Genomic DNA, 144179 nt, shown 5'->3' with positions numbered 1-144179 from the left:
AGGACCTCAGTCTCCTCAGCAGGTGGAGTCGACTCTGGCCCTTCTTATACAGGACGTCTGTGTTTGTACTCCAGTCCAGCTTGTTATTGACATGAACACCCAGGTACTTGTAGGAGACCACTGTCTCCATGTCCTTTCCCTGGATGTTCATTTGCAGTGCGTTGTTCTCACACCAGCCGACAAAGTCACTGATGACCCCCTGTATTCCTGGTCGTTCCCATCTGATACACATCCGATGATGGCCGTATCATCTGAGAACTTCTGTAGCTGGCAGTGGTCTGAGTTGTACCTGAAGTCAGAGGTGTACAGACTGAAGAGAAAGGGTGAGAGGACCGTGCCCTCTGGCTCCCCCGTGCTGCAGACTACCACATCAGACACACAGTCATGGCACCTCACATACTGTGGTCTGTTGGTGAGGTAGTCAATGGTCCATGCCGTCAGCTGCCTGTGCACTCCAGCTCCCTCCAGCTTCCCTCTCAAGAGTGCAGGCTGGATGGTGTTGAAAGCACTGGAGAAGTCAAAGAACATGACCCTCACAGTGTTCCCCGCCTGCTCTAGGTGAGAGAGGGATCTGTGCAGCAGGTCGATGACGGTGTCGTCCACCCCGACCCAGGGTGGACGTTAACTTGTTAGCTACTTTGATTGAATGCCACTTAACATTTACATGATACACACGACAAATTTGGGGGTTGTACTATGTGACAGTTAACCTTTTATTTTATTTACCGCCACAATTATTTTATCCTAAGTGTTTTAGCCTCAGATAGATAAAAACATTAGCACCTAAGCTGCATTTACCTTTAAACTGACCTGACACCTGTAAAGCACAATTTTTTTTTAAATTATGGATGGATGGATGGATGGATGGATGGATGGATGGATGGATGGACACATATTAATAAAATGTCCTGAAAAAAATTTTTTTTCTTGCTTCCACAGAACAATCTGAAAGGTTTAGAATCGCTTTGTTTGGAAAGAAGACTGATTTAATGAACAAGATTGAAGATAGAATCCTTGAAGGAGCCAGTAAGTCAATGGAAATTTCAAACCTTAAACTGAGAGAAAACGACTCGTTCAGGATCGTCAGTGCTCAGAATTCCTTTGAATGTCAAGACCAGATGATTGACTTCATGGCACTTTTATATCCTGGGCCTCATCAGTTCATTTTGGCAATAGAGTCAGAAAACGCACAAGAAGACAACGTTGTGGAACAAAATTCTAAACTTCAAAAGCTCTTTGGAGATGATGTCACAAAAAATGTAGTTATTGTTTCAGAAAACCAAGAAAGCCACAGTTCACTCGAGCGTATGAAAGAGATACTCCATGTGCAGATGACAATAGTGGGTACCAATCTTGCCTCTGAATTGAAGCAGTGGTCCTCAGACCATCAGCCATTCCAATTCAACTATGAAAACTGCAGCAAAGACGTGACAAAAAGGAAAAAAGAGTTGGAGAGCAAAAGGTGATTGTTTCCACTATGTTCATTTCTGTATGAGGATGGCAAACTTTAGGCCCCAGTCACACCAGCCTTTTAACTGGTTCGCAACCACCTGCCACTTGGGAAAAATGAGTATTCCCAGACCAGCTACAAGTGGTTCTGGAAATTGCTGGCAGTAGTGAAATGAATTACTAAGTTTTTCATACCGACCTAAAGACTAGTGAGTGACACCATGGTAGCCACCAGTCGCTGCACCAAAAACCTCCTTGAGATTGCTTTGGTTGATAGCAGATTGCCTTGTCTTTGTAATCTCCTTTAATCAGCAAGTGTTTGCTGATTAAAGGAGATTTTTGTTGCAGCACCCTCTGTGAAGATGTCACCTACTGACCTTCAGTCACCACTCGCCAACCATTCAGGGAATATACGTTTTTTTATACGTTTTTGCTGATAGGCCTGTGTGACTGATAATAATAATAGTAATAATAACCACCAACTTATTTTACCCTTTTTTTCTGTGTTAAATTCTGTGTTAAACATATTTAGATATTATTAGTTGTGATGTCACAGCCACATTAATTACAAGTGTCATTTCAGAAATAGAGTCTTCCCTCAGAAAAACCCTCAGACTACAGGTAAGTCTCGATATGTTATCATGCTCATTTGACTGTTACTTACTAAATAGTCTAATTAACACAACACAATTATGACAAATATACAATATGAATATGCTTTTACTCATTGGTTTATTTAAATTTCTATTACTTGGTCCATTTTTTAGAATTTGTTAGCTATTAACGTGCATTTTCTCTTTATAACTGACAATGAATTAAATTAAAATATCAAAAGTATGGGCTCATTGTAAATATTAAAGGTTAATAACATCAGTCATCTTTGCTGATATCTAGCTCATCTACACCCAAAGACTGAAAGACCCTCGTACTCTTCACCATCTTTTTCATCTTTTTATGATTTATTTTTTAAATAATAATCACAGAACAAACAATCAAGAAACTGCAGTAATAAACTGAACATGTCTGCTCCTCATATTCAATGCAATCCACCATGCTTACAAGAAAAGGTCTACATATAGTCTGTATATAAATGTCATTGTTACTACACCTGCAAAAAAGACACCTGTAAAAGATATGACACAATACATACATGCATACATCCAATTTTGAAAAGATTACAAAGAGGTTAAAAAAAAAAATCTGATCTTCAAAGCATCCATAGTTCCTGATGCCAAACAGAGGAATAGTTGGAGCTCCAAATATAACAGCATATTTGTTCTAACTACATCTTCCAGGTGCTCAGAGTTCTTCAGAAACTGTGAGCTACATTGTTCTGTTGGGAAAAGCAGGGACTGGAAAGAGCGCATCTGCAAACACCATCCTGGCTGCAGGGAATTCCCACAATTCAGTCTTTCCAACCCTGGTCATTGGGAACTCACAGCAGGATTCAAACCAACCTTTTGCATCCTACCCAAGCTCCACACCAGTCACCACCAAATGTGAGGTCAAAAAGATGAAGGTGGGGGCACCATTTGTAGTTGTTGACACCCCAGACTTTTTTTACGAAGATGACCATGTGCTGGACGAGCAGCTGGAGGAGTGCAAGAAGTACTGTCAGCCAGGGCGGTGTGTGGTGTTACTTGTAGTACAGCTGGGCCGGTTCACTGAGGGTGAGAGTGAAATATTAGAGAAGCTGGAGGAACATCTCGGCTGGGAAATCAGGGGTCGCACAATTGTCTTGTTTACGCACGGAGAAGACCTGAATGTTGATGTGGATAGGTTCATAGGTGAGCGGAGTCACCTCAAGCGCATCGTGCAGGCTTGTGGCGGTCGATACCATGTATTCAAGAACACCACCAAAAATTCGAAACAGGTCATCGAACTCATCAAGAAATTTCCACACTTGTTTCCAAACATCCAAGAAAAACACCAGTCCTCCCAGTGCAGTCTGAGTTAGCTTTACACCAAAGACCCAAAGAAGTTATAGCAAATATAATCCTTTGATGCACTATGAACTTAGTGTTATTGTATGTATTTATCTTAATGTCTCTTTTGTTTTAATATTTCTAATCTTTAAGTTTCATGCATACTTATTTGTCTTATTTCCTTTGAATTATCAGAATATGTTTCACCTAACAAAACAGAGCATTTTAAGGTCTTTATTCATTGGAAAAGTCATTTTAAAGGTCTGGTGTATCAGGGGGCGCATTAAGATACAACACTGATGGGTTATGGTCATTTTTATATCTATGCAAAGCAAAATGGAATTTATCAAATAATAAATTCTACTTAATCCAGCAATCATGCTGAGACTACTTATTTAAGGTCTGTTTGGTTTTGGGTTTTGTTTTTGTGTGTGGGAGGGGGTCTGCTCTATTGTGGCAATTTTGTCTGATTTATGAATTTTTATCATTATTATTTTATCACATATCATCTACAGTGTATCACTAAAGTGAGTACACCCCTAAGTTTATCTTTTCATGGGACAACACTGACAAAATGACACTGACACAGTGAACAGTCGTCTGTGTGCAGCTTATATAACAGTCTTCATGCAGAGCAACAGTTCATCTTTAAGATCCTCACAGAGTTCTTTGCCATGTTGGAACTTTCAGTGACCAGTATGAGAGAGTGTGAGAGCTGTACTACAAAACTGAACACACCTGCTCCCTGTGCACACCTGAGACCTGGTAACACTAATGAGTCACATGACATTTTGGAGGGGAAATGACAAGCAGTGCTCAGTTTGGACATTTACAGGTGTAGTCTCTTAGGGGTGTACTCACTTTTGTTGCCGCTGGTTTAGACATTAATGGCTGTATATTGAGTTATTTTGAGGGAAGAATAAATTTACACTGTTATATAAGCTGCACACAGACTACTTTTCATTGTGTCAAAGTGTCATTTTGTCAGTGTTGTCCCATGAAAAGATATACTTAAATATCTGCAGACATGTGAGGGGTGTACTCACTTTTGTGATACACTGTACTTTCTAGTTCTCACAGAAAATGAATGCTAAAAAATTAAACTTAAGAAGGACAAAAATCACGTAAAAACTTGCAGCATTAATTTTAATTTTTGTAGATTTGTAGAAGCGTTTATTATCATTATTAGTTTTCTCTCAAAGTAAACCAATGTAAACTGTGTGCTGATATCATGTTTGTCACACAAGTGCTTGCTTGAAGATTTTAAAAAAAGAGCAAGGTGAATTAAAATTAAAATTAAAATGTCAGTGCAGTGAATAAAACTGTGCCTTTGATAAGAAGAAATTAGTAATGTTAACACATAAGCAGGTACAACATTACATAATGTGATATGAAACTAACTCATGGCTGAATAACTGACACCTGCAGTGCAGCATGAGTGGGTGACTCTTTATTCTGACATATAATGTAATAAAGATATTTAAAGTGGCATTTTGAACATGTGCTTGACACCACTGCTGATCTCTGCTAAATAACTTTCAAGACAACATAAGCAATAAAAATAATAAATGTAGACAATAAACTTCCTCTTTTGGCTGTGTATGTGTAATATCCTGCTTTATTATTAAAAGTACCATGAACCAGTCTTCATGTAGAAAATACTGAGTCCTATTCAAATGCTTTTTTTTAGTGCTTAGTAAAGATATAAAACTAAAACCTTCCTAACATCATAAAAACACCTGTTAGATGAACAGGTGAAGCCCACTGAAACATGAAGCTCCTCCTCCTGCACATCAGCACAGAAATACAATCATCACACCAGCAGCTGCAGCCGATTAATGAAACAAACTTCTCCAAACATACCAAAAGCAATTACAATCAAATAAAAGAGATACAAAACAATAATTTGCTGATACTCACAAACATCATTTCATTTCATAGTCACTTTGTTTTTGGTTAACTTCATTTCACAGGATATTATTTAAACAGTCCACAGCTGATGATTTCCACGATCTATGAATAAAACAAACTAAAGAAGCTCTGCATGGATGAAACTGGATATTAAATTAAATACCAAATAAAGACTAAAGTAAATTTGACAAACTTTAACAATCCTGTTAGAATACTCCAACAAACCGTCTGCTGAACTTCAGTGTACAACATCATTTAAACCACAACAGTATTGCTGGAAGCTATGAATCATTTTGTTGTTGTAGTGTAGCTGGTAAACTGCAGTGTGAGTGGGTGTTGGAGACATTAGTTTTGTAGACTTACCAAAATAAAAGCTGCTTTTAATTTGGGTTCAAATAAATATTTTCATATTATAAAACGAACTCTTCCAGGACGACACACCTGCTTGCAGCATGTATTTCAGACGTTGTGTTTCTGTTTCGAGTCTGTCACAGACGTGCTGACAGATTTCACTTTTTCAGTTTGTCACAGTGAAACAACAACAAGAGGCTCTGACAACTCGTCACTCATGAGTGGGAGCAGGTTTCCTCAGGCTTCATGTTCCTTCCAACAATGAATTCCTGTTTGTACTGTAAGCATCAGTCATCAATGTTAAACTGCACCAATCTGCACGACAGGTGCTTCATAAAGTCTGATTGATTGACAAGAAGCTCAGCAGGATTTGTTGCATATTTCACAGGATATTTCTGACTGGCTTTCAGCCACTCTCACAAACACATACGCACTAGTCAGCGTAACACAGTTAACCTCTGCCACGAGATCCCTCAGCAGCTGATGCTTCATACTGTACAACTCATTATTCTTATTTTACAGACAATTTATGACATTTACAGAAAGCCAAAACACATAAAACATGTAGTACAGCTGCAGTACTGCACATGTAACAGTACAATAAACTGCATTTGCTCTATTAAAGCAGCTGTTGTGGTAGAAAGAGTGAAGGAGTGTGTTTGTGTTGTAGAGTGATGGAGTCCACACTCACCACCAGTTTTTCTCCTCCATTACTATTATTTCCCAAACATCCTTAAACACACACAGCAGATGTGTAACAATGCTGATAATAATCAGTGATCATTAGCAGCATCGGTGAGAACAGCTTCTTACTTATATACATGTAAGGATATGAAGGAGAACATGAACTCATGTTAGTGCACCTGTCACAGGCTCACATGCTGTTTTTATCACTTCTTTCTGTTTATTAAAGATGAGCTTCGTTCTTTCCTTCACTTTATTAAAACTACTTTCAGTTACTTCATTTGAAATACTCAGATTAAGTTCTTGTATCCTTTATCAAAACCCTGTGTGAATAATGAAGCTTCAGCAGAAACTCTGCAGAAAGTTGGTGACCTCTGTGCACTATGACCCTCAGCATCCTCTGACCCCACTCTGTGATTTTACGCTCCTACCACTTCATGGTTGAGCTGCTGTTGTTCCCAATCGCTTCCACTTTGTCATAATCCCACTAACAGCTGACTGTGGAATATTTAGCAGTGACTGGACTTGTTGCACAGGTATCATCCTATCACGGTACCAGGCTGGGATTCACTGAGCTCCTGAGAGCGACCCATTCTTTCACTGATGTTTGTAGCAGCAGTCTGCATGAGGAGGTGTTGGTTTATACACCTGTGGAAGTGACTGGAACGCCTGAACTCAGTGATTTGGATGCTGAGAGAGTATTTTTATAGTGTACATGGTTTTATAAAATACCCCATATTACCACTAGGTGTCAAATTCCACCTTCTGAAACAGATTATTGAGAGTTTGCTGGATGGTTTCTGCCTTGTTGGATTCTAATAGGAGTGCATCATGTCTGCTTGATTTTATAAAGGCTGTTTTTGTGGATGGATGTAGAACATAGAGATGCTCAATAGAAGAACCCTGGGGGAACTCCATGTGATTTTTTGTTTGCTCTGATTCATAATTACCCTTTGACATAGATTAGTTCCTACACTGTAAATATGATTTTAACATTTTCAGCATTGTGCCATCATCGAGCTCTGTTCTAAACCTGCTCAGTCATTTGAGGCACCAAACCTGGTTCACCTGCACTCTCATGACGTCTGTTTCAGACTTGCTGAAGCACTTTTCAGTGTTTGTTCTGGTTTTGAATGTGACGCCTTTGCTCCTATCAGAGCATCTTTTTGTTGGGGAGAACTGGTTGGTCTGCATGCTTCATATATACAAACAATGAATGCTGTGTACTTGCAGGAAACCACAGGGACAGTACAGACTGTTTCACATTGAGAAATACAAAAAAATAAAAAATAGATCGCTGGGAAAAATATGGACAACAATCCACCTATAATCATATCCTCCAATGCAGCTCACTGCTCTTATAGATGTTGTGAAGTGTGCCCAGAGTTTCAATGGGTGGCAGAGCAGAAAGCCTGAAACGTTTCTGGAAGGTCACAGAGTCACGTCCCATCAGGGGGTCAGGGTGGCTCAGCCTTTCCTGTCTTTCTCCACTGTGAGCTCTCAATAAAGGCCAAAAAATAATAACCAGACCAAAAGCTGTTCCTACCAACAATAATAGCAATAAGATTTTAACACAAACTAAAATGTGAAAAAAAAAAACATACTGGTGAACCTCAGCTTTGAATATGCCAAAGAGTCACAGCACTATTTTTTTTTAAAAATGAAAACACCTGAGCTGTTTTTTTTTATCTCTACAGTCATATCAGCTCAGGTCTCTTCCAGGGTTTGCACACAGTTTTGTTCCTCTTTGCTGAACCTGCTGCTCTGAAGGAAGCAGGAAGACGTGAGGACATCTGGAGGCATTTTTCAGTCTCTTTCTTTATGGCATAAAGCAGAGACCAGAGATTTTTCTGTGACAGTCATGAATTCAAATATAATTGAATTTCTAATATAGGAATCTAATTTAAATAGCATTAACTATGGCTGTGATTGTATCTAATAAACATTCCCAGCAGTCTGAAGAGGAAGCTGAAATGATTGACTTGCATTTAGTCTGGGACTTTTTGGGTGCATTCACCTGTGTGAGTGTGAAGCTCCGCCCATCTCAGAGGTGGATCTGTTCTCTCAGTTTGAACAGCCTGAGTCTCAGAGCTGTTTCAGAGACTCTGGTCAAACCTGCACAGTTCATCACTGAACAGCAGCCAAGATGAGCTCAGCTGAGCGTTCATGTAAGTGACTCCTCTTTATCCTGTTACTTCTGCCACAATGTGTCACATTAAACTCCTTGTGTTTAATATTAAAAAAGATTATTTATTTAGAAACTGCAAAAATGCATTCAGGACTCATCAGAAATGAAGGAGAAACAAATTACAGTATAAGGATATTTGACTGTAAATAAAAGTATTCAGATCTGCCATTTCTAAACTTTATATATGTTTATCAATAATTAAACTCAATACCATTTTTATTCTTACATATCCAGGAACAGAAAACAGCTGATTAAATTATTTCACAAACTGCCTTTAACGTGCGCTGCCTTTTAGCTAAGCTGATATTTTAATTGAATCCGACCCTGAAGGCAGCGTTAGAATAACTCCAGATTAAATTTTAACTCTCAGTTATTTAGACTCATTTTACATAACAATGAAAAAGCTGTTTGTTTCTTATTAATTATTGACTATTATAATATAAGCAGTTCATATTATTTTACTGGTGTGAATATTACAGCCATCTTTGCTTCATCGTGAGAATGAAACCATTTAAATATCCAATTTATGGAAAACTTTACATTTCAGAGGTAAAAAAAAAAAAAAGCTGAACTATAATATTAATGATGTTTTAACCATTTCTTTTAAACCTGATGCCAAATAACTGATTGTTTGCTCTAACCAGATCTTCCAGGTGAGTTGAAACCTGTATTTAACATCATCCTGCTGGGAAACTCTGGGACAGGAAAGAGCGCCTCAGGAAACACCCTCCTGAAGGCTGGAAAGCACCGGCGTAATCCAGGTCAGCTTTTTGCGTCTTATCCGAGCTCCACAGCAGTGACCACCACGTGTGAGCAGATCGTGGTGAAGATGTTTGGGAGACTTGTTGGAGTGGTCGACACCCCAGACTTCTTTAATGAAGACAAACCTGCAGATGAGGCACAGATACAGGAGTGTAAGAAGTACTGCAAGCCGAGGCAGTTTGTGATCTTACTTGTGATACAGCTGGGCCGCTTCACCGATGGTGAGAGAGGAATCTTACAGAAGCTGGAGAACGAGTTTGGCAGCATCAGGGACAACACCATCATCCTGTTTACACATGGAGAAGATCTGCACTGTAACGTGGAGGAGTTTATAGGTGACCGGAGTCACCTCAGGGACATTGTGGAGGCTTGTGGTAATCGTTACCACGTGTTCAGCAACAACTCCAACGACTCCAAACAGGTCAAAGCTCTCTTCGAGAGATTTGAACCCATGTTCCCAAACTTCAGAACAAAGGAATCATTTCCTCTGTTCTGCTGCGGTTAGCTTTGATTGAGTCACACCAAACAGCCACATGTTTGATTATTTTCAATTCAATTCAATTCAATTTTATTTATATAGCGCCAAATCACAACAAACTGTCGCCTCAAGGCGCTTTGTATTGTGGGTAAAGACCCTACAATTATGAGCAACAATGTTTCCAGCTTCCACAGAATAACCATAACATGCAGTTTGTGTTCGCTTTGGCTGACTCGCCCTCAGTGTCTGAATGAAAGCATGGAAACTATCTACAAGTTTGTGCAGAGTGTCGAGTACACGTGTGATCTTTGAAGCTGTCTCAGTGTATAATAATTACTATTATTTAATAACCTTCCATTCTATACATTTGCTTTAATATGTACTCTAAACTGCTGGACAAAGTTACTGAACATTTGTAAACTGATGTCAGATGTGAAGATAACTGATGACTTGTGTTCAGTAAGTGTGTAACTTCCATTAAACAGGCTGCAGTATGATGATGTGATGATGAGGAGGTAAATGAATCGTGGCTCACAGCCACTTTTTCTGAAACTGATGTTCATGTAAAGTAAAACTGCCAATAATAAACTCTTTAATCCATCTTTCCATGTTCAGTGTTATTATTTGTCCAGATGTTGTCACCGTGGTTTTTATTATTAGTTTATATCATGAATGAAGCACTTTAAGCTACAATTTGGATTTAAACATTATCTCTAAACTAAAAATTCATTTTCTTTGTCAGTCATTGAACACAGCAGCTAATCAGCTGTCACAGCATCACAACATACAACAAAGGTTATGAACCCAGAACTGATTCATAATCTAATTCATGTTTTCAGTCATATTTTTACTATCTATACATGTGTAGACAGTTCTGTGAGATATTTTCCTTTACATGATCTCTCATCTTTTCAGTCTATATGAACACTTTTCTTTTCATCAGTTCAGTAACATAAACTGAGTCTCTGTCACTGTCAGAGTGAAATAAGGTTTGTCTGAAGTATCTGAGCAACTAAATTATTCCTTAAAAACATTTTGATCACAACTTGATTATTAAATTAATTAATGTAGAAACAGGATATTAATAAATAGGCTAAATATATATGCAGTAATTATACTTTCAGCTGTCAGCATCTGCAGGAGAATCTTTAGGTGGCACAAATCCCTGAAAGTATGAGTGCTGGCACGCATTGTTAACAGGTCTCAGTAGATATTAATGCATATGAGCCTCAGTAACTATTTATTGTGACGGCCCTCTGCAGGGCCTGCTGTTGTTTGTTTGTCTGTTTGTTTGTGTTTTGCAGGTTCCTGGTGGGCGGAGCTAATCAGTCCAACTGGAAGCACCTGGCCAGTCTCCCTGGAGCATTTAAGAGCTGGCTGTCTCAGCCCTGGGAGGTTCTTCTGTTGGTCCCCTGTCCTCACCGCTGCAGTGTTTTGTGTGCGGGGCCTCGTGGTCTTTTGTTGGTGGAGGGACTGAGTGTTTTGTTTTGCCGTGCTTCTGGGTTGTCTCGACATGGTGCCAGTAATCCTGGTGGGTGTCAGCAGGTGCTTAATTGTTTGAGTACTGGTCCCCCTGGTAGGTGTGGCGACACGGCCCCTTTGGGTTTGTCGCATTTTTCTTTTGTTTGTAGTGTTGCAGTGAGCTTGGTTGGAGCATTTCTTTGCTCGGGGGCACAGCCATGGTTGTGGAGGGGTTGCCATTAATTGGTCGCCTTTTTTTTCGCACTGGTGGTATTTGGTGCATAAGTACCCGCCATTGACGCTGCATGAAGACTAGGCTGAGTTGGTGTCAGGCTAGATTTTTTTTTAAGCAGCGGTTTAGATTAGAGGGGATTTGTACTCTGTTTTATGATAGCACTTGTTGCGCTCCTGGATTTTGTCGGGTTTGGCATGTTGTGTAGGAAGTCTTGACTTGGTCTTTTATTTGTGTATTGTCGAACATGGCTGACATTGCTGACTTTGTTGAGGCTCCAGCAGAGGAGCGGTTGGACAAGTCTACTAAGGACCAGCTGTTAAAATTGGCAGATCATTATGGCATTGAAATCTCTGACAAACGGTTGAAGGATACTGTCAAGAGTATCTTAAAAGTGAATTTGAGTGAGAAAGGTGTGTTGCCTCTTGTTCAGGAGGAGGGGCTTAGTTCCCCTATTTTTGGTGGACGTCTCTCGGGTTTGGGTACTGGATTGACATTTGAACAGCAGAAGGAACTGTTTGTGTTGCAGCTAGAGTACGATGCCAGGAGGCAGAATGCAGAGCATGAGAAGCAGTTGGCCATGGAGAGAATGCGGTTTGAGGCTGAGCAGGCCAAGCTGGCTATGGAGAAATGCAGGCTTGATTTGATCAGAAGTGGGCAGCTGTCTTCTGAGAGTTCTGCTGAGCTGCAGGCTTCCTCATTGGGCCCTGAGCCTGAGCAGCATTTTGATGTTTTGCGCAACCTGAAATTATTGCCACGATTTAATGAGAAGGATCCAGAAACCTTTTTCTTGTTGTTTGAGCGCATCGCTGACACTAGACAGTGGCCTGAGTCTGCTCGCTCAATAATGTTGCAGTGTGTGTTGACTGGTAAAGCGCAGGAGGCCTACTCCTCTTTATCTGCAGCTAGAGTACTGACAGGGACTAGAAAGAGAGAGCAGATTTCTCCCATATTGGCTTCTCTTCATTGGCTCCCTGTTAAATCTAGAATAGAATTTAAAATCCTTCTCCTCACCTACAAGGTCTTGAATAATCAGGCCCCATCTTATCTCAAAGACCTCATAGTCCCATATCACCCCAACAGAGCACTTCACTCTCAGACTGCTGGCTTACTTGTGGTTCCTCGGATACTTAAGAGTAGAATGGGAGGCAGAGCCTTCAGCTTTCAGGCCCCTCTTCTGTGGAACCAGCTTCCAGCTTGGATTCAGGAGACAGACACCCTCTCTATTTTTAAGATTAGGCTTAAAACTTTCCTTTATGATAAAGCTTATAGTTAGGGCTGGATCAGGTAACCCTGAACCCTCCCTTAGTTATGCTGCTATAGGCCTAGTCTGCTGGGGGGTTCACATAATGCACTGTTTCTTCTCATTCACCTTATTTACTTCTTTTATACTCCACTCTGCATTTAATCATTAATTGATATTAATCTCTGGCTCTCATCCACAGCATGTCTTTCTCTCCCCTCAGCCCAACCGGTCGCGGCAGATGACTGCCCCTCCCTGAGCCTGGTTCTGCTGGAGGTTTCTTCCTGTTAAAAGGGAGTTTTTCCTTTCCACTGTCGCCAAGTGCTGCTCATAGGGGGTCGTTTTGACTATTGGGTTTTCTCTGTATTATTGTAGGGTCTTTACCCACAATACAAAGCGCCTTGAGGCGACAGTTTGTTGTGATTTGGCGCTATATAAATAAAATTGAATTGAATTGAATTGAATTGAATTATCCTCTGATGATAGCCAGAGGTACTCTGTTGTGAAAGCAGCTGTTTTGAAGGCCTATGAGCTGGTTCCTAAGGCTTACAGGCAACGGTTTCGGACGTGGAGAAGGGGTGAAAAGCAAACGCATCTTGAATTTGCCCGCGATTTATCTGTACATTTTATGCGTTGGTGTTCGGCCCTGCAGGTAGACAGCTTTGAGAACCTGTGTGACCTGATCATTTTGGAGCAATTTAAGAATTGCATCCCTGAGGCTATTGTTACGCATGTCAACAATCAGAAGGTGAAGACTGCTGCTGAGGCTGCTGCTTTGGCAGATGATTATTTGCTGACGCATAAGCATGCCGCTGGGGGCTTTGGGGCCCGTGGTGGTGTGGTTGGTACAGATAATGATAGTGTTGGACCTTCTGTTCTATCAGGTCAGTCTGAGGGCAAGGTTTGCAGCAGTTCATACAACCTTGGGAAGGTTTGTCATTTTTGTCATAAGAAAGCGCATTGGAAAGTTAATTGCTATGCTCTTAAGGCTAAATCGCGGCCCGTAGGAGCACTGTCACAGGGAACAGGTGCTTGCCTAGCTGTGTCTGCGTCTAGTTTGTCCCCAACCTGCTTGGCTGGTGAGGATATAGAACAGCTGGCGTACAGCTTAGAGTCTTTTTTGCCTTTTGTCTCTGATGGTTTGGTTTCCCTTGTGGGGAGTGAGGTGGAAGTACCGGTAAGGATACTGCGTGACACGGCAGCTTTTGACTCCTTCATCCAGGTTTCAGTTTTACCATTTTCAGAAGAGAGTGACACGGGATCCTCTATTACAGTTGTGAGTATGGGAATGAATAGTTTGCATGTTCCGCTGCATAGGGTCCTGTTGCGGTCTGCCCTCTTTCATGGTGAACTAATGGTGGGGGTGCGCCCTGCTTTGCCAGTTGCAGGTGTTACGTTGATTTTGGGTAATGGTGCTGCAGGGGCGCATGTCTGGGCTGATGTGCCTCCACCTTTGGTGGTGTCCTCAGCTCCTCTGGTGAAGGAACCGCCTGGGGAGGATGGACAGAGTTTGTCCGACGTTTTTACAGCATGCACAGTGACACGTTCAATGTCTGGGGCAAATGTTGCTCCTGTGTCCGACAGGTGTGAGGCCGCAGAGCTCTGTGCATTTTCTTTGTCTGATGTACCCTTTTCAGTTCCAAAGGATGAGCTGACGGTTGAACAGCATGCTGACCCTTCTCTCAAGAGCTTGTTTGAGAAAGTGCTCCCTACATCAGAGGTGAATGATAGTGCTGGGGGTTACTTCATCCTTGATGACCTGCTGGTAAGGAAATGGGTGCCTCATGGGACAATGGGCGTCGGGGACCCCATTGTTCAGGTTGTGGTGCCGGAAAGATACCGAAGTCTTGTGTTGAGGCTGGCTCATGATGAGTGGGGGCACTGGGGTGTTAAGAAAACATACGATCAGGTGTTGCATCATTGTTTCTGGCCACGGTTGAAAAGGGACATTACTCTTTATGTTAGGACATGTCAGCTCATGAGTAAGCCTAACCAGAGCGTTAAACCTGCTCCCTTAGTTCCCATTCCTACTGTTTCACAGCCTTTTGAGCATCTAATCATTGATTGTGTAGGTCCACTGCCTCGGTCTAGGTCTGGAGACATTTATTTCCTCACAGTTATGTGTTTGAATACCCGCTGCCCAGCTGCATACCCTCTGCGTACCATAACTGCTCAAAGTGTTGTTCATGCACTCACCCAGTTTATTTCTATTTTCAGTATTCCAAGGATCATTCAAACGGACCAGGGTTCAAACTTTTCCTCTCATCTGTTTTCCCAAGTTCTTAAACAGCTTCATGTCAAGCACAACAGGGCTTCGACCTATCATGCTCAAAGTCAGGGGGCTTTGGAGCGTTTCCATCAGACACTGAAATCCCTGTTGCGGGCATATTCTACTCAGATGGGGGGAGATTGGGAAGAAGGGTTACCATGGTTGATGTTAGCAGCTAGCGAAGTCACACAGGAGAGCACTAGGATTAGTCCTAATGACCTGGTGTTTGGCCATACCATGCGTGGGCCGCTGTCTTTGTTGCATGATCAGTGGAGAGAAGGCCTTGGCTCAGAGTAAAATGAAGAAGCTATTTGATCAAGGGGCTGAGCGCTGACAATTCATGGCTGGAGACCAGGATAATACTAATAATATTTTAACATAAAATACAACTGCGAGGTGTGTGAGAACCTTTGAGCCAGCCAGACTCTGGCAGTCCTCATCAACTAAATGTTACATGAGATGGAGATTATTCATACAGTGTAGTGAAAGCAGTATGTAACAGTCAGTATACGGATGGGTTCCTAGACATGAGTAGGTATCACCTCAAGGGGGCGCCTATTCCTTTTTTTTGCATTGTACTATACTACAGAGTAAGAACTGTTTTTTTCTCTCTCTCTTCTCTACACCGTCAGTGTACCGCACATATTGTTCAGAAATAAAGGAACTTTTCTCTCTGCACCGTCACAATTGGCGCCCGAACATATTTTGGACCTTCCCTCCTGGATACCGATTCAGCTTCAGACTAGAGGTGAATGTTTACAAGCTCACGGTGGATGTGGATGTCTGTTTCACGGGGTGAGTACAGTTTCTGAGAGGAGTACGTCGTGATCAGTGTTAGCTGGAGCTAGTCATTGCCTGCATATCGCTGGACCTCGTAATGAACTGTCCCGGTCGGATTAAATTCCTGAGAGCTGTGCTAGTCTGCTGAAGAGGAGAATATATTTAAATGACAATGATACGGACAGACGGTGCTGCACAAATAACGCAGCAGTGGCGGTGGAGAGAAATACGCCTGTGAGCTCGTTTGTTTCTTTGTACAAGAAGATTTCACATTTCATATTTTTTTTGGACTCTACCATAAAGGTTGAAAGAACGAAATGGCATTTGAACCAGATTTTTCTATTTTTGACCCTGACATGGATATTAGACCTAGTCAATCTGTATCGCCACATCAGGGAGCTCCAGACCTCTGTCAGCAGGTTCTGGAATTAAAAGATGATGTCAAGCAGCTGAGGCATGTCCTTCATAACACATTGTCCCTGCAACAGAAAATGCTGAATCATCTGGACAGAGTTAGTTCCTGTGAGCCTGGGGGACCTTCTGCACAACAGTCTCCTGCAGCTCCTGTGGCCACCTCAACACCATATGTGCCTCCTGTGAATATCAGTGCGAGGCAATCCAATGACACCTTCCCTAATCCCGGAACTCAGAGGGACCTGCATAGCTCTCTACTACAGACTCCTTCAGCTGAGCTAACCAACACCACAAGAGTGATTGCTGCTGCACTACACCACGCCAAGCTGGAACCACCAGTATTCGCTGGGGATGGTGACGCGCAGGCAGAGGACTGGTTACAGGCTGTGTCAGCATACAAGTCTACTCTGAACTTAACTGACGTCCAGATTCTGAATGAGTTGCCCCATTTTCTAACAAAAGAGCCTAGAAAGTGGTTTAGAGCCCTTAGTTCACACATTAACTCATGGGCGCACTTCTGCCAACTTTTCAGAACAGTCTTTCTGCCCACTGACAACCAGGAAAGAATTCTCAGAGGCATACTTGACTGTGTCCAGTCGGTTGAGGAACCACTACCGACATTTGTGGCTCACATGTTGAGTGAGTTTAATAAACTAAGTTGCCCACCACCTGAAAAAGAGCGTATTCAACTAATATGTAAACATTCACTTGAAAAATACAGGGTGGCGCTGTATGGCTCGCCCGTGTCTTCTGTGACGGAGTTGTTGCTCAGGGCTCATGAACTGCATGCTGTACTGGGACCTGATAGCCATCAGAATCCCCAAAAAAGACAATGGCGGCAGCAGAGAGCTGAGCCATACTGTTATAAGTGCTCAAGCCCCGGATATACATCGAAAACGTGTCCTTCCTGCAATCAGGACCGTAGTCAACAACACATGTCGGCTCGGTTCCATAATGAGATCACTCCCACTACTTCCCTAGACACACCGGGAGCTGAAACGGACAATGGAAACTTCAGCCCACCTGTAGACACAGCACCCCAAAGGCAAATGGGAAACTTCAGGGGGGGGAGGATATTTCGTCGAGGCAATCCTCCCCCCAGACGTTAACCGAGCCTCACCCTCCTGCGAATGAATTCTACGTCCTTGGTCATGTGGAGGACAACGATTCTACTTCTACCTGGAACACTCCATTTGAGACTAAACTGAACTTTAATGGAACCTGCATCAAGGCGACTCTGGACACAGGCGCTTCACTTTCGGCTGTACGTGCAGATCTCATTAATGCAAATGGGGTTTGCCCACAGAAAATACATCAATGGCAGGGGCCACCAGTGAACCTAGTGGACAACGCCCCTTGCCTTCCAGATGGAGTGGTTTGGCTGAGTATCGGCTTTATGAACAAGCGTTTTTATCAACGCTTCGCCATCATCCATAACCTGTCTTCCCCTTTCATATTAGGGATGGACTTTATGATGAGAGCCTCAGTAACCATACATATACCAACAAGAACAGTTTTTATTGATGACAGTCCATGTCCTGCCGTGGATGAAAATGAGGAACACAACCTTGAAATGTTTCCTGTTAGACAGACTATTATGTCTCTAACTATTTTGTCAGACACCATAGAGTCAAAAGTGGCTGAGGCAAGCCTGGAGGAGGCACAAAAATCAGATCTGTATGATCTTCTTTCTCACCACGGCTCCACTTTTGATGGCCGCCTTGGACACACTGCAATGTCAGAACATGTGATCGATACCGGAACCGCCAAGCCCATAAATCTTCCACCCTATCGCTCATCACCAACCAAAAAGCGTTTGATAGAGGATCAAGTGCGACAAATGCTAGAGGACAACATAATCGAACCCTCCACCAGTCCATGGGCTGCTCCAGTGGTGGTTGTGAATAGACCTGGTTCTGATCCAAGATTCTGTGTGGATTATAGGGGTTTAAACCAAGTCACACAAAAGGACTCCTATCCATTACCACGTATTGACGAATCCCTCGACTTTCTGGCAAGAGGAAAGTACATCTCCACCCTGGATCTGGCTCGAGGATATTGGCAAGTTGCTGTTTCAGAGGACTCCCGACCAAAAACAGCTTTTGTGTCTCACTGTGGCCTTTACTAGTTCCGTGTGCTGCCATTCGGCTTATGCAATGCGCCAGCAACATTTCAAAGGCTCATGAATTCAGTGTTAGCGGGCCTGATCTACAAAACATGCGCGGTGTACCTTGATGACATCGTGGTGGCATCTCCCACATTCGAGCAGCACTTGAAAGATTTGGGGGAGGTCCTGAGCAGACTCGAAGCAGCTGGCCTCACTTTAAAACTGAAAAAGTGCCAGTTCTGTCTGAGTGAGTTCACATTTCTGGGTTATCGCATCACACCGGCAGGCATAAAACCTGACCATGATAAAATCAAAGCTGTCGTTGATTTTCAGTCGCCATCTACAGTGAAACAGGTCAGACAGTTCCTGGGACTCACGGGCTACTATCGGCGCTTTGTCCAGGATTATGCGCGGCATGCTGACCCACTCCATAAGCTCATACAGAAGGACACTGTTTTTCACTGGGACGACAAATGTCAGCAAGCCATGAATGTTTTGAAAGACCGAGTCACGTCAGCTCCTGTGTTAAGATTTCCAGACTTTGCCAGACCCTTCTACGTTCATGTTGATGATATCCTACTGATATCCTGCCAGAACACGCTGTTCTAGGCAGTTTGGACCTCCGTTCCCTGCCCCCAGTGTTATTGTCGGATCGTTCGCACATGAGGCAGCTACAAATGGATGACCCTGTGACCGGTCAGATCCTCAGAGACATTGAATCAGACTCATCAGCTCAAATGGACAGTACATGCCAAGAACAGTATACTGTCTACGACAGTTTGCTGTACTACAGAGACCGAAAGGCTGTGTGCAGTTTACACCCATTAAAGGAACTTAAACTTTTTGCCCCAACATCTCTTCGTGGAACCCTGCTGAGCTATTACCATGACCACCCCACTGCTGGCCATCTTGGTGTTTCCAAAACACTAATGAGACTACGACACAGGTTCTTTTGGCCTGGCATGGCAGGTGATGACAAACGTTATGTCACTTCTTGCTCAGTCTGCCAACTCACAAAACCAAGTCAACAGAAACAAGCTGGTCTCATGGTCCCTATCATGCCCCAAAAACCTTGGGAATACACAGGGGTGGACTTTGTGGGTCCCTTGCCCCGTACTCAATCGGGAAATGCTTATTTGCTAGTTTTTGTGGACTATTTTTCGAAGTGGATTGAGGTGTGTGCAGTTAGAGAAGCCACAGCTCAGGTCGCAGCTACCAAGTTCTTAAGTGAAATATTTGCTAGACATGGTAGCCCCACCTACCTCATTTCAGATAGAGGCTCTCCTTTTGTTAGTGAGCTGTTTGAACACACTGTGTCAGCTCTAGGCTCAACACACAGGCTTACTACAGCCTATCACCCACAAACAAACGCGACAGAGCGCGTGAACAGAACACTCAAAACAGCTATCCGTGCCTATGTGAGTGACAAACACACTGCTTGGGACCGGTTTCTACCACAAATCTGTTTTGCACTTCGCACAGCCCCGCATGACAGCACAGGTCTTAGCCCATCCATGATGTTGTATGGTCGTGAGCTGGACACGCCTCTCGATCTGATCACTCAGCCAAGCTGTGATGGACTGGATGACCCAGACGTGCAGTATCCGGAGACTCTGAGAGCCACCCTCAGGGATGCTCATCACCACGCCAGGGCTGCGTTGGACCTCAGCCATAGAAGACAGAAACACTACTACGACTTGAGACGCCGCCATTCTGCCTTTGGGATTGGTGATCTTGTTCGAGTGAAGTCTCACCCAAGGTCGGATGCTTTGGCCAATTTTACAGCTAAACTGGCACCGCTGTTCAAAGGCCCTTTTCGTGTCAGTCAGAAACTAAGCGACGTGAACTACAGACTGATAGATGTTGAAACTGGAGCCGATGCTGGGGTTTTCCATGTCGTGAACATGCAGCCTTTCCATACTTGGGACTCTGCCAACTGCAAGAAGACTGCCGGTGCGGCTGCACAAGTGGATCACATGGACGATGACTTTGAGGACGGTTCTCTTCAGAGTGACGCCGTCCTTGACCTCCCTCCAGGTGATGTGTTTTGTGATGTGCCATATGACATTCAACACTCACAGGTGCCTCTCAGCGCCGGTGAGACCCATGCTGATGAGACTGAGTCTGGCCAAGCTTCAGGTAGTGCTGGCCGTTACAATCTGAGAGCCCGGCGTCATCCCAGGATCACGACTGGTTGGTCAGATCATAAATGGACAAATATCTATCATACTGACAGGCTTGACAGAGTGTAAAGTTATATTTGTTCAGGTTGATATGTGCATGTAATTTTCAGTTAAATATGTTATGTTGAAAATTTTGTGGTTACTAAACAAAACAAACGTGCACACAAAAGCTTTTGATTATTTGGGATGATGGTGGTTTTGCTGTCGCCCATAGTTACATAGGAAGACTTTTGTTTATCCCTTGATTGTCTTTTGGAGGGATTGTGTTCATAAAACGAAGAAGATTTCTACACTCATTTTATGTTTGTTTTTGGAACCCAAGCTGGCTATATGGTTATCCACTGATATGTGTACAGGTGTGATTTGATACCTGCCCCATGTGTGCCTGCAGTTTTACAGCTATGTGTTGCTTTGTTAACTTCTGTACTGGTGTCTATAGTCGTGTGCGGCTGAGGACAGCCTTTATTTACCAGGGGGGCATATGTAACAGTCAGTATACGGATGGGTTCCTAGACATGAGTAGGTATCACCTCAAGGGGGCGCCTATTCCTTTTTTTTGCATTGTACTATACTACAGAGTAAGAACTGTTTTTTTCTCTCTCTCTTCTCTACACCGTCAGTGTACCGCACGTATTGTTCAGAAATAAAGGAACTTTTCTCTCTGCACCGTCACAAGTACAGCCAAATAGGGTTGCAACTATTGATTATTCCATTGATTGAGTGATCCGATTAGAAATACTTCTCTCGTATTTACAATTCATCTGCATTTTTTAAATTCCGTACTGCAGTTTTTTCCCTGTGTGAAACAAACAGGGTGGATGCAGCAGCTACAAAGTTCTCTTTTCTTCACTTACTGATCAGGTGGTTGATGAAGGACCTCCAGCTGTTTCAAAGTAAAGGTTTTAACAGTGGTTACAGGAAAAAGCGCTGCTGCTTTGGGCGCCAGAAAAGCGTTTCCTTTCCTTCCATCCGAGCTCATCGGTAACGGTTCCGCCTTTTTTGCGCTTGCTGCGTGTGCACAGACTGCAGTAAAACAGCTGCTGCTGCTGTTAATGCTTTTTATCTTGACGCTTCTGTCTTCACACCGTTTGATATATTCCGAACCAAACAAGGCACGTGTGTGATGTAATCACACAAATGCGTCCTCATGTTGGTGGAATCGTTGAGCGGAATCGTTAAGCAAGCAGACTAACGATTCCAAGGAGTTGAATTACTGGGAACCGGTTCTCGATTCCCATCACTAATTATAAATGAAATGTTTGCTTTGTGTTCTATCAATAGATTCATTCTAGGCTCAGCAACCGAGACGAGAGAATCCCCCGCCTGCTGCTTTCCTTCTGTTACAACCTGTCAGACCATGGCAGAAAGCTACATGCACCACACAGCAGGCAGAGGGCGCCCATTACCCCACAGGTGGAGTAGTGCGGTAGGCGCTGCTGCGGCAATCGCAATGTGTAGGGGGAGGGGGGCGGTCGTGCCGCCCTAGATGAGAAGCTGCCCTGGGCGGCTGCCCATGTCGCCCATATCAGGAACCCCCACTGGCTATGAAGGATCATTTGTTCTTTCAGTTCTCAACACACACAGACACAAGCTATTTTCTTGGGGGTGCTATGACTTTTCCAGGGGGGCTATAGCACCCCCTAGCACCCTCCCTGGCGCTGCCACTGCTATAATGTGATTTTGGAACCATCTAAATATACGGCAAATGGGCTCTCCCGTTGTATTGTCATGTAGTCAATTATCAATTCAATTCAATTTTTCAATTCAATTTTATTTATATAGCGCCAAATCACAACAAACTGTTGCCTCAAGGCGCTTTGTATTGTGGGTAAAGACCCTACAATAATACAGAGAAAACCCAACAGTCAAAACGACCCCCTATGAGCAGCACTTGGTGACAGTGGGAAGGAAAAACTCCCTTTAACAGGAAGAAACCTCCATCAGAACCAGGCTCAGGGAGGGGGGGTCATCTGCCGCGACCGGTTGGGCTGAGGGGAGAGAAAGACATGCTGTGGAAGAGAGCCAGAGATTAATATCAATTAATGATTAAATGCAGAGTGGAGTATAAACAAAGTAAATAAGGTGAATGAGAAACAGTGCATTATGTGAACCCCCCAGCAGACTAGGCCTATAGCAGCATAAATAAGGGAGGGTTCAGGGTCACCTGATCCAGCCCTAACTATAAGCTTTATCATAAAGGAAAGTTTTAAGCCTAATCTTAAAAATAGAGAGGGTGTCTGTCTCCCGAATCCAAGCTGGGAGCTGGTTCCACAGAAGAGGCGCCTGAAAGCTGAAGGCTCTGCCTCCCATTCTACTCTTAAGTATCCTAGCTCTCAGACTAGCTCTCAGACTGCTGGCTTACTTGTGACAAGTAAGCCAGCAGTCTGAGAGCGAAGTGCTCTATTGGGGTGATATGGTACTATGAGGTCTTTGAGATAAGATGGGGCCTGATTATTCAAGACCTTGTATGTGAGGAGAAGAATTTTAAATTCTATTCTAGATTTAACAGGGAGCCAATGAAGAGAAGCCAATATGGGAGAAATATGCTCTCTCTTTCTAGTCCCTGTCAGTACTCTAGCTGCAGCATTTTGGATCAGCTGAAGGCTTTTCAGGGAGCTTTTAGGACAGCCTGATAATAATGAATTACAATAGTCCAGCCTAGAAGTAATAAATGCATGAATTAGCTTTTCAGCATCACTCTGAGAAAGGATGTTTCTAATTTTAGAAATATTGCGCAAATGCAAAAAAGCGGTCCTGCATATTTGTTTAATATGTGCATATCAACGCAGAGGGAGCTCTATAACACTCAATGAGGGCACCCTGAACGTTGATTAACGTTACAATTCATCTGTATTTTTTAAATTCCGTACTGCAGTTTTTTCCCTGTGTGAAACAAGCAGGGTGGATGCAGCAGCTACAAAGTTCTCTTTTCTTCACTTACTGATCAGGTGGTTGATGAAGGACCTCCAGGGGGGGTACCCAGCACGTTTAGGAGTGACGCAGAGGGACCCCGCCCAAGCGTCCATATGTGAAGAGTAAGGAGGGAGAACGAGTTGCTCTGGCTGCGGTCTCCCAAAACAGGGGGAACAGATTTTCGAACAACACTCGTCCTATCTGCACAAGTTTCTAATATAATTGGAAAGAAATGATTATAAAATAAAAAAAAAATAAAAAATTGTGAAATGAAAATTAAAAAATGTTTTTAAAAAATGACCTATTTTTCGTTTTTCAATATTGGTATCAAAACGTAAAAACGAATGACCAAAAAGTACACAGACCCATGAACATCAGTAATATTTAATTTGGGGACCGTTGGCAATTTAAGCGGTCGAGTCATTATTCAGACTTCATGCAGAGAAATCTGTTGGCTCTTCTGTAGCGGGTCTCTCATTATTTACACAGAAAAGTCTTGACTCTCCCTCAGCATCTGTAGCTTGTGTAGAGATCTTCACAGAAGTACTAACTCACTAATCAAGTATACACAAAGTGGGAAACATCATTCTTTGTTTTACTGGTAGCCACACTGCAGCGCACGGAGACAAGAAGGCTCCACCTTTATTACCATATAACATAGTGTAATAGCACTACTTTGTGGTGCGAACGGTTACACTCTACTATAAGGTGTGCGCGTGAGTTTAAAGTTTTGGCGAGTCAACATCTAAGTAGTACACAGCAAAATCAGAAGTGTTAGATTTCAAGTGTTGTCTGTTAAAAATACAGTGTTAATTCAACACTTGTTTAGTCTAGATCAACGATATAAGTGTTAGTTTCCCAAAAGAGTTGGTGTCATTCCAGGGAGTTAAATTTAAGTAACTCTATCTGGTGTTAAGTTTAAAATCAACACCTGACAGAGTTGCTCCCAGAATTTCAACGTATCTGTGACGTGTTTGTTCAAGAGCGGGACAGCAGCAGTCTCATGCAGTCTGGAGCTTACATCGTGACAAGGTAAGTTTTTGCATGATATTTTTTATGGCTGCATTCATTTTCCCTTTGCGCAAGTTTATTGATTAATACATAGTTTGCTTAACGTAAGTATATGCGTTTGGATATCACGGTATATATGTACAACTGCAATTTTTTGTGAGAGGTTAAAGCTAGCCAAACTGGTGTAGCATGAGGTGTCAGGTTAGCTGAACATTAAAACTTATAAAATCTGAAGGCCATCTGAGTTAACATATTTAGCTGTGGTGTCGTTTTCTTGACATTCTTGGCTTTAATATGGCATAATGTATCGAGGGGGTAGAGTGCCTGTGCTGGACCCGGGGCTTGAGCTCCTGCTTGTCGATGGACAGGTGCTAAAATCAGAAAAGCTATGAGAGGCCGGTGGTATGTTTCTGCTGGAAGAATAGCTGGAGAGAGAAAAAACACACCGGGCCGCCACACCAAGTCCTGCACTAAACCCGGAGCTTTTAATCGGCAGGAGTAGTTTATTTATTTATCATTTTCTAAGTTTTGGGCTAAATTAAAAAAAAGTTTTAACTTTAGCTTGTTAGCGGAGCTGGCAACAGGGTCGCATACCCTCCCGCCATCACCTGCTGCCATGGGTAATAAAGGTCTGAAATGCTGCTGAGTTTTTATAACTTTACTCAATGCTGCAGCTCTCCATGCATATAAAAAATAACGTCACTGTCATGTTTATACCTTCAAGTGATGTTATATTGTCAAACTCTTTATTTATGGGTGTTGGTGCTGTTAGTCGTCATGACGGCATACAGGCTGAGCGATCCACAGTATTCCTGACCTTGCGCCATTACCCATAATTCGAAGCGGAATCCCGTAGTTTACTTTGTAAATTCAAGTGGCATCTTTTGTTTTTGGAAGTGAATTTGGGATTATTAATGGGATTATTAATTGACTACCAGTAGTATTTTGAAAATCCAGATTTTGATTTAACACTTTCCATTGAGTTAATATATTTTAAACCTTATTCAGTGTTAAATTAACAGATATATGGTATTAACTACACACTGGTGTTAGGTAAATTCAACACTGATGTGTGTTAGATTTCAACTATTGAGAGTGTTGTTTTAACTGTATCATGGTGTTAACTGTTTAACACTTTCAAAAGTGTTATTTTACCCTATCTAGAGTGGACCAATATAGACACTTTGAAAGTGTTGAATTCAACTCTTCCAAATTTGCTGTGTAAGTAATGAATGTTTTTCTGCTTTTTTTTTTTTTTTAGGAATAATTATTATTCAGGGTTCTAGCCAGAAAAAAAAATCGTTGTACTATGCAGTGATAACAAAGATATCTTATCTTGTATTTAAAACTTCACAGATCAAGCTGGGCAACATACCGATGCTAATGCAAATGACAGTTGCTAACTAACCGTTATAACTGCTGAAATTCTCAGCAAGACCTAGCACCCCGTTACTATGCTGCAGTTGGATGGTATTGAAATAAAACTGTTTTTGTGACACAAAATAAACTTTTATGATGCTTTATGATAAAGTAGGTACTTGGATAAACCCACTCGCACATGCCAACAGTGTGTTACGACACCGGAGCAAGAATTAGCGATTCGTGTTGATTCGCTCTGCGCTAAATGGGACACCGCAGCTCCCGGTGTCCGCATATGACATCATTTTAACTGTCCGCAGTCGGGGGTCTCCCCCAAAGTTTGTCCGGCTCAGATCGATCCAGCCATTCGCTTCCGCTCATCCTGTTCAGGGTCACGGGGGGGCTGGAGCCTATCCCAGCTGTCATAGGGCGAGAGGCAGGGTACACCCTGAACAGGTCGCCAGCCTGTTGCCGGCTCAGATCCAGTTTCTCTAAAAGAAGTTATAGTTTTACAAAGAGAGGTGAATTTTGACCCAATATTTTGTGCCCTCACACCCCTCATACCACCAAGAAAACCCTCTATATCGATTATTTGGTCCCTTAATCACAAAACTATGAAGTTTGAAACGATAATTCGACCGCGCCGGCACTTTACTAGGCACTGCCTTTGCCACGTGACATTTGCGAGGTACCAGGAATCGCCGAAAAAACAAGTTTTATTATTTTTGATCAATGCATGAACTTATTTTTTTCCCCCAGATATACAAGTTGCAATGGATCAGATTAATAAAAAAAAATCTAAATACAATTTCTAATAAATATATTAAAGATATATTAAATATAAATAATTTAATCCAAATATGATAAATATTATACAAATAGGATAAATAATTCAATTTTCATTTTCTTTTCAGGAACATGATGAATACAAGGCGGATTTTCATGTTCTTGATAATTATGGGAATCAAGTTTTGACTTGTATTAGGAGGAGGTTTTACAAGTAATTGCTTGCTAATATGAGTCCATCAGCCTTTTTCATTTGCAGATTTAAAATCATTGTCAAATTCCCTTCATGTTGATATACTACTTGCTATATTTTGGATAGGATCAAAATTTCACAGTGATGACCGCGTCACCTTGAAGGTTTAAGGTCCATTTAAATGCTAATGCCAGGATCATAATGTAAATGCAATCCTAAATGTGATAGGTACCTGTGCAATTGCTAAGAAAGTGATTGAAAGTCTGTTTGAAGATGTACTACATTTTATTTCAAAATCATATAATAAAATCACAGTTTTTTCATTGTTTTACCATTAAAATGTATTAATGACTTGGCCCCAAATTTGCTGGATTAAAATTCCACTAGAATGTGAACCCCTGGTCTGATTTCCAAAAACTAAAGTGTTCTGTAATCTGTGGGAAGACTTCTAATAATTTAGCTTAGAACTGAAATCAAACTGACAACTTTAAAAATTTATCCAAGTACCTACTTTATGGAAGGATGTATGAGAAAATAAGGCTGTTTTTCCGCTTCAAATTCCTATTCCAATAACTCAGAGTCCAGTATATTTTGAAAGCAAAACTGTGTGTTTTCATTCACAGAATGGACAGAATGGACACCTACATGGACAAACTCAGGGACATGGGAAAAGAGCTAGCAGTGAGTGAAATTGCACCTATACACCTGTGTATAATACACAGTCATCACCTCTGCTGCCAAGTCATACAATGAATAAAAATGACTATACTTATGTTTTAATTTTATGATCGCTTTAAAGAGGAACAATTACCACCTTATGTCAAAAAAGTGATTTATGAGGGGCAATAAAACGTGATTTATGACATGTCATATATCCTATTTCATATGTATGTATATATGATAAACGGTCCGTGGAATGTTTGTCAGGAATGCTTTTGTAAACACATTTTTATTGCGGTTACTTGTAATTTTTATATAAATAAATGAAATAATACAAGAGGCGGGGAGTCTAAAGGCCGTTACACACGTAAAAACTGTGTTGCGTAAAAACAACACAAAATTAAGATTCCTTCGGATGCAAACTTGTGTGTAACCCATAGACGGACATGTTGCGTTTTTAAATCTTCCTCATAAAACGCACTGTGAAAAAAATGCAGTCGACATCACACGATGATGGAAAGAGGTCCTGATTTTTGTTTTTTTGAAATTCTTCATTTTTATTTTGAGACAGCAAAAAATAAATAAATAAAAAATGTCCATTTGCTGTCCTTTCATTTTTACAGAAATAAAAACAGAGCAAACAAAAGAAAAAGAAGAGAAAAAGAAGGACCCACAGAATCATTAATTCAGTACCTCTGCAAAATCTGACTTTAAGGGCTTCATGTATCTGACACATAAAACCCACACACTGATAAATTTTAGGGGTGGGACTCGATTAAAAAAATTTATCTCATTAACACTGCATGAAAAGTGGGTTTTCAACAGTTTCTTGTATGTAATATTGCCGTGCGCCTTGAGCTTTAGGGCTCTCAGCAGGAGGCTTTGGCCAGAACAATAAACTGTAGGGAAACTGCCGTGGACTCTCTGTGTCAGTGCCCCCTCAGCCCCCCCCCTCTCCTCAGGTCTAGGGCAGGCTCTCATATGTAAAGGAGGTTTCTGTGAGTCATACAAATGCAAATCAAGTACTCACCAGTGGTCTACCCCTCCCAACAGTTGTAAGCAGCATATTTTTATTTTGAGATATTTGTAATCAAATTTACATTATCATCTTTTAAGCCTTCTTCCATTTCAATGTGACTACACATAAATTATACAGCGAAACATTCAAACAAGACTAAACTCAGAAGAAATCATTCATTGTTGCGCGCCATGTGGCTTTAATTCTTATGATGATGATGTTTGGCTCCACTTTGGCTTTAAAGTTGTGTTCTTTCTTCTATGTGTGTGTTCTGGTGGAATTTCAGGAAGAGCAGAAGAATGAAAGATTGTGTTTCTACAGGGCAACCTGTAGAGAAACTCTGAAATACACTGGGGCCATGGTCGGCATTTCAGCCGTAGGGCTGACAGCTCTGTGAGTGTGTATACACACACACACACACACACAAATAAGTTTCCTGTTTTTTTTTCTTGTGCTTATATCGATCTTTTATTTCTGATTTTTTTCAGTGCCATCAAAAAAAAAAAATTTTTTTTTTGTTGGCGCCTGTAATTCCACCCCTTGTTGGCATTGCCGCACAAATTGATTGTGGGTATGGTACCATGCTTGAGAGAATAAACAGTAAGGCTACACACCCATGATATCATAATTTTAATCACAAATATTTAAAATGTAAAAATAGTGTGCACATGATAAATCCTTATCAAACATTCATTATCAATTGCTTCATTGTTTTGGTTTTAGATGATTTTACTTGGCAAAAATTGAAAACTCAACAGAACCTGGTCTCACTGTTAAGTTCACAGAAAACTCCCATTATTTCAAGGCTTTAGTAACATTCAGATCTCTGTGTTGTTGCAGTTATTGGCACTGCAGTAGGGCTTGTTGGACCGTTGATCTTGGCTAACTCATTGTAACCCATTACATTTTTCATTTTGTCTTCAGAGCAGGTAAAAAATATGCAAGAAGACGCGAAAGCATCACACAAATAAGGTACAGGACTCTAAAGGTTTGTTTTCTTTTGTTGTGTTTTGGTTAGCTCGTAACTGCCAGATTGACAAAGCATGTGAATGCTGCACAAAGCTTTATATTGTGCTTCACATCCAAAATAGGGCTTATTGCAGTAGTAGTAATAAGGAGGTGGCCCTGCGCGTGCACGTGAGGTGCGTGTGCATGAGAGGTGCTTGTGCGCATGCGTGTGTGTCTGTGCGTGATCGCGCTGATTTATGATAATGACGTACAAGGTGTCCGATCAAAACAATGGAGCTCACCGCCTCTTCCTCCTGCCTCTCCTTACAAGGTTTTCCCAGATGATCATCAAAGAGGTTCAATCTCGCATCATAGTGGTTAATTAAAATACTATGGTAAAATAAAAGCCCTATATACGAGCTCACCTGTAGTTCAGCAGTGGAGTGTTACGCTACATCATTTACATACAGAAAGCCGGAGGGCCCAGGGCGCACATCAAAGGTTAAAAATATCTGTTAGCAGATTCAGCCTGAAACCCATGCTTTTATTTACAACACCACAATCCGGTGACAACAGATGGATGTTTAGTGTTTAGGGTTTTCACATTTCAGCACTAGTTTCTTAAAAAAAAAAAGCTACGTGGTTATTTTTTAATTTGATTTTCCCTTTGGCCACTTCTCAGGAAATAACAACTCACACATGTCGGAGTGTCCATTCTTCCATGGTAAACAATGGGATCGTGAAAAAAGAACTGGGACGGTTTAAAAACAATGGATCGTTCACTCATACAAAAGGGTGGAGCCTTATAAAACAGGGGTAGTGGGAAGGCCGTCTCAAACGCTTGTGAAAAGGATCACGTGGTTTCTTTTATCCCCAAGTTATTTTTTTTTTAACTGACTCTGGTGCAACGCTACACTCTGTCTTTTAAAATGGATTCAGATAAGTATATTCTTTTACACAAAATTATGTGATCCAAACTGTATTCTGTATAGTATCTCATTTCTTTTTTAAAAATACACAGTTCGATTTTAGACAACAGTGGACAGAATCGGGGCATCAGGAGAAGTGTGCGTGATGAAAGAGGTGAGTGCTTTCATCGCTATATATATATATATATATATATATTTTTTTTTTTTTTTTTTTTTCTCTTAAAAAAAAAAACATCTTTCTCATCATCATAATCATAATAATGTGTTTTTCAGTAATGATATAAAATTTGGAGCTTCAATTCCAAGGAGTTCTAGGTTCCATTTATTTGTTTTTATTATTGTGCTTCAGAAGACCCCTATGTCTATAAAAGCAAGGGAACAGTTTACCCTGCCCGGGATAGGGTTACCGGGGGCCCCACCCTGGAGCCAGGTCTGGGGAGGGAGCTTGAGGACCATAGTATTTTAATTAAGCACTGTGTTGTCCTCCGTGTATCGCCACCTTATCGTGGTGGAGGGGTTTGTGTGTCCCAGTGATCCCAGGAGCTATGTTGTCTGGGGGCTTGTCCCCCTGGTAGGGTCTCCCATGGCAAACTGGTCCTGGGTGAGGGTCCAGACAAAGAGCGGTTCAGAAGACCCTTATGAGTGAAAAAACAAGGGAACAGTTTACCCTGCCCGGGATAGGGTTACCGGGGCCCCACCCTGGAGCCAGGCCTGGGGAGGGAGCTCGAGGGAGAGCGTCTGGTGGCCAGGCATTAGCCCGTGGTGCTTGGCCGGGCACAGCCCGAAGAGGTTACATGGGCCCGCCCTCCTGCAGGCCCACCACCCGCAGGAGGTGTCGTAGGGGTCGGGTGCAGTGTGTGTCGGGCGGTGGCCGAGGGCGGAGGCCCTGGCGGACTGATCCCCGGCTATCGAAACTGGCTATTGGGACATGGAATGTCACCTCTCTGGTGGGGAAGGAGCCTGAGCTAGTGCGTGAGGTTGAGAGATACCAGCTAGCTATAGTTGGGCTCACCTCAACGCATGGCCTGGGCTCTGGAACCAGTCTCCTGGAGAAGGGCTGGACTCTGTTCCAGTCTGGAGTTGCCCTCGGTGAGAGGCGGCGAGCTGGGGTGGGTATTCTTGTATCCCCCGGCTTGCTGCCTGTACGTCGGAGTTTTCACCGGTGGACGAGAGGGTAGTTTCCCTGCGCCTTCGGGCTGGGGAACGGGTCCTGACTGTTGTTTGCTCTTATGCGCCGAATGACAGTTCAGGGTACCCACCCTTTTTGGAGTTGCTGGGCGGGGTGCTGGAGAGTGCTCCATCTGGTGACTCCATAGTCTTGCTGGGAGACTTCAACGCTCACGTGGGCAATGACAGTGAGACCTGGAGGGGCGTGATTGGGAGGAACGGCCTGCCCGATCTGAACCCGAATGGTGTTTTGTTATTGGACTTCTGTGCAAACCACAGTTTGTCCATAACAAACACCGTGTTCCAACACAAGGATGTCCATAAGTGCACATGGCACCAGGAAACCCTAGGTTGCAGGTCGATGATCGATTTTGTAATCGTATCATCAGATCTGCGGCCGTATGTTTTGGACACTCGGGTGAAGAGAGGAACTGAGCTGTCAACTGATCACCACCTGGTGGTGAGTTGGATCAGGTGGCGGGGGAAGATGCTGGACAGACCTGGCACACCTAAACGTATTGTGAGGGTGCGCTGGGAACGCCTGGCAGAAGCCCCAGTCCGGGAGATCTTCAACTCCCACCTCCGGCAGAACTTCGACAGCATTCCGAGGGAGGCTGAGGACATTGAGTCCGAATGGACCATGTTCCGCACCTCCATTGTTGAGGCTGCTGCTCAGAGCTGTGGCTGCAAGGTGGTTGGTGCCTGTCGTGGTGGTAACCCCCGAACCAGATGGTGGTCACCGGAGGTGAAGGGAGCCATCAAGCTAAAGAAAGAGTCCTATCGGGCTTGGTTAGCCTGTGGGAGTCCGGAGGCAGCTGACAGGTATCGACAGGCCAAGCGGAATGCAGCTCGGGTAGTGGCCAAAGCAAAAACTCGGGTGTGGGAGGAGTTCAGTGAGGCTATGGAAAAAGACTTTCGGACGGCATCGAAGCGATTCTGGCAAACCGTCAGGCGACTCAGGAGGGGAAAGCACTGCTTCACTCACACTGTTTATAGTGCGGGGGGGGGGGGGGGGGGTGCTGCTGACTTCAACTGAGGCTATAGTCGGACGGTGGAAGGAATACTTCGAGGACCTTCTGAATCCCACTGACACGCCTTCTGTAGTGGAAGCAGAGTCTGGGGATGAGGGGGATGACTTGACCATCACTGGGGGTGAGGTCACTGAGGTAGTTAAACAACTCCTTGGTGGCAGAGCCCCTGGGGTGGATGAGATTCGCCCTGAGTTCCTGAAGGCTCTGGATGTTGTAGGGCTATCTTGGTTGACACGACTCTGCAACATCGCGTGGAGATCTGGGGCAGTGCCATTGGATTGGCAGACCGGGGTGGTGGTCCCCATCTTTAAGAAGGGAGACCGGAGGGTGTGCTCCAACTTTCGGGGGATCACACTCCTCAGCCTCCCCGGTAAGGTCTATGCCAGGGTGCTGGAAAGGAGGGTGCGTCCGTTAGTCGAACCTCGGATTCAAGAGGAACAATGCGGTTTTCGTCCTGGTCGTGGAACGCTGGACCAGCTCTTTATCCTCTCAAGGATATTCGAGTGTGTGTGGGAGTTTGCCCAACCAGTCTACATGTGCTTTGTGGACTTGGAGAAGGCATTCGACCGTGTCCCTCGGGGTGTCCTTTGGGAGGTTCTGCGGGAGTATGGGGTGTCTGGCCCATTGTTGCGGGCCATTCAGTCCTTGTACAACCACAGTGAGAGCTTGGTCCGTATAGCCGGTAATAAGTCGGATTTGTTTCCTGTGGGTGTTGGACTCCGTCAGGGCTGCCCTTTGTCACCGATTCTGTTCATAATTTTTATGGACAGAATTTCTAGGCGTAGCCAGGTGGCGGAAGGCTTCTTCCTTGGTGGCCTCAGAGTCTCATCTCTGCTTTTTGCAGATGATGCGGTTCTGTTGGCTTCATCAGGGGGGGGCCTCCAGCTCGCAGTGGAACGGTTCGCAGCCGAGTGTGAAGCGGCTGGCATGAGAATCAGCACCTCTAAGTCTGAGGCCATGGTCCTCAGCCGGAAAAGGGTGGAGTGCCATCTCCGGCTCAGGAACGAGTTCTTGCCTCAAGTGGAGGAGTTCAAGTATCTCGGGGTCTTGTTCACGAGTGATGGGAGAAGGGAACGGGAGATCGACAGGCGGATCGGGGCTGCTTCTGCAGTGATGCGGACGCTGCACCGGTCCGTCGTGGTGAAGAGGGAGCTTAGCGTAAAAGCAAAGCTCTCGATTTACCGGTCGATCTACGTTCCTACCCTCACCTATGGTCACGAGCTTTGGGTAGTGACCGAAAGAATAAGATCGCGAATACAAGCGGCAGAAATGAGTTTCCTTCGAAGGGTGGCTGGCCTCTCCCTTAGAGATAGGGTGAGGAGTGCAGCCATCCGGGAGGGGCTCAAGAGTAGAGCCGCTGCTCCTCCACATCGAAAGGAGCCAGTTGAGGTGGCTCGGGCATCTGATTAGGATGCCTCCTGGCCGCCTCCTGGGTGAGGTGTTCCGGGCATGTCCCACCGGGAAGAGGCCCCGTGGTAGACCCAGGACACGCTGGAGAGATTATGTATCTCGGCTGGCCTGGGAACGCCTTGGGGTCCCTCCGGATGAGCTGGAGGAGGTGGCTGGGGAAAGGGAAGCCTGGGCTTCTCTGCTTAGGCTTCTGCCCCCGCGACCCGGTCCCGGATAAGCGGAAGAAAATGGATGGATGGATGGATTGTCTGTTTTATGCTCGACACCGTGTACGTCATTATCATAAATCAGCGCAATCACGCACGGGGACACACGCATGTGCACAAGCACCTCTCATGCACGCTCACCTCACCTGCACGCGCAGGGCCACCTCCTTATTACTACTTGCAGTATAAGTTCGCAAATGGCAGCACCTTTGTTCCTGCAGCTTCAGGGATGGAAATCAGAGCAGGTCTCCCCCCGCTGTATAAACTGGACACACTGCACAGTTTATGCAGCGCTTTTCCCCATATGAAGCACAAAAATTCACATCACGATTTTTACCTGAAAAATGTGCAAATTTTCATCAGCTTGAAATATCATTTTTCCTGATGTCATTTTTGAAGAAAAATATGATTTTTATATTTTATTTAATGTGTGAGGGCAGCACGGTGGAGCAGTGGTTAGTACTGCTGCCTCACAGTTAGACTAACATCTGGAAGGTCTGGATTTGATTCCACCTTGGCCCAGGCCTCACCCTCTCTCTGTGTGGAGTTTGCATGTTCTCCCCGTGCTTGTGTGATAGGTTGAATTTATTATTCTATTGATTATTAATCAAAGTTCATAATTGAGGTAAATATCTCCATGGGAATTGTTAAGAATATAACCTATCATTCTTCCATCGGTGATCTACTTGTTGAGCCTTTTTGTTAATGTGTGGGATATGTGATCATTTAGTCATACCTTGCACTGCAGGAGGGGGGCACTCCGGCCGCGGTGCTTCATTCTCAATGAAGCTGCTGAAGGAGAAGCATCGCGTTCGAGTGTATTTATTGATTTCCTTTCCCCTTCTCAGGTATGTGATGAGTGTTTGTGCTCCTAAGCTGTGGAGATATGTGCCGAGTTTTGTTTGACTCTCTGTAGACTGACTCACTACCTGTTCAAGACGTTTTGAAGTGTTATTTCTTTTGCATTTCTTGTAGCATACTGTTGGCTAGCTAGCTGAGCTAAGTGCTCTACGCTGCCGCTAGCATAGTGCACTGCGCCGCCAGAATGTGTGCATACGGTGATGGCGATGCATGTGCGTGTTAGTTCTGTTTGTACTGAACAACTATTGTAGAGAGAATAGGAATAAGGAAAAATGTCTGTTGATGTGTGTATATAAGTGTTATTTTCAATACTTTGGAGTTTGATGATTTAAATTTGTGTTTAATAATTTGCTTGGGCATTTATGTCATATTTGGGTTTACCTGCAAGGGAGGACGGGGAAATTATACTGTACCTTGGTTGAAATCATTATTTACCTGTGAAGACAGATGAAGGAAGATCATTTTGTGATATTGTCCTAGAACTGACTGATGTGTACTTTTGTTATAGTGTTCCATATTAATGTTTTGTATCTATGTGTATACTTCAAAATAATTATATGTTCTCAATGAAGCTGCTGAAGGAGAAGCATCGCGTTCGAGTGTATTTATTGATTTCCTTTCCCCTTCTCAGGGTGTAACACTTGCGTGGGTTTCTCCGGTTTCCTCCCACGTTCCAAAGACATGTGCTTACTGGGGTTAGGTTAATTGGTATCTGTGTGTTCTTTTACTGATGAAGCACAATGAATGTAGGCAGGGGCGCAGCCCTATAGTTTCTGAGGTGTATGCAGACAGATTTTTAGCCCCCCCCCCCCCCCCCAAAAAAATTTTTTTAAACCTGACGCATGTACACACACACACAACGCACCCTCTCAGGGTTTACTGTGCCCTTAGCAAAAAGTAGTATACTTAAAGTTTATTTTATTAAGTATGGTTCAGTATAAGTATAGCAAGTATACTACAGACCATGTACTTTAACCCCTTAACTGGCAGCAAAAAAAATCACCTGACAAAAACTACATAACACCCTCTGGTTATTATTGGCTCTGAACAACCCATTTCATAGCCTATTAACTGGCTGCGTCTGGTCCGCCGGCCGAATGAAGTGCATTTATATGGCAGGCTAGACCCGCCCATTTTGACTGACACCTCATTCGGCCAATCATGTTAAGAAATGGGTTTCCCAGAGCCAATAATACTCAGAGGGCGTCACGTAGCTTTGTCAGGTGATTTGGTGCAGCCAGTTACATGATTGGCCGAATGACGTGTCAATAAAAATGGGAGGGTCTAGCCTGCCATATAAAAGGGACTACAAACGGCCCGTCACCGGGCCCTTGCCAGTTAAGGGGCTACGTATTGTACTGTTTTACAGGAAGGAGCAGTGCCACCTCATAACCCCAATCTCCCTTTTGTCTCCCTTTTGTCTCCTGAAAAATAGAAGATGCTTATGGTTGCAGAGATGATGGAACAAATTCATCTGCTGCATGTTTGAGCCCCTCGTTATTGGTTTTGCCTGAAGCGCCACCTGCTGTTCAGACGCGATTTGTCTTGTTTTCACCCCTGTAAAGTGTCCTTGGTGCTTATAAATATATGTATTTTTATGTATTTAATATGTATTTTTATTATTATTATTATTATTATTATTATTATTCATGCAAAATCAACATGCATTTTATTGGTTCATTTGCTTATTCAGCAGATATGATTTGCTTTATATAATTAGAATTGATCGTAAATAAATTTTTTTTTAAAGTTAATGTCAAAAAACAAAACCCTAAAGAAGTCTGACACACAGAGTCTGCCTAAAGAAAGCTGTTAGAGCACATTATCCACATTTAACTGACACATTTGACCTCCTGAACTACTTTCTGCTGTTTACTTTTGGCTGCCATCCTCAGCCAGAATAACCATATTCAGGTGCTCAGGTCATAATATTAGAATATCATGAAAAAGATAATTTATTTCACTAATTCCATTCAAAAAGTCAAACTTGTATATTATATTCATTCTTTACACACAGACTGATATATTTCAAATGTCTGTTTCTTTTCATTTTGATGATTATAACTGACAACTAATGAAAACCCCAAATTCAGTATCTCAGAAAATTAGAATATTACTTCAGACCAATACAAAAAAAGGATTTTTAGAAATGTTGGCCAACTGAAAAGTATGAACATGAAAAGTATGAGCATGTACAGCACTCAGTACTTAATTGGAGCTCCTTTTGCCTGGATTACTGCAGTAATGCAGCGTGGCATGGAGTCCATCAGTCTGTGGTACTGCTCAGGTGTTATGAGAGCCCAGGTTGCTCTGATAGTGGCCTTCAGCTCTTCTGAATTGTTGGGTCTGGTGTATCACATCTTCCTCTTCACAATAGCCCATAGATTTTCCACAAAGATCAAAAATATTACAGCGAAACAGTATAAACACAATCCAGGAGGAATTATGCACAAGTTAAAGATTTACTGTATTAAGATTTTTTACCGTATAAAAAAAAAAAAACATTTGTTTAAAATTGTGTTTCATTCTCTTTGACATCAAGAGAAACAAATGTGAGAAAATCAGTTTCATTAATGCCCACAAAGGAAAATGAGAATCACATTAAGCTTTAATGCTGTCACAAATGTTTCTACACAACCTTCATGTGTCCACACAGCAAACTCACAAAACCCTCTTTCAAAGGCCTGAATGTGAGAGCTACTTGCAGTACGGAGCATTTAATTAAACAAAAATAATAAAGTAACAAATCTATAATGTGGTGTTCAAGAGCATGTGTCACAGACCTACACACATAACAACCTCACAGCCTCATTCATGTAAAAAACAAACAAAAGCAAAAAGACGTCTGCAGTCTGAAATCATGTCATTTACATGCTACAGTCTGACCTTCTGCTGTGGAGCTGCTTCACACACAAACCTAAAGTTGTAAACAAACTTAGTAAATGGATCCATAAATGTGAGAACTGTCTGCTAACAGCATCACCGTTCCTTTTTTAGGCAGTTCTGGTACTTAGTTTATTTATTTATTTGAGCGTTTAATGAAAGACTGTTTTGGGCAGGTTGGAATGAGTGGGTGAGGCGGCCACAGGTGGGGCCCAAAAGAATGGGGAATGGGGATGCTGGGGGGCAACAGGGGTAGGATCGCTGGGGTACTGAACCTTGGTGTGGTAAAGTCAAGTTTTCTGAGTCTTCTGAGTCTTCAGGGATTTTAGCAGAAGCTTTAGGACAGTATAAACCGAATCCAGGACAGACCGGCTGACTGAACCTGGTCTGGACTCTGTGGAGCAGAGTCATGGTTTCAGTGGTTTCACAGATGCTGTAGAAGGACAGAACACCTGCACTGTGATCCAGGTACACTCCAATTCTGGAGGACCGAGGACCTGAGACAGGAGTTCTGATTTTATTATGTCTGAACTCATAACCGTAGCGGAAACACGCCGTCGCCCATGACTTACTATCATTTCCAAACGCGCTCGCTCTTCCTGACCCGCTGATGTCCTTGTAAGCTACTGCTATAAAAACATCATTCCCGCTACACTCCACCTCCCAGTAACAACGTGCTGAGAGACTCTCTCTACACAACACCTGAGACCAGTCAGTGAATCTGTCTGGGTGATCATGATACCCATCATCTTTAGTAGAACTATTTTCAACTTTTAAGCTATGCACATGTTTGATATGCTGGTGTGCTGTATTTGTATTTAAATTTCACAGTCAGCTCCATCCCGTCCCATTCCACTTCAAAATACCAAGTTGGCAATGGTGAAGGGCAGCACGGTGGCGCAGTGGTTAGCACTGCTGCCTCACAGTTAGAATACCATCTGGAAGGCCTGGGTTCAATTCCACCTTGGCCCAGGCCTCTCCCTCTCTCTGTGTGGAGTTTGCATGTTCTCCTCGTGCTTGCGTGGGTTTCCTCCGGGTACTCCGGTTTCCTCCCACATTCCAAAGACATGCACTTACTGGGGTTAGGTTAATTGGCTAATCTAAATTGCCCATAGGTGTGAATGAGAGCATGAATGTGAGTGTGAAAGGTTGTCTGTCACTCCGTGTTGGCCCTGCAACAGGCTGGCGACCTGTTCAGGGTGTACCCTGCCTCTCGCCCTATGACAGCTGGGATAGGCTCCAGCCCCCCCGCGACCCTTAACAGGATGTGCGGAAGCGAATGGATGGATGGATGGATGGATGGCAATGGTGAAAATGCTCATCTTGAGACTAAAAATGGGATTTCACAAACAAATGACTGACATCATGGTAGCATCTGCTAAAGCGATATCATTTACAAACCAATTTTAAGGTTTTCTCAGTAAGCTCTTGCCATGAGCAGTATGACACCTCCCTCCCCGCATACTGCTGCATTCAAAGCTTCCTGATCAAGAATGGCCAGTAATTACTAAAACAAATATTTGTTTTTGCAGTGCTGTTTTGGTCCACACCCAGTCATATACCAGTATTTTGTGGTGTGAGCAACATCACAGTGTTGTTTCTTGGGCTAAAAAGGCTCACCAAATTGTGACCCCAACTTTAAACCACACTAAACCCCCACTCACGATCTCCAATTCCTGCAACCACCATATCACCTTAAGAACCCAATATAAAATGGGCTTGCCTCTTTCTCTTCTGCCCCCCCCCCCCCCCCCCCCTTTTTTTTTTTTTTTGCCTTCAGCCACTTCCACTTCACATACCCACATTGGATCGGGTTTAACATTTAGGTAATTGTGTCTGAGGCAAAGATGCTAATCAAGCCAAATTGGAAGTCTTTGCCCAATCATTAAAATTCATATTATTCCTAATTCAGACATGTGGTAGAGTCAACAGATGCACAGCTGCTTTATCCATCATAAATATGACTTCTTTTTTTCCAATTTAGTGACTCTTACAGCTTTTGTTTTACCATTTTAACAGCTGTTCCTTCTGCCCTGTAGGTTACCGGACAGCCAGCGTCATCATTGCCCTGACAGACGGCAGAAAATCAGTTTGATTTCAGAACTGCCAAGACTTTGAGTTTCTTTTATGTTTTAGAAGATTTTGTTTCCAGTTTTGCTTTATGCTTTGAAAAAAAAACTTTTTGTAAACCGTACTGTTGCTGTAATAGTATTTTGTTCATGCACAGTATTTTTTAATCTGTATTATCTGACTATTAATACTGGACATTAGGAACAGTTACCAGTGAAAATAAATGACGATGGACATAATGGAGATCTTTTTTTTTTTTTTTTTTTTTTTTACTGCTTTAAGATTCAGAAACTTTGGCACATGCTGTCTTTATTTCTTTTTCAAACAACGGTGAGAATTATGTTATGAATGCGCAGCTATGCACATATCAAGGTAAACCAGTTTTGTGCTCCTGGGAGAGCTTAATGGCTTCTTGTTCACAGAAGAACATCCAGACATCCGTGACCTTACCTGAGATGAGACATGATGGCACCAAGTGTTCAAATTTAAGGTCACGGGTTATTTAAGGAGCTAACATGGGAGTTTTGTGCCTTTGGGATTCAGGTTTTTGCTGTGTTGAGTTAAAATTTCTTGCCTTTCTGCAGCAGGATGTTGTTTCTCCACGTTGTGCTCATCTTTATAGAATACAGCTCAGAGAAGGATTTGAGCCCAAAGTATTGTTTTCCCTTAAAAGGTTTTTGGTCTGACTTTGTATCATCCAGATTGTGAAGATTAAACAAAGTGTAGTAGAAGGGGAAAATGTATAAAAGGCCAATCCAAAATTCCTATAAATGAAATCCAGTCTGCACTCTAAAAAATATTTCAAGGACCCTGTAAAAATGACAAAAAAATTTAATTGTGCATGCTTAATAAAAATGATGAATATCATGATTTAAAATATTTGATTTGACTACATCAATTTTCATTAGTAGAACTAAATAAGGAATATTTGTGTTAAACATAAATACTTACATTAAGTGTAATTCTTTAAAATAAATGAATAATTCACTGACAGATATAATAGCCTAAATACTACTAAAGATGTCTGTATTTTCAAACAATTTTATTTTAGAAAACATTACAAAAAGCAAACACTTTAAATAAGTAAAATTATTATGGCGATAAACAATTTTATTTGAGACTTAGCTTACAAACTTAAAATAATCAAGTAAACGGAAATTGACCACGTGACGTCATTACTCTGTGACCCAGCGGAAAACTTTGGGCGGTTTTCTCGGCAGATTTGGCGGTTACTGTGTGCACAGCGGGGGAAGCTTCATGGGCTCGACACACGGGGAGCGACAAACGACAGCGACGAATGGGTCGCATCGCCACTGGGGTGAAACCGAACACACGGGACGCGATAGCGACGGCAGCATTGCGAATCGCGCTCTTACGTCACTCGTCTCCAAGAAATGTGATTGGTTATGAAACTGGAGGGATTTAGACATTTTAAAAGCAGTACGTGTCAAACATGGCAATAAAGATGAGGAGTCTGAAGATTTTATTGGAACTGACAGAAATCTTGCTGTTAAGTCTCCTCTACAAAAGAAAAAGACAACCTCGCGTTCATCCTATATTAGCACAAAAGTCCTCTCTATCCGTCTGTTTAACGTTAGTCTTGCACCAACACGTTCTCATATGGCTGCCTTTTATGTTTAACTCGATAATCACTGCGTGAAGTGTCATATAATATAGGAAAGTCAAACACAGCTAAAACGATGCTTTCCTTCGTGCTGAAAGTGGTTGCAGACTGCAGCGTGTAGCATACTCTTCGCTCATTGGTCAGTCAATGAAACTCTTGCTGATTGGTTTAGTGCCACGCGACAGCGACAAAAGTAGAACATTTTCCAACTTTGTTGTGTCGCGTCGCCTGGTCGCGTGTGCACGTCTACGTGTACGAGCTCGAAATTTCACATGCACGAATGTCGCCGGTCGCTTAGCTGGAGGAGGGCAAGCGATTGTCGCCTCATCGCACAAGCTCCATAGGAAATGAATGGAGAGCGAGCGACGTTGCTCCCCGTGTGTCGAGCCCCTCAGTCTGATGTGAGGTAAGGAATTCGGGAAAATATATTTCTCATAAGCCTCTTTATTGAAAGAAGTAAGACGTAAGCATGGAATGTCAGTTTCTATCAGGGTTCGAACTATTGGATTCTGGTGGGCCCCGTCAGATTAGACGCGCTGCCTCATTTCATGGTATTTTTCACTTTGTGATTTGTACGGGGTTTTGTAGCCTGTTTTTAGTGCACTTGAATTTGACTGTTGTAAATGCTGACCATCCAAAATGTGAATAAATGCACGAATTCTTTGAGCCAGTGCTGACTCGGCGGGCAATATGGCCTGAAGACGAGCCATTGCGGTTATTTATTTTCAAAACTCACGAATGCGCATTTTGCGCGGCCATGACAGAAGTTCGCCGGTACTACATGGTGTAGTACCGGTTTTTGGAATATTTCAACTTGATATACACCAATACAATCGTTCTATCCCCAATTTTAAAATGTTTGAAAAAATCCATAGTAACTAAAGAAAGTAGCTAGAAAGTACACTAACCCACAAAGAAATTGAAAATCGTTTATTTTTACTTATTTTTTAGCTTTATCAGTCAAACTTGTCAATGAGAAAAAGTTGCTCAGAGGCCTTTCAAGCAGGGGTGTAGTGGCCTTCGCGCGGTTTCCCGAACGGCGGGTCGTTTCCAGGCCGAACTGGCCGGTGAGTATTTTTTACGCTGCAGCTCTCGTGGCCACAGGTGCAGATAGTGATGTCGGTGACGACCGTTTCGGCTCTAAGAGCTGGCTCTTTGAAGTGAGTGACAGGAGCTGGCTCTTCTACTTTTCCACCGCTGAGGTGCCGGTGCTCGTGCTGTTCCTAAAGAACCGGCGAAAAGCTTAAGAACGAGCCTGCGTTTCCACCGCACTCGTGAACTGCTCCTTTACGTATGAGTGCGGGCGGGTCATCGTGTGAACACGGAAGCCGAAGAGCACAAACGTGGGAGAATAGGCTCCCCTTTTTTTGTGCTGTGCACACTCCTAACAAACTACTGCAGCATCTGTGTGCAGCACAGAGGGAAACACAGACAGCGATTATGAGCAGGACAAGTACGCACTTTGTGTCCTTTTATCTGTGATATGAACTGATACAAAGTTCAGCCTTAGAGCCCAACCTAATTCACAGCCGTGAAAATCACATAGCTTTTTTCATGTAATACACACCATGCAGTGAAATAGCTGCCTGTGTTTACCTCTGTGCTGCACAAAGAGGCTACAGTAGCTTGGTTTGAAGTGTGCGCAGCACAAGAAAGGGGAGCGTATTCTCCCCACGTTTGTGCTCATTGGCTTCTGTGTCCAGACAAGGACCCACCCACACCCACGCCGGCGAGTGTTCTAATTAAAAAGCACTGCGCTTGGTGTTTAATGTGCGTGCACAGAATGCGTGTTCAGAAGTTTTGAAACTAAATAAAACGACAGTTTTGTATTCTATGTGCTTTATATCCATGCATGGCCTGTCTTTTCATGGGGGGGCTCTGAATATTTTTTTTGATAACGACTGAAATAAAACATGCATAGTGACTTTAAGTTTTAACTCATGTATGTAATTTATTTTCCTAATTTACGTTTCAGCTTGTTAAACTGATAAAGAAAAGAGTGGTAAGTTAATATTTAATATTAGAAAAGAATGCCCTATAATTTTTCAAAATTTGTTATGAGAATATTACTAAATTTTGTGCTTTTTTTTTTTTTTATAAATGTGTGGTTTAGAAAAGGATAAAGGTATTGGTGTATGGAATAGCGCTGTAAACTCGGCGCATTTGGAACATCATCAAACAAGGGAGAACACTACGGTGGCCCAGAGCTGTCAGGTCAAATACAAAAGCTGCAACACAAATACAAAAGCCGCAACGGATATAGAAAACCACAACGGAAGTAACGCAACATAAGTTCTTTTTTTTTTTTTTTTTCCAGAACTTTCAATAAAGACGGTAACTGTAATGAACAACTCAAGGAGTCTGTGGAGACGATTTAATAGAATATAGTTGAAGTTATAGCTTCCAATTCAGGAGTTTCTGAGCGATAAAGTCTCTGTTTTTTGCACCGTACTGTCGCTAAGCAACGCAAGTTATCTGAAATTGCTTCATTGTGTCGCAGAGAGAAGCCGACTCACAGCCGCCTTTCATCCCGAAGCCCTGCTGGGACTTCAACCTGTACTTTTCATGAACTTGACAGATTTCCTCAAGTAGCTCATGGCACCTGTGTGATAAAGAACGTCACCAAATTCATAAACTATTTCATCCGAAACTGCCGGTGATTTAAATCTTTGCCACTTAAAAAGTTCACTGTCTGTGTTGCGGTGCTTATGACACGTTCTGTCTTCAGGACTTTGCTGCGTGCTTCCTGCTGTGACGCAGTGATGCACTGTCAGCTCACCTGTGCAGGTCTCCCTCTGCTTCTTCTCCCATATCGAACATAGCAGGCGAGGATGTTAGCAAGCAGATCCTTTGCATTGCTCCTGTTTCGAAAGATCCATTCTCCACTTTTCATTTGGCCTTTTTCTTTTTTTTGCGGGGGTCAGGCTAGCATAAATGTCACTGTAAAACGTGATGATTGTTGTTTTTATCAGCTGATAACTGATCATTGTGTCATTGGCAATGTAAAATGAGTTAGTGCACAGGTCTTGGCCTGCGTGGCAGCTGTTCACTGCATTGTGGGATTTGTAGTATACGGTGGGAGCGCAAGTCAAGTCAAGTTTATTTATAAAGCACATTTAAAACAACGACGTTGACCAAAGTGCTGTACAAGATCTGTAACCCCAAGGACTATACTAAATAAAAATAAAAATATATAAATAAATAAATAAAATAATAAAATTAAAATAAATAAATAAAAACATTAAGAACAATAAATAACATAAGAAAATTAAAAATTAAAACATTTAAAACAAGTACCATAAAATACCATAAAACAATCATCTAAAAGGAGGTAGCACTGCAGCCAAATGCCAAGGAAAAGAAATGTGTTTTTAATAGAGATTTAAATGTGTGTATCGTCTGAGCTGTGCGGATATGGAGAGGTAGATCGTTCCAAAGCTTTGGTGCTGCTGCTGCAAAAGCTCGATCACCTCTCTGTTTTAGTCTAGTTTTAGGCCTCTGTAAGAGCAGCTGGTTCGATGACCTCAGAGCTCTTACAGGGGTGTGACAGTGAAGCAGCTCAGACAGATACAAAGGTGCCAGTCCGTTTAAGGCTTTAAAAGTAAGCAATAAAATCTTAAAATCGATTCTAAAACGGACAGGGAGCCAGTGAAGGGATGACAGGACTGGGGTAATGTGTTCATGCTTTTTTAAACCGGTTAAAAGACGAGCTGCCGCATTCTGGACTACCTGCAGGTGGCGCACAGATGATTGATCTATGCCAAAGTACAGAGAATTACAGTAGTCCAGGCGGGAAGTAATAAAAGCATGAATAACTTTTTCCAGGTCCTGCTGTGGGAGATAAGGTTTTACCTTGGCAATGACTCTGAGTTGGTAAAAACTGATTTTGGTAACAGCACTTACTTGCTTCTCCATTTTAAAACTACTATCTAAAATGACACCCAGATTTTTCACAGCATCACGACAGTGAGGAGCCAAATGACTCGGAGTGCCAGAGGAGTAGCTTGAGGGGTCAAATTTACCAAAGCATATGACCTCGGTTTTGCTTTCATTAAGATTTAGGAAATTGTTTCTCATCCAGGACTTGATGTCACTTAGACAGTTCAGCAGGGGTTCCCATGGATCTCTGCTGTTCAGTTTGATGGGCATATACACCTGGATGTCGTCAGCAAAACAGTGGAAACAAATATTATGTTTCCTAAAAATCGACCCTAGAGGCAACATATACAATGAGAAAAGAATTGGGCCCAGAATGGACCCCTGAGGCACTCCACAAGAAAGCTTTGCTGTGGTAGAAAAACAGTTTCCTAGATGGACAGAGAAACTTCTATCAGTAAGATAAGATCTGAACCAAGTCAGAACTGTGCCTTTAATGCCAATTTCATGTTCTAGGCGGGATAGAAGGATCTCGTGGTCCACAGTGTCAAAGGCAGCTGACAGATCTAGAAGTACTAAAACTGCAGGACTACCAGAGTCCACAGTTAAAAGCAGATCGTTAAAAATTCTTAAAAGAGCCGTCTCTGTGCTGTAGTGTTGTAGTACTCGAGATCGGTCTTGGTCTCGAGACCGGTCTCGAGACCGCTTTTTGATGGTCTCGGTCTTGTCATGGACTCGACCGCATTTGGTCTCGGTCTTGTCATGGACTCGGACCTTGCGGACTCGGGATTTTATTTCAAGACCAGTCAAGACCACAGCTGTGGAAATATCACTAAATTGCCAGAATACTGTCCAATTTATTTGTTAACATCTTTGCTTTTATTGGATGCAAAACGTACTGATTCAAATCCCACAAATATTGCGCTCCTCTGCCTCTCAAAGGAGCGCACTTCACAGACTCCGCCCCGGCTAGGTCGCTGCTATTATCGTTGCTTACGCCTGTATCATTTCACCGCAGTTTGCAATCTACCACAGAGCACGGACAGTTTCATTCACAATGTGTATGTTTGATCTCACTATGGTCACGCGTGTGCTGCATAAATCGAAATAACTGCATGAACACGAAGAGAAGTAAGAGGGAAAATGAAGATCAAAGGAAAATTTCAGGCTTCCGATTCAACAAAAAAATCCCAGCATGAAAGGTAAATACCAACCTTCATGTATTTTGATACACAAACTAAAAATTTAATGCAAGTTTTAGGGCTGCAACGATTCTTGGAATAACGCAATTCGATTATTAAAAATCCTCGACACAAATTTGTTGCTTTGATGTTTGGTTTCAGCTCTGCAGCTCAGGTGTCTCCGTGTAAGCGGAGCATTTCCAAAAAAACAAAAACGAGCCTTTAACACGAGTGGATCGCTGAGATGTTTTTTCACGCCCCCACTTCTCTGTGCTGTGAGTGCGCATGTTTGAATGTGCGCACGTGTTGTGCAGAGGATGTCAGCTGTTATTTTTTTCTTTACGTCAGCTGTAGCCATCAGAACAGATCTATAACCACAGTGTACTGGGGAAAGGGGGGCTGCCATTAGCACTAGCAATCGTTCGGTGCCCCCTCCACCACCATCAGTACAGAGGGGCTCCTTCAAAATGTTTTTATCAACCACCTGATCAGCAACATGAAGAACAGAGAACTTTGTAGCTGCTCCATCCACCCTGTTTGTTTCACACAGAGAAACATCTGCAGTACGGAAGTTAAAATATGCTGATGAGTTGTTAAAATGAAAAATTATTTCTTATCCAATTACTTGATTAATTGACGGAGTAATCAATTAAATACTTGATTACTAAAATAATTGATAGTTGCAGCCCTACTTGTATTCAGAAAGCCATAGTCAAACATTAGTTTTCAGCACCAGTAGAGCTATGAGAGGCCTTCAAGAATAAAATACTACAGTTCCCAGCAAGATGATGTCACTTCCTATTGTTGCATTAAAAACGTGATAGTTTATGCTCACAACATGGTGGCTGATATTCAAATGTAGGAAATGCTTTTAGCAGCTGAGGAATCTGGATTATGTTTTTGTTGTGTATTTTTTTATGTGATTTCTGCAAACACAGTGGAAGGAAACGCACTCTGGGACACATTAAATGCTTGATGTATAAATGTAACTTTTCTGGATTATATGCAAAAATGATCATTCTATCAATCTAATAAGGCCTGATTTAGAGTTCTGCATTGATCCTTTGTGTATAACTGAAAATCCTCTCTGAAGCAAACCTGACATGCACCTCGAGAAATGTAACTACACGTCCAAAAAAACTGATTACTGCTTTCTGGTTATGTCTTAGGCCCCATCACTCAATTAACAAGTGGGAGCGGCATTTGGTGGTTAGTATTAGCTTACTAATTAGCATTAGCATTAGTGCTGGGGTGAGAAATATTTCTTGCTAGAACCCGGAAGTTACCATGGCCACCACCACTGGTAACAGCAGAGAAGTAAGTAAGTTGTTTCTCCGCCATTAGTACATTGAGCTAGTGGTGGGCAGATTGATCCTAATATCGATAATATGGATGCCAACGTTGTATTGGTATTGATCAATATCAGTGTGATGAGATCGATACTTTGGCTTCAGTTTCTCTCCTGTATGCAGTGCTGCGGTTTCATCAAAGATGCGAGCTGACTGTCTAAGTGTGGCTCCTGTCACAGCACAAAGCACTTTGCTCCTCCCCTCCCCACAGTGTTTTGTTATACTGTCATGTGATGCATAACATATTTTATTTGGGAAAAAAAAGGATTTTGCTATGAAACATTTAAATCAAATTTAAATTTAAATTTGTAGAAAATTAGTGAATGAAGGGACATTTTTAATAAAATTTTTTTATTATACTTTCTGAAAAATCTACCTGGAAAAAAGTTTGCATTTGTTCTTGAGTGATGATTTTGTACACTTAATTTATGAAAAAAAATTCCAGACATCAATGTATGGGGAAAATTGTTTTATTCTATTGTTTCAGAACAATAACTTTTATTTTGATGAAGTATTTTCTACTTACATATAAACTTTGCCCAATTCTATTCTGGGTTTTAACTAATTAATGATCCAAAGGAAAAAAATCTCAAACCAATTAAACTTCATGGAAATTCTTCATAATTATTAAAAAGTATTGGTATCAGTATCGGTGATAATGGCCCTGTGTTTACTTTACATAGGATCGATACCAAATTATGAAGTGTTGCACACAACTACATTGAGCAGCATACACCAGGAGTGATTGACAGTGCTAAGACCCTCCTCCTGGCTCTGACCGGTTGTTTTTGACTGGGAGCGGTTCAGGGAGGAGGTGGAGGAGCTCCATTTTTTTCGCAGATTATCGGTCTCATACTGTCTGACATGGTGACAGTTTTAACAAATATGTAAAAACCAGATTTTTTATAAAAGTTACATCCTGCAGCTTTAATCTGTATAAGATTAAAGGCTTTAGTTCTTACTGTTGATGAGTGTTTGCCATTTTTTCAGTTTTACACATTTAGCTATGTGGTTTTGAAAAAGCACCCATTTTTACAAAGGTTGTTGGTTTAAAAACAACACAACTTTATGCATAGTTTATGAAAGGCAGAGAAAAGTTAAGACTATTGTGATGAACTATGAATAATTGTTTTACATTCTGTGATAAATGATAGAAGTCACCCAGGAGTATTAAATAAAGATGGTTATATTTATTTGAGCTGTGAGTGTTTAATATCAGGATGATTTTATGGGAATGCGGATCTTTCAGATCAATTTGAGAAGTGATTTTGATCATGTTTCACATTTTATTGTGTCATGTAGTGTCAGGCACTGGTCTTGGTCTTGTCTCGGTCTCGCCCCCCCCTCGGTCTTGGTCTCGACTGGTCTCGGACCCTAAAAGTCTTGGTCTTGTCTCGGTCTCGATACCCTCTGGTCTTGGTCTTGTCTCGGTCTCGCCCCCCCTCGGTCTTGGTCTCGACTGGTCTCGGACCCTAAAAGTCTTGGTCTTGTCTCGGTCTCGATACCCTCTGGTCTTGGTCTTGTCTCGGTCTCGGGTTAGGTGGTCTTGACTACAACACTACTGTGCTGTGACGCATTCTAAAACCTGACTGAAACTTTTCCCACATTCCATGTTCACTTAAAAATGCTTGAAGTTGCTTAAAAACAACTTTTTCAAGAACCTTGGATAAAAATGGTAATTTAGAAATTGGTCTGTAATTTGAAAGAACATCAGGGTCAAGGTTCTTCTTCTTGATTAGAGGCTGTACAACTGCATGTTTAAAGGCAGCTGGAACACAACCAGATGCAAGCGCACTGTTAATCAGAGCGAGGATAGTTGGTCCCACTGAATCAAAAGCCTCTTTAAAAAGGCGAGACGGAACACAGTCTGTGGGAGAGTTTACAGGTCTCATATTTTGAATCACCTCCTTTAGTGTGGAGAGTGTGACAGGCTCAAACTGCTCAAAGACAGCTCTGCTGGGAGGAGGTGCAGATGAGTCTGTTTCAGCCTGAGGTGATGAAGGCCTGAGGGCAGAAATTTTTTCCACAAAAAATTTCTTAAAGTTTTCGCACAGTGCAGGACAGACCTTCGCTTGGTTCACATTACAGCGAGGATCAGTGAGTGAATTAAAAACACTAAAAAGAAAATGAGGCCTGTGACTGTTACTTGAAACAATGTTAGAGAAATAAGCAGACTTTGCATATTTTACTGCTTTCTGGTATTTCAATAAACAGTTACGCAGGATCTCTAAGGAGACATGGAGCTTATCCTTTTTCCACCTTCTCTCAGCGCGTCTGCACTCACGTCTGAGAGCGCGGGTTGTCTCATCCAGCCAGGGCTGGGAGGAAGGTTTGGTGCGTTTAGTTGTAAAAGGGGCAATACAGTCCAGTACAGCAGTGCAAGCAGATATAAAAGAGTTAGTGAAGTCCTCGGTATTCAGGCTCAAGCAAAAATCCAAATTGCTTAAGTCAGAGTTTTTAAAAGCAGCTGCAAAATCAGCAGCGCATGAAGAGTTAACCAAGCGCACACGACGTGTAGAGGATACTCTATTTATCCCAGAGCTGGGGAGCGCTGCTGTAAATAAAACAGGAAAATGGTCCGATATACCACAGTCACGTATCCCTGTGATGCAGACTCTAAGTCCATAAGACAACACCAGATCCAGTGTGTGACCTTTTTCATGAGTGGGACCACACACGAGTTGTGTTAAGTTAAAAGAGTCAATAAGCGAGGCAAATTCTTTAACCAGTGGACCACTCTCACAACACACATGAATATTAAAGTCGCCAACAATTAAAATATGGTCATATTTTAGTATGAGACCCGTCAGCAAGTCAGCAAAGTCACCAATGAAGTCCTTCGTGCACTTCGGTGGTCGGTAAATCACCGCGCAGAGCACCGAGGGGGAAGAGTTTATCTCCAACAGCTGCAGTTCAAAGCTGGCGTACAGGTCTGCCGAGACCTGACGACAGCGAAAACTGCATTTAAATATTGAAGCAAGTCCTCCACCTTTTCCAGAGATCCGCGGGGAGCTGAAGAAAGAACAGCCGGGAGGTAAAAGTTCGGAAAAAGGTGCAGACTCACCAGCATGAAGCCACGTCTCAGTCACAAACATAAAATCCAACTGCTGTGCGATGAAAAAGTCATTGAGAAGGAAAGTTTTGTTGGCTAACGATCTAGCATTTAGTAGGGCCATTCGGATGTCCAGATCCTTGTTAGCTGAGGCCGGGGCCCGCTTCAACAGGCGAAGGTTAGCATGGTTTACGCCGCCTCCACGATCCCGCATCCTGCGCCAGGACGAGGGACGCCGAGTCTCCAGGATGACAGGTGGGACAATCGGCCTGATCCAGCGACGCCCGAAATCCACAGGCAGCCCAACAGCCTTGAGGCGGCAAAGACCACCATCCAGGGGGTAATGAACAGACAAACCTAGGAGTCTCAGGTAAGTTTTGACCCGCACCGCGATACCTTCCCGCTTTCCGCGTCTCCTCTGGCGTTTGTTGGGGACCGGAGCACTGGGCAGCCGGCGCAAATTCTCAGGTACATCCGATAGGTGTGGAGGAAAAATCGTTGAGTTTTTCTTTACAGTATATGCTGGTACCAAAACAAACTGGAGGTTTAGAAGTGTCTGCCGATCGTAGGTGATCAAAGCGGAGACATCTGGGCAGATGACTACCAGGAACAGAGCGACAGCAAACAATACACAGAACAGCTGACGGCAGCCCGTACACAGTGGCGCCATCTTGACTGTGCAAGTTACCCGCTAGCCATTAATAATAGCGATATGAAATCAACTTACGGACGTATAAAATTATATCGCGACCCAGATGTGGCCCGCGGACACCGAGCCTGACACATGTGCTCTAGCTGCTGCGTCTCTCGACTATCGTCTCTGTCAGCAAGCAAAGCTTCTCTTCGTGTTGTTTCATTCAACGGGCACTGTTACTTATGTTGCAGGTTGCGTCACTTCTGTTGTGGTTTTCTTTATCCGTTGTAGATTTGGTATTTGTGTTGTGGCTTTTGTATTTGACCTGACACCTCTGAGCCGCTGTAGAACACCAAGAGCAACAGCGGCTCAAAATTCTGTCTGAAATAAAGAAGAGAGAGAGGACGACCATCAATCAACTGATGTCCAAGACATTTGCTCATAGAAGACAGGATGTTGTCACTCTTCAACTCAACATCAAAGAAATCAAGGAGAGGTGGCCTGCCTTGTTTGATGTGTCACAGGTGAGGAAAACTATTTTTCTGCAGCACAGCCTAAAGCCAATAACACCACACATGTGAAACTCAAGGCAGTGTGGCCAAATCTGACCTGCCTTTAATTTTTACGTGGCCCACGTAAAAAGAATTTGCAAGATAATAGTTGTGTTCTTAATTATCAAATGAATCAAAGCAGTTTGTATTTCTATACTGCCAAATTACATCAATGTGAAAAGATGTTCAACAGCATTTAACTTCAAGAAGTACTCATCAAATGCAGACAGCTATTTATTAAGTTTGTTAATGGGTAGCAATACACCACTGGCACAAGGGAAACTGCCCCCGCCCTCAGTTTGTAAATGAAACCCTATCCCTTTTTTTCTTGCTCTTTTTCATCCAGGTCAGTGCTGAATTTCATCGGATTACCACTGTAAATCTTGAGTCAAAATTCATATTCATGCTGGACCACTACACACCTAAACTGCTTGCCATGTTCCAAGAAAAGAAAGATGCTGTTGGAGAGAGACATCGCATTGAAATGAACATTTTACTCCAGGTATTTCAGCTTTTTTCCCTCTCTTTTTAGATGCTCTTACTTGACTTCTCATCACTCTTATCTAAACCTGTTTACCTTCTCTTATAACTGACTCCTCTGTACTCTTGCATTCACCACAAGATCATATACCTTATACAGCCATTTTTATTCCACCAGTGTTTCTCAATCTTCTTTAATATTTATTTATACTTTAATGTATCATACACTTTCTATATTCCTTCCTTTACCAGTTTTCCCAGCATAATCTTTTCTTTCATTGCTTTTTCTACTGATTCAGTGTTGGGTATATTCTTAGTGGATCTCTAAAAATATGGAATGGCAAATATGACTTCAAGATTGTTGTAATCAGTGAAGAAAAGTGCAGAATTATGTAAAGACTTTAAATAGCACTGTTAGCACTGCTGCCTCACAGCTAGAATAACATCTGAAAGGTCTGGGTTCGATTCCACCTTGGCCCAGGCCTCTCCCTCTCTCTGTGTGGAGTTTGCATGTTCTCCCCGTGCTTGTGTGGGTTTACTCCGGGTACTCCGGTTTCCTCCCACATTCCAAAGACATGCACTTACTGGGGTTAGGTTAATTGGCTACTGTAAATTGCCCATAGGTGTGACCAGTGGCGCAAAAAGGGGGTATGCACTATATGCAATGCATAGGGGCGCCGCACAAGAGGGGGGCGCCAAAACGATGTGGGAAAATATTTCTCTAGTTGCATTTTCTGTATTTAACAGCTGTGCATATGACATGATCAATAACAGAGGCGCTGCGCTGATTAGGCGCCCCTGCGCTCCTTCACCTCCCCTCCTCCTGTCCCATTTAAAGACAGTCGGTAAGTTATGTCATAGAAGTCTTGTATTTTATAAGTCCATGAATAAGTGATCTGCACACATGAACACAGTAAACGTTGAGAGGATGCGGATGGTGCGTTTTGTGTGTGTGTGTGTGTGTGTGTGTGTGTGTGGTGTTCTAGCCAGCAGTTGATCGCAAGGCGCGGCACCAGGCTGAGACGCTTCACTTTCGGAGCTCTGCTGTCTCTGCATTTAGCAAACAGGATTTATTTAAATCAGTAAAATAAATTTCAATGGCCAGAATACAGCAGCTTTTTTCCTCAACACATTAAATAAAATATAAAATTATATTATCCTTCAAAAATCACATTAGGAAAAATGAATATATTTCAAACTGATGAAAAGTTGCAAATTTTTCAGGTAAAAACTGTAATGTGAATTTCTGCGCTTCACAGTCGGAAAAACGCTGCATAAACTGCGCAGTGTGTCAGTTTATCAGCAAATAGCGCAGCTGCAAACACAGCGGTGGAGACAAGTTATCACGCGGTCCAGTCCCCAAAGCTGCAGGGACGCATTATGATGCTTCATGAGAAAAGTCGACTCTCAGCCACCTTTCATCCCGGAGCCCTGCTGAGGCTTTTCCTTCACTTTCTATGAACTGACAGATTTCCTCAGGCAGCTCATCGCACCTGTGTAATAAGGCGCGTCACCAAATTCAGAAACTATTTACTCCAGAAAAGACTGAAACTGCCTCTTACAAAGTTCCCTGTCTGTGTTTCGGTGTTTATGACGCGTTCGGTCTTCAGGACTTTGCTGCGCAGCGTTTCCTGCTGTGTGACGCAGTGATGCACTGTCAGCTCACCTGTGCAGGTCTCCCTCTTCATCTTTTCCGTATCTGTCCCACCAATCCGCTCTTTTCCCCGCAGCGCAAGTGAGGAAAAGAGACAGATGGTTTACCTCCGATGTCACCGTTCAGGTCTTTTGCCTCCCACCTGTTTGGAAAATCCCTGTTTTCCACTTTTCGTTTGGTCATTTTTGGGGAGTCAGGCAGCTTAAATGTCACTGTAAAAAGTGCTGACCGATGTTTTATCCGCTGATCACTGATCAATCGGCAATAGGGAAAACGGGTTAGCGCACAGTTGTTGGCCTGCCTGCAGCTGCTGCAGTGCGTGGAATTTGTAGTATAAGTGGTGGGAGCACATTTACCCGCGGGCTATTAATAATAGCTATGAAATCATCTTGCTGGACGTATAAAATTAGATCGTGGGCCGGAAGTGGCCCTTAGACCTTGAGTCTGACACATGTGACATAGAGAAAAACTGCAGTACGTTAAAATGGGCAGATGAATTGTTAGTACGAAAAATTATTTCTTATCCAATTACTTGAATAATTGATGGAATAATCGATACAATACTCGATTCTGAAAATAATCGATAGCTGTATTCAGAAAGCCATAGTCAAACATTAGTTTTCAGCACCAGTGGAGCTGTGAAAGGCCTTCAAGAAAAATGACCTGCACCTCGAGAAATGTAACTACAGGTTCACGAAGACTGTGATTAGGCTTTAGATGTGCTTTCTGGTTACATGTGTAGGCCCCTTCACTCAATTAACAATCGGGAGCAGCTTTTAGCGGTTAGTATTAGCTTGCTAATTAGCATTACCACCACCGCCCCGGGGGGGGGGGGGGGGGGGGGGGGGGCCTAAAAATGTGTCCGCATACACCTCAGAAAGTATATAGCTGCGCCCCTGGGTGTGACTGAGCACGTCAATGAGTGTGAAAGGTTGTTTGTCTCTCTGTGTTGGCCCTGCAACAGGCTGGCGACCTGTTCAGGGTGTACCCTGCCTCACGCCCTATGACAGCTGGGATAGGCTCCAGCCCCCCTGCGACCCTGAACAGGATGAGCGGAAGCAAATGGATGGAGGCTAAAATTCACTGAGAGTGACTGCTATAGCTTGTCAGTTGTTACAAAACCTTTACTTTATTTAACAAAGTGGTGGGACTACTGAAAAAAGCAGAGAAGTTGTCATCCGATGTCTCATTGATCACCTGGGTGAAGATGTGGGTGCCTTAATCAAGGAGTTTGAAGTGAGTACAAAGAAACTTGTATTAATGGTCTACTTTTTGCTCTAAGTCCCACCTAGTGGTCAAACACAAAGCTACAGTGTGTTTCAAACACATATAGCTGAGGACAGCTGCAGTGTTCATGAAAACTTCTGAGCTACACTTGTAGACAAGAATTTTATGCATACAATAAATTCCAGCTGCTTTTGTTATGGTTAGTTTCTAAAGCAGACAGTGATATGCCTGACAGTAATGATTCTGATGGTGATGATTGTGAGAGGTTTGATAAACAGGACTTTGAGACCACCTGTGGGAAATGTATTTGAATGTTGGAGAAGAAGCAGGTTGGTCAGCATGTCAGAAGATTTCAAGTTTTTTGTGAGACTATATACAGTACGTCGGTAATGCCGACGTGTTTTCACAAACACTGCAGTTGACTTCATTATCATACAATGTCTGTATGGAAATAAGCGTGGACATTGTCCTTAGATGTCAAATTATTATTACAATTATTGTCATATTTATAAAGCTAATTTATGGTTAGTTGGATAATTGTCTTTGGATGATACCCTACCTACTAATGTTTTCTTTTACAGAATTTTGAAGATACAAACCATCGAGCCATCAATGTGGAAGAAGAGCTGGCAGCAGAGACGATGGCTGTGTTCCTTGTGCGTGATAAAAGTGGACAAGTTGGGAATGTGGGAATTGTCATTGAGGGCTCCATTGTACTTGACCACCTCGGGGATCTCAGCAGGGGCTGCTGCTACTTGTTTGGACTAACTTATGCATTGGACCTGAAATACCCCAAAACTCTAAAATACATATTTGAGGTATTTCAAAAGATACTTCTTGAAGTGGATCCTGGAAAGCTGTCAATAAAAGTCCTAAGACTGAAAAACAATTTAATGACTTAGTTGACTCTTATGTAGATGAGCACTCTCACCCTGTCAGCACCACAATCTATGGTTTCATTTTTGCCAATTCATCCCAAACTGTTTGACTGATTGTGAGACCTCATGTTGTTCTGGCTGCACATTTATATTTTGCATTGATATGCATTTTGTTCTTTCTTTGATCATTCCAGTGAGGTATGTTGCATCCCGTTTTGAAGTTAAACTTTTAAGACAGTTCACACAGTTACTTGACTGTTCAACTTTCCAAGGACAAAGTTTTTATTGTAATATGTCATTGTTAGAAATTCCAATGTTTTGATTGGAGATTGTTCTCTAATAACTACACGATGCAGTAGGTAACTTTTTAAAGAAATCCCAATGTCGTGACCGTATAATATGAGACAGATAATCTGTGGAAAAAACTGAGGGTAATTGCCTGTGCTAAGACCTTCCTCCTGGCTGTTATTGGTTGGTGTATTTCTGCAGATGGCAGTGGGACCACAGGGAGAAGACAGGAGCTCAATTTTTTTCACAGATTAACTGTCTCATGTTATACTGTCACAACATAGTGACAGTTTTATTAAATATGTAAAAATCATATTAGTTACCTATTGCAGCTTTAAGCCAAATATTCTGTATTGCTTTTTGTCCTTTAACTACTTCAAATGTGCTGCTGTAACTTAGTGAACGTAGGCTAAGTGTTTGGGGGGGGGGGGGGGGGGGGGGGTCACTTTTTGGTTATATGCAATGTGTACCAGAAAGATACTGCTGGTAGTTCAAGATAAATGACAAAGAACAAATTTTTAAATAAAAGTTTTCATGTTCTGTGAGATATTTTTTTTTTACTATTTTTAAATTTAGTAAATTAAGTAATAAAAAATCAGTTGTTACAAGACATTTAATTTAAGTAATTTATAGGTAAATTAGTGGTTATGTCCTACAGTTCTTTTGAATAATATTTACTTATTTCCTGTAATACCTTCTACTCAGGTTTTTACTGTAGTTCACATTGTATTTTTTAGTTACATTTACTCAATTTATTTAGTTCATTTATTTATTTAGTTCATTCAGATGTAATTGAAAATATCACTTATATTTACTTATTATTCCTGCATTGTTATGACCAATTTGATGGCATTCAAATAAACTCATTATTTTTAAGTGTAAAAATGTTACACTAAATAAATTGAGTAATATGCAGAATTATTTTTACCAGTCTGGTATTTAAGACATAATGTTGGTCAGCTTTTATTGTGAAGGGTGGACTCTTATTTTGGGGAGTGTTTGTCAGTTTCCGCTTCCTTTTTTGCTTTGTTTTGGTTTTCCGTCTTTGGTCACCGCATGGAGAAAGGCGAATCGGTCCGCAATTTTTTACATCCAAGCCATCCACCTTGTAAATGTCAAAGAGGCGATGTCGTAAGTGTACAATTTAATGATTAAGCATGTCAAGGTTGTATTAAGATGCATATTGTAAGGATATTCATTTGCATGTAAGATTATTTACTTATGTCTGTGTTTGTTTGGTACAGTTTTCATTCTGTCTGTGAAGTGATACAAGGAGCCACAGTAAAGAGAAAAGAATTAAGCTTACTACGACTCCTCTTCATTTCTACGGGCAAGAGTTTAGCTGGTTGGATAGCTGCAGTTTACACTGCAGTGAAGACAACACACTGGGTACCCCCCCTCGCGTCGTTAATCAACGTGCAGGGTGCCCTCATTGAGTGTTATAGAGCTCCCTCTGCGTTGATAATTGACTACATGACAATACAACGGGAGAGCCCATTTGCCGTATATTTAGATGGTTCCAAAATCACATTATAGCAGTGGCAGCGCCAGGGAGGGTGCTAGGGGGTGCTATAGCCCCCCTGGAAAAGTCATAGCACCCCCAAGAAAATAGCTTGTGTCTGTGTGTGTTGAGAACTGAAAGAACAAATGATCCTTCATAGCCAGTGGGGGTTCCTGATATGGGCGACATGGGCAGCCGCCCAGGGCAGCTTCTCATCTAGGGCGGCATGACCGCCCCCCTCCCCCTACACATTGCGATTGCCGCAGCAGCGCCTACCGCACTACTCCACCTGTGGGGTAATGGGCGTCCTCTGCCTGCTGTGTGGTGCATGTAGCTTTCTGCCATGGTCTGACAGGTTGTAACAGAAGGAAAGCAGCAGGCGGGGGATTCTCTCGTCTCGGTTTCTGAGCCTAGAATGAATCTATTGATAGAACACAAAGCAAACATTTCATTTATAATTAGTGATGGGAATCGAGAACCGGTTCCCAGTAATTCAACTCCTTGGAATCGTTAGTCTGCTTGCTTAACGATTCCGCTCAACGATTCCACCAACATGAGGACGCATTTGCGTGATTACATCACACACGCGCCTTGTTTGGTTCGGAATATATCCAACGGTGTGAAGACAGAAGCGTCAAGATAAAAAGCATTAACAGCAGCAGCAGTTGTTTTACTGCAGTCGGTGCACACGCAGCAAGCGCAAAAAAGGCGGAGCCATTACCGTTGAGCTCGGATGGAAGGAAAGGAAACGCTTTTCTGGCGCCCAAAGCAGCAGCGCTTTTTCCTGTAACCACTGTTAAAACCTTTACTTTGAAACAGCTGGAGGTCCTTCATCAACCACCTGATCAGTAAGTGAAGAAAAGAGAACTTTGTAGCTGCTGCATCCACCCTGTTTGTTTCACACAGGGAAAAAACTGCAGTACGGAATTTAAAAAATGCAGATGAATTGTAAATACGAGAGAAGTATTTCTAATCGGATCACTCAATCAATGGAATAATCAATAGTTGCAACCCTATTTGGCTGTACTGCTTTCACTACACTGTATGAATAATCTCCATCTCATGTAACATTTAGTTGACGAGGACTGCCAGAGTCTGGCTGGCTCAAAGGTTCTCACACACCTTGCAGTTGTATTTTATGTTAAAATATTATTAGTATTAACCTGGTCTCCAGCCATGAATTGTCGGCGCTCAGCCCCTTGATCAAATAGCTTCTTCATTTTACTCTGAGCCAAGGCCAGATTTTCCTTTGCCATCTCCCCTGCCGCAAACAGTCTAAAACCACTGACAGTGAAAACGATTTCTAGGGGGTTCGGCTTCTCTCCACTGATCATGCAACAAAGACAGCAGCCCACGCATGGTATGGCCAAACACCAGGTCATTAGGACTAAACCCAGCGCTCTCCTGTATGACTTCCCTAGCTGCTAACATCAACCATGGTAACCCTTCTTCCCAATCTCCCCTCATCTGAGTACAATATGCCCGCAACAGGGATTTCAGTGTCTGATGGAAACGCTCCAAAGCCCCCTGACTGTCATGTCCTGGGCCGTTTGCCCAGCGTTTTGTGTTTCCTTTCATATTTCCTGAGCTTGTCTTCCCAGTATGTTTTGATCCTTGTTCCCTTTGTCCCTGTCTTTCCCTGTATCTAAGGTCTGCATCTCTGTCCTGAGTCTGTGTGCCAGTTCCCCATGTTGAGTCAGCGTGTACCTTGGTTTGTCACTTCCTGTTTTATTTTGACAGTCTGGTTTTCCCTGTGCTTTGTGTTTAGCTTTGCTTCCCCTGTGTTATTATTGTTCAGGTTGTGGTGCCGGAAAGATTCCGAAGTCTTGTGTTGAGGCTGGCTCATGATGAGTGGGGGCACTGGGGTGTTAAGAAAACATACGATCAGGTGTTGCATAATTTTTTCTGGCCACGGTTGAAAAAGGACATTACTCTTTGTTAGGACATGTCAGCTCACGGGTAATAATTTAATCCAAATATAATAAATATTATACAAATAGGATAAATAATTCAATTTTCACTTTCTTTTCAGGAACACGATGAATACAAGGCGGATTTTCATGTTCTGATTGATAATTATGGGAATCAAGTTTTGACTTGTATTAGGAGAATAGAATAGAATAGAATAGAATAGAATAGAATAGAATAGAATAAAATAGAATGCCTTTATTGTCATTATACAGGATGTACAATGAGATTGGAGGGCCACTCCTGTTCAGTGCCATGTAACAGAAAATCAAACTCTCTAAAATAAAAATAAAAATATTATAATCTAGTATAATCAAGAAATATACAGAAAATAACAATGTATAAAATATACAAAAAATAGAATGTATAAAAATATATACATACATTGGTGCATCTGTACATTGTAAGAAAAGTAAATAAGTGTATACATATAATAATGAAGATGATGAATATTGCACTAGTGAATGAATACTGGATATTACACAATATAGGAATGTTGGATATTGTTCAGTATGAATAATCTAATATTGCATAGAGATGTGGGTGTTGCACAGTTAGAGTGGGTGAGTGTGAGAGTTCAGGGTGGTGATTGCTCTGGCGAAGAAACTGTTCTTGAGTCTGTTTGTTCTGGCTTTGATGCACCTGTAGCGCCTGCCAGAGGGCAGCAGGTCAAACAGGTCAAAGCCAGGGTGTGAGCTGTCCTTGATGATGTTCCTGGCTCTGCTGATGCAGCGGGAGGTGTAGATGTCCATCAGGGAGGGGAGAGGGCAGCCAACGATTCTTTGTGCTGTCTTGACTACCCTCTGAAGCCTCACCCTGTCTGCCTCAGTGCAGCTGCCGTACCATACTGTGATACAGTACGTCAGCAGGCTCTCAATGGATGAGAGGTAGAAGGTCAGCAGCAGGTTTGAGTCCAAGTTGTTCTTCCTGAGGACCCTCAGGAAGTGAAGTCGCTGCTGAGCCTTCTTGATAACAGCTGTGATGTTATCTGACCAAGAGAGATCAGCAGACATGAGGACACCAAGAAACCTGAAGGTGTGGACCCTCTCCACACGCTCGCCGTTGATGTAGAGGGGGGCTGGGTCAGTCCTGTGCTTCCTGAAGTCGATGATGATCTCTTTGGTTTTCATGGTGTTCAGTGCCAGGTTGTTCTCTGAACACCAGGCTGTCAACTTCAGGACCTCCTCTTGTAAGCTGCCTCATCTCCCTTTGAGATAAGACCGACCACTGTGGTGTCGTCAGCAAATTTGACAATGAGGTTGTTATTGTGGGCCGGACTGCAGTCATGGGTGTAGAGGCAGTACAGGAGGGGGTTCAGCACACAGCCCTGTGGGGAGCCAGTGCTCAGTGTGCGAGTGGAGGAGAGATGGGGGCCAAGTCTCACAGTCTGGGGCCGGTTGGTTAAGAAGTCCTTGATCCAGGAACATGTGAGAGGGGGGAGGCCCAGGGTGTGCAGTTTGGTGGTGAGAATGTCCGGGATGATTGTGTTGAACGCTGAGCTGTAATCCACAAAGAGCATGCGAGCGTAGCTCTGCTGCTGCTCCAAGTGGCTCAACACAGAGTGGAGAGCTACAGCGATGGCGTCCTCTGTGGATCTGTTTGCACGATATGCAAACTGATGGGTGTCGAAAGTGGGGGGCAGATGGTCTTTGATGTGCTGGAGAACCAGCCTCTCAAAGCACTTCATGATTACCGGTGTGAGGGCCACAGGGCGATAATCATTTAGGCTGGTGACAGATGACCTTTTGGGCACGGGGATGATTGTGGCTGTTTTTAGGCAGGGGGGGATGACTGCTTGGGCCAGGGAGAGGTTGAAAATCCTGGTGAGAATCAGGGTGAGCTGGTGGGCACTAGGGTTTAATCCCGGGATCCGGGATTCCCGGGAAATGCGATCAGAACCATTTCCCGTTTCCCGGGAAACGTTAGACGGGAAACCGGGAAAAAAGTCGCGCGCGTTGATTTGACTTTCAGAAAGAAAAGAAAGCTTCAGAATGTTAAATTTAAGGAAATATTGAGAGAAGGGTTCGTTTAATGCGAAAAGCATTACTCTTCATTTCAGGCACGTTCAGCCTCCGTTTAAGGCTTCAGCCTTCATCTCAAGCGTTTTAATAGAGGTATTACACAGTTGTACTTTTTTCCTCTTTAATTTGTTGAAATCGTAGGCAATGTGTTTACCCTAAGGTATTTTGTATTATATAATTTTATATTATTATATATTGTTATATTGCATTATATAGCCTATAAAATATGCCTGCCCTGAACAATAAAGAAATATCTGTTTAACTTCGAGTGTTTCTTTTCCTCGTTTGCAGCCGCTTACTAACAATCATGAATTAGGATACGGGCCTAATGTGTGAAGAAATTATCATGAAATAGATTGCTTTAACGGCTGTTCTGGACTACATCAAGTTCTGCACCGACACTGTAACTGTGGACAAGAATATCCGGGTTTTTCCAAATAGAAAGCCATGGATGAATGGAAAGGTGCAGAGCTTACTCAGAGAAAGGAACATCGCCTTCAGAGCTGGTGATGGGGCGCTTTACAGCGCTGCCAGAGCCAACCTGAAGAGGGGCATCAGGGAGGCCAAGGCTGTGTATAAGAGGAGGATTGAGGACTGTTTCCAGAGCCACGACTTCAGGCAGGTGTGGCAAGGGGTTCGGCATATTTTAAACTACAAACCCAGCCTGTTAGTTGATCAGCGTAACATCAATCTGGCAGAGGAGCTGAACAGCTTCTTTGCACGCTTTGAGGTACAGCAATCAGAGACAGCCATCCAACATCCCTCAGCAGGCAGCAGCAGCATCCTCAGGCTGCAAGAGCAAGAGGTGAGGCGTATGCTGGAAACTGTGAACCCCAGGAAAGCTGTGGGGCCCGATGGTGTCTCTGGACGGATACTGAAGGTCTGTGCGGCTCAGCTGGCTGGTATTTTTACCAGCATTTTTAACCAGTCCCTGAGCCAGGCTGCTGTCCCTTCCTGCCTGAAGTCCTCCATTATCGTCCCCATCCCCAAGAAGAACACTATCAGAGGTTTGAATGACTACAGGCCAGTAGCACTCACACCAATTGTTATGAAGTGCTTTGAAAAGCTTGTCCGGGCTCACGTCATCTCCAGTCTCTCCCCCAGACTAGACCCCCACCAGTTTGCCTACAGAGCCAACCGGTCCACAGAGGACGCCATTGCCACGGCCCTCCACTCTGCCTTCTCTCACCTGGAGCAGGGGGGGAACTACGCTCGGCTGCTCTTTGTGGACTTCAGCTCGGCGTTTAACACCATCCTTCCTGGCAGACTGGTGACTAAACTGTCAGATCTGGGGATACCACGCTCCACCTGTCTTTGGATCAAGGACTTCCTGACAGACCGTTCCCAGAGGGTAAGAGTAGGTCCCCACCTCTCTTCAGCCATCAGCCTCAGCACCGGCTCTCCACAGGGCTGTGTGCTGAGTCCCCTACTCTTCACCCTCTACACACATGACTGCACCTCCATACATGCCAGTAACTGCATCATTAAGTTTGCGGATGACACCACTGTGGTGGGGCTCATATCAGGCGGGGATGAGTCAGCATACCGGGACGAGGTGCAGCGGCTGTCAAGGTGGTGCAGTGAGAATAACTTGATCCTGAACACCACTAAGACAAAGGAGATGGTAGTAGACTTTAGGAGGACAACACATGTCATTCAACCTCTGTTCATCGAGGGGGATGAAGTGGAGCTGGTTTCAGATTTTAGGTTCCTGGGAGTACATCTGCAGGATGATTTGACCTGGAGTATCAATACGACCAGCATTTACAGGAAGGCCCAACAGAGACTGCATTTCCTGAGGGTTCTTAGGAGCAACTATCTGACCCAGAATCTGCTGGTGTCCTTCTACCATTGCTGTGTAGAGAGCATCCTGACCTACTGTCTGTGCGTGTGGTTCAACAGCTGCACAGCAGCAGACAGGAAAACACTCCAGCGAATCATCAACATGGCTCAAAAGATCATAGGCTGTCCCCTGCCCTCCCTCCAGGAACTGTTCAATGCCCGCTGCCAGAGGAGGGCACAGAACATCCTCCAGGACCCCTCACACCCTGGACACTCCTTGTTTCAGCTACTGCCATCAGGCAGACGTTTCAGGACAATGAAGGCCAGAACAAACAGACTGAGGAACAGCTTTTATGCCAGGGCTATCATTGAACTGAACTCTGTGTGGTTTGGACAGTGATGTGGGGTGGTAGTGCTGACTGTGTGCGTGCGTTGGTGTGTGTATTGGGGCTAGATTCATCTTAATTTACTATTGTGCACTGTATTTTAGTAATCATTTTTATCACTCATATTTTTATTATTTTATTATTTATTGTCTGAGGCACCTAAAAGGAATGCATTTTAAATTTCGTTGTGCAACTTCTGTGTACAATGACAATAAAGATTCTGATTCTTCTGATTCTGATTCTGATATTTCGCTTTTAAAATGGAGTTGAGTAAAATGTATATTTTTTAGGCTATAAGGATCGGCCAGTTTTTCAAAAGACGATTCACAGCGAACCTACTTTAACCCTCAGACACGGTGTTATAAATTTGCTGTTGCCAGAATGGCAATGACCAAGTCGTAGTGCATTACTCAAGGCCCTGTGTTATGCCATATTATAGTGTAGTACGGTAGTTAACTTTTCAATGACTATTACAGCGTTCCACTGGTGGAGATATAGCGCAACAGATGTCGCCACGACAGCGTGGCTGAGCCTTTATCAATGCTGTGGAGATGAACCGTATTGTTTTGCACCAGCAGTTGTAAAATCGCTTGTTATAATTCCATGTACAATGGAGGAATATTATTACTTACTTAATTACTTTAAGTAATTAAGTAAGTAATAATATTAAGTAAGTAATGCTGGTCCGCCATTACTTTGCGGACCAGCGCGGTGAGCGCACGCACATGCGCACGCACACAGTTGTCCGATGGCGCTCCCAGCTTAAACTCGGAGAGCGGAAAAAATGATTTCACATCAATCCACAAGGCTTAAAAAAAACCCCAAAAAAAACAAGTAAATGAAAGTCAGTTTATCGATAATTTCAGTTAGTTTTAGTTAGTTTTGTAAACTCACAATTCAGTTTTAATTAGTTATCGTTTTTTCCTTTTAATTATAGTTTTTATTTATTTCAGTTAATGACAATGTTTTTTCAATTTCAGTTTTCGTTATTTCGTTCGTTTTCGTTAACTATAATAACCCTGCCAACTGCGTGCCGTCAGCATTTGTTATTTTGACTCTTATAAATATATAATCCAGATAATCTTCACCGCTTGATGAAATAAAAAACTCAAGGGGCCCACTGTCTGTCACTGCCGACAGGGGAGGAATTTCAATAAATGTACATTTTTCAATTGACGTCTGTGTAAACGGAACTGTAAAAATATCCAACTCAGACTTCAAGCAATCAGCTGATTGTGTATGGATGAGAGACATGATTATCTAATCTTAGAATATGTCTTTCACCGGTCCTCTCCCTTTAAAAGCCAAATTTGAAGTGGTGCTTCTTCTTGTTTTGATGGCTTTTCTTCTTTTTTTGGAGGAGGAGCGTGTTTTGCGTTTCTTGGCCGGTTTGGTGTGACGTGTGTGTGAAGTGGGAGGGGATCCTGACGGTTTAGATGTGTAAACCAATAATCCATTTCCCTCTTGTTTTTCAGACCCCACACGTCTTGCTATGTTTGAAACCACATCTGATACGATCCCCGTGGCTGCAGATTTCAGATGAGGCTTGGCAATATTAAGTCCCTTTTTTAACAATGGGACGGCAAACCTGAATAGGGTGTGAAAGATTCCTCCTAATCCATTACCGTATTGTACACTAGTTCCTATGAAGCCGGGCATATCTCCACCTGCCTGGTTGATATAGTAGTTGAGATATTTGGTCTCGTCGCGAATGTATGGTGTGCGCAACATTTTTTATTTATTTATTTTTTTAAAATAATGTCTCGCCGTTCTGAAGTGTAATTTTAAAATTACTTTACCGTAGATAAGGGGAATGAACTGATTCTGGTCGTCTTTCAAAGATAATTCAATATCGTCTATAACAGATTTGCACACTGATGTGTAATGCGGTCTGTCAAATGTGAGAATGGGGATGGAGCTGTCTTCGTTGGCTACATTTATACATCTGAGGAGGGGTACATGGGAGTCGCCTACCAGCTGGTAATCTACAATATCGCTGTATATAAAAATATATTTTCCCCCGTGAATGTCAGCAGGATGAGGGGCAGATTTGAAAAACTTAGAGAGTGTATAAGCTTCTCCAGGATTAAACCCCAATATTTCAGCTAACCGTCCTTTAAACGTTAAAGTAACTCCTTCCTGTGCTACAACATGTATTCTATTTGTAATCATGTTGTGATAAATGGTAAAGTCCGAGGATTGTGTCAACTTATAGTATTCAGAATAAAATTCTTTTATTATTTGCGCTATTGAATCATAATAACCCACTGGAAGATGCACATAGACATTCGTTTTTCTTTTTGGGACATACACGACTACCATCGCATCAGATTTTGAAAAGGTGTTCCAGATTCTTGGGTATTGAAATTCGATAATACCAACTTCATACGGCTCATTCAGAATGATAGGTTTAGCCAGTTTAGTCCTGACACATGAAGCTGTCTCAGTGTTCATGTATAATAATTACTATTATTTAATAACCTTCCATTCTATACATTTACTTTAATACGTACTCTAAACTGCTGGACAAAGTTACTGAACATTTGTAAACTGATGTCAGATGTGACGATAACTGATGACTTGTGTTCAGTAAGTGTGTAACTTCCATTAAAGAGGCTGCAGTATGATGATGTGATATTTGAGTTCATACAGCAGCAGTGATGATGGAAAGTCATGAAACCTGATTTCTATGCAAAGATTGTTCAAAGATGGAAAAAGACAAAATCACCAATAATAAATTCTTTAGTTGAACTCTCATTATTTATTATTATTATTATTATTTATCATCATGATTTTTTAAATACTTTGTATTAATAGCTTTATATCATGAATGAAGCACTTTTAACTAAAAAAAGTAGTAGGAATGCTGGCAGTCATTGAACACAGCAGCTGATCAGACCTCTGAAACTGAATTAAAGTATCATAGAATATAACAGAGTATAAAGCCAGAACTGGTTTAAAGTTAAGCCATGTTTTCACTCATATTTGCACTATATAGACATCTATAGATAGTTCTGTGAGCTACATATTATCTAAAAGTATTTTTCCTTTGCATGATCTCTTATCTTTCCGGTCTATAGGAACACATTTTTTTCATCAGGTCAGTTGTGTCAGACTGAGTCTCTGGAGCTGTCAGATTGAAACAAACAAAAGAAAAAAAAGATACATTTTGATTAAAACTTGATTATTAAATAATAAATGTACAAACAGGATGTAAAAAATAAGCTAAAGATACATGCAGTAATTGTCAGTGCTCCCCCCTCAGCCTTGTGGCAGGAGAATCTTTAGGTGACGCAAATCTTATAATTAGAAAATTATAATAAATATAAGCCACAGAGAATACTGTTACTTTCTGTGCTTGGTTTATCAAACTGAAATTCCTAGGTGATGTAATTATTGCTGGATCTTTACCTTACTATATGAAGCACCTTAAGGTGACGGTCTAAAGTGACTTGGTGCTATATAAATAAAACTGAACTGAATTGAATGTCTTTGTCCAGTTATTGCATTAACAAGAGTTCCAGAAATCCTTGACCTCTGACCTTTAGGTCAAGGTTGCTGCGACTCAAACTTGTTGAAAGTTGACCTGCCAGATGGAGCTGTATAAAGAACAATGTGGACATCTGGTGGCAGCAGAGCTGGGACTACGAAACGAAACATGAGTCAGCACTGAGCAACCTTATACAATGGTAACAAATTCAGTGATGCTATTCTGGTTTTCCACTTTTCAGCATATTTGAAAGTAATTAAATGGTGAAATGACAGATTTTTCCAAAGATCATAGCGACCTGCAGCAGGTAAGAAATAACTGATGTCATCCATGTGGTGCTTCTCCTGACTGAAAAAACTGTTTTCAAGCTCTTGAAGCTGTCTGATAACTGACAACCTATACAAACATTTATTGAAAAGCTTCAATAACAATCTCATAACTATAAATGTGTCATCCACTTCACATGGATAACTCAGGCTCAAAGTGACCGTGTGGATAAAGTGGATCACTTACATGTGAAGCACATCTGAAGAGGAGCCTTCTGCTCGGCATCATTTAGTTTTAGCGTAATGTAAAGAATGGGTTTTGTGTTGGTTCACATTCCCAGTGGAATAAATGACATACCAAAGTCTCTGCTGCCATCTAGCTGTAAAAAGATATATTTTAGTTTAGTTATATTGTAAAAAGTTATCTTTATGGCACATTAGAAAAACATCATCTGAGCCAATAATTTCATTTGTCATGTGTAGATTCGCTGCTGCAGTTTTAGGCGTGTCACATAAAAGAGTTAAAGAAATACCCATCAACTCAAAAATGTTTCACTGTTAATTTTAATAATTTTGTTTTTCTAGGAAAACTAAAGCAGATTAAATTATTTTAAGGTGTTATTTCACATGCAGCTGAGCAGAATACAGTTTCCTCCTCCACCCGTTTTTGTTTCTAATGCAAACAGTGGGGTGCAAGAAATCTCTGTTCAGTGATCTAATAATTTTTAATAATATTTAATAACAGCAAACCACTAACGTTGTGTTTCTCATTCGGGTCCCCAGTCAGTGTACCGACAGGATAACAGACTTCAAAAGAGTCAAATGATCACCAGCTGTTACTTTAAATTCATCAGACAAGTTATGCTTTTATATGCACATGTAAAGTGTCGTACTGATACACAGGAGCGGCCCTGAAACACTGTTCACGGTCTGTGGAGTCATCAGTAACGGCCGGCAGGTTCCCAGACTCCTAATTTACATCACATCACTCAAACTGTAGATTTTCTTTTTTCCATTGTTACTTTTTATTGATTTTGTCTTCCAGTAAAAGTTTGTCTTTATGAAAACTTGCTGCACTGAGCTCTGCTAATGTTTCCTGTTAGCGTTTATCTGCAGCTGGATGGAAACCAAAGCGACTTTGATTTTTGAATATAAAACAGTGATGTCAATCTGTTGTTGTCCTCTTGTACTGTCAGTGTTTATTGTTTTCATAGTAATAAAGATAAACAGGAAAAGAAGGGGTAACTGTTCCCACTGAGTTTAATGAACTCACAGGGCAGTCAGATAATTTATCTAATATAATAATATCATTTGATGACATAGCATTATTGCATTATTGCATAATGCTGACATTATTACCATCTCGTTATCATAATATCAGGTTACATTTTTCTTTTTTTAACAGCAGTGAAGACAAGAACTGATGTTCTGTATGAGAGCATGAAACCGTTTTTATATCCATTTTGGTTTCATTTTAATCTGAGACACAAAACTCCACCTGTAGCTTTAATGCTGGGATTTCTCTGTAATTACTGTATCGATTTTACTTTAGAATATATAACACCTTGATGCGACTGTTTGTTGTGATTTGGTGCTATATAAATAAAACTGAATTGACTTATATAAAGGGCCAGTTCACCAAATACACCTTTAAAAGCTGATAATTATTTTAATTGAAGGCTGTGGAGTTACAGGAGCACAGCAGCAGCAGGGTGGGTGTCCTGGAGGACTTTTAGCAGTTAATAGCAGGATCATTAATGCTATAGTCACACTGGGGAAATGGTTGGAGACCATGGCTGAAACAAAATCAACTTACAGTCTCCTTACCTATCTATAATCTAATTGTGGAGCTGATCAGTGGGCTTCAAAAATCAGTTCACAGGTGTCTGTGTAACTGAGCCGAAGCAGCGATGTGTCAGTTAAAAGTCTAGCGGCTGCATTTGGAATTGGAGAAACTTATGAGTTTAATGATTTACTGTCTGACATGTCTCACAGATTTATTTAGAGTAATTCTGTCTCGAGGTCAGCAATCACACTGCACGTGTACTGTGCCCAAGTCCACCTGAACCACACCCAGAAACACGTCCTTTAGAAGGTCGGGCAGTGCTCACTAAACTGTGAGCAGCTGTTTCACCAGCCTGATGAACTGGGCTTTCACACAGCTCAGGTATATATGAGCTGTGTGAGGACACCAATGATGGGGTGTCCCAAAGCATCATATGAAAACAGGAAGTGGATTGGTTAAAAACCGTTCAATTAAAGCAGAGAAGAAATAGCAGAATATTTTTTTTTTATGTGAAATAAAACAAAAATCAATCCATCTCACTTACAGTGTAATCTCTCTGATAAATGAAACAGATGATCATTTTCTGATGCTACGAATGCTAAACTGAAGTGTTTGGATGTCAACAGTTATGATGACTCGAGAAAGAAACAACAATTTTTATAAAAGCCTTTTTATTAAATATCAGATTTTTATTTCATATTCCTGAAATAATGACATGCGATGTTTTGTGTATTTACAGATGAGTATGATGTAAACAAATGTATCTCATAACAATAACAGCACATCATCTGTCACTGTTTGCTTCATTCTTCTTCTCCTTAAACACATTCAAACTTTAAAAGTGATTTTAAAGTTAAAATGGGAACCAAGAGTTCAACAGTATGTGAATTAATTTACAACAACACACCTTTAAGTGATTCATACCTTCATCATATATTCCACAACATCTATCAATGATAACATTAGATTCTGAATACGTTGTGACTGAAAGGATTAAAAATTGATTACCATCATATGCAGTTGATCACCTTAGATCAAACTGTGGGGCACGCCCCACTGGTGGGACACAGGGTCCTGACAGGACCTGGGAGAAAAGTCATGTGGAACAAAGGTTGAACATTGGATTAATTCTCATGGCGGAAGAAGGAAACTTCAGCATGGAGCGACTAACAAATTTCTCCACTGTCTTTTGTGTACTTAGAGCCGTTGTGCCGCTTCGCCACCAATCCACACCCCCCTGCCAGGACCTCGCTTCATGTGGGGTGTGAAAAGTTCTCATCCTGGAGAAGTGGGGCCTGATGGAAGAAGTGTGAGAACCTCTGGATTAAATAATGGTCCTGGGTTCAGCCTAGTCCTCTGAATAAGCCAGCCTTTGCTGAAACTGGATGGCTCTCTGCCGCAGCTCTTCCATGAAGGAACGGTGGCTCAGCAGCTTTTCTGCTGTCTTTTCAGGCTGCAGAATCTTCTCCGCCTTCTCGAACATTTCATCGGTGTAGTGGGAGCTTCCATTTGCTGCCACCATCTCATCAATCTTCTTGATCAGCTGAACCACTTGAGCTCTGTTCTTATCTTTGTTGTTAAAGACATGATGCCTTTTACCGCACCTGGTCAGCAGCTCTTGGAGTTTCTTATTGCTATCTTCCAAATACTCTTGCATGGTCATCTTCTTCAGTTTGTCACCATGAGTGAACAGGACGATCATGTAGTTTGATGCCTCAGGTCCAAAGAGTCTCTGCAGCGCTTCCACACAGTTTTCTTCTTCTTTGGTAAATCTGCCAATCTGAAGGACCAGCAGGAAGACGTGAGGGCCTGGAGAGCACATGTGGATGCATTTGGCGATCTCTTTCTTTATGATGTCTGCACTTTTAGACGTATCCAGAATGCCCGGAGTATCAACCACATGGATATTTCTTTTGCAATGGCGAACTCGTTCTGCTTGGCAGGTCTCTGTCACTGACTCTGAACTCACTTCAGACTTAAAAAAGTCTTTTCCCACAATATTGTTGCCAACTGCACTCTTCCCAACACCAGTTTTCCCAATCATCACAATCCTCAGAGGATCACCTGCAGAAGAACATTTTTGGTTACTCTTATTGTTTGGATGAATCTACAGTACCAGTCAAAAGTTTGGACACACTCCAAACACCCATGATTGGTATTCTAGTCTGAATGAAGCCTATTCATAAGTTAATTAATGCAGTATTTGTATCCACTGTGGCTGCATTCTCGAGCGTTTGGACCGCAGGTCTGTTCTTTACATCACTTCCTCTTTCACGTCGTTTCTTGCTCACCTGTGTGAGCCAATCAGCCTCTGTTTCCTGTGCTATAAATCTCAGCTCTTCTGTCATTCTGCCTTTCTGTACTACCCGCCTCCTTCCCATCGCCAACTCAACTCAGAGATTCTCATCCAAGCCTCCACTTCCTTCAGCTCCACCACCTCCAGTGTCTAGACTACCATTGTTGCTAAGTATCTTTCCCAAGTATAATCTCTGTGTTTCAGTAAATGAAGTTAAAATCTTTAAAACAATTTCTCCTTGTCAGTTATTTGTGTCCTTTCATTCTGATGAAAGTCTAAATTTAGTCTGAAGTAAATCAAAGCTCCAACTTCACCTTTTGGTATCGACTGGCTGCTGCCCATCTCTGATCTGCTCGTGACTTCATGGAGAATGAACTGAAACAGCACCTCACTGTTTTAATGTTAGAGTGAATACTCCGCCCACAGGGTGGAGCTAATCTCTCAGTCTATATCAGCCTGACTCTGACCTGTTTCAAAGGTAGTTCAAGATTAAGCAGCACCAAGATGAGTTCTGCGCAGCCCCCACGTAAGTAACTGACATACAGCTGTGTTACTCTTAATTCTTTATTGACAGCAGATACAAATATGTGTGTGTGTGTGTGTGTGTGTGTGTGTGTGTGTGTGTGTGTGTGTGTGTGTGTGTGTGTGTGTGTGTGTGTGTGTGTGTGTGTGTGTGTGTGTGTGTGTGTGTATCTAGTGTTGAAACTGCTGGTGTTTAGTTGCCATTAAAGTGAAGGTGAAGTTGGGAGTGTTGGGTGTGGTCTGTGAGTAATAAGTAGAGGGAGAGACAGACACAGAGTCCAAGAGGCCGCAAATACTCTTTGCACTCCTTTCATAATCTGTTTAATTTGTCTCTTTCTTGTAAATGTATCATATATATCCAAATTATTTTACCTTTTTTCACAGTAGTCTCCAACAGTACTGTAAGACTGTCTCAGTTTGTATTATTGTGCACTTTGAGAGTTCTTTAGTCTGTACATGTACATGAAAAATATGCAATAAGAGGGTTTTAAAAATCAGGGCACAACACTGTTAACTACAGTAGATTCACAAGAGGAACTCAGGAAGAACATTTTCCTGGAAAACTAAGTTATTTTGTTCCTGCAGAATATCCTGGAAAGGTGACCATCGCTCTGTTTGGAAAGAACCCCGACTTAGTAAGATGGACTGGAAGTGCGATCATTGGAGGTTTCAATGCTTCAGTCACAGAAATAGGAAACTTGCTCAAGAGCGAGAACCAGTTTTACAGAATCATCAGCACCTCTGATTTCTTTGATTTAGACTGTAATCACACAGACCAGCTGATTATTGATTTCATGGCTCTTTGTGATCCTGGGCCTCGTCTGTTCATACTGGCGATAGATTCAAAAAACACACAAGTGGAAAAAGTTGTGGCTCAAATCTCTCACCTTCAAGATGAATTTGGGGAAAATGTCACAAAAAATATTGTAATTGTGTTAGAAAACTGCGAGAGCTACAATTTACGAAGCCGCATCGAGGAAATGTACAATATCCAGATGGTAGTTGTGAGTGAAAACCTCGCTGTGCAGTGTAAAGAGTGGTGTTCATACCGGCGGTCATTCCAGTTTCACTACAACAACTACCCCTATCACATCGTGAGAAGAAGGAAGGATTACTTCATGCGCACCAGGTAAAAACGTACTCTGTGTCCTGTTTTATTAGCAGCATGTGTTCATGTGTTTTCTCTCATAACGTCTCAGACATGGAAGATGTACAAAAAACATTTTCATTTCACTGAAACGCCAAAATGTTCAAATATCCATCATCATCCGTGTTGGTGTATCCCAGCTGCCCAACTTAATGTTTACACAGAGAGCAACTCGGTAAAATTCATCAGTGAAACTTTTGTTTTGTTTTATTAATAAATACACTTTTTTTTAAAGCATTTAGTATCAACTTTATGCAGTACTGAGTGTAACTTTTCTCTACTTTATGTTCTTTTGTGTTATAATTAGTTAATTAGCATAATTAGTAATTCAACATTTTTTTCCAAATGTGTTTCACATCAGGCCAAAGCAGAGTTATCCAGGTGAGCCGCAGCAGCGCAGCAGCAGCAGCAGGTGTGCTCCTGAAAGGTCGACACACAACAGCTACAGGTAACCCAAAAGTAGTGTCCACATTTCCTCATATCAGTAAATTTGAATTTGTGCAGCATTTGAGTACTTGTGCAACACTAATGGAGCTTCATGGTCTTCTCTGTTGATATTTAATGATCATAATCACTGTTTCAGGCCTGCTGAGATGTCTCCTAGGACCACAGGTGAGTTTCTCAAACCCACATATACTGAGGAAAAACGAAAATGTTTAAATCTGAGAATATTAACCAAATGTGCTTAATAACAGGAAAAATGAAGCTCAGAAGTTCAGTTCATGGCAAGACCAAAATTACTGTGACCATGTGCAGCACCTGGTAGCGGTCAATTTGTTTGTTATAATGCAGTTATTAATTTTAATGAAGCTGTGAAAATTGAAAATATGTTGCCATTCTCACACAAAAAAAATAAATCCACCTTAAACAGAAATTCACATTAGTTACATTCAGACAGAGCCTCACAGATCTCCTCCACGGAAACTCCTCCACATGTAGTGATGTAGTTGCTGCAGGAGTTATGCATGAATGTTATACATCAGCATAACAACAGCCAGTTGGCGACCAGCTGAGATGTGTCTCTTACTGCAAAGAGACACATCACAGACAAGTTGTGCTCATATCAGACTGATGCTGACTCTGTATTCATAAATTAGCAGAGTGCAAACATTTGGACGATATTGTTGTAAAATGACAGCAGTGTAATATTCACCTTTCCTCAGGTCAGAGCCACCACAGCTTTCAGCAGACTGCCCCACCTGTGGAACGAGCTCCTGCACAGGACCATGGTATGCTTCAGAAAACCGAAAAACATGTAATTTTGAAGGAAAGGAAGTGAGAACATTTAGATAATAATTGCAGTACTGAGATACTGGAGATTGATATTGAAGATTTTTTCACCCAGATCAGCTGTTGGTAGCTGTTGATAAAATAACTGAATATCTTCCAGGTGCCTCTGGATCAAGGAACCGTCTATTTAACATGGTTCTCCTGGGAAATAGCGGGACAGGAAAGAGTGCATCTGCAAACACCATCCTGGCTGCTGGGAAGCTCACCAGTGGTTCAGGCCAACATTTTCCGTCTTATCCGAGCTCCACTCCAGTCACCACCAAGTGTGAGGAGAAAATAGTGGATATTTTTGGGACAAAGGTCAGAGTGGTCGACACGCCGGACTTCTTTTATGAAGAGCGTGTCGACCGGGCTCAAGTAGAGGAGTGTAAGAATTATTGTCAGGAAGGGCAGTGTGTGGTGTTGCTTGTGATACAGCTGGGCAGGTTCACAGATGGGGAGAGAGGAATATTAGAGAAGCTGGAGAAACATCTTGGCTGGAGGATCAGAGACAACACCATCATCCTGTTTACCCACGGGGAGGATTTGAAAGGCAGTGTAGATAAATTCATCAGTGATCGGAATCACCTCAAGCACATCATGGAGGCCTGTGGCCACCGTTACCACGTATTCAAGAACAGCTCCAAAGACTCTAAACAACTCAAGGCACTCCTCAAGAAATTTTCAGATATGTTTCCAGAGTTCCCAACAATAGGAGCACCAGGAATGTCTTGTTTAAGTTTCAGATAATTCACATGGATGCCTCAATAACAGACTGCTTTATATTAAAAAATATATTAAAAAAAAAAAAAGTTTTCCAGTCTTCACAGAAAAACATCACATGCACAGAGAAATTTGTCTTTGGCTGATTCATATTGAATGATTTCAAATAATCAACCAGTTTGTGTATAATGGCAAGTATGACTGCTCTGGAAACTTCCTGTTCTTGTATACTAGGTGATATTTTGTGGTTGAATAAGAAAATATGCAACACTTGTCTCCACTAATCATAAAATCCCTGTTTCCACTTCCTGTCCTGCTGGATCTCAATGGCTCGATGTTGTTGGGAAATGTAGTTTTTCGGTGAGTTTCATGCAGCAATAATGAAGATGAGGAAACTAATGGAGGCTGTTTGACCACTTTTTCTGAATTTCATGTCTCTACAAAGCAAAGCATTAGATGAGTGTACAAGAGAGCAAATAATAATGATTAATAATAATAAATTCATATTGAGTTTGTTTATTTAAACTGCCCTGTTGGTCAGTGCACTGTGACTTTTTAATTAGCTCATGAACCAATGTGTAATCCAACCTTCATTTAAGAAACTGAGATTCCCGTTGTAGGAATGCTGGCAGGAAAACTGCATTTATACTAAATGCACAAAACACAACTTTAGGATGGATCCATGTGGTGTCAAAAACACTGGAGCCTGTAGGGAAGTATTTTATCTTCCAGTCTGTATGAATTTTAATTTATTCCATATAAAGTTGGGTCCCTGATTTTTTTTTTTTTAGCTTTGTCTCCATGTACCACCACAGATTTTACATCAAACAGAGGATATGAGATTGAATTACGTACCTTCAGCACTGACTCAGGTGGTTTTACAACAATACTGAATTATCTGTTTAGTTTATAATGAGCAGGGCTGCTTTAGGCTTTCACACCCAGGGAGCCTAAAGCTGATCTGCTCAGACTGTATCACTGAATAAAGTTTAAATTTACCACCAGTGTCTCCATTATAGTGTTGTGATAGTTAAAAACATAAACAGTCACAACAATATGACTGTCACACAGTACACAGCATCAAATGCAGCCACCGCTCAGCAACAGAGAATACTCACCTGAACTTCAGTGCAGCTTTATAAGCAGTCACAGTCACCAAGAATACTTGTCTCATGATTGATGCCTCAGCTTTATCATAGCTGACCCCCCCAAACCAAAGCCACAGAGATTTTTTATATAATTAACAAAAGTTACCAAATCTTTACTATAAAACTAATTTTAATCTAACATCATATTCAGGTTATTGTTACTGTTAATTTCACACAGAAACTGCTGCTTTTGATTTTGTCCTCTAAATAAATGTTTCTTCTTTGTGGAAACTTTCCTGTTTTTATCTTATCTTTTTATCCTTTTGTAATTTTTATAGCTCAGTTTTTATGTCCTGCAAGAAAAGCTAAAAGCTAAACTTTTATTACACATCCTGTATGCAGACGCCCAACTCCACACAGCTCAGCAGTTTCAGTCGTTATTGAGATTATGATGGAGTCATCCTCGTGTTTTATAAAAATGTGCCACTGTTACTCGATTTGGATGAAACTGAGAATTTAGTCCTGTTAATGTTTCCTGTTGTTTCCAGCCTGCTGGTCAGTGTCGACCTTTCTGTAATAAAGTAATAAGGATAAGTGAGATAGTGATAATACCTTAGTTTGCAGTAATTTTCTCTCTCATGGAGTAATAAGATGGCAGTCAGGTATTTTGTGACACGGTAATGCCTTCATAATTTAAACATAATCACTAATGTGCTCTATGAGAACATAAAACAACTGATAAAAGTTATTTTTTTATTCAGAAATCAAAGAGTCAGGTTTCCAAACAGCTGAGGCAGAATCTGGATTTACTTTTCGATCAGACACAAAAGTTACTGCTTTATTTATAAAACAGTAACGTTATATTTGCATTAAAATATAAAGTTTAAACTACTGTTTTATTTTGAAAATCAGTCTTGGGAAATGTCTGATTCTCTAATAATGAAGCGTCTTTACAGTTTACAGTATCTTGAGGTAAGTACTGCTGCAATTTGACACTACAGATAAAACTGAATTAAATTGAATTTTTTTTCTAAATAAGTCTTTATTTTCCTTTTGACACTTAAATAACAGATGTGGGTTATTTTTGGTTTATGTCTTTCATAGTTCTGCTGTAAGTAGAAACAGCTTCAGATCTAATTTCTTTTATAGATAATTTTTTCACAATGCTCTGACTTCTTCCTGAAATCATGAAATGATGCATGTTTAAATACTTCTGTCAGTCACTGAATTTTGGCCAAATCATGATCGTAATTTTACACAACAAAAAAGGCAAAATAATTTTTTTATTCATTTTGAAAATTGTTTTATTAAATTATAGCATTCCTCAAAAATACTGAAGAACATCACGAAAATTAATCTGATGTAGTTTCATACCACACATACAGACTTTAAATATAATATATATATATATATATATATATATATATATATATATATATATATATATATATATATATATATATATATATATATATATATATTCATTTTTCTCATACAACACTGTTATACACAGAATGACAGCTCATCACCTAAAATCATATTCAGTTTTTTGGGGACATTACAGAACTAGGAGCTGAGGGTCGTTTATGTTAATGACTCATTGACTCAAACTCAGCATGATTCTAGTTTTCAGTCCAGCCGTCTGAATTAGATAATATTTGCTGGAACAGGATGACTTTCTGCCGCAGCTCCAGCATGAAGGCCTCGTTATAAAGCTCGTCTGCTGCGCGATTCTTCTGCGCCTTCTCAAACATGTCATCGGTGTAGTGCGATCCTCCGTTTGTTGACACCATGTTGTCGATCTTCCTGATCAGATGAGCCACCTGAGTTCTGTTTTTATCTTTGTTGTTAAAGACATGATACCTTTCACCACACCGGGCCAACAGCTCCCTGAGCTTCGGATGGCCGTCTTTCAAATAGTCATTGATGGTCATTTTGTCCTTCTTCAGTTTGTCACCATGAGTGAACAGGACGATCATGTGGTTTGTTGCCTCAGGTCCAAAGAGCTTCTCCAGGGCTTGCACAGAGTTGTTTTCTTCTTGGGTAAACCTGCCGATCTGAAGGACCAGCAGGAAGACGTGAGGGCCGGGTGTGGTCATGTGGATGCATTTTGCAATCTCTTTATTTATGATGTCTGCACTTTTAGACGTATCCAGAATGCCGGGAGTATCGACCACTTGGATCTTTCTTTTGCAATCTCTAATTCGTTCTATTTGGCAGGTCTCCGTCACCGACTCTGAACTCACTGCAGACTTAAAAACTTCTTCGCCAATAATGTTGTTGCCAACCGCGCTCTTCCCAACACCAGTTTTGCCAATCATCACAATCCTCAGTGGATCACCTGCAGAAAGAAAACATTTCTGTTGTACTTACTGATTGGATGAAAATATTTTAATCACATCTAATAGTATCAGATACAATCTTTGTCAGGTCATTTAGTTAGAAATCTAAATTTAATTGGACGTCTAATTTAAGCTTCAGCTTCACCTTCAGGGACTGACTCGTTGTTGCCCATCTCTGCTCTCTGCTCTGGAGAATGAAATGAAGCAGCATTCCTCTGTGTTCATGTGTCAGATTATTGCAGTCTGCCCACAGGGTGGATCTAACCTCTCAGGCCGTATCAGTGTGAGCTATCTGAAAGCTAGTTCAGAGGGGGAAACCTCACATTAAACAGGTCAGTTCTTCTGAGCCTCCACGTGACTGTTTTATAGTTTTATTACTTCTTGTCAAGGTTCATCACATTTATGAACCCCTGACAGCTTTAAAAATTCTATATCAGCAACCAACTGTGTTTATATGTACTTTTATATACAAGCAGATTAGATTTGACAGATACATTATGTGTGCTATCTTAAGCTGGATTTAATGTATTTTCTGTTTGATCAAAAAGCTAAGTGGCTGAATATTATCCACCCAAAATTTCTGATATCACTCATTGGTATGCCCTGGTTCCTCGACACCTTGGACCAGAATTGCACAACAGTGAGTGACCCTCAGAAATGGTCATAATACCCACCAAAATACCCCCCAACACCCTGAGGAAGGAGCAGGAGAGGTCAGCAGTGACCTGGGCTGTCTATGCTGCTCATTTCTTAGGGGTCAGTCAAAATTAGTATACCCCAGTGATCTTGGTGAGGCACAAACACAGATGGTTGTGCTGAATTAGATATGCCTTAGATGTGCTATTTCCATTTTTATGGTGTGAAGTGGTGTTCTATTTATAATTCATGACACAAATACATATAAACAGGTAATTAAAGTGAATCATGACATTAACTGGTTACTAAAAAAATCTGAAATATGATCAGATCACTATCCCCTCAATGACTGGGTGCTGCCCAGCCACTAACTTAGGATGATGGCCACACTTGCTTCACAAGCCCTAGCAAACATTATGGTGTGGGCCCTTGGGCTTTCTTAGGTCATCAGGTGGATACCCCCTTCAACTAAGCCACAACACTTCCAGAGGGCTTGATAGCCAACCCCAGGGTCCTGGGGCAGCTCCTCAGGCTCCACCAACACTACAAGATATTGCCTTGGCTTTTATGGCTCCTGGTTTGTTTATTTCTTCTGTTATTTGCCAGTTAGTTTGTCTCTGATTAGTTTTATTTAGTGCTTTTTCACTCTTTGTTTTCCTTTCTTTTCAGTTGCTGGAGGCTGTGGTGATGGCTTGGGTGGTCCTTGTCCCCATTTCTGCATGTTTGCTGTTTCCCTGGGATTTTGGTTCTTCACTCAAAGGTGTGGTCACGTGTCTGGGTGATGTAGATTTCTTGGATTTCGTCCTCCCTTGCACTGGTCCCTGCCCCCCATAGGGCCCCAGCCACTGATTAAGATTTTCTGTTTCTTAGCTTGTGTGTTTTTCATATTTTAATGCTCTTTTTCTTAAAATAAAAATTGTATTGTTTTTACATTGAACCTTGTCTCTTGCCTCATCCATGGGCCAACCTGTGTGTGCCTGTTAGTAAAGGAACTTAATTCCCTGGGTGAAATTCCCAAGGTGGCATTGCCTGGCACTTTGGTAGGATTTTGTTAATTATCCTCTGATTTGCAATTCAAGATTTTTCCAGTTCTTTTTGACTCATCACATCCTCCCCCTCGCTCCCCCTCGGTACTGCAGTCAGGTTCCACTTTTTAAAAGGCAGAGAGGAGTGTTCTTGTTTTTTCTTTTTATTTGTTTTTGTTGTTGTGTATTAATCTTGTATTGTTGTTGTTTTGTTTTTCTTTCAGACGTTCTCACTCTCGTTTGGTCATGCAGCTGTACTCTGTACCATTTCCCCAAACTCTCGCTGACAGTGGGGATGAGTTCTTCCCCACTTCTCAAGCAGAACTGGTCCTGGATGCATGCTTTTCATAACACAAAGCTCCTGGACTTCGATGGCTTGAATTCCATCCTGGCACCTGTAATGACCTTGTAGGTCATCCATGAATGCCTTAGCTGGAGTCTGCTGAACACCTTTTGCCAGAACTGCTCCCCTATTTGGCTTTTCCGCTGTCTTGACCAGGAGGTTCACTGCAGCTGAGAACAAAATTACAGAAATCATAACAATGCCTTTCTCCAACCACCTGCTAGTTGTAAAGTTGCCATAAGTAAATAGCATCCTGAAACCCTTAAAGTATTCTTGCAGAAGGTGCTGAACTCTAACTGAAACATGGTACGCTTGGAGTCTGAGCTCCACCAGTTTGTGTGGGACAGTCCCATAAGCATTTGATATATCAAACCAGTGGACTGCGAGAGACCACTAGTTCTGCTTCAATATATTTGTTGTCCCGCAAAAAGGTGGTGAGTCTGCTTGCTAGAATTCCAAAGAATATCTCACCCTCAAGTTCAAAAGGGAGATTCTTTGGGGATGAATTGCCCATCCGCAACAAGCCACTCATCAGGAAGGCAACCCCCCTCCACACCACCTTCAAAAGCTTCCAGTCTTCTTCTGAGTCGCTCACACTGTTTGTGCACTTTGTATGGGACCCCACTGGGTCCTAGTGCTGATCCAGCCCTTGCCCTTTTAAAGAAGTTCTTGATCTCACTCCATGAGAGTTCTTGGTCAGCAAACATGGTTGTTGGCTCACCAGGGGTCATGAAGACCTGATTAATCTCCAGTTCTAAATCTCTTGCTGGATCACTATGAATGCTTGAGAGGTACTCCTCCAACTCCTCCCTAGATGCCTGAAATTGACCAGATATTTTATCCCCAGAAAGCTTAGACACGTAGGGGTCTTTGGTTAATTAATAAGCTGGAGTTGAAGATTGCTGCTACTCCTCCTCCTCGACCTGTGCTTCGAGGATTCTGATGGTGTGACTCAGGGGTGTTGATTGATTTAAACTATCATCCTACTGTAACCAGGTTTCTGTAAGGCAAAATAAATCAATATGTTGACCAGCTATTTACTAAAAGGGACTTAAAAGAGAGAGACCTAATGTTTAATAATCCACATTAAACTGTTTTGCTATTTGGTGCAGTTGAAAGTGCTACCGTATATTGTTCTTTCTTTGTGAATTTTTATGCTAAAATTGTTTTTAAATTGTTAAAGTATAGCATCGTGTCATAGTCCCTGGAGCTCTCCCTGGCTGGCCACCGGTTTCTTTTTGTTTTTCTTTATCATCCTGCTCCCCTCCTCATTCTGTGTTGGCATGTTTTGGTTACATGCAGCTGTGGAAGATGTTCTCCCTGTAGCTGGTGCTTCACCTGTGGGAGATCACCCAACCCCCACACCTGCTGCAGATGAAGGCTCATCAGGAGTGGCCTATTTAGGATGGGAGAAGCTCCTCACTCACCGATCAGTTTGTTGTATCTGCAAGGTGCAGGACTGCTGTAACTATTGTTTCTGTGCAGACCCAGCCCAGTTACAACCAATTTTTCAAACAAAAACAGGGTTCAAATGAACTTCAGTGCATCGTTATAAGTAATTACCATTATCCCCTAAGAATACGTTTTCTCTTCAATTGAATGATATCTGTCTCTCATCCTATAACACGTAAAATGGGTCCCATTCCAATGACCCTAACTTGGATGAGCAATTAAAGGATGAGTGGCTAAATGGTTTGCGATCACCCAGTTAAGTGCTAATCACACACAGTGATTAGAATCTTAGTTGGACCCTACCGCCCCCTTCTTTCCTTCGTTCCTCTTTCCTCCTTCCTTGTCTTTATCAAAATGCTTTACGGTAAGTTTTGTTTCCTGTTGGCTTTTGATTAGAAAAACATGGTGACAAACTGTTGTATTATCCTCTTGCATTGCTGTAATTTTTTTTATAGCTCAGTGTTTATAGTTTACAGGAATAAAAACTGTAAAGTTTTATTACATACAGTATACAGACGCCCAGCTACACTCCGCACATCAGCTTCAGGATTTTTATTAACATTATGCTGAAAGCATTCTTTTTGTTTCATCAAAATGCTTCACCATTACTTGTTTTTGATTTTGTTTTCCTTTAAAATCTTTAGTCTTCACCTGATGTTAATCTGTTTGTTGTTATTTATTAAAGGGGAAGAACTTTATCACTGATTCCAAACTACATTCAGATCAGCCCTCTGATACAACCATCTTATGACTGCTATTTTGTAACTTCATGAGACTGAGAAATGTTATTTAACCATAAAACCATAACAGACTTCATGACTTAACATTACCATATCAGCTGGTGGTCCACATGATGCTGGCAGGGGCCTGAAGTCCACCTCAGACTGTTTCCTGCATGGCACATGGTTTAAAAAAATACTGTATTTTACGTCTTTTTCCAAGAAGCCTTTCAACCTTTCACTACTTTAATAATGTTATTTTTGCTTTGGGTTGGGTTATTTGGCTGGTAGCTGATTGGTGGGTTTGGGTCAGGGTAACGAGACTGACTCTGAAATGGTAAGGAAGGAGTTAGGTGAATGGACTTGTTCTTATATAGCTACTCTTCTTTGAGCACTCAAAGCTCTTTATACAACATGGCTCGTTCACCCATTCCCACAAGCACTTCCTTCTACAGCTGAGTGCCTTCTACAGCTGAGTGCTTTCTAACATTCACACATGTTCATACTCCAACAGTTGCATCGGAGAGGAACTTGGGGTTCAGTATCTTGCCCAAGGATACTTTGGCAAGCAGACTGGAGCAGCCAGGAATCAACCCACCAACCTTCTGATTAGGTGTCCTGCTCTACCTCCTGAGCTACATCCACATCCCCAATGGTGGCCTCTGATAATGTTTTCTATTAGCGTTTATCTCCAAATGAAAAGACATCAAAGACACTTTGAGTTATAAATATAAAAACATGATCACTATCTGATATCATCTTGTACTGGTTAGTTTTGACCTCTGTTTATCATAGTAATAAAGATTAGTGAGAAAATCGTCATCTATTGACAACAGTCTCATAAAGTAACAGAATGACAGTCAGGTCATTTAATGACAATCCCAGCAGAAAAAATAAGCACTCCTGTGATCCATAAAAAAAGTTAAATTGTAACAACAGATCCTTACAGCTGAAGCACTAACGTGGTTTTACTGTCAGTCTAACTAACTGAACTCATTCAAACTAATGTTACTGTCAGCGTGTTTGGGAAGGAGGCCGTCAGCTGTCTGTACTTTAGCTTCCTCTGGTTATTTCAAACGTGAATTAACTGTTTTAAAGTATCACCATCTCTCTCATATTATCCTGTTCTGACTTCTTCTGGCAGGTTTCAGAAATTTAAGAAGAAATCTGAAAAAATATTTTTGAATACTTTTGTTTGCTTGTTTACACCAATGAGGTCTCTACAAAGAAGCAGCGTTGGGGATTCATGAGGTAATCCTGAGTTATCCTGAGGGGTAGAAGTGAAGTTCACTTATTACCAGCTTGCTAAATAACAAAACATGCAGCAGTTTATGAATCAGTGCATGTAAAACTAGCACGTAGCTCCCTCTGACCTCAGACTGGGAACAGTGGGAGGGTCTTAAGTCTTCCTTTGGAAATACAGATGAGAAATACTTTGGAGGAAAACTTGTTTCCCTTTTTCCTGTTTGCTGAAAGCAGTTTCAGAAAAATTAATAGCTGTGCATCAACCTTATAATGAATAAACCTAAAGAGAGGGCATACATACTGAAGAGGTCCTGTACTACTACTGCTATCATGTTAATGACTAAAATGGAGGGCGCCTGGGTGGTTTAGTGGTGAAGCCAGCGACCACATACATATGCTACGTTGTGGTGCGGGTGGCGCAGGTTCGCATCCCGGCCCGTCGCCAATTTGCCCGCGTGTCTTCCCCCATTTCCTGTCTCTCCACTATCACAAAAAGCCGCTGTGGCCAAAAATGCAAAAAAAACCAAACTAAAATGGGTATAGAATTTACTGTACTTCAATTTTGTTGCATTAAATTTGCTTCAGTTGTATCTGACAACTTAGAGCACATTGAGTAACATCAGTCTCACTGAGTCATTATTTTAATGCTGTTATTTACTCTTGTTTGCAGTTTTGCTTAAATGGAATCAAAATGTTCAAATCATTTTTAAATAATACTCTGCAAAAAAAAAAAAAAAAAAATATATATATATATATATATATATATATATATATATATTATTATTATTATTATTATTATTATTATTATTATAATAATTGGTCATTTGATAGATAACCCAGGTCTTCTTTAGGGCCAAATGCAAAAACCAGTTCTGTGTACATTTAGACATATAAAATTACTTTGTTTTTAAGACATGTCTGAATTGACTTTAAGGCAGACAGGATGAGTTTTGAATTGTGACTGATATTAACTCCACTTCCAAAACAGTTGGGATAGTGTGTAAAATTTAAATAAAACCAGAACGCAATGGTTTATAGATCTCAAAACCCATATTTTATTCATCACAGGACAACAAAATCAGATGTCAGACACTATTATACAAACAATAAAAGCCATATGACAATTTTTTTTTAACTTAAATCTAAAAGCTTATTCAACTTTATTGTGCGAAAAAAAAAACACTGATTACTAAAATGAGGAATTAATGTGCTGTTTGTTCACCTTAAGAACAAATCACTGACTCAAAGAATGGTCTTAGGCATCAGTCCAGCCCATTGTGTTACCCAACACTTTCTGAAACAGGATGACTTTCTGCTGCAGCTCCAACATGAATTTTGTGTTGTTGAAAAGCTTTTCGGGTGTGTTTTGATGCTCCTGCCTCAGAATCCTCCGTGCCTTCTCAAACATTTCATCGGTGTAGTGCGATCCTCCATTTGCTGCCACCATGTCATCGATCTTCTTTATCAGCTCAACCACCTGAGTTCTGTTCTTGTTCTTGTTGTTGAAGACGTGGTATCGATTACCGCATCGATTCAGCACCTCTATGAGTCTAGGGTTGCCACTTTTTAGGTAGTCATGAATGGTCAACCCCTTTTTAGTCAGGTCATCACCGTGAGTGAACAGCACGATCATGTGCTTTGATGCCTCGGGTCCAAAGAGTTTCTCCAGAGCTTGCACAGAGTTGTTTTCTTCTTTGGTGAACCTGCCGATCTGAAGGACCAGCAGGAAGACGTGAGGGCCGGGAGAGCTCATATGGATGGATTTTGCAATCTCTTTCTTTATGATGTCAGCATCTTTAGATGTATCCAGAACACCGGGGGTATCAATCACGTGGATCTTTCTTTTGCAGTGTTTCACACGTTCTATTTGGCACGTCTCTGTCACTGAGTCTGAACTCACTTCAGACTCAAACAGCTCTTTTCCCACAATAATGTTGCCTGCGGCACTCTTCCCAACACCAGTTTTGCCAATCATCACAATCCTCAGTGCATCACCTGCAGAAAGGAAAAAAAAGTTTGTATGAAAATATTTTAAATGGCATCTGAAATTGAAAAAGTTCTATCCTTAGATATTTTCTGTTCTTAGTTCAAAATCCAAATTTATCTGAAATTATAATTTAAAGCTTCAGTTTCACCTTCAGGGATTGAGTCGCTGTTGCCCGTCGTTCGTCCATTTGGAGTGTGAAAGGAAGCAGCACTCCTCTGTTTAATATAACGCTCGGCACAGCACTCCACCCAGTGGGTGGATCTGACTCCAGCCTATATCAGTTTGAGTCTGACCTACCTGAACGTTAGTTCAGAGAATCTTCTGAAACCTGCACTGTTCATCATTAGTTAGTTGCCGAGATGAGTACTGCTGAGCCTCCACGTAAGTGATTTATAGAGTTTAATTACTGCTTGTCAATGTTCACTGCTTTATGAATCCTTTTACGAATCATTAAATTATATGATTCACAGTAAAAGTTACACTTACAAAGTTTATCAGACAGTCCAGTCGATCATTAGTTTTGAAAACAGTAATAGTTTGAGTTTTCTCAATTTTTACCAATTTGTAGACGTGCAGCTGGTCTACCAGTATAATGGAAGTTAAATGTTTCTGACAGATTTCTAATTAAAATGAAGAAATTTCAAACAGAATTTGAAAAACTTGGATTTGGTTAAACTTTAGAAGATCAACTAAATGTGTTTCCTTTTTATTAGCTCACCGTCAGAATAGCATAAAACACGTACACATGTAAAAAAGAGCCTTAAAGTCCAAATGGGACTATAGTTTCATAAAGTGCATTTTAATGAAGTGAAAACGAAGCATGTTATCTGCTCATCATGTTCACTGAGTACTGACATAAATCACAACTGCATGTGACTTACAATACCAAACATGTCTGCTGAGAAACAGTGAGTGGGTCCATGTTGTTGTACTATGACAAAAGTATGAATTATCCACATTTCCTCAGAAGCCAGTAATCAAAGTCCATCCAGCCCAGAGCAGACTGCTGCACCTGCAGAAGAAACACCTGAACAGGAAGCAGGTATGCTTCAGAAGCCACAATACATTTAATTTCAAAACGAGAAAGTGAAACCATTAACAGAACATAATTAAAAATGTTTCTGACATATTCAAACTGAATTCACAACAATTTAACACTTTTATTAATAAATATACAGATGCAATTTTTTAGACTTGAAGAACCTGCAGGTCAATCAGATTACTGATATTTAATGATGAATGAATTTACCAAACTTATCTGATTATAAACAGGCACTCAGGTTTCTGCTCATACTGTTGTAATTACAAAAGGATGCATTAACGACTTTTCTTCAGGAGCCAAGAGTCAAAGTCCATCCAGCTCAGAGCGGACAACCCCACCCACCGAAGAAGCACCTGTACAACACAATGGTATGAAGGCACAGGAAGTGAACTTATTTAAATAATACTTGCACAATATAACTAAAAATATTTATGATCCATTCAGACTGAATTCAAGACACTTTAGTGCTGCTTTTTAAGGCTTTGGGAACTTGTGTGTGTGTGTGTGTGTGTGTGTGTGTGTGTGTGTGTGTGTGTGTGTGTGTGTGTGTGTGTGTGTGTGTGTGTGTGTGTGTGTGTGTGGAAGCCATTGAAGTGCAGCTTTTAATCATGTGTGTTGTCATAAAATGTTTCTATTGTATTATTTATTGATCACAATGTTATGCTTACATGTCTGCTTATGCATTGCAAACATACTGAAGTTTCTGACCATATTATTGTAATATGATACAACTATGAATTATCCGCTTTTCCTCAGGAGCCGGTAATCAAAGTCCATCCAGCTCAGAGGATGCTGCCCCACCTGCAGGAAACGCACCTGTACAAGAAAATGGTATGTTTCTGAAACCACAATACATTTAATGTCAAAACACAAAGTCAGACCACTTAAATAATATTTGCATATGACTAAAAATGACAATTGAAACCGAATCCAAGACAATTCAATATTATTAGATATTTGAAGTCATTTTTAGGAACTTTTCATCACTGTGCATAATTAAGTGTAGGTTTTCATCATGTGTGTAGACAAGATACAGCCGCTTTAATAATAAATTCCACATAAAATCTTTATACCCCTAAATTGTTATCAAAAATACATAAGTTATTATTAAAAATTATTGATACAATATCCCTCCCTGCAAAATGGGAGCGAGATCTTTATATCAACCCAGATGAAAACTTCTGGACACAAATATGTTTAAACAACTTCAAAATGACAAAAAGTCCAAATTTACAACTCATACAATACAAAACTCTCCATAGAATACATTATGCAGGACACAGGATGTTCCAAATGGGCCTCAGAGACACAAATATATGCACCCACTGTTCAGGCAGACGATATGTGAGGACTTATCCACATGGTTTAATTGAGATATCCCAGCTTCACCAAAACTGTGCATTTTAGGTGATGTAAGTGAATTACACATGGAAACAAACATCACACACAGTTCTTACTGCCTTATGCATTGTTAAGAAAACTATCCTTATGAACTGGAAATCAAAAAATGATTTATGCATTGCTCACTATAAGAATCTACTTTTAGAGCACATTAGTCTGGAAAGAATGTCTGCCACCTCCAAAAACCAACTAGCCAAATTTGAATCTCTCTGTTCCTCACTGATCAGCTCCATCACATGATGGGGGTGACCGGCTGTAGTCTTGTCTCGCGGTGTACCCGGCAGGTGGCTGGGGGTGAGCCGGGGGATTCGGGTGTCTGATGGCTCTTGGACTGGAGACTGTGGCTGCCAGTCTGTGGTTTCTGTGCCGGCCCTGGTTGTTGGTGGTGGGGGCTTGGACGGATGCTCTTATAGTCTTGGGTTGTGGGGCTGGGGGGCCCGTGGTGATGGGTGCTGGCCCTGTCTGGGTGGCCGGCTTCCTCTGTGGGGCCGGGGTGCCGGGTCTGGGGTCCTGGTGCCCGGGGTCGCCCATTTCCCGGTTGGGCCCCTCTCTGTGCTGGGGGGGTCTATTGCCCCCTTGGATGCGTCGCCATACGGGGTGGGTTGGCCCGCGTCGGGATGTCTGGCTGGCATTCCGGGATTCTGGGTGCCCCTTCCTGTGGGGGTGTGGGGTGCTCAGGTGAGGGAGCAGCAGTTTCCCACATGGGGCAGGTTGGTCCTGGACCCAGGACCACTGTATGTATGTGTGTGTGTGTGTGTGTGTGTGTATGTGTTTGTGTGTGCGTGCATGTGTGTGTGTATAGATGAGAGTGAGAGTGTGATGATTATTGTAATGGTGTGTATGGGTGTGATATTTGTTGTCTTTTGTATGCCTGTGGGGTGTGTGTTTGCAGTGTGGGTAGTGGGTGCTGGCCTGGAGCACGGCGGTGTCCTGGGGGTGTGGCCACGCAGGCCCTGGACCTGCCTTCCCTGCACTACGGTTGGGTGTAGGGAACTGGGGTGTCTGGTGATCCAGCAGTTAGCTGGCTCTCTTACTCCAGGGGGTAGTCCTCTACCTCCCAGTCATATTTATCCTGACCCTTCTCCTCCTCCCACTCAGTTAAACATCCCATTACACACACGTAGGTTTTTGGGGGAGGGGGGCTCGTGCTCCAGTGAGTATGGCCACCCCCTCGGCTCTGCTCGCTGTGTTGTTTGATGTCCCGCTCCTCCTTTTTAATTGCATCAGTCAGTTTACAACACATGCTCATTGCCTCTGGCTCTCTGGACTTATGCCCTTTGGCCGTGGGGGCTCCGTCTAGGGTCTCCCTCCTTCCTCCTCTGGGGTGTGCACTTGGTTGCCATCAGGATGTGTGGCTTCAGGTCTTCTGAGCTCCTAGTGGCTGTGGATGGCCTGGGTCCCCTGGGTCTTTTCCTGTTTGCCTCTGGATCACGGGGGGCTTGGTTGCAGTTCTTACCCTCATTGAGTACATTCCATGACAGAGGCGCATACACACATTACTGCAAACAGCAAGATTGTGTGTATGTGTGTATATGTATATGCATTTGTATAGGTGTGTGTGTGTGTGTATCTTTGAGTATTTTTCTTTCCTTACTCCCCTTTGCCCCCCCCTTTTTTTTTGTTTGTTTGTTTGTTTTGTTTTTTTGTTTTTCTCTGTCCCTTTCCTTATTGCCTGTCAGGCCTGGCATAAATAACTAAATAAAAAATAAAAATACAAAATAGCCTATAGAAAACTTATAGAGCTGTTCTTGTAAAAGCAAATATGTTTGGTACATCATTGCATTCGGATCATCGTTCCGATTGCGAAAACAGCCAGACATGACAGGCTTTAAAAAATAAATAAATAAATAATAATAATAATAATAAAAAAAATGCCACAAATATGGGCTTATTAATTATTATTATTATTATTGCACTGATCAGAATGTGATAATGGATCATCCTTGGTAAAGCAGAATGGCACTGATCACATTATTAAGCCCTTTTACTGTTCTCTACACTTGGAGTCACAACAACTGACTCCATCGTCCTGCTGGGAGACTTCAACGCTCACGTGGGCAATGACAGTGACACCTGGACGACTGTGATTGGGAGGAATGACCTGACAAATCTGAGCTCAGATGGTGTTTGTTATTGGACTTTGTCCATAACAAACACCATGTTCGAGCACAAGGATGTCCATGAGTGCATGTGGCATCAGGACACCCTAGGTCGCAGGACGATGATCGATTTTGTAATCGTATCACCAGATCTGCAGCCGTATGTTCTGGACACTCGGGTGAAGAGAGGAGCTGAGCTGTCAACTGATCACCACCTGGTGGTGAGTTGGATCAGGTGGTGGGGGAGGATGCTGGACAGACCTGGCGCAGTGAAGGTGCGCTGGGAACGCCTGGCAGAGACCCCAGTCTGTGAGACCTTCAACTCCCACCTCCCATAGGGCTGTCTTGGTTGACACGCCTCTGTAACATCGCATGGAGATCTGGGGCACTCGAGGATGAGCTTCGACTATCGGGGGATCATACTCCTCAGCCTCCCAGGTAAGAGCTATGACAGGGTGCTGGAAAGGAGGGTGCGTCCTACAGGCGAATCCCCGGTTTCAAGAGGAACAATGGGGTTTTCATCATGGATGAGGAACACTGGACCAGCTCTTCATCCTCTCAATGATATTTGAGCATGCTTGTGGGAGGTCCTGTGGGAGTATGGGGTGTCTGGCCCATTGCTGCGGGCTATTCATTCCTTGTACAACCACAGAAAGAGTTTGGCCGTATAGCCGGCAATAAGTCAGAATCGTTTCCTGTAAATGTTGGACTTTTTCAGGGCTGCCCTTTGTCACCAATTCTGTTCATAATTTTTATGGACAGAATTTCTAGGCGTAGCCAGGTGGCAGAAGGCTTCCACCACATCTTGGTGGCCTCAGAATCTCATCTCTGCTTTTTTCAGATGATGCGGTCCTATTGGCTTCATCAGGTGATGGCCTCCAGGTTCCACTGGAATGGTTCAGAGCTCCTCTAAGTCTAAGGACATGATCCTCGGCCGGAAAAGGGCCCACTCTGGCTCATGGACGAGTTCCTGCCCCAAGTAGAGGAGTTTAAATACCTGGGGGTCTTGTTCATGAGTGATGGGAGAATGGAGCGGGAGCTTGACAGACGGATCAGGGCTGATGAGGGAGCTGAGTGTGAAAGTGAGGCTGTCGATTTGCCAGTCGATCCACGTTCCTGCCCTCACCTATGGTCATGAGCTCTGGGTAGTGACTAAAAATGAGATCATTGATATAGCGGCAGAAATGAGCTTCCTCCGAAGAGTGTCTGGCCTCTCCAAGCGCAGCCATTCAGGAGGGGCTCAGAGTAGAGCTGCTGCTCCTCCATATCACAAGGAGCCAGTTGAGGTGGTTCGGGCATCTGACTAGGATGTCTCCTGGGAGCCTCTTGGGTATCGTGACAATACCTTCCAATATTTATGTTTAGCTGACATTACCAACTTTTACCAAACAACATCACTAAAACATTTCTGACCACTTTAGACTGAGTTCAAGATGATTTGATACTGTTTTTAAGGCTTTTCCAGAACATCTATTGTAATATTTATAGATCAGTGTGAAAACCTCATATTTATGTGCTCAGATTTCTGAACATATTATTGTACTATGACACAAGTATGCATTATCCACTTGTCCTCAGGAGTCAGTAATCAAAGTCCATCCAGCTCAGAGGAGCATGCCACACCTGCAGGGAAAGGACCTGAACAAGACGACGGTATGCTTCAGAAACCAAAATACATTTAATTTCAAAATAAAGTGATAATTTAGATAATATTTGAACAATGTGACTAAGTTACTTAGTGATAAAATGCCACAAATGTGGGCTAACTGTGAGAGACCCACAGAGGTAGAATGTGTCACAATGTAAACTTGTCAATAATAATGTGAAATTATAATTCCATTATTATAATATTAGTGTCATTCACATTTAGCATTTGATACTTTGCTCTTTGTGCAATAGTTTTATTTTTACATTAGAACTTATCTATGTTGTGTAACTTTTAATTCATGATGACACCTAATATTTATGTTTAGCTGACATTATTAAACTTTTCCTCAGACAAAAATCAGAGTTCATCCTCAGAGCAGACTGCTGCAGCTGCAGGAAAAACGTCTGACCCACATAAGGGTATGCTTCAGAAACCAAAATACATTTGATTTCAAAACAACTGAAATTAAGATGAATTAAATAATATTTGCACAAAAACATTTGTAACAAATTTAAACTGAGTCCAAGGCCATTTAATATTTGTATTAGTTATTTTAAAGCTTTGAAGAATTTGTGATTACCCTGTGTAATTGAGTACACTTTTTGTGTAGCAGTTTTATTGTATGGAAAATATATGCATTTGATAGTTTGCTCTTTACTTTATGCAACAGTTTTATTTTTCATTAGAACTTATCTGTGTTGTGTAATCTTTATTTCAAATATTTATATTTAGCTGACATTAACAAACTTTTCCACTTTTCCTCAGGAGGCAAAAATCAGAGTTCATCCAGCTCAGTGAAGCCTCACCATAATAAAGGAAAAGCACCTGATCCACCACCGCAGGGTAAGCTTCAGAAAACCACAATACATCTAATCTCAATGACAGAGTGAGATCATTTAAATAAGATAATATTATTATTATTGCAATATAAATGTAAAGTTGTAAATAATAATTCCACTATTATATAATATTATTAAACCTTAATAACACCAGTTTTGCTGATATGTGTCATTTACATGTAGCATCTGATAGTTTGCTGCCATTACCAACTTTTCCACTTTTCCTCAGGAGCCAGAAGTCAGAGTTCATCCAGCTCAGAGCAGACTGCTGCAGCTGCAGGAAAAACGTCTGAACTACATGATGGTATGCTTCAGAAACCAAAATACATTTAATTTCAAAACAACCGAAATTGGGATAATTTAAAAATATTTGCACAAAAACTGAATCCAAGGCAATTTAATATTTGTATTAGTTATTTTAAAGCTGTTGAAGAATTTGTGATTACACTGTGTAATTAACTGCACTTTTTGTGTAACAGTTTTATTGTATGAAAAAAAAAAGCATCATCCACTTTTCCTCAGGAGCCAGTAAACAAAGTTCATCCAGCTCAGGGAAAACTTCCCGATCTAAAGGAAAAGCACCTGGACCACTGCGGGGTAAGCTTCAGAAAACCACAATACATCTAGTCTCTAAATGACAGAGTGAGAGCATTTAAATAAGATAATATTATTATTGCAATATAAATGTAAACTTGTAAATAATAATGTGAATAATAATTCCACTATTATATATTATTAAACATCAATAACACCAGCTTTGCTGATGTGTCATTTACATCTAATACAGTTTACTCTTTATTTTGTGCAAGTTTTATTTTTTCATTAGAACTTATTTATGTTGTGTAATCTTTAATTCATGATGACACCTTCTAATATTTATGTTTAGCTGACATTATTAAACTTTTCCTCAGACAAAAATCAGAGTTCATCCTCAGAGCAGACTGCTGCAGCTGCAGGAAAAACGTCTGACCCAGGTAAGGGTATGCTTCAGAAACCAAAATACATTTGATTTCAAAATGAAAGAAAGTGAGATCATTTAATTAATATTAACTAACTAAAACATTTATGACCCCTTCAGACAATATAAAACTGTTTCAAAGCCTTTCAGGAATGGTTTCTTACCCTTTAAGTGCAATTTTTAATCATATGTGTTGTCATAAAACATCTCTATTGCATTATTTATAGATCACAATGTGAAATCATATTTATGTTTGCATGTCTGCTTAGAAATAGTGTGCTCAGGGTTTTGAACATATTGTTGTATTATGACAAAAATATGCATCATCCACTTTTCCACAGGAGCCAGTAAACAAAGTACATCCAGCTCAGAGAAGACTCACAAAACTAAAGAAAAAGCATCTGAACAACACAAAGGTATGTTTCAGAAAACCACAATATAGCTAATCTCAAAATGTCAGTGATATAATTTAAATAATATTTGTACAATGTGGCTAAAAATATGGGGTTATTATTATTATTATTATAGTGTTCAATATGTGATAATAGATCACTTTCTTGAGCAGCTAGGCAACACTTTTACTGTTCTCTGCACTTGGAGTCACAACAGCTTCTTTGTTCTGACTAATCTTACACTGAACTAACAGAGAACCACAGAGGTAAACTTGTAAATAATGATTCCCAATATTATAAAATATAATTAAAGCTTAATGACACAGTTTTGCTGACATGTGTCATTTACATCTAGCATCTGATAGTTTGCTGCCATTACCAACTTTTCCACTTTTCCTCAGGAGCCAGAACTCAAAGTTCATCCAGCTCAGAGCAGACTGCTGCAGCTGCAGGAAAAACACCTGTACAAGACAACGGTATGCTTCAGAAACCCACAATATAACTTTGAAAGAACAGGAAGTGAACTCATTATATAAACTAATATTTTTATGTATAATTTCAGAAGATACAGTTCAATAGGTCATGAGTAAAAAATCACTTAAATATAAAGCTTGGATATTCAGTTTAATTTTATTTATATGGCTCCAAATCACAACTGTCGCCTCAAGGCGCTTTGTATTGTGGGTAAAGACCCTACAATAATACAGAGAAAACCCAACAGTCAAAACGACCCCCTATGAGCAGCACTTGGTGACAGTGGGAAGGAAAAACTCCCTTTAACAGGAAGAAACCTCCATCAGAACCAGGCTCAGGGAGGGGGGGTCATCTGCTGAGAGGGGGGAGAGACAGGACAAAAGACACACTGTGGAAGAGAGCCAGAGATTAATAACAATTAATGATTAAATGCAGAGTGGAGTATAAACAAAGTAAATAAGGTGAATGAAAAACAGTGCATCAACAGTGAACCCCCCAGCAGCCTAGGCCTATAGCAGCATAACTAAGGGAGGGTTCAGGGTCACCTGATCCAGCCCTAACTATAAGCTTGATCAAAAAGGAAAGTTTTAAGCCTAATCTTAAAAATAGAGAGGGTGTCTGTCTCCTGAATCCAAGCTGGGAGCTGGTTCCACAGAAGAGGGGCCTGAAAGCTGAAGGCTCTGCCTCCCATTCTACTCTTAAGTATCCTAGGAACCACAAGTAAGCCAGCAGTCTGAGAGTGAAGTGCTCTGTTGGGGTGATATGGTACTATGAGGTCTTTGAGATAAGATGGGACCTGATTATTCAAGACCTTGTATGTGAGGAGAAGAATTTTAAATTCTATTCTAGATTTAACAGGGAGCCAATGAAGAGAAGCCAAAATGGGAGAAATCTGCTCTCTCTTTCTAGTCCCTGTCAGTACTCTAGCTGCAGCATTTTGGATCAGCTGAAGGCTTTTCAGAAAGCTTTTAGGACAGCCTGATAATAATGAATTACAATAATCCAGCCTAGAAGTAATAAATGCATGAATTAGCTTTTCAGCATCACTCTGAGAAAGGATGTTTCTAATTTTAGAAATATTGCACAAATGCAAAAAAGCGGTCCTACATATTTGTTTAATATGTGCATTGAAGGACATATCCTGGTCAAAAATGACTCCAAGATTTCTCACAGTGTTACTGGAGGCCAAAGTAATGCCATCCAGAGTAAGTATCTGGTTAGACACCATGTTTCTAAGATTTGTGGGGCCGAGTACAAGAATTTCAGTTTTATCTGAATTTAGAAGCAAGAAATTAGAGGTCATCCAGGCCTTAATGTCTTTAAGACATTCCTGCAGTTTAACTAATTGATGTGTGTCATCTGGCTTCATTGATAGGTAAAGCTGAGTATCATCTGCATAACAATGAAAATTGATGCAGTGCTTTCTAATAATACTGCCTAAGGGAAGCATGTATAATGTAAATAAAATTGGTCCTAGCACAGAACCCTGTGGAACTCCATAATTAACCTTAGTGTGTGAAGAAGACTCCCCATTTACATGAACAAATTGGAGTCTATGAGATAAATATGATTCAAACCACTGCAGTGCAGTACCTTTAATACCTATAGCAAGCTCTAATCTCTGTAATAAAATGTTATGGTCAACAGTATCAAAGCTGCACTGAGGTCCAACAGGACAAGAACAGAGATGAGTCCACTGTCAGAGGCTCTAAGAAGATCATTTGTAACCTTCACTAATGCTGTTTCTGTACTGTGATGAATTCTGAAACCTGACTGAAACTCTTCAAATAAACCGTTCCTCTGCAGATGATCAGTTAGCTGTTTTACAACTACTCTTTCAAGAATCTTTGAGAGAAAAGGAAGGTTGGAGATTGGCCTATAATTAGCTAAGACAGCTGGGTCAGTGATGGCTTTTTAAGTAGAGGTTTAATTACAGCCACCTTGAAGGTCTGTGGTACATAGCCAACTAATAAAGACTGATTGATCATTTTTAAGATTGAAGCATCAATAATTGGAAAGACTTCTTTGAACAGTCTAGTAGGAATGGGATCTAATAAACATGTTGCTGGTTTGGAGGAAGTAACTATTGAAGTTAACTCAGAAAGATCAACTGGAGCAAAAGAGACTAAACAAATACCAGCAGTGCTGAAAGCAGCCGAACATGAAGAATAATCTTTGAGATGGTTATGAATAATTTTTTTCTCTAATTTCTAAAATTTTATTTGTAAAGAAATCCATGAAGTCACTACTAGTTAACGTGAAAGGAATACTCGGCTCTACAGAGCTCTGACTCTTTGTCAGCCTGGCTACAGTGATATCTAAATAGGTGGAAACTGTTGATGAAATAATGTGACCTTTGCGCTACATCTTCCAGGTGGGACGGGTCCCAGTGAAAAGGAAGATGGTGTATTCAGCATCATTCTGCTGGGACAAACTGGGACTGGAAAGAGCGCATCTGCAAACACCATCCTGGCTGCTGGGAAGCACCAGCAGGACAAAGGTCAGGTCTTTGAATCCAAGCCGAGCTCCATGCCAGTCACCACCAAGTGTAAGGAGAATATAGTAGCAATATCTGGAACCAAGGTCCGAGTGGTCGATACCCCAGACTTCTTTTATGAAGATGAACCTATAGACGAAGCACAGGTAGAGGAGTGTAAGAAGTACTGTCAGGAAGGGCGGTGTGTGGTGTTGCTTGTGATACAGCTGGGGAGGTTCACCGATGGTGAGAAAGGAATATTAGAGAAGCTGGAAGACAAGCTTGGCTGGAAAATCAGGAAAAACACAATCATCCTGTTCACACATGGAGAAGATTTGACAGGAACGGTGGAAGCGTTTATCGGTGAGCGCAGCGACCTCAAGCACATCGTGGAAGCTTGCAGCAGTCGTTACCATGTATTCAACAACAACAACTCCAAGGACACTAAACAAGTCACAGCACTCTTAAAGAAATTTAGAAAAGAAAGCTTTTTAAAATCATCACCATTATCATCATCATCATCACTATCACAATCACATTCACAGTGCTGTTTATTGTAATTACTGCTGATTTACATGTGTGAACTCATTTTATGGTAACCATAGTTACCATGATTTGCTGTTGTGTTTAATTTTGAATATTTAGACCAGGGGTGTGAGGTGTGATGTGTAATGTGAAAGTGCTGATGACATTATTTTAAACAATAAAAGATGCATATAAATATTCTTTTATTTCATATTTTCATTTTTATGCAGCAAAGAAATGAAGTAAGCAAATGTAACCATTAAGATGAACTTTCTTTGCAAATGTTTGCATCTCTGGAAACTTTCTTATCCAGCTGCAGGTGTTGTGCCAAAAAAGTGATTTCTGATGTTTCCATATGTTTTTAATATGTCTTTGCTTATGTTAGCAAATAGACAGTAGTCAGCAGGATTTATCAAGGGCTTATAAATAAAAAACAAAAGAAATGACCTGCTTTGCAAGTATCTTTATGAGTCTGCATTATTGTATCTACATTATTATCAATCCATTCCTTTTTGGCCACATCAAATATCTCTGAAGAACTGTGCTTCGGGCGGTCAGGTCGAGCTTCAGCTACGTTATGTGCACAAACAGTGAGGTCAGTGAGGTCACACACTGCTCTAACCTGCTCATCACCAATACAAGGTCAAGATCCAAGATTAATAAACACCTGTGCAAATACAGCAATGTTAGGATCTGATATAAAAATCAGTCCAGCAGTCTCTTATCTCTGTATTATGAATTTCAGCACAATGACAGTATTGATTTAATGCATCAATTGAGAACTCAAGAACTGCCTTGGCTGACAAGCTAATCCTGATACAATTGTCCATGGACACAACTGATCAGTACAGCCTATCTGCGTCGCACGGATATTAGAAAACATTGCAGGGTTAGATGTTGTGACATTGGTTACAAAAACATCCGTTTCACTAAAAATAAATAGTTTAGGAAGAGTGACCGTCAGAGCATCAGCATCCAGCCCCATTTGGGCTGTTTTAGTCACATTAGTCATTTCTAGCTTCAAATAAGAACATTTGGCTGTAGCCTGGTAGCATATCAGAGCTATGTGTTATACATACATTATTACTATGTTTGTATTAACTATTGTATTCTGTGCAGTTAATTTTCTCTGATGTGCTTTTTAGATTCGCTTCACTCTCAACTAGAATTGGAGATGAAGTGTATATGAATGTCACAATAAAAAAAGGGTCTTTGTTTTTACTTTGTTTACATAAGAAATTATTTATAAAAACTCTTCCTGTGAGCTTTATTCTCCATTTGGATCGAAAGATTAAACTTTGACTTTTGAACATAAAAACATGATGACCTTCTGTTATCTTGAACTGGTTAGCTTTGACCTCTTTTTCACTGTAATAAAGATAAGCAAGAAAACAGGGCAGCTATTCAGTCTCATAAAGTAACAAAGTGACAGGTCATACCATAATTAATTTACAGCTGTAAGCTGTAAGCACTCCTGTGCTGAAAACAATAACTGATAACTGTTTCTATTCTGATGTCAAAGTCTTGGTGATTTCCATCTATCTGTAACTAAAAGTTACATTGTAACAACAGAGCCTCACAGCTGAAACACTAACATGGTTTACTTTGTTAATCTAACCAAACTCATTCAAATTAATGTTACTGTCAGATTATTTTGGAAGGAGGCCGTGATAAATATATAATTTATCAATAATCAATATGTGCCATTGCCAGAATTTAAAGGTATGAAAACTTCCAGAAGAAGTTAACACAGGATAATATGAGAGAGAAGGTAAAACCAGCTAATTTATATTAAACATTTTTGATTATTATTTATCATTTCAGAAACTGTAAAAAATCCACAGCAGGTCTGAACTATGAAGCATTCATGAGGGAAACCTGAGTTTTCAGGGTTAGAAATGAGCGTCACTTCTTACAGCAGGTTTTATGTTCATGAGAGATCCGAACATTTAAAACTATCACACACTGTCGCTTCTTTTAGAAACGAGTGCCACGTTTCAGAAAGGTCCCTCTGACCTCACTGTGTGGGAACACTGAGATTGTTTTCCTTTTTCCTTCGGAAAAACCAGGAGTACACTGGAGGAAACTTATTGCTTCCTTTATCCTGTTTGCTGAAAGTAGTTTCAAAGATTATGGTATGCATCCACCTTTATAATCAATAAGCCTACAGACAGAGCACACACTGAAGATAATCTTTCTGGCGCCACCGAGTGGCAGCCAGTTAGAATATTCTGAGCAGCATTCTGACTCCCACTCACATTTTAACTGATTCTTTTGCCTGTTCATTTCAGCTAACCTGCTTTCAACATCACACTCCTCCCTGAAATCCACAGTCAGCCCACTAAACGCTGCACCCTCCACCCTGATGAAAGCGCGCTCAGCGTTTGCACACAGTTAAACCTGCCGATCAGCAGGAGGACCCGAGGCCCAGGAGAGCTCATCTGGGTGGATTTTATGATCTTTCTTTATGATGTCAGGATTTTTAGATGTATCCAGAATGCCGGGGTATCGACCATGTGGATCTTTCTGTTTACTGGTCACTGACTCTGAGCTCAGTTTGGACTAAAAAGCTGCTTTCCTACAGTGATGCTACCAACAGTGCTCATCACAATCCTCATAGGATCACATGCAAAAAGAAAAAATCTGTTTGGATGGAAATATTTTAAATTGTATCTAAAGCTGCAAGAGTTGTAACATTTGATAGATTGTGCGTTCAGTTAGAAATCAAATTATTTTTTCTTAAAATTCTAATTTAAGGCTTCAGTTTCACCTGCAGGTCAGTTTGGAGAGTGAAATGAAGCAGCGCTCCGCCCAGTGGGTGGATCGAAATCTGAGCCTATATCAGCATCAGTCTGACCTGTTTGAAAGCTACTTCAGAGACTCTGCTGAAACCTGCAGCACTCATTAAACAGCTGCCGAGATGAGTTCTGCCGAGCCTCCACGTAAGTATTATATAGTTTTATTACTGCTTGTAAAAGGAGCGCACCTGTAGTGTCAGGTGTTTACGTGTACCAGCACTCTGATATAGCAGTGAAACGATGTCCCAGTTAGAGTTTATTTCTCCTGCAGAACATCCTGACAAGGTGACCATCGCTCTGTTTGGAAAGAAAGCTGCTTTTGTGAGAAGGATCGATAACATAATCCTCAAAGGCACCAACGCCGCAGTCACGAAGCTGAGCAACTTTGTCGAGAGAGAGAACGCCTCATACAGGATCATCAGCACTGCTGAGTTCTTCGAAGAACGCCGTCATCCAGAGGAGCTGATTATTGATTTCATGGCCCTCTCTGATCCGGGCCCTCATCTGTTCATCCTGGCAGTAGATTCAGACCACAGCCAAGAAGAAAATGTTCAGGCTCAGATAACTAAAGTTAAAGATGTCTTTGGAGGCAGTGTCATAAACTGTGTAGCTGTTATCTTAGAAAACCAAGAGAGCCTCAATTTACTGGAACATGTGAGGAAAACGTTAAATATCCGGATGAAAACTTTGGATGAAAATCTTGCTGCTGAATGTAAGAAATGGTGTTCACATCAAACACCATTCCAGTTTGACTACAACAAATACACCCAGGATGCTGTGGAGCGCAGGAAGAAGGATCTGAAACACACTCGGTAACACGTTCCTCCGCTGTGCTGTTCTGCATGTCTGTGATCCTCACATAAGGGTCTCTGCTGATGAAGTATTCAAATCATTTTTAGTATAGTTGAAATGTTTCAGTGTTCAGATATTAAAGTATAAAAAAACTTCATATTTTTCCCCTCATTTAACAGAGTGACATGGTTGTGGTTAGAGGCAGGGACAGGGTTTCATCAGTCCACACTACATACTCTGAAAAATCTTAATTACTTTCATTATTTTAATGTTATATCATGAAAACAGGCTGTTTTGACACAATCAGTTTTCTTTGGATATTTTGTTTTAAGCAGAAGCCAAAGCTTTGACTGCAGCTGTATTCTTATTCTTATCTCAGTAATGCAAAAAATAATAATACAAATCAGCCTCTTTGACTCTGAATGTGAAGCCTAATTAGTAAAGTAACAATATTACTCAGTCCTAAAATAGTGCTTTCACATTCTCCTCATATCAGTGAACACATCACACTCAGGTTTATTTAAACAATTATTATGATTCTAAAAACCTTTGTGGACAATATGGACGCCTGCCACACACAGTACATCATCATCATCATCATCGTCATCGTCGTCGTCATCGTCATCATCTGCTGTGTTGCAAAAATTAAATTCTTAGACATGAATTTGAGAGACATTTTTTAAAGTAGTACTACATATCAGTTTTATTTACTATAAAGATTAAGCAGCACCAGGTTCAATTTTTCTAAAAAAAACAACATTTATGTCCTTTGAGAAGAAACACAAAAACACAGAAGCTTGTTCTGGTTTGTTTGTTTTATCATTTGTTTGTTTGTTTCACTGTTTCAGAAACACAAACGTTCCTCCAGACAATCCTGGGAGCAAAGGTCAGTTTATGAATTCCATACATGACAGAAAAATAACTTTTTGTATTAGATTATATAAATACACAGAGTTACACTCAGAGTCATCCCTGGTTATTGAAGAGTAATAGTTTTACTTTTCATAACTTTTACCAGTTTGTACATTTCTCTAAATTTTTAACAGGATAATGAAAGTTCAATGTAAGATGTTTCTAACAGATTGTCAATGAAAAGGAAATTGTAAACCAAATTAGCAAAATTCAGATTAGAGTTAAGAACATTAGTTAATGTGTTTCATAATATGGTGTAAAAACAACATTTTATCAGCTGACTGTCAGCCTGATGTCCAAAAAGAGTTTTAAAGGTACATTTTTATAAAGTAAAAAAGAAGCAGGTAAAAGCCGTTTTGTGATCCACATTCATGTTCACTAATACTGGAACAAATCATTCATAACTGTGTGTGGACACGGTTCTGTGTTCTCCTGCTCCAGAACCTTGTTCCAAAAACACAAAGCTTTGACAATGTGGTGATATTCTGTATAAATGAAAACAGTGAGTGATACAGATTTATGTGAAGACTCGACTAAAAGCACAGACATATTCAAACTGAATTCAACACGTATTACTAATTTTTTAGGTTTGAAGGATCTTCAGTCACCCTGTGTGAGCAGCTTTTCATCTCTGTTGTGTTATTGATGGTTCATGATCACAAAGCCTTCTCATATGTATATTTAACTTCTGTTCATAATGTTGTAATGACAAAAATATGCATGAACCACTCTTTCTCAGGAGCCAGGAACCAAAGTCCATCCAGCTCAGAGCAGACTGCCCCACCTGCAGAAGGAGCACCTGGACAAGACAACGGTATGAAGGGATCAGGAGTGAGACCATTTAAATAATATCTGCACAGAGGCGTGTCCCATTTTGACCTCGGGACCTCCAGGTCATACTTGGCACAGATGTTTCTATATGTTATGCCGGCCACTTGGTTATGGCGTTCCATGTATGCCCTGCCTGCTAGCATCTTGCACCCTGCTGTTATGTGCTGGATTGTCTCAGGAGCATCTCTGCACAGCCTGCACCTGGGGTCCTGACTGGTATGGTAGACCCCAGCCTCTATCGATCTTGTGCTCAGAGCTTGTTCTTGTGCTGCCATGATTAGTGCCTCTGTGCTGTCTGTCAGTCCAGCTTTGTCCAGCCATTGGTAGGATTTCTCTATGTCAGCCACTTCTTCTATCTGCCGGTCGTACATGCTGTGCAGAGGCCTGTCCTTCCATGATGGTTCCTGTTCTTGCTCCTCTTCTTTCTCAGGTTTCTGCTGCCTGAGATACTCACTAAGCACCTGATCCTTTGTGGCCATCTTCCTGATGTATTCATGGATCTTCATTGTTTCATCTAGTGGTTCTGACACTGACTAGTCCTCGGCCTCCTTCCTTCCGCTTAGCGTACAGTCTCAGGGTGCTGGATTTGGGGTGAAACCCTCCATGCATGGTAAGGAGGTTTCTTGTCTTAACATCAGAGGCTTCCATCTCCTCCTGTGGCCAGCTTATTATCCCAGCAGGGTATCTGATGATTGGCAGGGTGTAGGTGTTGATAGCCCGGATCTTGTTCTTCCCATTCAACTGACTCTTCAGGACTTGCCTTACTCTCTGCAGGTACTTGGAGGTTGCAGCTTTCCTAGCGGCCTCGTCACGGTTCCCATTTGCCTGTGGGATTCCAAGGTACTTGTAGCTGTTTTATTGTCTGCAGTGTTGCCTTCTGGTAGTGCAATCCCCTCGGTTCTGGCTACCTTCCCTCTTTGTTACCATCCAACTACATTTCTCCAGTGGGAATGACATAATCAGTAAACTCAATGTTTCATTCACTCCTGGCATACAGCTTGATGTCTTCCATGTACAGGAGGTGGTTGATGTTTGCTCCATTCCGTAGTCAGTGTCTGAAGCCAGTCTTGTTGATGATCTGGCTGAGGGGATTCAGGCCTATGCAGAACAGCAGTGTGGACAGAGGATCTCCTTGGTAAATCCCACACTTGATGGTGACTTGTGCAATTGGCTTGAAGTTGGCCTCTAGTGTTGTTCTCCACATTCCCATTGAGTTCATGATGAAGTCTCTGATGGTCCTATTGATCTTGTATAGGTCTAGGCATTCCAGGATCCATATGTGAGGTATTGAGTCAGAGGCTTTATTGTAATCAATCCAGGCGGTGCACAGGTTGGTCAGTCTGCTCTTGTAGTCTCAAGTGACTGCTCTAGCTGGTGTTTTGCTACCCTGGTGCTATAGCCAAGCACCTCAAGGATCACTGCTGCCGTGGGATCCATCAACTGATTGGTTTCAATGATGGGATTGTCCATAGTGCTGCATTTGCATCTTCTAGTAGACTTTCAGAGGGTACATCATGGAGTCTTGGTAATCGACTTTGGGGTTCCAGGTTTCCAGCTTATCTTTCAGTTCAGCTGCTCTGACATTCAATAATGTACCAGCTGTTATTGGGGTTTGGTACCCAACTTTGGAATCTCATAGTTGAGTCTATTGATTTATTTTTATTTATTTATTTGTTGTAGTTTGTTTATCCTTGTGTCAGCTTAGATCTAACAAGAGCTGTTGAGACTTCTGAACATATTGCGATAATATGACAAAAGTATGCATTATCCACTTTTCCTCAGGAGCCAGTAATCAAAGTCCATTCAGCCCAGAGCAGACTGCCCCGCCTCCAAAAAAAACACCTGTTCAAGACAAAGGTATGCTTCAGAAAACTACAATACTTTAATTTTTCAAGACCAGGAAGTGAGATCATTTAAATAAATATTTGGTCTGAGTACATTTTTCAGGATCCAACAGTTTAAAGAAATTAGAGTGGGAACTGTTGATGAAATAATGTGACCTTTGCTCTACATCTTCCAGGTGGGAGGGGTGCCGGTGCAAAGGAAGATGGTGTGTTCAGCATCATTCTGCTGGGACAAACTGGGACCGGAAAGAGCGCATCTGCAAACACCATCCTGGCTGCTGGGAAGCACCGCCAGCCCAAAGGTCAGGTCTTCGAATCCAAGCTGAGCTCCATGCCAGTCACCACCAAGTGTAAGGAGAAAATCACAGCGATAACTGGAACCAAGGTCCGAGTGGTCGATACCCCAGACTTCTTTTATGAAGATGCACCTGCAGACGAGGCTCAGGTAGAGGAGTGTAAGAAGTACTGTCAGGAAGGGCGGTGTGTGGTGTTGCTTGTGATACAGCTGGGGAGGTTCACACAAGGTGAGAAAGGAATATTAGAGAAGCTGGAAGACAAGCTTGGCTGGGAAATCCGGAAAAACACAATCGTCCTGTTCACACACGGAGAAGATTTGACAGGAACGGTGGAAGCGTTTATCGGTGAGCGGCCTGACCTCAAACACATCGTGGAAGCTTGCAGCAGTCGTTACCATGTATTCAGCAACAAGTCCAAGGACACTAAACAAGTCACAGCACTCTTAAAGAAATTTAGAAATGAAAGCTTTTTAAAATTATCACCACAGTCAGAGTGCTGTTTATTGTAACTGCTGCTGATTCACACTGATACACATTAGTTTGTGTGGGATGTTGTCATGAGTTTAATCTGGAATATTCAGACAAACACAATAAAAATGGACATTAATAAACAATGTAACAATGAAACTGCTGTGGAGGGTGATACAGTCTGCTAACTGCACTGACTCTAAAAGAGTCGAGTCAAAAACTCAAATGTTGAGGGGAGCTTGTTATGACATTTAAGTGTTAAATAAAGATTAAATGCTTATGAATGAAATTTGATTTTATAGCTGCTTTTTCTGTGACTGATGTTTGAATAAAGTGAGAGTGTTAAAAGAGCTCAAACAGCCGACGCAGTGAAAAATAAACTTTACAAGACAATCACGTGTTCAGGCCATTTATTTCTAATATGCTTCTTATTCTTCTGTCACTGAGACATCAGTGTGTTCTGGACAGTTTGTTGACTTAAGCATTAAACTGTCACAGTTTTAAAAAGAGGAAATGAGCCCACAAACAGCTCAACAGCAGCAACAAAAATCTGTGCTACCCTGTTGATGTGTTACCTGCTTAATATGGATAACTCAGACAGCTGGAGAAAAAATATTAAATGTATTTTTGCACAAAATGACTGTGTGAATAAACTGGATGAATTACATTTAAATCATAATTAACTAATTAATTAATTAATTAGTGAACTTACAGAGAGAAGGCCTGATTTTCCCTGACTGTTGAAACACGTGTGAAATTAGTAAAAGCAGCCCTTCTGCAGGGGGGGGGGGTTCCTATCACAGCTGTCATAGGGGCAGGGTACACCCTGTGCAGGTCACCAGGGGTAACACAGAGAGACAGACAACCATTCAAACCTGTTTAGAATCACCAATTAACCAAACCCCAGTAACTGCATGTCTTTGGGCTGTGAGGGGAAACTAGGAGATAAAAATCTAATACAACAAGAATTCTTGTTGCACCATTCATAAAAACAGGACAGCTGGAGGTCTCTTCTGGACAGTACACATTGTAAAAACGGTCTAGTTGTCACTATAAAACACAAATGCTTAAACTGCTGTGATGTTTGCCAAATGTTAAACCTGAGTTTATTTTCTCAGGCTCAGGAAAGAGTTTCAGTCTGAGGGATTTTAGAGGTGAGTGTGAGTCACCTGAGTGAGAGTGGGTTTATGAGCCAATGAGAGCAGAACTTCATGATTTTAACCACAGTGCCTTATGTTAGTTTGCCCATGTATATATGCACGTATGTGCAGAGGTGGGAAGTAACGAAGTACAAATACTTCGTTACTGTACTTAAGTAGATTTTTCAGGTATCTGTACTTTACTTAAGTATTTATTTTTCTGACTACTTTTTACTTTTACTCCCTACATTTTTACACAAGTATCTGTACTTTCTACTTCTTACATTTTCAAACAGACTCGTTACTTTTTAACACGTCAGAGAGAAGTTTGCGTTTCCGGTCAGTGCGCCGTCAAACATAAAACGATTTGAGCCTAAATGGAGGAATAATAACATATAAGAGACAATCGTACTGCGTATCCTCCATCACCGGGGCTTATCTCGTACAAAGGGATTAAATACGCAAACACATATAATTAATGTATCATTTATAGCGCTATAATCGGGCCGGACCGAGTCCGTAAGTTGCGCTGCGGCACATAAACAGCTTAGCTAGCGCTACTGAAGAGGAGCGAGCATGAAGGGAGTAACGTGTGGCAGGTAAATGCAACGTTTCTAAATGCTCAACAAATATCAGCAAACACACAAAGTGTGTGCAGTTTGTCACACAGTGTGTCTGCTAGCTAAAAGAAGAGCTGCTGCATTTCAGGGAGAGCAAAGAGAGAGATGTTCACTCAGAGATGGAGAAAGAGGACAGGAGAGGAAGGAGAGAGGTTAGAATTAAAGGTAAGGACTGGAAAATAAACTGAAGTATGCTGACTTTGTGTTATTCAAAGATTCTATGAAAATACTGCAGTTTAGGTTAGTTTGTTGTACTGTATTTACAGTAAAGCTCTGTGTTGGACTGGAGCACAGTGTTTCTGTTCATGGTCAGAGTTACAGGTTACATCAGTGCAGCAGAGATGAGTTTGAAGCTGCTGATGCTGAGATTCATTCACTGAATCCAACATTTCTACAGCCTGTATGCTGTCAGTGTAGGGGATGGAGATCAGCTCAGAGAGCTGTGAAATACTGGGTTACATCTTTGTGAGTTCAGTTCATCCACACAGAGCAGTAAACCTCAGAGCAGCAGCAGCAGGTCAGCTGATCACAGCCTGCACACCAACATCATTTACTGCAGCTCACAATAGAAAGTTGTGATTCTTCTCCCCATGCAGAGCCACTACAGCTGATCTTAGGGTTCCTCCACCTTCTGAATCCCACTGTAACCCCTGAGTGTCCTCATGTTGGTGTTTAGGTGGAGGCACAGTCACCCTCTACTATGGAGGACACAGAGAACATAGCTGTGTTTAAATTCCCTTTCACAGCTTGTGTCCTACATAACAGATTCAAGCTGAGTGCGTTCATTAGGATTAAAATTTAGATTGGAATAACATTTGTATTCTCATGTACTATTTTATATTATTACAATAATATATAATGAGGTTCGGTTTGTTTTACACAAAAATAGCAGGTAGAAACGTCCTCCAAAGAACTACTTTTACTTTCTTACTTTGAGTACATTTCAGAGCCTGTACTTTTTTACTTTTACTTAAGTAGAGAAGTTGAACCAGTACTTTGACTTTTACTAAAGTATTTTTTAACATAAGTACTTGTACTTCTACTTAAGTACAGAATGTCAGTACTTTTGCCACCTCTGCGTATGTGTCATATGTGGGAGGCAGGGTTGGACCCAAATGCAGGACCCACAACTAAAGCTGGAGGCTCTCAGCACAAAATCCTAAACTAAAAAAAGTCTACTGTACTGAACCTTGGCAACAAGACAAACTCACTAGACAGGAAAAGGCATGGCATGGGGGGTGCACACACAGACAACAACACAACAAAGCACAGAGGAGAACTGAGAGTTTAAATACACACAAGGTAATTGGGGAGAGTGGAGACAGCTGGGAACAACAGATGAGCCAAATGAGACTAATGACACAAAGGAAGCTAAACTGAACACGAAGCACAGGGAACAAGGGACTGTCAAAATAAAACAGGAAGTGACCAAACAAGACACAAACACACACTTGACACAACAGGAGGAAAGACAGACAGACAGGCACTGGAACAGAGAGACGCAGGAAGACAAGAAGGAAAGACAGGGATGGATACAATAACTATAACTAAACACAGAATTCAGAAACTGAAACAAACTGAGAATATAAACTGTAAACAACCTTAAAACACAACCAGAAATATAACAAAAATATGAATGGAATTTCTATCACAGGGATTAAAATACTTGTTTTTGGTTTTGTCTTCCTAAAAAATGTCTTTGTGGAAACTTCACAGTCAGTTCTGGTAATGTTACCTTTGACCTGCAGCTGGAACAGCAGTAAAGCTCTAATGTGCTCCACGAGAACATAAAACAGCTGATTCTGTGAAACTTGTGAATTTTATGAGGTTAATGATTTGATTCAGTTTGTGGCTTAATTGGGGAAGCAGTGAAACTCTGTCCTCTCGTATGCCTTGCAGATCTTACTTAACAAAGCAGTTTTGTCACAGGTACCGTGGCCACGTCCAACGTCATGCCCAGACCTGCAAGTTTATCTTTAAGCAAGCCGGGGCACCGTTCACGTGACCACGCCCGGGCACAGCACGTACCGATCACATTACTGAACCAGACGTTGGAGGTCAAATGCGTTGGGCACGGTATGAGCCGTGTGAGTACGCCCTTCGCCCTCCACGGCTCATACGACAGTGACGGAGCTGAACCTCAGGAAGACTGTTTGACGTGGACTAAAGTAAACTGTAACATTTCCTCTCTGCTCGTGTGGCCACAAGTTACTCTCAGTTCATTTTTACTGACCATGGCTCTGACCCGCAGCACTAGCTTAACATGATTCATTTAGGTGTTTTTTTTTAAACAATTTGTTTATTTTTTACATTTTAATATACATAAGCTAACAAACAAACAGACCATCAAATAAAAACAAAATGAAAAAAAAAATCCCACTAAACAAAATGCAAAAATCACACTATAGTGATGGTAGTGTGTGTATGAGCAGTCTTAATGAAACTTTGCATATAACCTGTCTGGGGCACTGGGGCATATACAAATACTTCATACAAATCCCATAATTGTATACATTTATATGTTTGAGAGTTTAATTGAGCACCAAATGGAACATCAAAGAATAAAAACAGGAGACTGCACAGTGATCAGCTAATCAACTGTTCTGACTCTGATGGGATCCAAATATTCCACTTAATCCCTTTTTTACTTTTATTATAATTTCTTTCTTCTTGGCACAAATTGTTTCATTTCTATTAGTGAAATAATTTGTGTGTCAGCCTGAGGTGTGTGTTCACTGTATGAGGTGTTGTGGTCCTGTCTCTTCGGCCCTGTGTTTTCTGTTTTTGGTTAATTGTTAATTATCTTCAGTTTGTTCGTTAGTTTGCTTGTGGTGTAGAGGTCACCTTTGTGTACTCTGACTGTTGCAGCTTTGAGCGTTTTGGTTTGAATTTCTGTTTATCGTGTTCTCTCAGTGCGCCTCCCTTCCTGTGTTGTTTATTTTCGTCCCCTTGTCCCGGCCTCAGTGATGTGTCCCAGCTGTCCCACTTGTTTCCTCTCCCCTCATTACCTGAAGTGTATTCATGTCTGAGTCTCGCCTTGTCTTTTGTTGCATCTTCCCTCGTCATAATGTGTCTCCCTGCTCTGTGATGAGTCTGTTGGGCAGCCCTGTTTGTTTCCTGTGACAGTAATAAAGCTGAGTGTGCTCCAGAGCTTTCCTCTTCAGAAACTATTGTGCATCTGTGCTGACCACCCCAGAGACTCTTCCCTCACTTGGGGCACCCCACAAACTGCTTGTATTCCACAGTCTGTCCCTGTACCTGTTCCTGTTTGGAGACCAGGGGTGGCTAAGCCTCAGCATCACCCCCAATCATCAGAGGAGTTGGTTGTGAGCCCATGCAGCCCCAGAGTGTCCTGTGCAAACCTGAGCCCAGACCCTGAGGGTCCCACACCACCTGAGCCTAAACCCGTGGGTCCCTCGCTGCCTGTACATCAGTCTTTGTCAGAATTTGGGGGTTCGGCACTGCCTGAGTCCGAGGGTCTTTGCATCCACTAACGTCAACCACCACCCAAGCCATCAGAGGGCCTTTGTCCCCATCATCTACCCCCTCCCAAACTTCTGGAGGCATTCTGCCACCCTTGCCAACATCCATAACTTGTCACCTGTGTGGCTGCTGGGGAACCACAACTTGTTCCCCAGCAACTGATGTATCCCCACCACCACCACCACATACTCCTGTCCCATTGCTGCTTGCAATTATTAGTTTTTTTTGTTTTTTGTCCTCACACACATCATCTGTCACCCTTTGCTGGATTTTATTTGTCCTTAAATTCACAGAGAGTTTACAAGTTTAAAGTGATTTAAAACTTAAAATGGAGAACTCAATGAAACACCGCTGACATGGAAACTCAGTCTTTAAGTGATTAATGCAGAAAACATTTCTTCAAAAAAACATGTCAACATTATAATCTAAACATGTTCTAAACATTTTGTGACAGGAATAAAACATTATTACCATTATCAAGATCAACCCAAATAACGATCAGCATGGTCGGAGGGTTCATCCCAGTTATTTTGCTGCACGTCCACCATGAAGGGACAGTCGTGAAGCAGCTTTTATGGTGTTGTTTTATGTTCATACCACAGAATCCTCCGTGCCTTCTCAAACATGTCATCAGTGTAGTGCAATCTTCCGTTTGCTGCCACCATGTAATCGATCTTCTTGATCAGCTCAACCACCTGAGATCTGTTCTTCATATTCTTGTTGTTAAAGACGTGGTATCGATTACCGCACCTGGTCAGCATCTCTCTGACTTTAGGGTTGGTGTCTTTCAGATACTCTTGCATGGTCATCTTCTTCAGTTTGTCACCATGAGTGAACAGGACAATGATGTAGTTTGATGCCTCAGGTCCAAAGAGTTTCTGCAGCGCTTCCACACAGTTTTCTTCTTCTTTGGTAATCCTGCCGATCTGAATGACCAGCAGGAAGACGTGAGGGCCTGGAGAGCATATGTGGACACATTTGGCAATCTCTTTCTTTATGGTGTCTGCACTTTTAGACGTATCCAGAATGCCGGGAGTATCGACCACTTGGATCTTTCTTTTGCAATCTCTAATTCGTTCTATTTGGCAGGTCTCTGTCACTGACTCTGATCTCACTGCAGACTCAAAAACCTCTTCGCCTATGATGGTGTTGCCAGTGGTGCTCTTCCCAACACCAGTTTTGCCAATCATCACAATCCTCAGTAGATCACCTGCACAAGGAACATTTTTTGTTACACTTACTGTATTTTTAAATGAAGCCTATTCATAAGTTAATTAATGCAGTATTTGTATCCACTGTGGCTGCATTCTCGAGCGTTTGGACCGCAGGTCTGTTCTTTACATCACTTCCTCTTTCACGTCGTTTCTTGCTCACCTGTGTGAGCCAATCAGCCTCTGTTTCCTGTGCTATAAATCTCAGCTCTTCTGTCATTCTGCCTTTCTGTACTACCCGCCTCCTTCCCATCGCCAACTCAACTCAGAGATCCTCATCCAAGCCTCCACTTCCTTCAGCTCCACCACCTCCAGTGTCTAGACTACCATTGTTGCTAAGTATCTTTCCCAAGTATAATCTCTGTGTTTCAGTAAATGAAGCTCCAACTTCACCTTCAGGGATCGATTCACTGCTGCCCATCTCTGCTCGTGACTTCATGGAGAATGAACTGAAACAGCACCTCACTGTTTTAATGTTAGAGCAAAGACTCCGCCCACAGGGTGGAGCTAATCTCTCAGTCTATTCAGCCTGACTCTGAGCTGTTTCTAAGGTAGTTCAGAGACTCCTGCAGAGTTTATGATTAAGCAGCACCAAGATGAGTTCTGCACAGCCCCCACGTGCAGTGAGTGACAACTGTACAGCTTTATTACTTCTGTCAAGGTTCAACACATTCATGAGTCAAGAAAGACAGCTAGGTAGACTGGGTTAGTGGAATTATCACTGCTGTGCGTGAGAGACGGTGTTCCATCCATGGGTGGAACACTGACAGGTTAAAGGGGCACTTTTTTTCTTCAAATGTCTCTTAACTGATTATTGAAAATATATTGACAGATACAGTACAAAGCCATGTATATTAAAACAAATTTTGACAGATTTTAACCCACAAACACCCCAGACAGCAGACATACAAAACTAAGGCACAGTAAATAATATTTGTACAAATTAAAAAAGGAAAAATAAATACAAATAATGCCATTTAAGATAACTCTATGATGTTAAGATATATTGTCCACAAATATGTGTAGAGACAAAAGAAAGAAAAAGAAAAAATTCAAATAAACAAATGGATCGATAAAATCGATTTTTATAAACTTTGTTTACTTTATTTATAAACTTTATTTTTATAAAATCTATTTTCATAGCCAATCTATTTCCAAGTCCATACACAACATAATACACCTTATCCACTGTGAATAAGGAGGAAGAGCTGGATCCTTCCATCTTAATAAAATAGCTCTCCTGGCAATTAAGAATGAAAATGAAAGCATTCTTTGTTTGAAGCGTTCAGATCAGGGGCAACTCCAAAGATGGCAGATAAGGGGTTATGTGAAAATCTGACATTTCCTAAAAACTGGACTAACAGATGAAGCAGAGACTTATGTCCAGAGATGCAAACACAAGCTGAAGCAGTTTCTTACTCAGTGAGTCAAACACAGTTCTCAGTGGTTCCCACATATTTTACACTCTTTCTTTCTGTGGTTGGGATGTATGAGGATGTTTTATAACTCCAAAACAGTCTGACTGGTTTCCTTAGTTTGCCTAAAACTGATGTCTGAATATCTTGAACTGTTGTTAAAGTTAAAACGTTTTAATAAAGTTTTTGCCACAGTTCATGACCATTTAAATTCTAAAGTCATTGTTCAGTAAACATCACACTGATGGCTGCAGCAAGCTCACATTTTTACTGAGGATTTCATTATTTCTGCTTTACTGAATAAAAAAATGTGTTATTAGATTTCCAGAGAAAAAAAAAATCAACTTTGCTTTAGTGTTCCAGAGTAAATATTTATATAATCTGATCTAATCTCAGCCTTCACTGATAGATGAGGGCAATCTGACGGCAGCCATATTGCTGGTCCCTTCTCTGTTCCAAATTCATGATCCAGATTAATTCCTGATCCATTCCCCCTGTAATTGGTCTCCAGACCCAGTTTGCAGACCTGTCTGTGATACATCCTGGACTGATCCATTCCAGAGTCACTTTGCTATCTGGGTAATAAAGTCTGGTAATCTGACATGAGCAGACATGTTTTGAGTCAGAGCATTCTGTATCAGTGATTTTTTGTGTCATGAAATTACCTCTTCACCTTCTTCCTGCCACAAACAACACACATCTTACTGAGCATCCAGCACCCGGGCATTCACACCTGTTTGTGATCTAACCTGGACCTAATCCGATAGAAAAAATATCAAAATACAGCATAATATTACAAGACAGAGTAGAGTATATGCTCAGAGAGGTCAGCTGTGAACAATCTGGAAAAAAAAACACTGCTCCAGCCTCCAAATGGTCCCAAGACAAAAGTTTGAACTCTCCAAAGTATGGAAAGGTGTTTCCAACAGTGAAAAAAATTAAATTAAATTAAAATAAATTAATAAATAAACATGACATTTTTTTATTAAGGTTGGAAAAATAATCAGTGTCAGAAAGAAGTTTCCATAGAAAATCTTTTGGAGGCAAAAATCTCCTGAATAAAACATTTGAATAAATGAAGATTCGCTGCAGCTGTTAAATTCACCACCAGAGGGCGACGGAGAAACTGTAAACGCATGCCTTGTCATCGTTCAGTCCTCAAGTCAAAGATTGTTTATGAAAGGCAGAAGTAGCACTCAGATCAGTTATTTATTCCTTCCTTCATTCATTCATTCATTCACGTTTTTCATTTTGAATTTGCTAACTACAGTTTTTGTTGTTTAGAAATTATTTGGTATGTATGAAAGTATTTTGTAAAAATATTTAGAAGTTCATGTTTGGCCCAAATGCCATGCACACAAAATGGCTAATATAACACTGAATCACTGTAAAGCAGCAGATCTGTGTGAGTCTCGCAGAATTAACTACATACATAAATTTAGAAAAGAAACCTTTTTTAAATTAGCATCATATTCACTGTGCTGCTTTTTCTAGCTACTGTTGATTCACACTGATACTGAATGTACCAGTTTGTAAACCACTTTTGTTGATTTGTGAGTTCATTTTGCAGTAAGATACCATGATTTGCAATTGTGTTTAATCTGCAATATGTAAGCAAACTAAATGAAAATGGACATTAGTAAATAATGTATATGTTTATCCTTTCACAATGCTGCTGAGGAGGGTGATACAACTTCCAGTCTTTAAGTAACTGCACTGACTCTGAAAGACTTATATGTTCAGGGGAGCTTGTTATGAAATTTAATTCCTGAATGAGCAACATGCAGATTAAATATTTATGAATGAAATTAGATTTTATAGTTACTATTTTTGTGACTGATGTGTATACAAAGCAAGATTTTTTTTTTTTTTTTTAATTTTTATTTTACACTCCTACTCAGAAGCTCTGCACAAGAGGCAATGCAGACACTGGTTCCCTTTTTGTATACAGCTTCACCCCGGGACCCACGGGCACCCGACACTCCAGGGGCAGCAGTGGCAACCAGCAGGAAGCAGCAGGAAGCGATAGGGAGTGATAGGGAGGGGTGACTCCCACCCTCCGCAACCATGTCCCACAGGTGCCAAGGCTCAGTGAACCACAGGCCCAGGCCCTGCTGTCCATACACTCACACACATGCACACACACACACACACACACACACACACACACACACATGCACCACACACACACACACAAATGCACCACACACACACACACAAATCATATATTCATACTCACACATATGACTGTCACACATTCATGCGCACACACACAGAACTTCTATGGACACCAAGTGTGGGTGAGAGGGTACCAGCACAGAGCCAGTGGCACCCCGGCGAAGCAGCCAACCCGGCCCCAAACCACTAGCCAGTCCCTACCCCAGGCGGGGTGCATGAAACTGGGGTGTGGAAGACCCACCCTCCCCCTCCTTCCACTCAGCGTGTTTGGAGTGATATGTTGGGTGTATGTGAGTGTATGGAGTGGGAAGAATATGTATGTGTGTGTGAAAGCTACAGTGCTATTAAAATTGGAGGGACAGATGTGATGAGCACTGTGCAACAGCGCCCATCCACACCACCCCCCAAGGCCCTCAATGTCTAAGATGTAATTAAAATTGAGGAGCAGGCAGCAGTGAACAGAGGTGGGGCCACCTCAGCAGTTCCACACACTGACCACTGGGTGACACACCTGCCCCCCAAAGCCCTATGTGTACTATGACGTGTTGTGAGCTGTATAATGTAATTAAAAAGGGAGAGTGGGACATCACGCAACGTAGCGAGCAGAGCCAAAGAAGTGGCCCTACTCACCGCAGCGCAAGTCCCCCTCACCCAAGACCCTACATGTGTGTGATGTAATGTTTGAGTGAGCGGGAGGAGGAGAAGGGCCAGGATATTTAAGACCGGGGGTAGAGAACTACCCCCAGAAGAAGAGAGCCAGCAAACTGCTGGCTCACTAAGCACCCCAGTTCCCTACACCCAGCCACAGTGCAGGGAAGGCAGGTCCAGGGCCTGAAGTGGTCACACCCCCAGGGCACCACCGTGCCCAAGGCCAGCACCCACAGTCCACACCACAGACAAGCACAACACAAAAACACCCCCCCACACACACATACACATACAAAAGACAACATATCACACACACACACCCACCACATACATACAAATATCTCTTTCTCCTATACATACACACACACACACACACACCCACAACACACACAAATATCTCTCACACACACCCACACACACACAAATGTCTCTCACACAGACACCGACACACACAGACACACACACGTACGCATGCGCACACACACACACACACACACACACACACACACACACACACAGTTGTCCTGAGTCCGGAACCAACGGCCCCCTGTGGGAAACTACTGCTCCCTCGCCTGCGTGCCCCTCCACCCCAAAGGATGCGCGGGCACCCCAGAATCCCGGAATGACGGCCAGACATCCCAACGCGGTCCCACCCACGCCACTCGACGGTGCGCCCAAGGGGGCACAGACCCCCCCAACGCAGGGAGGAGCCCAACCGGGAAACGGGCGACCCCGGGCACCAGGGCCCCAGAGCCCACACCCCGACCCCCGCGGAGAAAGCCGGCCACCCGGCCCGGAACCAGCACCCACCACCACGGGCACCCCAGTCCCACGCCCCAAGACCATAAGAGCGCCCGTCCAAGCCCCCACCACCAACATCCAGGGCCCGTACACAGAAACCACAAGACGGCAGTCCCCGTCTCCCGTCCAAGGACCATCAGACACCCGAATCCCCCAGCCCACCCCCAGCCACCTACCGGGTACACTGCGAGACGAGACTACAGCCGATCACCCCCACTAAGTGATGGTGCTGATCAGTAGAGACCAGAGAGATTCGAATTTGTCCAACTGGTTTTTAGAGGTGGCAGACATTCTTTCTAGACTAATGTGCTCTAAAAGTAAATTCCTATAGTGAGTAATGCATAAGTCATTTTTGGATTTCCAGTTCATGAGGATAGTTTTCTTAGCGATGCATAGGGCAGTAAGAACTATGTGTGATATATTCGCTTCCATGTTTAATTCACTGATGTCGCCTAAAACACACAGTTTTGGTGATGCTGGGATATCGCAATTAAAACATGTGGATAGGTCTTCACATGTTCTCTGCCAGAACCTCTGAACAGGTGTACAAGACCAAATTGCATGCATATAGTTCTCAGCATGATTGCCTGAACAGTGGGTGCATATATTTGTGTCTCTGAGGCCCATTTGGAACATCCTGTGCCCTGTATAATGTATTCTATGAAGAGTTTTGTATTGTATGAGTTGTAAATTTGGACTTTTAGTCATTTTGAAAGTATTTAAACATATCTGTGTCCAGAAGTTTTCACCTGGGTTGATGGAAAGATCTCGCTCCCATTTTGCAGTAGGGAGGGAAATTGAACCATTCATTTTTAATAATAACTTAGATATTTTTGATAACAATTTAGGGGTATAGAGATTTAGAAATTCTGTTACCAATACAGGGATTTCTAATTTCAGATCATTGAAATTAAACCTTGCCTGTATGATGGACCTCAATTGTTGATATTCAAGAAATTTGTTTTTGCCAATTCCATATTTTGTAACAAGTTCTTCAAATGAAATAAAGGTTCCATCTTGAATGACATGTTCTAGATTCTTTATTCCTTTCTCCTGCCATGCTGAAAAATTCAGTACTGTCTTTTTCTGACATATATCTGGATTGTTCCAAATGGGTGTCAGTTTACATGGGATAAGTGAAGACTTTGTTATCTTTAAAAATTCCCACCAGGCTGTCAGAGAGGTGTTTATGTTAAGATTTCTAAAGCAGCTATGATGTTTAATACTGGGGCCAATGAAAGGTAAGTCAGAGATTTTGACTTTTCCACAGAGTGTTTGTTCTAAATCCAGCCATGGGCTGTCTAAGGGGCTAGGTTTGATCCACCTTGAAATACACTGCAATCTATTGGCTAAGAAATAGTGATAAAAGTTTGGGAGTTCTAGACCACCACTGCATTTTAGCTTTTGTAATGTCTTCAAACTAATTCTTGAGGTCTTATTTCTCCATAAGAATTTTGAAATGTATGAGTCTTAAGACTTAAACCAAGTAACAGAAGGTTTATTAGGAATCAATGAAAACAAATAATTGTTTTTAGGCAAAATCATCATTTTTAATGTGGCAACTCTCCCCATGAGAGATATAGGTAGAGAGTTCCAATGTGTGAGGTCATCCTCTATTGTTTTTAGTCGAGGAATATGATTTAATCGTACCAGGTCTGACAGCTTGGAGGAAAAATTTATACCTAAATATCTAATGTTGCCTGACTGTAGTGGGGTAGTAGTGATATTCTGAAAGTTACAATTCAGAGGTAAAACTGTTGATTTACTCCAATTGATGGAGTAGTCTGATACAGATGAGAACTTATCTATAAGTGAGATTGTCTTCAGAAGAGTCATTTGTGAGTTCCCAAGGAAAAGTAATACATCATCAGCATAAAGGCTTATCTTATGATCTGTGTTTTCTGTTTGAATTCCTTTAATATCTACAGTTTGTCGGATTGCTGCTGCTAGCGGTTCAATGAAAATAACAAAAGGTGAAGGAGAAAGTGGGCAGCCCTGCCTGATACCCCTCTGCAGATTGAAGCTTTGGGAAATAAGATCGTTTGTCCTAACACGTGCATTTGGAGAACTGTATAGTGTTCTGATCCAGTTTATGAAGGATGAACCAAATCCAAATTTGTGTAGAACTGCTAATAAAAATTTCCAGTTAACCCGGTCGAATGCTTTCTCTGCATCTAAAGAGACAATTGTGGTTTCTGTTTTGTTAATGGAGCAGTAATCTATTATATTTATTAGACGGCATGTATTATTGGCTGAATGCTGACCCTTGATAAAACCTGTTTGGTCTGGATGTATAATAGATGGAGTGATTTTTTCTAACCTTCTGGCAAGGACTTTGCAAATTAATTTAAGATCTACATTAATAAGAGAGATTGGCCTGTAGCTAGATGGGAGTGTGGGGTCTTTGCCTGGTTTAAGAAGTAGGCTAATATTAGCAGAGTTCATGTTTGGAGAAACCATGTGATTACTCTGAATCTGAGCCACCATTCTGAGAAAAGAGGGTTCTAGGACAGACCAAAATTCTTGATAAAACTCTGCTGGAAAACCATCTGGGCCTGGGGCTTTATTATTTGGGAGATGCTGTACTGCTTCGTAAAATTCAGATGGTGAGAAAGGTGAATCAAGAGCCGCAGCCTGTTCATCATTTAATTTAGGTAGATTTATGTTACTTAGATATTCTTCAATTTCAGCATCAGATGGAATAATCTGTGATGAGTATAAGGCTTCATAGAAGTCTCTAAAAGAGTTATTTATTTGTTGTGGGTCATGAGTAATATTACCAGTCGAGTCTTTAATAGAATAAATGGCTGTTTTTTTTCTTTATTTAGTTTTAATTGGTTAGCCAAGAATTTTCCAGATTTATTTCCATGTTCAAAGTTTTCTAAATGCAACCTCTGCAACATTAATTGTGTCCTTTTATCAATTATTTCATTTAACTCCAGTTTTAGTTTCCTCAGGTTGTTAATTATATGTTCTTGTGGTGAAGCAGCATAGGAAGTTTCTAAAGATTTAATTTTCTGTTCTAATTCTAACACAAGTGTGTTTTCTTTATTTTTCTTATGCGAGCAGTAAGATATTATTTTGCCCCGCATTACTGCCTTTCCTGCTTCCCAAAGAACACATGGTAATATTTCAGGAAGATCATTATTTTCTAAATATGCTGACCACTCCTTTTTGAAATAATTAATGAAATCTTGTTCTTTAAGTAATGATGTATTAAATCTCCAGTTCCTGATTGGTGGTGTGACTCTTTTCTGTGTCAGAGACATAGACACCGGTGCATGATCACTGATAGTGATAGGGTGAATCTGAGTGTCTGTGATATCCATCATCATGGAGCTGCTAACTAAAAAGTAATCTAAGCGGGACTGAGAGTGATGTACTGGTGAGAAAAAACTATAATCTCTCAGAGTGGGGTGATGTGAACGCCAAGCATCACAAAGACCAAAATCCTTCATGTACTGTTTAAGAATGTCTGCAGACTGCCAGTTCCTCTGACTCACTGCTGTACTGAGCCTGTCAATGTCTGGATTAAGTACCAGGTTGAAGTCTCCTCCTATTATAAGTGTGGTGTCAGAGTGATCGGACAGTAAAGTGAAGAAGGTATGGAAGAAGGAGGGGTCATCAACGTTTGGCCCATATATACTAGCAATGCATAAATCTATATTTTGAATAGTTAAGTTGAGTATTATAAATCTACCTTCTGGGTCTGATGTAGTATTTCGAATGATGCAGTTTATCTTTTTGTTAATCAATATGGCTACACCTCTTTGTTTGGAGTTATAGCAGGCTGAGTACATGTGAGGGAACTGTGGAGAGGAGAGTGTGTGCGCAGATGTTCTGGACACATGTGTCTCCTGTAGAAACACAACATCAGCCTGTAAATCATTCAACCGATTAATAATTTTCACTCTCTTTTCCCTCGAACCAACTCCGCGTACATTCCATGAGACAAACTTGAGTGTACTCATGTTTAGATTAACCGGTGAAGTGTTGTGTGTTTACTAAAGATGTGTGTGCACGTCCTCGCATGTGTCCTGCATGACCTTGTGTACGCATGTGTACGTGTCCCACGTGACTGTGTATCCTGTATGGCGGTGTGTGTGCTGTATGTCCATGTGGCAAACATGTTGGGTGCAAAAAAAAAAAAAAAAAAAAAAAAAAAAAGAAGAAGAAAAGGAGTGTAAAGTGAGAGAAAAATGAGACTGTGCAAACACCGAAGAGCTGTTCAAAAGTGACAAAGTATTAAAAAAACTCAACATGATAACAAAACAAAGCGCTGTGCATTAATTGTTATATACAGACCTGTGACCGGCCGCGGTTTAAGTTTACCTCTTATCTAATCAATTACATGCTTTAGATTAACATGAAGTTGCTCCTAATAAAGCCATGGGGTAACCTCCCGATCCCTGTACAGCTGACCGTTAACATAAAGCTTATCTACAGCCACCATAGCTCTGACGCCCTCAGTGATGTATTTCTTCCTTATTGGAAATAATACTCGCCTCCGATCGAGAATCTCTTTTGGAAATTGTTCATTAACACTGTAGTGTGTTCCACGCAGCTCTCTGCCCCGACTCCTGACCTGCTCTTTTTGCTTGTAATGTTCAAATTTAGCTACAATTGGCCGAGGCCGTTTGTTATCGGGCTTCTTACCTCCGAGCCGGTGAACACGATGGAAAGTTATATTTTTTACCACTTCACTCGGGAGTTTCAGCTGATGCTGGAGGAATTCGCGAACCGAGGCTTCGGCATCCTCCTCTGCTTGCTCTGGGATCCCGGAGAAGACGAGGTTGTCCCGCATGCTCCGAGCCTGGATGTCCAGAATGGTCTCCCTCATTTTCTTGTTTTCCCCGGTCAGCTGTGTCATCCCATCGGTGAGTTGTTTCACGGTATCCCTCAGCGTTTGGTTCTCGACAGCGAGCGACGCCACCTGCTCTTGGCTAAACTGCAGAGACACCCTCAGTTGTTGGAATTCCTTGTGGAGAACCTCCACCAAGGCAAGTCGGGCACCTAGGCTAGTTAGCTTCTTGTCGATGGAGTCCAGGACATCAGTGAAGCTTTTCTCTGGGGATAATGTGGATGTGCTTGTTGAGCACTCGGAGCGAGTGCGTTTAGATGTTGGTGTGGTTAAGTATATTTTTGACTTGGTCTCTGTTCTTGGTGCTTTAGTTTAAGTCCTCCATCTATGTTCCTCACCCTTGTATCTAGTCTTTTGTCTTATGTTTCTTTTTGCGTCTGTGATTAATTTCCCTCTGTGTGCCTGCCTCCCAGTGTTGTCTAGTCTCCATCTGTTTGTGTCATAACCCAGGGAGGGCCGGTCTGTGTTTTTGTGTTTGTGAGTCGTTGGTTGTCCAGCAGAGAATGGAGAGGGGTTTCAGGCGTCTCCACCTCTGGGCGGATACATGGGCGTGGCTCCACCACACCTGTGATGGATCAAGGCATCAGGTGGAACTACTTAAGCTGCCAGCGGACATTCACTTGTCGCTGGATCATTGACTACTTCCAAGTTAGTGTCGGCTCCTTCTGTGACTTCCTGTCGTGTGTTCCAAGACTTACCTGTTTATTCGCTTTTCGTCTTCCCCAGATCTCCATGTCGGCTCCTGCCTTCGCTCCCTGGAAATCCTGCTCTCCGCTCGCCACGCCGTCCCACGCCGTGCCACCGCTGATCCTCGGGACCTTTCCCCCTGCCTGCTCACTCACCTGCCTGGCCTCTCCTCCTCCCCTTGGCCTCTCTGCTCGCCGCTCGCCACCCCATTCCACGCCGTGCCACCGCTGGTTCCAGGATTCACCCGTTCGCTCCCTCATCTGACTGGCCTCCCCTCATCCCCTCGGAATCTCCCCCCCACCTCATTCCACATCCACCGCTGCCACCAGCTATTTCCCACAAATTCCCCGGACCTGCTTCCCTTCACACATTCTCACTACCACTGTAAATAAACTTGCACTCTTCTCTCATCAGTTACTGCCTGTATGTCTTCTCCTTCTCAGTCGTGACAGTTTGGTGTTAGTTCCTGTTTAATTCTGTTAGTCCTGCATCCCCTGTGTTTTTGAGTACTGAGTTTTCCCTCTGTTTTTTGTCATGTCATCCCTGTGAGGTTGTGTTTTCTTGTTCTGCTTTTTCCTTAATATTTGTTCAAGATTATTTGCTCATGTTCTCCATGTTTCCTTGTATTCCATGAGTAACTAACAATAAAGCTGAGTATTTTTAGGTTCACATTCAGTCTCCCAAGTTGTGCATTTGGGTCCTACTTTGCCTGCCACACTGCCCAACTTCTCTATATTGCCATTCTTCCAGAAGCACATCTGTGAGGTCAGACACTGATGTTGGAGAGAAGGCCTGGCTCACAGTCTCCACTCTAATCCATCCCAAAGGTGTTCTATCAGGCTGAGGTCAGGACTCTGTGCAGGCCAGTCAAGTTCTTCCACACCAAACTGGTTCATCCATGTCTTTATGGAGCTGCTTTGTGCACTGGTGTGCAGTCATGTTGGAACAGGAAGGGGCCATCCCCAAACTGTTCCCACAGAGTTGGAGCATCAAATTGTCCCAAATGTCTTGGTAAGCTGAAGCATTAAGAGTTCCTTTGACTGGAACTAAGGGGCCGAGCCCAACTCCTGAAAGACACCCCCACACCATAACCCCCCCTCCAACAAACTTTACACAATGCAGTCAGACAGGTACCGTTCCCCTGGCAACCACCAAACCCAGACTCCTCCCTCAGATTGGCAGATGGAGAAGTGTGATTCATCCCTCCAGAGAACACGTCTCCACTGCTCTAGAGTCCAGTGGCGGCGTGCTTTACACCACTGCATCAACACTTTGCATTGAGCTTGGTGATGTAAGGCTTGGATGCAGCTGCCATGGAAACCCATTAATGAAGCTCTCACTGTTCTTGAGCTGATCTGAAGGTCACATGAAGGTTGGAGGTCTGTAGTGATTGACTCTGCAGAAAGTTGGTGACCTCTGTGCACTATGACCCTCAGCATCAGCTTAATGCTGATTGCATACCTTAAAGATGGCGGCGCGCACAGACGCAGCGGCTCACGGCTCTTCCTTTCGGTGCTCTTTTTTGTACTTTTTGTATTTCATATTTGTTAGTTTTGGTGCATTTGTCTCTGCAAACAACTGCTACACACGCCAGGATCTTGTGGACATTGGCTACTGGCACAAGATATCAGTATCGAGTGATTTTCACTACACTCATAACATCCCAGACGACATAGCGAGACCGCCGGGTGCTCCGTGGATTGTTATCGGGTCTGGAAGGCGCCGCCAAAGGCGGAGGGAGAGGAAGCAGAAGCGGGGCTGCAGGTCCGGCTTTATGCTGAAGCTGAAATGCCAACCACACAGACCTCCTCTGCCGAGCCTGTATCTCTCCAACGCCAGGTCCATGGTAAATAAAACGGACAACCTAGAGTTAGAGCTGGCTGTAAATCGCTATGTTCGTGACTGCTGTGTAATGATTATCACCGAGACCTGGCTAAACCCGCAGATTCCCGATGCTAGCGTGCAGCTAGCAGGCCGCACTCTGCTACGCGGAGATCGGACCAAGGACTCCGGTAAGAGCAGGGGAGGGGGTCTCTGTATTTACGTGCATGAGGACTGGTGTAACAACGGAACAATCATAGACAAACATTGTTCCCCAGACCTCGAGTACATGTCTGTAAGATGTCGGCCTTTTTTTCTACCCAGAGAGCTAACAGTAGTGATCGTCACAGCTGTGTATATAGCTCCCGATGCTAACGTTAGCATGGCGCTCTCTCTCCTGCTGAACGCCATTAACGAACAGCAGCGGGTCCACCCCGACGGTGTTCTTATTATCGCGGGAGACTTTAACAAGGCCAACTTAAAGACTGTACTCCCGAAATTCCACCAACATGTCAAATGTTCCACAAGAGAGGAGAACACTCTGGACCATGTTTACTCCAACATTAAGCACGCTTACAGAGCCAAACCCCTCCCCCACCTCGGCCAGTCCGACCATCTTTCCCTGCTGCTCACACCAGCATACACCCCCCTCAGACGGAGAGCCAGGCCTACTGTAAAAACCATTACAACCTGGCCTGAAAACGCACTCCCCGACCTACAGGACTGCTTTGCATACACAGACTGGGACTTATTCGAACACGAGGACCTAGAAACATTCACAGGGACGGTACTGGACTACATTAAGTTCTGTATCGGAAATATGACTGTCAGCAAGAACATCCACTGCATGAAAAGTGGGTTTCTGTGAGTCATACAAATGCAAATCAACTACTCACCAGTGGTCACCAGTACTCACCAGTGGTCTACCCCTCCCAAGTTGTAACCAACATATTTTTATTTCTACAGTGAAACATTCAAACAAGACTAAACTCACAAGAAATCATTCTAATTTATACATTTGAATTATCTAGTTGGAAATATGTTTTTGGAAGTTTTCAGCTTTTGTCCCTTTTTCCAATAAGGCTGTGAGCTTCTGTCTGTGAGCTTCTGTCTTGTGAGCCTTTGTCATGGAGTTTTTTGTGAACCCTGAACTTTAGTGACTGAGGGAGATAAACAAAGGCTATAACTTGATTTTGGTGACACTACAAGCATTATTTTCATTGAAAAGTATACTCAGTTTTCAGTCTAATTCACTGTAACAAAAAGTCTGTCACACCATCATCCTCTCCTGTGCAGTGGCTTCCCAGCTAGCATTGAACATTCAGACAACATCCCATGAACACTGCCATAAACGTTCAGTGAATGTTCACATGCATCAATGACATTAAAGACTACCAAGGCAGATGGAATATGATAATGTAAAATGTATAAACTTTTATTTTGCTATACATGGATGTACATAAGAGATAACAGCAAAACCTTCATGAGAAAAATGTAAATGTAAAAAGGTAAATAAAAAAAAATAAGGAAAATTTTAATGCAACAGTCACCTTCTCAGTTGTCCTGCTTAAACAGACAGTGGATGTGTGTCTTCCAGCTCATAGGGGGTCATTTTGACTGTTGGGTTTTCTCTGTATTATTGTAGGGTCTTTACCCACAATACAAAGCGCCTTGAGGCGACTGTTTGTTGTGATTTGCCGCTATATAAATAAAATTTAATTCACTTGAAATGAAATTAATTCCGTGTGGCAGCTTCCTCGCCTGTGATTGGACAATACAGATCACGTGCGGGATCACGCTGAAGGTCTGTAGGACCAATCAGTGCCTTCCTTCTCTTCCGTTCAAACTGAATGGCAGTTTTTGTCTATGCTGCTTTCCCGGTACGACAATGGAGGACGTCGTCTATATTTCAACACCCCAGAAGCTCCCGGTGAAAGCGGGCCTCTCTACCGGCCAGCCTCAACCAGCCCCGCTGCAGACGAGAAGACGCTGCTGGCTGCAGCGAGTGGGTTATCGACTCAGTTACTCAAGTTTGTACGAGCGCGACTGAAAGACAACATGGTGTCTATTGTTTAGAGACTCGATGCTCTAACAAAGCCTCACCTACAGAAGGACTCGAGGAAAAGACGGCAGCACGATCCGAAAACTGCGGTAAGACTTGGTCGTTTCTAAAACAAAAATACTAAGAGTGGAGGAATGGTCACAGTAAGCTGACAGACGTATTGTGATTTGGTTTCTTATTTTTATTTCATCTTACAGGAAGCAGTTCGCGGCCTGCACAACTCTGAATCCAATAAAAGCCGGTATGATCCTCTGCAGAGGTAAGAATCGGAAACAAAGCAGCAGTATTCAATGTGTGGAGGAGAGAAGAACTTAAAATGTTTTTACTGTTATTTATTTTCACGTTTTTTTCCACAGACTGTTCGCCTCGCAATGCGAGTGGGTTTCTAATGCGTGGACAGTGATATAATTGTGTGTAAGTATCTATTGGTGTTGTGTGTTTGTGTGTTTTTTGCCTGAATATTGTTTATGTATGCACTGTGTTTACACTGTGTTTATTTACAATGTACAAAAGTGTTTTCCAGCTTCTTGAAAAACCTACAGACGGTTCGCCGCAGCTTCTGCTACAGTCAGCCTCACGTTCAGGAAAAGGCGACAGCCATTAAAAACTCTGCCCGGTGACGTGCAAGAAGGAAGCCGGTAAGACGTGTTGGATTGTTGGTCTGCTGTATTTGTGTAGTTAGCTTGTAATGCAGTTTTATTTTTGGAAAATATTACTTTTTGTTTTTTTAACTTTCTATAAAATCTGGCTTCTTCTGAACAACCCAAAATGTATATAAAAAGCAGTGGCGGCCGTGCATTTCACACCTAGGCCCTCAGTAGTGATCCGCCTGAATCACTCCACCCTCAATAACTATTTTATGGCAATAAAAACATCTTTTTATGCAGAAATGCAGTAGAAAGAACTGTTGCATCGCAGATTGAGAGCTCATGTAGCCAGAATAAAAGCATTTACCGAAGAAACAAACCCAAGGTGCACAAGTCTCCTTTAACTGCCGCTACAGCTGCGACACATATAAAAATGCATTGATAACAACCTCATAAAATTATTATTAAGAGAAACATTTCAGTGATCATGACCCCGAAATGAAAGTTCCTGCTTGCTCCCCCCCAAAAAAAAGCCAATCTAACAGTCTCTTTAAGATTTCCCTATTATTCTTCACCTTTACATCGTGGAGCTCCGCTTCCCTGCACACTTGCTCGCTCAGCTGATCCGCTCTGGTGTCCCCGAATGTTTTGCTTGTAAGTGTCCGGCAGTGCTTTGGTGTCTCGTTGCTGCCTCGGTTAGGCAAGTCAAATTTACAAACCCAGTGTGGCTCCAAACACCATGTCGATCAGTGGCAAACAACGCGCACTCCCAGCAATACAATTTGCAGTGTTCCTCGGGGCCTGTGAGCCAGTGGTAACGCTCGTAATTAGTGGACTGAAAGTGGTGGACACATCCTTTTCCCGGTTGTGACAGGCTTGCTAGCTTCGGAGTTGCCCGACCTTTCTTAATGATGTCCAGCTTTTCTTGAAAAGTCCGTCTTGAAAATGGCTTTGACAATAAATCTGCAACCAAATCCATTTCTTCTCCTCCTTCAGCCATTGTGGGTTGACAAAACAGCTATAAAATCAGCACAACTATATTTTTGCTTGTGCAGCTCGCTACAGATGCAGTTTGCTAGCTCTGGCTAGTACACTGACTATCCAATCAAAGTGTATGAATATGCTGCCGTTACCGTACGCCTGCTAGAGGGCCTCGGTGTTGCCAACTCATAATCTGATTGGTTGATCCAACTGTTTGATCGACACTTATTTTTGTGCTACGGGGCCCGCAGAACTGATTATGAAGGCCTCCAGGCAGATTTCTTTGACCCTGGCAACAAATGATGGCTGAAATGTGATTGGTTAAATGCTTTAATATGAAAATACACGTCTGGAAACAGCGCGACCACAGGAAAAGCTGTGAAAGGAACCGTACAAACCATTTGGAATAATTTAACAAGTATTGATGGACAGGATATAATTAACACCAGTCTGTGATTCAGATATTTTTTTAGGCCAGCAGAGAAGGCCTTGCAGGCCCTGACGGCCCACCACTGCACTGCATCACCTTTTTAATAAAAAGGTGATGCAGTGCAGGTGAAAATAATTAACATTGAATGTTTATAGTTTCAGCAGCTGTAACATTTTGGGACCTAAAAGATAAAAATTGTATAATCAGTTTAAAGGTGCCTCAAGGGTTAATGACCAAAATCACTGAAGTACTTTTATCAATGTTACATTTTTTCAAAGTACTTCTTCATTTGTCTTTTATTCACAGGATGCAGGAGTTGGTACTTTGTCAGATAACCATTGTTTTTGGTGACAAAGATGGGCTGATTAATTTTTTTTTTTTTTGCATTCAGGGTCTTATCTGCTATGTGTGCATTCAAAGTCAAGAGACTCAAACTTTCAGTGTAGTTTCCTGATTTTTCATAATATTTCATATTATTTCATAATGACTTAATGTGTGCTCTGTGTCAACAGCTGCTGGAGGCGAGGACGAGTGTCCTGGCAGTGAAGGAGGTTGCCTTCTGGGACGGTGTCACCACTGACCTCATGTTGGATGAGGAGGATGGCGTCTCAGAGGGCGTGTCGGGCTGGATTAAGACCCCCAAGCTTCCCCAGCCAGGAGCTCAGTGACCTCTGAGCCAAACTGCAAGACTGACTAGAAGCTCACCCTAAATACAACGCCGTGCACCACATGCACCACATGCGCCACTACCACATGGCCCAGAAGTAGCAAAGCATGATATGTCATAATGTTTTTGTTTTCTTTATATATATATATATATATATATATATATAATGTATGTGTGTATGTGCATATTGCTTTATAAATAAAACAAAAAAAATATTCAAACTTGTGCCTCACAATTTGTTTCTTAATTGTATTCCCTTTAGTTGAGGTTATTAGCATGGCATGAATACAACATAACATACAAGGTATATCACAGAAATAATAATTAAAAATAATTTTTATTACTGGGTTATTATTTATTAGGGAGGGGCTTACCCAGGCCTGTCTTTATAAAGGCCAATGGGGGGACAGATCTACCAACCAATCACATGTGAATACTGAATTGTGATGTCATTTTTATCATCCAATGACTGAGAAGCCACGTGGGTCTCTTGCCGCTGCTTCGGCTTGCAGCGCTGTTATTCATATGTAAAGTGGAGTCATTAACACCTCGCACCTGCCGGCTTCCCCCGTACCTCTACCCCCCGCTGATTCTAGTAGTACATAAACGACCATATCCGTCTCAGGCGAACGAATATGCGCTGCCCCGTATGCTGACGAAAGCTGACCATAACTAGGTGCGCCCGCGTCAGTATACGGGGACGGATATGCCTCTTTTCGTGCAGTGATCCGGGTTTTCCCTAACCAGAAACCCTGGATGAACAGCCAGGTCCGTTCACTCCTCAAAACCCGTGATGCTGCCTTCAGGTCAGGCGACAGAGCTCTGTACAGCGCTGCTCGAGCTGACCTGAAAAGAGGAATTAAAAAAGCCAAAACGGACTACAGGAGGAGAATAGAGTCCCATCTGTCCAGCAATAACACACAGGAGGTGTGGCAGGGCATTCAGAACATCACAAACTTCAGAGGCTGTGATGTGACTGCAGGAGACCTGAGTGTGTCACTAGCAGAGGAACTTAACTGTTTCTTTGCTCGCTTTGAGACACCTCAGGACCACCCATCTGCTCCAGTCCTGCCCCCTCCCCACCAGGCTGCACCCCACTCACTGTCCAGGAGCATGAGGTACGGCGCGTGCTCCTGGCAGTGAACCCCAGGAAGGCTGCCGGACCAGACAGAGTACCTGGCAAGGTGATCAGAGCGTGTGCCCACCAGCTCACCCTGATTTTCACCAGGATTTTCAACCTCTCCCTGGCCCAAGCAGTCATCCCCCCCTGCCTAAAAACAGCCACAATCATCCCCGTGCCCAAAAGGTCATCTGTCACCAGCCTAAATGATTACCGCCCTGTGGCCCTCACACCGGTAATCATGAAGTGCTTTGAGAGGCTGGTTCTCCAGCACATCAAAGACCATCTGCCCCCCACTTTCGACACCCATCAGTTTGCATATCATGCAAACAGATCCACAGAGGACGCCATCGCTGTAGCTCTCCACTCTGTGTTGAGCCACTTGGAGCAGCAGCAGAGCTACGCTCGCAAGCTCAGCATTCAACACAATCATCCCGGACATTCTCACCACCAAACTGCACACCCTGGGCCTCCCCCCACTCACATGTTCCTGGATCAAGGACTTCTTAACCAACCGGCCCCAGACTGTGAGACTTGGCCCCCATCTCTCCTCCACCCGCACACTGAGCACTGGCTCCCCACAGGGCTGTGTGCTGAGCCCCCTCCTGTACTGCCTCTACACCCATGACTGCAGTCCGGCCCACAATAACAACCTCATCGTCAAATTTGCTGACGACACCACAGTGGTCGGACTCATCTCAAAGGGAGATGAGGCAGCTTACAGAGAGGAGGTCCTGAAGTTGACAGCCTGGTGTTCAGAGAACAACCTGGTACTGAACACCATGAAAACCAAAGAGATCATCATCGACTTCAGGAAGCACAGGACTGACCCAGCTCCCCTCTACATCAACGGCGAGCGTGTGGAGAGGGTCCACACCTTCAGGTTTCTCGGTGTCCTCATCTCAGTTGATCTCTCTTGGTCAGATAACATCACAGCTGTTATCAAGAAGGCTCAGCAGCGACTTCACTTCCTGAGGGTCCTCAGGAAGAACAACTTGGACTCAAACCTGCTGCTGACCTTCTACCGCTCATCCATTGAGAGCCTGCTGACGTACTGTATCACAGTATGGTACGGCAGCTGCACTGAGGCAGACAGGGTCAGGCTTCAGAGGGTAGTCAAGACAGCACAAAGAATCGTTGGCTGCCCTCTCCCCTCCCTGATGGACATCTACACCTCCCGCTGCATCAGCAGAGCCAGGAACATCATCAAGGACAGCTCACACCCTGGCTTTGACCTGTTTGACCTGCTGCCCTCTGGCAGGCGCTACAGGTGCATCAAAGCCAGAACAAACAGACTCAGGAACAGTTTCTTCGCCAGAGCAATCACCACCCTGAACTCACACACTCACCCACTGTAACTGTGCAACACCCACATCTCTGTGCAATATTATATTATTCATACTGAACAATATCTAACATTCCTATATTGTGTAATATCCAGTATTCATTCACCAAGTGCAATATTCATCATCTTCATTATTATATGTATACACATATTTACTTTTCTTACAATGTACAGATGCACCAATGTATGTATATATTTTTATACAATTCTATTTTTTATATATTTTACACATTGTTTATTTCTGTATATCTCTTGATTATATTGATTATACTAGATTATAATATTTTTGTAATATTTTTATTTTAGAGAGTTTGATTTTCTGTTACATGGCACTGAACAGGAGTGGCCCTCCAATCTCATTGTACATCCTGTATAATGACAATAAAGGCATTCAATTCTATTCTATTCTTCTATTCTATCCTCTGACCCCACTCTGTGATTTTACCACTTTATGACTGAGCTGCTGTTGTTCCCAATCACTTCCACTTTGTTATAATCCCACTAACAGCTGACTGTTGACAGGTGCCTTAACCCCCATTCACACTTTTCTTCAAATGACCTCAATAGGTCACTTGATAGAACGGGGACTTCACCTGAAACCACTGATTGTAATGACCCACGCCACCTTTCACACCTTGGCGCATGTGATTATGCACATGAACATTAGAGGGTCACACCCACCTCCAGAGGTCTACATCCACTGGGGTTTAAATACCTGGGTCTCTCCACCTTTTGGTTTGAGAACTGAAGAACCCTTATGGATGAGAGGTGAAACACCTTCAAGAAACTTTAAAGAAGTCCGGTCACTTTTTTCAGACTCCAGAGACTGTAAATAAACCTGTTTAACTTTTCCCTGTGTCATAGCCCAACCTGATAGACCCAAAACAAACAACCAGGATCAGATGCTCAAGGTTTTAAAAATACAAATCTGGGAGCAGATGAATTTGCTAAGGGCGGAGGAAACCCAGTCTGAACAAACACTGGAAACAGGAGCGATGTCTGTGAAAAAAAAGAATGCCTGTAACTGTGGAGCCAGGTGAGATAACTGAGAAATAATGATGAAAACGTAGATCTTTACATTATGTGCAGATGAGCAATGTAGTGAGACAAGTCCAAATACAGGAAACAGATCCAGAATGAACTGCTGGGTACAGGTGGAGAGTGGGCAGGCAGGGGACGGCAGCAGCAAAACAAACAGGTTGGGCCAATAGATGAAAGATGGCATCTCCACAGACGGTGAGCCGGGCTCCTCTAACGAACTCCTAGAATGGACAAAAAACTCATGTCAGAAATGCAGGAAGAAGACAGGAGCACAGAATAAAATGAGCCCGCGCTTCGCCATGGAGGACGAACGAACTGGCAGAGAATGACTGCCCCAGCTGGTCCTTAAATACCTTGCTTTTAATAAGCCGATCACCCCCAGGTGTGAACTCCAGCAGCCTAGAAGGTGAACAGACTGATGGAAAAAAAAAACCCCATACCAGCCCGGCACCATGACACCCTGGAGTCCTGCTTTGAGTCCAACCCATTAACTGGCATGGCATCCAGTATCCAATAATGCAGGATTTGTTTTATTATTAAATGTTCTGTATACATTGTAATTTCATTGTGTGCTTTTATACCTACCATTACCAACTCTTTCAGAACCCTTGAAGTGTGGGATGAAGTTTAAAGTCTAGAGTCTAGAGTTGAAAAGACAGCAGCAGTATATGAAAACATGAGGTGGATTCTATTCAATTCAATTCAATTTTATTTATATAGCGCCAAACCACAGCAAATAGTCGCCTCAAGGCGCTTTGTATTGTGGGTAAAGACCCTACAATAATACTGAGAAAACCCAACAGTCAAAACGACCCCCTAAAATACATATGTTCTATTTTCAAGTAATTTTGTAAAAGACAACCCTAACTTTGAGGGTTTACAGCCTATTGGCATGTAAAGAGGAGACCAGTTATTGCTTGTGCTTCCATGAGTGTGCAGGTCCCAGCGTACTGCTACATAAATAGGAGAACATTATTAGAATATATGAAGCACCTGTGCCACTCAGTCTCTCTGTATTATTGAACTCTGAAGCTCCCACTCCACATCTCTCCCTACAGCTCAGTCAGAACCATACACTGGTGCATACTACCACCCGATGTAGGCTGGGGAGCCATTCAACTGCCCCCATGTGACCCATGAAAGCTATTTCCTAACAGCTTTTTGGCAGCAGGAACTGGGTGAGTTCTTCTTCTCTGCAAGTATCACAACTCACTCAATAAAGGCTATTTCTGTCATGGACCCGTATAAAATGCATGTGTATTTTATACCATGTTACCCTCCATTTTATCAAAATGTAGAATATCATCACAAGGCTGCTCCAATGGAAAAATCTTCTGTGGAATCTTCATGGAAACCAGCATTTGACGAAGGCTCTGTGGGTGCTACTGGACAGTTCACATTCCAGAACTATATTTTAAACTTTGATGCACTTTTGGCACAGCCTGATATGGCCATGCACACTCAGAATCTGTTTGCTCAGTCTTATTCTGGCTGCAGCCCCACCAGCCACCACCTGTGCTTCCATGAATGTGCAGGTTCCAACGTGCTGCTATATAAATAAAAAAATATGGGTATGTTTGTGGTACATCACGTCCAAACATGAGTCACCACTGTGCTTCCATGAATGTGCAGGTTCCAATGTGCTGCTATATAAATAAAAAAATATGGGTATGTTTGTGGTACATCATGTCCAAACATGAGTCACCACCTGTACTTCCATGAAATGTGTAATCCCAGTGTGCTACTATGCAAACATCCTCTTTGAACATAGGATGGTGATATCAAGATTCAGGAGACTTTATTTATCATTTGTGCTCACACGCAAGGTTCGGGTAAATAGGAATTCTTGTGCAGAGGTCTCAAGAGCACGAAATTAAAAGGAATATAGAAGTGTTAAGAAATAAGATTTAGCAACTCAAAATTCTGTTTTGTTATTGTGGCTGCACCCCCAACAGGTGCCACCTGTGCTTCCGTGAGTTCAATTATAAAGATTCACCAGATCTAATGATTCAATTCAGTATGATTTTATATATATATCGCCAATACATATAAATAATATATTACAATATATTACAACAAACAGTCTGTCACGGCTGTGTGCGGGCAAGGCAGGGAGGACCCCAGTGCAGGACACGGCGAGAGCAGGTTCGGAGGGAGGTTTATTTGATAACTCAAACAATTACAAAACAGAAAACTCGAAAGCAGACACTAGGAACTCGAAGACAAAACACACAGGCAAAAACTGACGAGGACCCGAACAAGGAACAGAAGGAAAACTAAGGGCTTAAATATACAGAAGGGGATTAGGGCAAGTGGAAACAGCAGGGGACGACAGGTGAACCAAATGAACCTAATGACATAGGGAAGGAAAACTAAACACAAAGCACAGGAAACAGACCGTCAAAATAAAACAGGAACTGAGTAAACATAACAGACGCAGACCTAACACTGAAAACTTAAGGGAACATACACAAAAACAAGGGAGACTAAACAGCATACTCAAAACAATATATAAGAAATACAACCTGAAAAATACAACAAAAGAAAGCTACACAAAAGAAAACTCAAAACGCTGGGCCACCGGCCCAGGATCATGACACAGACACCTTAAGGTGCTTTACATTGTAAGGTAAAGACCATATGATGATTACATAAAAAACCCAACAGTCAAAACGACCCGCTATGAGCAGCACTTGGTGACAGTGAGAAGGAAAAACTCCCTTTAACAGGAAGAAACCTCCAGCAGAACCAGGCTCAGGGAGGGGGGGTCATCTGCCACAAACAGAGAAGAAGAGAAGAGAAGCCAAAAATCTGCTCTCTCTTTCTAGTCCCTGTCAGTACTCTAGCTGCAGCATTTTGGATCAGCTGAAGGCTTTTCAGGGATCGTTTACAGCATGCATTTATTACTTCTAGTCCACCCTAGAAGTAATAAATGCATGAATTAGCTTTTCAGCATCACTCTGAGAAAGGATGTTTCTAATTTTAGAAATATTGCACAAATGCAAAAAAGCGGTCCTACATATTTGTTTAATATGTGCATTGAAGGACAAATCCTGGTCAAAAATGACTCCAAGATTTCTCACAGTGTTACTGGAGGCCAAAGTAATGCCATCCAGGGTAAGTAGCATGTATAATGTAAATAGCATCGGTCCTAGCACAGAACCCTCTGGAACTCAATAATTAACCTTAGTGTGTGAAAAAGACTCCCCATTTACATGAATAAATTTGGAGTCCATTCACACTTTCCTGCTTTTCTGCGTCAGATGTTTAGTTACTCCTCGGCCTCCTTTAGCAGTAATGATACTTGTAATAAATGTAGTCTGTAGCTCTGGAGACCAGGCTGAGTGAATTGGAGACTCTGTTCTGCACTCTGGAAAATCCTATAGCTAGTCATGCCCCTGTAGTTGGTGTGGACAAAGATAGTTAACCACCATCGGTCCCCCCCCCAGCAGCAGGAAAAACAGGCCGGCTGGGTGACTGTGAGGAGGAAGCGTAGTCCTAAGCAGAAGCCCCGGGTACACCACCGACCTGTTCACATCTCTAACCGTTTTTCTCCACTCGGCGACACACCCGCCGAGGAACAAACTCTGGTTATTGGCGACTCTGTTTTGAGAAACGTGAAGCTAGAGACACCGGCGACCATAGTCAAATGTCTTCCAGGGGCCAGAGCAGGCGACATTCATGGAAATTTGAAACTGCTGGCTAAGGCTAATCGTAGATTTGGTACAATAACAATTCATGTCTGCAGTAATGACATCCAATTATGCCAATCGGAGGTCACTAAAGTTAATATTGAATCAGTGTGTAACTTTACAAAAACAATGTCATCTGAGTGGTGTCCAAAAAACGACGTGGGCTTCATAGATAATTGGCAACGTTTCTGGGGAAAACCTGGTCTTGTTAGGACAGACGGCATCCATCCCACTTTGGATGGAGCAGCTCTCATTTCTAGAAACCTGGCCAAATTTATTAACCCTAAAACCTGACTAAGCTCTATTTAAAAAAAAAAAAAAAGTAAAGCTCTGTAAATCTAGGACAACTATTCTGAATAAGAACATCCCTAAAAAACAACTCCAGGTTTCTTTTCATCACTGTAGCCAGGATGACAAAGAGTCATGAATTTCTTCATAAAAAAAATTATTCATAACCATCTTTACATTCAGCTACTTTAAATAAATAAATAAATATCAGGAATATCAAGACACTTTCTCTCTGATTGATCTTTCAATAGTTACTTCCTCCAAAGATCAATGTGTTTATTATACAGTATCCCCATTCCTACTAGACTGTTCAAAGAAGTCTTTCCAATTATTGATGCTTCAATCTTAAAAATGATCAATCAGTCTTTATTAGTTGGCTATGTACCACAGGCCTTCAAGGTGGCTGTAATTAAACCTCTACTTAAAAAGCCATCACTGACCCAGCTGTCTTAGCTAATTATAGGCCAATCTCCAACCTTCCTTTTCTCTCAAAGACTCTTGAAAGAGTAGTTGTAAAACAGCTAACTGATCATCTGCAGAGGAACGGTTTATTTGAAGAGTTTCAGTCAGGTTTCAGAATTCATCACAGTACAGAAACAGCATTAGTGAAGGTTACCAATGATCTTCTTAGAGCCTCTGACAGTGGACTCATCTCTGTTCTTGTCCTGTTGGACCTCAGTGCAGCTTTGATACTGTTGACCATAACATTTTATTACAGAGATTAGAGCATATTATAGGTATTAAAGGTACTGCACTGCAGTGGTTTGAGTCATATTTATCTAATAGATTCCAATTTGTTCATGTAAATGGGGAGTCTTCTTCACACACTGAGGTTAATTATGGAGTTCCACAGGGTTCTGTGCTAGGACCGATGCTATTTACATTATACATGCTTCCCTTAGGCAGTATTATTAGAAAGCACTGCGTCAATTTTCATTGTTATGCAGATGATACTCAGCTTTACCTATCAATGAAGCCAGATGACACACATCAATTAGTTAAACTGCAGGAATGTCTTAAAGACATTAAGGCCTGGATGACCTCTAATTTCCTGCTTCTAAATTCAGATCAAACTGAAGTTCTTGTTCTCGGCCCCACAAATCTTAGAAACATGGTGTCTAACCAGATACTTACTCTGGATGGCATTACTTTGGCCTCCAGTAACACTGTGAGAAATCTTGGAGTCATTTTTGACCAGGATATGTCCTTCAATGCACATATTAAACAAATACAGGTGCTGGTCATAAAATTAGAATATCATGAAAAAGTTGATTTATTTCAGTAATTCCATTCAAAAACTGACACTTGTATATTATATTCATTCATTACACACAGACTGATATATTTCAAATGTTTGCTTCTTTTAATTTTGATGATTATAACTGACAACTAATGAAACCCCAAATTCAGTATCTCAGAAAATTAGAATATTACTTAAGACCAATACAAAAAAGGATTTTTATAAATGTTGGCCAACTGAAAAGTATGAGCATGAAAAGTATGAGCATGTACAGCACTCAGTACTTAGTTTGGGCTCCTTTTGCCTGGATTACTGCAGTAATGCAGCGTGGCATGGAGTCCATCAGTCTGTGGCACTGCTCAGGTGTTATGAGAGCCCAGGTTGCTCTGATAGTGGCCTTCAGCTCTTCTGAATTGTTGGGTCTGGCGTATCACATCTTCCTCTTCACAAGAGCCCATAGATTTTCTATGGGGTTAAAGGTCAGGTGAGTTTGCTGGCCAATTAAGAACAGGGATACCATGGTCCTTAAAGCAGGTACTGGTAGCTTTGACACTGTGTGCAGGTGCCAAGTCCTGTTGGAAAATGAAATCTGCATCTCCATAAAGTTGGTCAGCAGCAGGAAGCATGAAGTGCTCTAAAACTTCCTGGCAGACGGCTGCTTTGACCTTGGACCTCAGAAAACACAGTGGACCAACAGCAGCAGATGACATGGCACCCCAAACCATCACTGACTGTGGAAACTTTACACTGGACCTCAGCCAACATGGATTCTGTGCCTCTCCTCTCTTCCTCCAGACTCTGGGACCTTGATTTCCAAAGGAAATGCAACATTGACTTTGATCAGAGAACATAACTTTGGAGCACTCAGCAGCAGTCCAGTCCTTTTTGTCTTTAGTCCAGGCGAGACGCTTCTGACGCCGTCTCTGTTCAAGAGTGGCTCGACACGAGGACTTCAACAGCTGAAACCATGTCTGCATACGTCTGTGCGTGGTGGTTCTTGAAGCTCTGACTCCAGCTGCAGTCCACTCTTTGTGAATCTCCCCCACATTTTTGAATGGCTTTTGTTCCACAGTCCTCTCCAGGGTGCAGTTATCCCTGTTGTTGGACACTTTTTTCTACCACATCTTTTCCTTCCCTTTGCCTCTCTATTAATGTGCTTGGATACAGAGCTCTGTGAACAGCCAGCCTCTTTATCAATGACCTTTGTGTCTCGCCCTCCTTGTACGAGGTGTCAAAGGTCATCTTTGGGACACCTGTCAACTCAGCAGTCTTCCCCATGATTGTGTAGCCTACAGAACTAGACTGAGAGACCATTTAAAGGCCTTTGCAGGTGTTTGGAGTTAATTAGCTGATTAGAGTGTGGCACCAGGTGTCTTCAATATTGAACCTTTTCACAATATTCTAATTTTCTGAGATACTGAATTTGGGGTTTTCATTAGTTGTCGGTTATAATAATCAAAATTAAAAGAAACGAACATTTGAAATATATCAGTCTGTGTGTAATGAATGAATATAATATACAAGTTTCACTTTTTGAATGTAATTACTGAAATAATCAACTTTTTCATGATATTCTAATTTTATGACCTGCACCTGTATGTAGGACCGCTTTTTTGCACTTGCGCAATATTTCTAAAATTAGAAACATCCTTTCTCAGAGTGATGCTGAAAAGCTAACTCATGCATTTATTACTTCTAGGCTGGACTATTGTAATTCATTATTATCAGGCTGTCCTAAAAGCTCCCTGAAAAGCCTTCAGCTGATCCAAAATGCTGCAGCTAGAGTACTGACAGGGACTAGAAAGAGAGAGCAGATTTCTCCCATATTGGCTTCTCTTCATTGGCTCCCTGTTAAATCTAGAATAGAATTTAAAATTCTTCTCCTCACATACAAGGTCTTGAATAATCAGGCCCCATCTTATCTCAAAGACCTCATAGTACCATATCACCCCAACAGAGCACTTTGCTCTCAGACTGCTGGCTTACTTGTGGTTCCTAGGATACTTAAGAGTAGAATGGGAGGCAGAGCCTTCAGCTTTCAGGCCCCTCTTCTGTGGAACCAGCTTCCAGCTTGGATTCAGGAGACAGACACCCTCTCTATTTTTAAGATTAGGCTTAAAACGTTCCTTTATGATAAAGCTTATAGTTAGGGCTGGATCAGGTGACCCTGAACCCTCCCTTAGTTGTGCTTAGTTGTGTTTGTTCTTCATTCACCTCCTTTCATTCTGTTTATACCCCACTCTATATTAGTTGTTATTATTAATCTCTGTCTCTCTCCCCTCAGCCCCAACTGTTCACAGCAGATGACTGCCCCTCCCTGAGCCTGGTTCTGCTGGATGGTTTTTCCTTTTAAAAGGGAGTTTTTCCTTCCCACTGTTGCCAAATGCTTGCTCATAGGGGGGTCATTTTGTCTGTGGGATCTCTGTAATTATTGTAGGGTCTTTACCTTACAATATAAAGCACCTCGAGGTAACTGTTCGTTATTATTTGGAGCTATATAAAAAAAATAAATTAAATTTTTCTTTAGCAGACTTGTTTCCCATGTCCACAAATGCCCACTTTCTCTAGCTGGTGTGCTTAATTTCTACTCTAGATGCGATTGTTGCAGTGAATCCAAACCATTTTTCAACATGATTTGGCAGAGCAGTCTATACAGCAAGGACCCAATTATTTTCACTCTTCGAAAGTAATTATCTGTGTTCCCAGAACACCGAGTTCAATAAGCCCTGTGATGACCTCTAGACAGATGTTTTTACACCAAATATTTTTATTCTAACTTTTAATAATTTATTCCAGGTTTCTCACCATCTAAGGACAACATGGTTTGTTCCTCCTAATTTGTCTGTTCTGGGGTTTTTCTTGTGTTGTGGGGTTTTGTTATTTTTGATTTTCTAGTTCCTTGTGTTTCCCAGTGTTCAGTGTCAGGTCTGTGTCTCTGTTCCCTTGAGTCACTTCCTGTTTTATTTTGACAGTCTCGTGTTCCCTGTGCTTTTTAAGTTTTGCTTCCCCTTTCTCATTATGTTCATTTGGTTCACCTGCCTTTCCCCGTTGTTCTCACTTGCTCTAATTTCCTTATGTGTATTTAAGCCCTCAGTTTTTCTCTGTTGATTGTTGGGGTGCTGTCATTGTTACCCCCAGTGTTTTGCTGTGTGTTTTTGTAGTATAGAGATTTGTTTCTCTCATTTCTCCCAGGCTTCTGGTTTGTTTTTGGCCTGGGTTGAGATTTCTAGTTTTTTGTGTTTTTGTATTATTCGACTACCTGGAAATAAAGCAGTTTTAGTTCAAGCCCGCCTTGCATCCTGCAATTGGGTCCACCCCTTCCCAGCACACAGCCCCCCCATGTGACAGAGGTTGGAAAGGCTGCCTTCCAGAATGATCAGTCAGCAGTGTTTCAACTCCAGAATGAGCCAAAGGATCCCACTTCTGACTCCAAATTGTTATGGAAATCTGAAATATGATGATGAAATCAATGTCTTTCCAAGATTTTAATTTACTTTTGCAAAGGGGTCAGACAGCAGTACAAAGCACAACAGCAGTCTGCATGGTTTGTGACAAAGAATGATAACAAGCATAGAATCATTTGTAGAAACATGTTATCTACCCCCCTCAGCCACAGAATACAGTCAGACCATTCCATGCAAAAGATAACGTGTACAGACGAGTATATTCTGTAATAGAAAATTATATAAAGAATAAACATGATGCTATGCATTCTTCCATTCAGACAGCCATATCAACTGAACATGAGAAGGCCAAAATCTTAGTTTTCCATCAGTGATTTCTTGTGAATTATTCATAACAGTACTATATCATGGCCAGACAGTGTTTCTTACATTTACTTATAAAAAAATCCTGAATGACAATGTTTTGCTTTTTTTTTCCTTGCCAGAGAAGGTCACTACAACCCACTACGAGCTGTTCCTATTACAAATGTACCTGGATGCTGGTCTTAACGGACAGTTTAGCATTCACCCTCCCAGTGTGTGATACATTATCTCTTCATGGACCAACTACTTGTACACTTTATTTTGTTTCTATGTCTAAAGTAAAGTAAAATGTTACTTAAATAGCACCTTTCAAGATAATACCTCAACGTGCATCACACAAAAATGGTAAAACACACAAAGTTACCTAAAAGCAAGTTTGAACACGAGTTCTTAGCTGCTTTTTAAGCTCAAAAAATCCAAACCAGAATCTTAAAGTGGACTCTGAAGTTAATGAACTAAACATGGTGCGACATATGAACACTTGGAAGTCTTAGAATAATAATAATAACTTAGCACCTTTAAAGAAACCCAAGGATGCTGCCTCGTAGCAGCAGCATTCTAAACAACCTGCAGCCATTTCCTTGGGTCCAAATCTGTGCGGGGCACAAACAAGTACTTTGTTTTCTCTTCATCAAGTTGGAAAAACTCGTCAGCCATCCAACTTTCAGGAGTCTAAGCACCTATGCAAGACCTGCTACTTAGAAGCATCTTGGGGCTTAAAAGAGATAAACAGCTAAATGTCATAAACGTGACAGTGATAAGAAAGTTTCTTATAGGTGCTCTTAATGTGCTGAAGAGGGAGCAGATATAACAGAAAACGATCATTCCAGTAGCTATGAAGAGAACCATTCTAAGCAGACCCCGATACACCTACCCAATATGTCAGAAAAATGACATCAATATTTAGTAGATCCTCCTTTTGCAGAAATAACAGCCTGTAAATTCTTCCTATAGCTTCCAATGAGATTCTGGATTCTGGTTGAAGGTATTTTGGACCATTCTTCTTTCCAAAACATCTCCAGTTCAGTCAGGTTTGATGTTTCTGAGCACGGACAGCCCGCTTTAAATCACACCACAGATTTTCAATAATATTCAGGTCTGGGACTGAGATGGTCCTTCCAGAACGTTGTACTTGTTCCTCTGCATGAACGCCTCAGTAGATTTGAAGCAGTGTTTAGGGTCATTGTCTTGTTGAAGTATCCAGCCCCGACACAACTTCAACTTTGTCACTGATTCTTGAACATTGTTCTCAAGAATCTGCTGATATTGACTGGAATCCATGCGACCCTCAACTTTAACAAGATTCCCAGTACCTGCACTGGCCCCACAGCCCCACAGCATGATGGGACCACCACCAAATTTAAAGATCAGCTTCACTGAGAGATGGCAGTGCTCTGACAGCCACAGAGATGTTTCACTGAGTTACTGTTAAAGGTCAGAGTTCAGTCATAGTTTCATATTTAGCTGAAAACATTCAGAGCAGCTTTCCGAGTCTGTAATGAATGTAAAGTTTCACCAGTAAAGGCAAACATGTTATAATAAATGTATCAGCTTTATAGGTTTTAAATATTTCAGCACATTTTGGGAGGATGGGACATTTTAATTAAAGAATGCAGATCGTGTCGGGAAA

The 144179-nt window shown here is 41.8% G+C and overlaps 8 protein-coding genes across 10 annotated transcripts in view; 4 read left to right on the top strand and 4 right to left on the bottom strand.

Moving 5' to 3' along the window:
* Window positions 1-3710, top strand: part of LOC115789749 (GTPase IMAP family member 8-like) — a 5915-nt gene extending 2205 nt beyond the window's left edge. The window contains exons 2-5 of one of the 3 annotated variants that reach the window (XM_030743263.1): window positions 940-1026; window positions 1276-1462; window positions 2033-2070; window positions 2745-3710. In XM_030743263.1, coding sequence (XP_030599123.1) covers window positions 940-1026; window positions 1276-1462; window positions 2033-2070; window positions 2745-3406 — 974 coding nt within the window. In that variant the 3' untranslated portion in view covers window positions 3407-3710. Of the gene's footprint in view, window positions 1-939; window positions 1463-2032; window positions 2071-2744 lie in introns of all 3 variants that reach the window. The other 2 variants (XR_004020720.1, XM_030743262.1) reach the window with 2 other exon arrangements.
* A 4704-nt stretch (window positions 3711-8414) lies between these two features.
* Window positions 8415-10321, top strand: LOC115789803 (GTPase IMAP family member 2-like). Its single transcript, XM_030743326.1, has 2 exons — window positions 8415-8488; window positions 9153-10321. Exons 1-2 carry the CDS (start codon window positions 8467-8469, stop codon window positions 9773-9775), a joined length of 645 nt encoding a protein of 214 aa, XP_030599186.1. The 5' UTR covers window positions 8415-8466; the 3' UTR covers window positions 9776-10321.
* A 60903-nt stretch (window positions 10322-71224) lies between these two features.
* LOC115789644 (GTPase IMAP family member 9-like) lies at window positions 71225-72514 on the bottom strand. Its single transcript, XM_030743147.1, has 2 exons — window positions 72487-72514; window positions 71225-71940 (listed from the first exon to the last, which is right to left on the bottom strand). Exons 1-2 carry the CDS (start codon window positions 72512-72514, stop codon window positions 71225-71227), a joined length of 744 nt encoding a protein of 247 aa, XP_030599007.1.
* A 6029-nt stretch (window positions 72515-78543) lies between these two features.
* On the bottom strand, window positions 78544-79436 carry LOC115789648 (GTPase IMAP family member 7-like). The gene is made up of 2 exons (XM_030743151.1): window positions 79409-79436; window positions 78544-79262 (listed from the first exon to the last, which is right to left on the bottom strand). The coding sequence occupies exons 1-2, from the start codon at window positions 79434-79436 to the stop codon at window positions 78544-78546; spliced, it is 747 nt and encodes a 248-aa protein (XP_030599011.1).
* A 6502-nt stretch (window positions 79437-85938) lies between these two features.
* On the bottom strand, window positions 85939-89644 carry LOC115789774 (GTPase IMAP family member 7-like). Its single transcript, XM_030743284.1, has 3 exons — window positions 89334-89644; window positions 86819-86931; window positions 85939-86678 (listed from the first exon to the last, which is right to left on the bottom strand). Exons 1-3 carry the CDS (start codon window positions 89642-89644, stop codon window positions 85939-85941), a joined length of 1164 nt encoding a protein of 387 aa, XP_030599144.1.
* Window positions 89645-91607: 1963 nt separating this feature from the next.
* On the top strand, window positions 91608-99690 carry LOC115789773 (GTPase IMAP family member 5-like). Its single transcript, XM_030743283.1, has 4 exons — window positions 91608-91650; window positions 92791-92865; window positions 97898-98451; window positions 99670-99690. Exons 1-4 carry the CDS (start codon window positions 91608-91610, stop codon window positions 99688-99690), a joined length of 693 nt encoding a protein of 230 aa, XP_030599143.1.
* A 1714-nt stretch (window positions 99691-101404) lies between these two features.
* On the top strand, window positions 101405-111718 carry LOC115789772 (uncharacterized). Its single transcript, XM_030743282.1, has 7 exons — window positions 101405-101466; window positions 101594-102134; window positions 102963-103000; window positions 103766-103840; window positions 105640-105714; window positions 105878-106342; window positions 111504-111718. The coding sequence occupies exons 1-7, from the start codon at window positions 101445-101447 to the stop codon at window positions 111716-111718; spliced, it is 1431 nt and encodes a 476-aa protein (XP_030599142.1). The 5' UTR covers window positions 101405-101444.
* A 561-nt stretch (window positions 111719-112279) lies between these two features.
* Window positions 112280-113339, bottom strand: LOC115789657 (GTPase IMAP family member 7-like). The gene is made up of 2 exons (XM_030743160.1): window positions 113312-113339; window positions 112280-112917 (listed from the first exon to the last, which is right to left on the bottom strand). Exons 1-2 carry the CDS (start codon window positions 113337-113339, stop codon window positions 112280-112282), a joined length of 666 nt encoding a protein of 221 aa, XP_030599020.1.
* Window positions 113340-144179: the final 30840 nt, after the last annotated feature.

Source organism: Archocentrus centrarchus, chromosome 12, assembly GCF_007364275.1.
Source record: "Archocentrus centrarchus isolate MPI-CPG fArcCen1 chromosome 12, fArcCen1, whole genome shotgun sequence".
Lineage (NCBI taxonomy): Eukaryota > Metazoa > Chordata > Actinopteri > Cichliformes > Cichlidae > Archocentrus > Archocentrus centrarchus.
The sequence above is the reverse complement of the archived record's forward strand: the minus strand, read 5'-3'. Positions and strand labels throughout refer to the sequence as shown.

Coding starts and splice junctions, on each gene's coding strand:
- LOC115789773 (XM_030743283.1), top strand. CDS start 91,608: ATGAGCTTCGACTATCGGGGGATCATACTCCTCAGCCTCCCAG. Junction 91,651..92,790: donor CATACTCCTCAGCCTCCCAG/GTAAGAGCTATG, acceptor ACTTGTCCTCAG/GAGTCAGTAATCAAAGTCCA. Junction 92,866..97,897: donor AGGACCTGAACAAGACGACG/GTATGCTTCAGA, acceptor TACATCTTCCAG/GTGGGACGGGTCCCAGTGAA.
- LOC115789772 (XM_030743282.1), top strand. CDS start 101,445: ATGAGTTCTGCCGAGCCTCCAC. Junction 103,001..103,765: donor AGACAATCCTGGGAGCAAAG/GTCAGTTTATGA, acceptor ACTCTTTCTCAG/GAGCCAGGAACCAAAGTCCA. Junction 106,343..111,503: donor AACGGTGGAAGCGTTTATCG/GTGAGCGGCCTG, acceptor TTTGGAGACCAG/GGGTGGCTAAGCCTCAGCAT.
- LOC115789657 (XM_030743160.1), bottom strand. CDS start 113,339: ATGGGCAGCAGTGAATCGATCCCTGAAG. Junction 112,918..113,311: donor CAGTGAATCGATCCCTGAAG/GTGAAGTTGGAG, acceptor TTCCTTGTGCAG/GTGATCTACTGAGGATTGTG.
- LOC115789803 (XM_030743326.1), top strand. CDS start 8,467: ATGAGCTCAGCTGAGCGTTCAT. Junction 8,489..9,152: donor GAGCTCAGCTGAGCGTTCAT/GTAAGTGACTCC, acceptor TGCTCTAACCAG/ATCTTCCAGGTGAGTTGAAA.
- LOC115789644 (XM_030743147.1), bottom strand. CDS start 72,514: ATGGGCAGCAGCCAGTCGATACCAAAAG. Junction 71,941..72,486: donor CAGCCAGTCGATACCAAAAG/GTGAAGTTGGAG, acceptor GTTCTTCTGCAG/GTGATCCTCTGAGGATTGTG.
- LOC115789648 (XM_030743151.1), bottom strand. CDS start 79,436: ATGGGCAACAACGAGTCAGTCCCTGAAG. Junction 79,263..79,408: donor CAACGAGTCAGTCCCTGAAG/GTGAAGCTGAAG, acceptor TTCTTTCTGCAG/GTGATCCACTGAGGATTGTG.
- LOC115789774 (XM_030743284.1), bottom strand. CDS start 89,644: ATGGGCGACCCCGGGCACCAGGACCCCAGACCCGGCACCCCGGCCCCA. Junction 86,932..89,333: donor TCATGTGATGGAGCTGATCA/GTGAGGAACAGA, acceptor GGCTGGAGTCAG/ATCCACCCACTGGGTGGAGT. Junction 86,679..86,818: donor CAGCGACTCAATCCCTGAAG/GTGAAACTGAAG, acceptor TCCTTTCTGCAG/GTGATGCACTGAGGATTGTG.